Genomic DNA, 109168 nt, shown 5'->3' with positions numbered 1-109168 from the left:
TCAAATAAATATTTTAACTTTTTAAAATTTATTATTAATGAAGTAGTAGGCTACATTGATTAAATGTGAAATAATTTAAGAAATATTATAAATATATCATTTAGAATTGTAAATGATAAATATACCAAGTCAAAGATGAAAGACACAGTTTTGTTCTTGCTTATGCAAAGCATACTAATGAGTGTTTGAGTATAAAAATTTATTTCAAAGAGTCAATTGACTCGATGGTAGAGGTGCTACCCGCATATGCAGGGGCAGGGGCACCCCCCTTGCCCGCACCCCTCCCCTGCATATGCTGGGGATGGTATTTCCATCTCACACCTTGTCCCAATGTCGAGAGGGTAGGGTGAATATCTAATCCGCCCCTTTTTTTCTCGCTCACTTCAAGAATATTATATCTAATTGAACTTAAAAATTATTTTTTGATTTAAAAATATTTTGTTAGATCCAAATTATTATATAATTAAATCGTAAATTAAAATTTATATATATAATAATAATTAAAAACTAATAACATAAAAATTATATTATTAATTTTTAAATTTGTTAGACTTGTTTACGAGAGAGTGATACTTGTTCACAATATTGCATATGGCATGGGCATCCTAGGCCACCTTTATATAGAACTTTAAAATCATACAAAAGTCTTACTTGAGTAATGTGAGACTTACTAACAAATTTTATATATATTTATATATATACAAAATTTGTAAAATATAAATATATATTTATAAATATAATTAAGTGCGGGGCGAGGTTGAGCCCTGCCCGCCCCGTGCCCCCGCTTAGTGTATTTCATATGGGGCGGAAGACCCTGCCTCAGCATGTGCGGTGCGGGGTAGCCCGTCTGCCAATGCAGGGACAGGGCGGACAGGGGCAGGGTACTGCCCAGCCTTACTTGATGGTATATGATATGATTTTTCATATAAAAAATTGGGATTAAAAGCCTCCACTCCCTTTATAAAAATGAATATGGGCATTTATTGATTTTTTCTTGAAAAACTCTATATATTTTGTGAAAATGATTGAAAAACGAATGATGAGAGGAGGGGGGTAAATAAGTATTTTGTGAAAAGCATTTGATGTTTTGCTTTCTTTTCATTCTCTCCCAAATAACTAAACACCTAATTAAAATACATTTCTATATAGAAGTACAAATTTATAACATATGCTACCTTATTTCTCACATAATTATAATAGCTTCGCATATTTATGAGAATTCGGAGGCTTTTTGCCTCGGGTTTTTGAAATAATGAAATAACAAAACAAAGTGTAGGTATTTTGCTTTCAACATAAAAACTTTATATTTGATACTCTATCTCTCTTATATAAACCTTTATTATTTAGCAAAATAATTACAAAAATACTTAATAAATATTATAATAACCACACTGCCATAAAAATAAACAATAAGTAGTCTTTTTGACCCAACTCCAAAGAGTTGGCAATTTGGTATTTTGGTTACAAAATTGAGACGAGATATTTTGTTAATAATTAGATAAAATATTATTATAATATAATTTTTTAATATTTGTTTGTTTTAGAATTTAAACAAGTTGAATTATTTATTATATTTTTGTGTCTGAATTTGTAATGATTATATGAGATGAGATAGTTTAGGTTTGAGTATCCAAACCACTACTTAAACATTATAGATACATTTTAAGTAATTGAGTTTTTATTATAGGAGTGTCAAATCGCGTTAACGGTTCGTGTTCGTATCGTGTTAAGGCATGTATATTATACTATATGGGTTAATTCGAACACGACCCATTAAGCTTATTATATCAAAATCTTAAACCCTAACACGACCAATTAATATAAATAGTTGACCCAATCCGGCACGGTAGTGAATATTATGAAATATGTTAATACGAACCAACCTTATCTGTTTCAACCCAATTTATGTAAATGAGGTGAACAAACCCGAAATTAACCTGATTAAATTTATCATAAATTTATATAAAATGTTAAAATCATAATATTTATAAAAAATATATATATAACTTACTACAAGTCTAAAATTACAATTTAAATAATAAAAATATCAACATTAAAATTTTAATAATTTTACTTTTAGTTATAGGAGTATAATTATATATTTAACTTTCTTAACAAGTCAAAATAGGTTGACATGTTATTAATCTAAGGTTGACATATTATCAATATGTTAAATAAGGGTGAATTCGGTCCGGTCCGGGGAGGTTTTACGGACCGTTCATGACCTATTCGGTCCAGGATTTTCCCACCCTGGACCGAACCAAACTTCATACGGTCCGGTCCGGTCCAGTCTGGTTGGTCCATTTGGTCCACCCTATGACTTTTTTTTTTTTCAATGACATTTTGTTTAATACTTATGTAATTATATTGTGACATATTTAATATATATACATATAGTATACTATTATATATATTAGTAATACACTACTACTATTAGTCTATTAGTAATAATACTATAACTAATAACTATATGTAATAATAGTAATAGTGATAACTATATATGTAACTATATCATGTAATAATAATAGTAATATATGTAACTATATGTAATACTAATAACTAATACTATTAGTCTATTAGTACTAATAACCATACTAGTACTAATACTATAACTAATAAATATATGTAATGATAGTGTGACGCCCCCAAATTCCGTTTGGGATCGGACGGACATTTGAAGCGTCGAGACATGCAACACAAGGTTACCTGCCCCCGTTCATGACATATAAGATGCAATGTTCCTAACATGCATCTAACATTATGCAATATTCGCAGCGGATAATTTTTTTCTTTAGCAATACTATGCACCAAATTGAAAATATCCCAAATACTTAAAACATACTTCATACATAAAGACTCATTGAGTAGATCACAATACTAGTCCAAAATGGTTATGATCCAAAAAATACTAAAGATGCAACTCCATTGTACAAGTAGTAATTTACGTTAACTACTATATTAACATTGACGTCACACCATCGCTTAGTCAACTGTGTCTAGTTGATCAGCTCCTGATTCTCCTTCAGGACCTGTAACAAGATCTACCATTCGGGGGGAATGGTAGTTGGGACTACCAAAATGAGATTTGATTACAAATCTCAGTAAGTTAAAACTTCAAGTGCGACCACGAGGAACTGTAATTAGTGATTCTAAAAGTTAGAACTAAATCACTAAATATTTGAAATATGGAAAATACTAACTTAAAGAGTAAAATTTTCATTGTACTCTCTACATGTGGGAAAATGACCGTTTTACCCATAACTTAAGGATTTTGCATACTAACTCCAAAAGTTTCCAAAATTTACATTCCTCATGTAAATTTTGTCCTAAACTTAAATATCAACTCATAAAAATTAAAAACAAAACACAACTATGAAGAACACACTATGGCCGAAACATCCATAGGCCATTTCCCTTGATTTTTGTTGCAATTCCTTCCAACTTCAAAACTCATGCTTAAACCAAAATTTTATAACAAACATCTTCCAATCCTAAGTTCAAAACCATACTTAAAACATCCATTTAGAAAAAGCTAATAATTAACACCAAACTTTTTTGTAAAAAGATCCAAGCACTTGAATCACAAGTTTTGACCTTAAATCAAAACATCTCCAAGAATTTCAAAAATCAAATCTTACTTCTAACATATTCATAATATCATCCTAACATCAACCATGCTTTAAATCATCAAAATAAAGTCACCAAAATCACAAAATAACATTTGGAGTTTTTGGTTTTACACTTAGTCCAAAAACAGAAACTTTTTCCTCAACTAGTTTTGATAAATCTCTTGATCTATGACTTATAAATATATGATCTTCAAACCAAACCATTACATGGTTTAAAAAGATGTCCTAAAACATATACAAGCTTCTAATTCAAGATCACATGGTTAGAAATTAACCAAAACATAAATTTAGCCAAGAATATCCACACTTTGGCTTATCTGAATATCTCTTTACATAAAATTTCATATCTTTGAAACTAACATCAAATATCTTCAAAATAATAATATAACATGTATATAAGATGTTTAGGATCCTCCAATAAAATTATCAAAGTCATTAGAATAGGTTTAGACCACCAAAGAGTTAAACTTTCTCAAGACAGAAACTGTTTTTCCTCTTCCAGTTTCTAAGTTTCTAAATCTAAGAAAATATTTCATCAAAACCTTTAATCATGCAAAAATCCTCAACCAATAGTCATATATACATGTTAACAATACTCCATAAAAATTTCGGACCAATATCTATCCATTAGCTTGGTCAAAAACTCCAAACTATAACATATTCTCCAGTTTACCTTCCAGAATGACCTTTCTATAGTTTATATAATATTTGACTGACCAAATGATCTTCAAATGGGGCAAATAAGATATCCATGTAAACTGGACTAAAAAAGGAACAACTTATATGAATGAGACTTTATGATAAAACACTTACAACAGCTTCAAAATTGGCGTGTAAAATACCTCCTAAAAGCTGTCTGAGAGAGAGTGTTTGATATTCTTTCAATGGAAAGTGTAAATGAAGATAATTTCGTGGGGAGAGGTGGCCGGAGATAATTATGGATGAGAGATGGAAGAGATGAGGCTGGAGTTGAGAGTTGAGTGTAGTTTTCTCCTACCCAAAATATCTATAAAAGATTATCTCATAATATTCTATCCAATAGTATCTACAAAAAATCAACTTAAGATATTTTTATCTAATAATATCTATAAAAATCAACTTAAAATATTTTTACCCAATAATATTCATGAAAATTACCTCAAGATATTTCTTTTTATCCAATAATATCTACAGTTTTGAACAGACGTTTTGTCCGAAAATATGAAAAAATGTTATTGCGCCATAAGACTTTAAATAGCCCTCCGAGTCTAATGGCACAAACCATAATACATTTTGACATTTCTAACTATCTCCAATAATCAAAACACACTTCTGATACCATAGTAAATAATAACACTAACTATGTAGTTAGACAAAGACCTATACGATTAATGGATTCGTGAAAACTTATGAGGTTTTCACGAGGTTCCTAAAGTTAATAGAAATTTCACAATTGAATTTCTAGCGGGCTGTTACAGATAGTGATAATATATGTAATGTTATATTAAATAATAGTAATACTCTTATTACTAATATTCTATATAGTTATTGTGACGCCCCCAAATTCCGTTTGGGATCGAACGGACATTTGAAGCGTCGAGACATGCAACACAAGGTTACCTGCCCCCGTTCATGACATATAAGATGCAATAATCCTAACATGCATCTAACATTATGCAATATTCGCAGCGAACAATTTTTTTCTTTAGCAATACTATGCACCAAACTGAAAATATCCCAAATACTTAAAACATACTTCATACATAAAGATCCATTGAATAACTAAGATCACATCACTATTCCAAAATAGTTATGATCCAAAAGTACTGGAGATGCAACTCCATCGTACAAGTAGTTATTTAACTACTATATTAACATTAACGACGCACCGTCGTTCAGTCGACTGTGTCTAGTTGGTCAGCTCCTGATCCTCCTTCAGGTCCTGTAACAAGATCTACCATTCGGGGGGAATGGTAGTTGGGACTACCATAGTGAGATTTGATTACAAATCTCAGCAAGTTAACAAAAAACTTCCACACAGACTAATGATGCATGGATGACAGTAAAAACATAAATGCATAATCAAATTCGTAAGTAATTAAAGCATAACTTGGCATACAACATAGCATAATTGACATAACTTAAATTGAAACATGAACTGAACTTGATCTGAAACTTAACTTAGCATGAACTTGCTCTGAAACTTGAATTAACATGAAAAATACATACTCCACAGTTGTTGTGGCCCCATGTATTCTACGTGCAAATACATACTCCACAGTTGTTGTGGCCCTATGTATTCTACACAAACTTGACTTAACATTAAAAATACATACTCCACAGTTGTTGTGGCCCTATGTATTCTACACATCACTATGCAGTTAAATACATACTCCACAGTTGTTGTGGCCCCATGTATTCTACATAAACTTGACTTAACATGAAAAATACATACTCCACAGTTGTTGTGGCCTCATGTATTCTACGTGTAAATACATACTCCACAGTTGTTGTGGCCCCATGCATTCTACACAAACTTGACTTAACATGAAAAATACATACTCCACAGTTGTTGTGGCTTCATGTATTTTACGCATCACAATTGTAGTTAAATACATACTCCACAGTTGTTGTGGCCCCATGTATTCTATACATCACTATGCAGTTAAATACATACTCCACAGTTGTTGTGGCCCCATGTATTCTATATAAACTGAATATACTCAAGATGAAACGTGACTGGAATATGAAAGGACTGAAGCCCTGACGTAACATAACGTGACTTGAACATAATTTGAAATACATAACCAACTTGAGATAGTAATATTTCGTAACATGGCATAACATATAATAGACAACATATTTAACATGACATACTTGCAACAGTGAATATTACATGACTTGATATACATGTAATAGATGGCATACTTAGCATGACGTACTTGTAATGTACAGTAATACATAACAGAATATATTATGTAACAGATAAAAATTGATGACAAAATAAATTCTGTATAACAGACAATTACGTGATAACTTAGCATGGCATGACATATATAATAACACATATACCTACACTGTAGTTCCTTTACTTAGCACACATACACAGTAGACTGCTAGTAAGTTAAAAGCTAACTTACATCGATCTCCGCGTTTCTTATAAAACTTCAAGTGCGATCACGAGAAACTGTAATTAGTGATTCTAAAAGTTAGAACTAAATCACTAATAATTTGAAATATGGAAAATACTAACTTAAAGAGTAAAATTTTCATTTTACTCTCTACATGTGGGAAAATGACCGTTTTACCCATAACTTAAGGATTTTGCATACTAACTCCAAAAGTTTCCAAAATTTACATTCCTCATGTAAATCTTGTCCTAAACTTAAATATCAACTCAGAAAAATTTAAAACAAAACACAACTATGAAGAACACACTATGGTCGAAACATCCATAGGCCATTTCCCTTTATTTTTGTTGCAATTCCTTCCAACTTCAAAACTCATGCTTAAACCAAAATTTTGCAACAAACATCTTCCAATCCTAAGTTCAAAACCATACTTAAAACATCCATTTAGAAAAAAGCTAATAATCAACACCAAACTTTTTTGTAAAAAGATCCAAGCACTTGAATCACAAGTTTTGACCTTAAATCAAAACATCTCCAAGAATTTCAAAAATCAAATCTTACTTCTAACATATTCATAATATCATCCTAACATCAACCATGCTTTAAATCATCAAACTAAAGTCACCAAAATCACAAAATAATATTTGGAGTTTTTGGTTTTACACTTAGTCCAAAAACAGAAACTTTTTCCTCAACTAGTTTTGATAAATCTCTTGATCTATGACTTATAAATATATGATCTTCAAACCAAACCATTACATGGTTTAAAAAGATGTCCTAAAACATATACAAGCTTCTAATTCAAGATCACATGGTTTAGAAATTAACCAAAACATAAATTTAGCCAAGAATATCCACACTTTGGCTTATCTGAATAACTCTTTGCATAAAATTTCATATCTTTGAAACTAACATCAAATATCTTCAAAATAATAATATAACATGTATATAAGATGTTTAGGATCCTCCAATAAAATTATCAAAGTCATTAGAATAGGTTTAGACCACCAAAGAGTTAAACTTTCTCAAAACAGAAACTGTTTTTCCTCTTCCAGTTTCTAAGTTTCTAAATCTAAGAACATCTTTCATCAAAACCTTTAATCATGCAAAAATCCTCAACCAATAGTCACATATACATGTTAACAATACTCCATGAAAATTTCGGATCAATATCTATCCATTAGCTTGGTCAAAAACTCCAAACTATAACATATTCTCCAGTTTATCTCCCAGAATGACCTTTCTATAGTTTACACAATATTTGACCGACCAAATGATCTTCAAATGGGGCAAATAAGATATCCATGTAAACTAGACTCAAAAAGGAACAACTTATATGAAGGAGACTTTATGATAAAACACTTACAACAGCTTCGAAATGGGTGTGCAAAAGATCTCCTAAAATCTGTCCGAGAGAGAGTGTTTGATAATCTTTTATTAGAAGGAGTAATTGAAGATAAGTTCATGGGTGCTGGCTAGACACATTTATGGACGAGATAAGGGAGGTGATAAGGCTGGAGTTGAGAGTTGAGTGTGGTTTTCTCCTACCCAAAATATCTATAAAAGATTATCTCATAATATTCTATCCAATAATATCTACAAAAAATCAACTTAAGATATTTTTATCTAATAATATCTATAAAAATCAACTCAAAATATTTTTACCCAATAATATTCACGAAAATTACCTCAAGATATTTCTTTTTATCCAATAATATCTACAGTTTTGAACAGACGTTTTGTCCGAAAATGTGAAAAAAAGTTATTGCGCCATAAGACTTTAAATAACCCTCCGAGTCTAATGGCACAAATCATAATACATTTTGACACTTCTAACTATCTCCAATAATTAAAAATACACTTCTGATACCATAGTAAATAATAACACTAACTATGTAGTTAGACAAAAACCTATACGATTAATGGATTCGTGAAAACTTATGGGTTTTTCACGAGATTCCTAAAGTTAATAGAAATTTCACAATTGAATTTCTAGCGGGCTGTTACAGTTATAGTGATTTAATACTAACATATTACATATTAAGTTAACTATACTAATACTATTATAAATTTACAAATATATGATATATTATAATTTATATTATAACTTTTATAATATGTTAATACATTAATATATATACTAGTACTATATTTTTTTTGATCGGTTATACTAGTACTATATATTATAGTTAATAGTTATATATTAAAGAATATAGTAATACGTTGATACTAAATACATATATAATATAGTTATAGACTTACAATGATTTAGTTATTATGAATTTATAATTAGTATAACTATATAATTGTATTAGTATTAGACTATTAGTAATTCAATTTGACTATATTATATTAGTAATATTAGTTATGTTGAACTTGAATCAGTTAGTTAGTATAACTATATTATATATTATTAGTATTAATATAAATATTAGTATTAGTTGTAACTATATAGACTATATTAAAATTGAGAGTCTTAGACTATATAATAGACTAATAGTATTAGTACAACTATATAAATATACTGTATAGCTATATATTAGTTTTAATTATAGTGATTAGTATAACTATATAATATTAGACTATTAGTATAACTATATAATAGTAGATTATTAGTATAACTATATAATATTAGACTATTAGTATAACTATATAATAGTAGATTATTAGTATAACTATATATTAATATTAGTTATACTGTTATAGTGATTTAGTATATTATAATTTATATATTATATTTATACTATAACTCTTATAATATATTAATATATACTAGTACTATATATTATAGTTATATATTAAAGAATACAATAATACATTCATACTAAATATATATAGTTATATTTCTAGTGATTTAGTTATTAACTTATTATGATTAGTATAACTATATAAATTATAATATAGTGATAACTATATTAATTAAATATAAGTATATTGATAATTAAATTATATTAATTATAGTGATAAATATACTATATATCTATACATAGTATTAATTATAGTGATTAGTATAACTATATAAATCATATAATAGTATATTAGTATTAATAGTAGACTATTAGTATAGGTCACTATAGCTATTGTTGAAGTATTAGTTATAGTAATTTATATAACTATATTAGTATAAGTATAACTACAATCTATATTAGACTATTAATATTTTTTTATACCATATATAATTATATAATTAATTATATACAACTATTATATAAATAATAATTTTTTTTTTAATCCATTCGGTCCGGTCCGGGACTGGACCGAATACCTTCAGTCCCTTTAAAATTGGACCGGGACCGGACTGGACTCATTCGGTCCAGTCCGGTTTGGTCCAAAAATGACCGGTCCGGTCGGTTTTTCCGGTCCGGACCGTTCGACTTTCAACCCTAATGTTAAATACTCGTGTCTTAACGGGTCAATCTATTATACTTTGAATTCGTTAAAATTAAATTTAAACATATTATTATCATATTATATTTATATTGAATTAACGGATTATATATATATATATATGTATATATTGCGACCTCTAACTTCTAGGTATTAAATTGAGCAATGAAAAAATCAGTAATATCTCTAAATTAAATAAAAATCAGTAAGACAAAAACTCCCGCCAAATTGTGAACCCACTTCCCTCCGGGCCTCCGCATGACCCACTACGGGCTGCAGCAAGTAATCCCGCATTTACTCCTCGAAAGTCGAAACAAACCCACCTCGGTCCTCGAAGCTGTATATAAAACTCAAAGCCATTTTCCGTTCAAAGCTATTCCGGACTCTTCCCCTCTTCGATGAGTGACATCCAATCCCGGCTTAGGCCCCATTCTCATCCGAAGACAGCGGAGTCCTGTTCCGGTTCCAGACGATGAGCGCAGTGAACCTCACAAACGTCGCCGTTTTGGACAACCCAGCCGCGTTCCTCAACCCCTTCCAGTTTGAGATCTCCTACGAGTGCTTGGCCCCCCTCAAAGACGGTAATCTTAATACGAGGAATATCATTTATGATTCATGTTTGATGATTCGTGCACTCAAGCTTCATTTAGCTTTTATAGAAATTATGAACGTTAGTTGCTCCTTCTGGTGGTGAATCCGCAGATATTTACTTCTTTCGTTCTTCTGCAGATGTTCATTAGAGTAATGACCAAACTAATCGATGAACTTATTCATACTTCAATTAAAGTAGTGGGCAACAAACTGTTGTCCTGTTTGAAAAATATATGAAAATCTAGTTTGACCTTTGAAGTGTTTGGCATGTTCGTAATGAGGTCCTAAAAAAATTAAAGATTTGGAATTTAGAGTGCCGATAGAACAGATTTGACCGGATAGTTGGAAAACTGACGCTACTGACACAAATAATTTTATGGAAAATGTATAGTTTTTAAAACAGAATTCCCGATATATATTTATTTGATCCGGAAGTGTAACACCTTGTACATTGAGTTTACAAGTAACTCAGTAGATTATAAAGGTAGTCATAGGTGCTAACTTTCACATTGATTACTTATTAGGTAAAATCGTGAGTGATTTTAGAGAGTTTTTAAATTACCCAGTTTTTTTGGGGTTACAAGGTAAATGTGACTAACGTTTTCTTTTTCAGTTGTTACATATGGATTGGAAAGTTGGAACTTTTTCTAGAATCTGTAGTGCATTGGAATGTTTTTAAGTGGTAGTAAAGCTGGAGTTCAAAATTTAAATTACGAGGGTTGGAGTTTGCAAAAGGAAAATTCATGCTGTGTACCTTTGAGTCACGATTAGGATTGTAGTCGATATAGTCTACAAGTAATATTTACTTTTAAACAAGTTATCACTTAAAAATTTAGACTTTCTAAATTTAGGATGAATTGCTCAATGGGAAGAGAGAGGTAAAAAATGACGGTGATTTAATTAGTGCTGTATTGAAATTAATGCTTTGAGATATGCGAATATGGATGAGACGAGAAAGGACCTAATGTTATGAAAATGGCACTGGAGCCTACTGACCTTTTGATCAATTCCTTGCCATCTTTCTCTCTCCCTCCACCATTCCTTTTAGGCCTTAGCATAATCATACTAACCAGAAGTGGTCATCTTTTTCTCTGAACTATATGTTTTTCTCTAAGTTATAGAACTTTGTATTCTTCTTTACTGGTTTGTCGTGAGGCCTCTACAAATTAAGGATTGTTCATTTGAGTTCCATTTTTCCTTTAGTTTCCATGTCGTAACTCTGTAAAACTTGTCAGATTTGGAATGGAAACTCATATATGTGGGATCTGCCGAGGATGAGACCTATGACCAGCTTCTTGAAAGTGTGCTTGTTGGTCCTGTCAACATTGGCAACTACCGATTTGTCCTTCAGGTTATTTTTCATTGCTGCTTGGCATTTGAGTTCCAATTTGCTTATGAAAGTAATACTGAATTATTTATCATTCAAACCGTGGCAGGCAGACCCTCCAGACCCATCAAAAATCCGTGATGAAGATATCATTGGTGTCACGGTACTACTGTTGACATGTTCTTATCTAGGACAAGAATTTGTTCGAGTTGGATACTATGTGAACAACGATTATGATGATGAACAATTAAGGGAGGAACCTCCGCCAAAGCTTTTGATCGATAGGGTACAAAGAAATATTTTGGCTGACAAGCCCAGGGTCACAAAGTTCCCGATCAATTTTCATCCTCAGAACAATGAGCATGGTGAAGAACCCCCACCTTTACCAGAACATGCCACTGAAACCAGTGAGAATGGAGAGGAACCACCACCACCTTCTCCTGATCATCCTTCCAGCGACCAGTAGTCGTAAGTCGAACTTGCTGCCTAACACAACGGAAAATTCCTACTTCAAATGTTAACATACTGATCATTTTGTGTGAAATTGGTTTTGCTAATATTGAGAATCTCCATATGTATTGTGAAGTGTCAGTTGGATTCATTTGTACCATTTTTGTGTTTGTGTTGCTACAATATGGTATATGGTGTTTCATGTCTCCGAAATTTTGAAATCAACTTTTTTATTCTCGATTAATTCATTGCTTGCTCTGTAGTTCCAAGTCTATTGAGAAAACATCAACGCTGTATTTTCTGCTTCCCTTGGATTGCTTATAACGGGTAATAGGAACCTCTCCATCTCATCTGAAATGAACAGTATCCATTTAGTGGAAATCATAGAGTATTTTAGTCATTTCATATCATATTAACAAGTGAAATGATCAAAATAACCCATATTTTATTAGTTGTAACAGAAGCAGAAATGCTACAATTTATCATGGATATGTCGCCAATCACATAACTGCCAACTTAGTTTATAAGACATTTGTAGACAGTTCAGAATTTTCTAAAGAAATAAGTTGCAGGCATCCCAGTCTTTCAGCAAGTAAGAGATCTTGATGTAAAATCTTTGGTCCATCTATATAAATATTTCTTATTCCATCGTTGGCTAGAGATAAAACTCACAATATTATAGGCAATGTACACATAACTTCGCATTGCACACATTGAGGTTGGAACAGAGCCTGAAGTGGTTTGTTTTGGAAAATACTCACGGCTTCCCGTGATTTTATGAACTCTCTAGGTTTAGGTGTGTATCTAAATCATTCTGCAGCACCATTTGTAATCTTTGTCCCTTGTGTCAAATACTGGCATTTATTTTTTGGGTTATCAAGATTGCATTAAACTAATAAAACAGATACAAAAGGAGGGTGTCAAGCTTCAACAAACACGAAGAAGTAAAAACAAACAATGCAGTGCAAAAAAGAAAATCCAAGTGGGAGATATACACTCTTTCCGAGCATTTGAAATAAATCCTGATAAAGTGATGCATATACTTCTGAAAACTTTTCCACCTGGGAATTATGTAGGAACAATTTCCTTACCTTTTTCTATTTGGCATTGGTTTTACACGGTTTAATTTGTTTTCTTGATTTGCTGTGAAAACCAAATCTATGTTTCTGTGTCAATAATTATGTCACTTCTCCGAACACCATGCTTAGATTTCATTGCCTGAAGAAAGAAAGAAAGAAAGAAAGAAAGAAAAGACATTATTTAAAAAATCATATTTGTAAAATAAAACCCAATTCTGGTACAGTGATTATTAATTTATGCCTTAGAAGCCAGAAGACATGCACTTTGGAGACGATAGCCTTGTCTTGGAGTCGTTGTATGTCAGTATCATATTGAAGTTACAATTTGGCAGCAGAAATTTATGACATATTGGTTTTACAGCTTTAAGCTTGAACCGCACTCCTCTAGCCCTTAGTTACGCCATCTGTGTAACTAATGGTTCCCAATTTTTGTAACTTTAGCTAAAATGCCCCCAGTGGGGTGAAATTTCTGATTAACTCTTATAATGTCCCTATCAGTTAATAGTTATATCCAAATTAAGGTCCTACATTGATGAGATCATACCTCTATATTCCAATCTGTGTATTGGTTTACTGTAATTAGTGCAATAACTTGAACAGAAAGTGCAGATATGATTCCCATCCAAAGCCCCTGCTCAAAACCAATTTCAGAACTTGAATACCGACTTGAGAGAGAGAGAGAGAGAGAGAGAGAGAGAGAGAGAGAGAGAGAGAGAGAGAGAGAGAGAGAGAGAGAGATATGCACCATCCCCCCAAAATGGAAGACAAAAGCAAAGAGCACAGCAGAAGGAATTCCCACAACATAGTAAGCGCCAAGATTTATAAATGCGCAGAGGTTTTGCCACCCACATCCTCTAGCAGCCCCTAGATAGCCAAACAGCAGTAATACTAATGCGCTTAAACTAAGCAAGAAAAAACAAAGAATCATTGATTATTGAACTCACTACTTGTGATAGAATTTAAGACCTGAGAGTACACATTGGAATCCATCCAAGAAGTCTGACAGTGCAAGCAATGGCATCATTTTAGCAACATATCTGACCACTTCTACTTCATTGCTGTAGAGCTTTCCCCAAACATTGCGCACCAAAATTGTAGTAATTCCTACTATTGCACCCTCTGAGATGGACACTATGATCATGACCGAAAGAGCCAAGCGCGCAGCATGTGGGCGCCCAGCACCCAGTTCATTTGACACTCTTGTACTATAAGAAGAATCTCTTAGTGTTTGGGAGCAGTTCATTGAGTTTGGAATTGACAATGGTACTGGTGTGAAGAGAAATGAGATATTACCGAAGCATATAGTGTGACTAACCTTATAGCACCGCCTAGACCAACAGAGATCATATAAACCATCCAACATGTGTTAAGACTGTAGAATTGAAAAAATTACAGAACTAAGGAACTATTTTTATATGCAGAAATGTATAGTTTGTCTTACAAAATGATGCAAGTAGCAAAATTGTAGTCTGTGATCCCGAGTTACAGGAACATTAAGGATATATATTTCCAATTCTTTGATACTTAGGTTTTCGTAAATTAGGAATACCATAAGGAATACCTTATTGATAACACTGATGTCTCTAGTTTTGGATTTGGTAGAAGGCCAGATAAGAGAACAACCATTTCGAAGGACCAATACTCCAAGCTGCCAATAAAATATTTTCATATTGTTATGAACAAAACTATTCTAAATGCTTTAATAGAGTGGCTTTGAGATGTAGCAATTACAATGGTATATCATTCATGCTTTCTGCATGCAAATCAATAAGCAGATAACTAGAATGATCCAAATTTCATTTGCTAATAGAAGATTAGCTCTGTTGCCTGGAAACATATTACTCATGAGAAGCAAATAGCATTTACCATATCATGATTGCTGATGAAACAGCTAGCTTTATAAAGCCGAGAAGATCATGCAAGGCTTCTTCTGAAAACCCAGTCCAAGTTTTCGAGCAAGCTGGAGAAGATTTTACATAAATTGCCAGGAAAAGTACGTTAACCCAATTGGAAATACCAATTGCCAAGGCTGCTCCTTTGCTCCCAAATCCAAATTTGAACACAAGAACCCAACAAACAGGAACATGTAGCAAAGCCGTGATTCCAGAGGTTATCAACATAGGAATAACATTGTTCTGGGTTTGTAAAAATCTGTTTAGGCATTGAAGGAGGCCGAAGGCAAAAAGGCTTGGGATCATCCAGCGATTGAAAACTCCGGCTTCAGTAGATATTTCATGGTCTTGGCCTAGAGCTATGAGAATGGTGCTTGTGTAGTACCAAATTATTGCTAGAGGAATGCTTAAGGCTAGGAGGGTTAGCATTGCTCGCTGCGTGTGAACACCTAGCATGTGGTACTGTTTCGCTCCATAGGCTTGTCCGCATAGCGTCTCTAATGCGCTTCCCATCCCTAGCTACAAGACATGTTTGAAACAGAGGAAATTGAAGCTAATTTAATTGAGATGACACGTTGCCCCAAAAATGCTGCTTCGTGTCGAGGGATTCATGAGTGTGGAAGGAATGTTTTTATCGAAGGAAATTTGGAGCAAAACGTGCCATCAACATTTGCCTTCTTCTTTGTGCAGCAATAGCTGTAGCTTAATCTGAAATTGTGCAATCCATAACCTTATATCTATTAAATCACCAGTTGTGATTGTCCTATTTATATAGTTTAGACTCAAGATGGAGGAAAAATCCACTAGTGTGCAAGTACTAGTCACAATTTTTTAGAATGAGTTATGCTACTCGTAAGTCCACGTGTTAAACATGTTGTGTTTGATTGTTGAACCAAATTCAATTAATCTCAAGTCATTTTAAATCAATTATTGATGGAACCCATTATTTTTTTAACTTCCTATAAAAAAGTTATACTTATCTCAACTTATTTCGTACATTTTAACATAAAAAGATAAATACATCTTAATAGAATTCACAATTTATTACTATTTATAACTCAACTCAACGTCCAAATGAAGCCTCATTTGCTGCATCTTTTAATGTTACTAATTAATTATTTGTTTAGTGTGTCAATAAATAAGCTCACAAATAGACCCATCAGGTGAGCCTTCTATCTTCTAAATTATGACATAACAGACTTTTTTAAGAAACATATATACCAAACTCATCTTTGATGGAAAGTCTTATTATCCCTGAATTTGTGATGATTTTCAAACATTTGACACTGGTTAAGCTTTCCATGAATTCCATATACAAAGATTACAGTTTACCAAAAAGAAAAAGAAAAATATTAGTCTGCAGTAGTGTAGGAGAAAGCAGAAGATGAGAAGGCTGTTGTTACCAGGACAGTGAAGCCAGTAACTGAAGCAAAGGAAGACCCCATGGAAGCACCGGAAAGAGGAAGCTCTCCAAGATGACCGTTGAACATGATCGATATAACTTGTAAGCTGTACTGCAACATACTAACTGCTATTAAAGGCACTGCTAACCGCATTTGTTTTTTTGCTTCTTCCACATAATTTCCTATCCAACAATCTTCTTCTTCTTCGTCTTCTTCATCATGCCTTCTTTCTTGGATCGTAATCATATCAGAGTCAAGACCTGAACTTTCTCCTCGTTTCATCCTCGATTTCTCCACCCAATGCGAGAAAGAGGACGAAGGAGGAAGCATCCTTATTTTACAACCTCAACCGTATTATAATTACCAATCAAACAGTGCATGTCACTGTTAAAAATATAAGAAAATGTTTGATAAAAAATAAATTTTTTTATAACTGACATGGAATAGTATTGCAATAAATCAGTGAGCAACCTGTATTATTACAGTACTGCTGTCGAATACAAAATTGTATTATCACAATCTCAAATTTTTTTTTTTTAATGCTACTGCATATAAAAATAATAATATTTGCATATGTAAATTTCTTATATTTCATTTAAAAAAAGTGAATAAATTTAAAATTTATATAAAAATAATAATTTTTTTAACAATAAACTTTTTTTTTATTTATAAAAAAATGAAGTATATTAATGTAACGGTACTGACAAATAAATAGAGAACGTTCAGTTAAACTAATATTATGTTGGAAAATATCTAAATGGTAGGAACATATTTTAATTATAAACATGCAATAGGACACGATAGGAGACAGCCAAGTCGGCTATATTTAATATCATTGACGACAACAACTACAAACGATTGATGAATTTAAATAATATCTGTCACGAACAGACAAACATGCAGCAACCTCTGCACTGCGACACCTATGGCCATATCTATATCTATACTAATATATATGGCCATATCTATATCAATATCTATATTAATATATAAAGTCTGAATTATTTATCTATAATATTTTTGTCTAATATTTTTATTTTCAATTTTACCCTTAATTTTATTTGACAATTATGGTAATTTGTATTTTACTTTTATTTTACTGACAGTTATTTTGGTCTTTCTCCATTCCCACCAACTGATTTAATTTTTCCTATTTTATTTCCAGTTTTGTCCATTAATTTTATTGTCCAGTTTATCGTCCTTGATGTCGTTTTGATTTGCCGACTTGATTTTAATATCTTTTTACTGTTAAAGCTTATAACTTTGTCTGATAAAATGCAATCGGATTAAAATTAAATGTCAATATTTCTTTCATTCTGTATCTTCTGCTATCTATTTTCTGTATTCTAACCTTTTAAAAAAAATATCCTGGATGAAATTAATTGTGAATCTCAACAATTATAGGTATGTTTTTGTTGTTTCTCTCAATATTGTAAAGATGAATTGTATTGTATGAATGTTACAGTATGTAATTAGATGATTTGCATATGCATATGTTGTGATTTCTTCTAATTTTTTCATATGTTCTGAGAACACAAAAAAAAAGCACAGAGTGAAAAAAGAAAACCCAATTGTTCTGAAATTTTTAAAAAAAAAAACTATCGGATTGAAAAAAATTATTCTGTAGATGTGAAAAATAGAAATCTAATATACATCAATAGCAAAACAACAAGGAAAAATACACGCAAAAAATAAATGCAGACAAAATACACTTAAAAAAATACACACAAACAAAATACCACTCAAACAGAGTTCCTTAATACACACGAGATGGTGAAATAAACCCACCCAAACAACAGATGCGACTGAGAAAGTCAAAAAAAAAAAAACTCCCTTTCAACAGAAGAAGAAGAAGAAGAAGAAGAAAAAAAAAAAAAAAAAAAAAAAAACCTCCTTCTAAAATAAAGTTTCAAAAATAACCCTACGCCCATCTAGTCTCTCCCACCACCAAGTGTTTCCTCCTCCCAAGCCCGAGGACTGTAGCCCATTTCTCTTCCCTCGCACGGATGGTCTCTCTCTTTCCTCTCATTTGTCCCTCAGATCTGCCATCAATGACAGCTCGCAGTCATGCACGTGCATACCGAACCTATTTTCATTGGACTTGCGAGATGTATGGGATGTCTCTGTCTTACTAGAAATCTCATAAATATTATTATTATCATCTCACCTACTACGTTACTATTTTAGATAAAATATTATATAATATATATTATCATCATCTCACCCACTCCAGCGACTCTCACCCACTAACCCACCCATCTCAGTGAGTCCTACACATGTTGTAAGTTGTAAGGTGTATAGAGCCCAATAAGATGGGTGTGTTAATGGGTGAAAATCACTAGAGTGGATGAGATGATAATATATATTATATAATATTTTATCTAAAATAGTAATGTAGTGGGTGATATGATGATAATAATAATAATATCTATGAAATTTTTAGCAAGACAAACTTTCCATACATCTCGTAAGTCTAATAAAAACAGGTCCAATATGCATGTACATCACTATAAGCTATCATCAATGGCAGATTTAAGAGACAAATGAAAGAAAAAAAATGTAAAGAAAAAGATCATCCATGCAAGAAAAGAGAACGGACTACAGGCCTCGAGCTTGGAGAGGAGGAAGCAATTTTTTCCAATCTTACCCTTCCTTCTGTTGTTAAATTACGTTCTCATTATTTTTATCTTTCCAATTTTATCCCTATTTTATATCTAAATTCAACAAGTTTTATTTGTCGTTTTGCTTCGTCGCCCAACCATTATTGTCTATTTACATTTACGTTGTTATCGCTTCATCTGTTAGATTGAAACTTCTTCACGACTGAAATTTGTCTGTTTCGAATTGCTCCTCCTTCTAAATCTCGGCATTCCCTGGTAGGCAGAGGAGAGTGGATCGGCACGATGGGCAGAGAGAGAAGGGTCATGAACTGAACTTCATTGCCTTCACCGTCGTCTTCCTCTGCTGCTACAGCTCCGGTAAGTGCTTCTCCTTGGCATTAAAATTTATACATCTTAAATTCGACATGGTCAGGACATATTCTCACACATTAAAATTAAATAATGAAATCTTCACAAAATATGGGAGGCAGACACTAAGAAACAGAGGGAGAGAGAACTCGAGAAACAACCAAATTGAAGAACCAAATCTTCACAATACATGAGAGCCAAACACGAGAAACAGAGACACCCCAAGCATGATACATCCCTACCACATCGGCTTGGCGGCCCCAGTGTCACGATCCAACAAAAGAAACAGATCCCAGAGGCAAACAGAGACCCAACAAATAACAGATCCAACCGAGAAACCCAAAAATATCCATGAGAAAAAAAAAAAAAAAAAAAACCACCCAAACAGAATGGCTAACACACGAGATGGTGAAATAAGTCTTAACTGCTCTTGACATTAAGATCCCATCTACAGAAAAGAAACGGGATGAATAAAAAAAAATCAAAAAACACCTCCACAAGAAAGAAAAACAGATTTAACATTCAACCCAGAAACCCAAAAACAAACTCACTTTTAACCAAAAAAAAAAAAAAAACCCTTCAAAAATAAAATTTTAGAAATTTACCATTTTCTTCAAAGGCAACGATAGAGAGGCCGTGTGGGAAGAGGGGGCTGCGTCGGCGTGTGGAGGAGAGGAAGGAGGTGGTGGCAGCGGCGAGGTTCTGACTGGCGGTGGCTGGAGGCGACGATGGTGGCTCACGGTAGCAGATTTGGTGGCTGTGCACAGGGAATCTGAGAGAGAGAGAGAGAGAGGAAGGAGATGTTACGAACTCTCAAGTATAAATAAAGAAATCTGGTACTTCAAGGACCAGTGCCTCCAATTATACGATAATAAGCCAAATGAAGTTCTCCTCCTCATTAATAAGATAACTTTAAATATAACTCAAATAATAACTAACCAACAAATAAATCTAGACCCACTACCATCATGTTTACCCACTACGTACAACTGGCCACTAATCCCATAATATAAAATAACAACCTAAGCTAAAGACTCGTCAAAAGTAGATTAAAAAGTAACATAAATTGAATATGCTAGAATTAGACTTCTGAAAGAATGATGATAATTACTAGTGGTTGGATTAAATGGACAGTGCAAATTAATTATTTAGGGGTAACATGACAGGACAGGAGAGGAGAGGAGGGAGAGGATGTGTTGGGAGAAAATGAGAAGTGACGGAGAGAGGAGAAAAGGATAAATGGCTAGGTTTTTTTGCTATAAACGGTGCATCCGTACGTGATTTTGTGATAGAAATGTAGAAGATAGCGTTAGGAGAGAGAGAAGAAAATATAAAATTTCTGTGAGAGAGTAAGAGGGAGATAGAAGAAAAGGACAAAAAAAATTACTACAGTTTTCAACTTTGTTTAAACGGCACAGGAAAGAAGGTGGGTTTTGTATATATTTTTGTGGTTGTTTTATATTAAAGAAAACAATAAATTTTAGAAAAAAAATTGGTTCAATTTTGTACTAAAAAATTTGATATTTCCAACATTTAATACTATTTTTTAAATATGAATTTTATATTAATAAAAATGTGATATTCATGAAGTTATTAATAGAATTATTAAAAACAATATTACTAACAGATTCAATTTATTGCATTATTTTATTTTCTTCCACTTTTTATTCTATAAATATTGAATTTTTTTATCTGAACTATTATTATTATTATTATTAATATATCAATATTTTCTTATTTAACAAATATAACTATACATTTTTTTTTGTTTCTTGTTTCTAATGTGTTTTTTGTACCGATCTGCTGATTTTGTTCTTATTTTACTGTTCTTTAATTCTCTTGTTCTTCCTCTACTTCTTTTTTTTTTTTTCACTCGTTCTCTACTTCCTGATACATGCTCCTTTTTCATATGAAAAAATCTTATTCTATTTTTTAATATTCATATAAATACATATGCAATTTAAAAAAGAGTTATGTTACATAAAGTCGTAAAATGCGTAAATATCATGTAATCGTTTTAAAAATAATAAGATATACGATTAAAAAGTTAATTTTTTTTTTTATAGATCATGTATTAATTCACTTTTTCTAAATAGATTATGTGGCATTTGTACAATTTATAATTATAAATATCATTTTTCTATAAAAAAAAATACTTGACATCATATGTTTGTTGTACAAATTTTTTTTTTTTCCTCACGAGGGATTGATTGTTTTTAATAAATTTCTTCTATTCTTAAGACGTATTAACTAATTTATTTAATTTAATATAATCTGTATGAATTTCTTTAGAAATAAACTTTTTGTATTTTTGCTTACAGAGAGAGAATCTGAATACTTGGATATCTCGAACGTGATATGAAGTCTGATGAAAAAATATCTTTTATACGGGCAGTTATGCCTATCACGGGTCTGTCAACACAGGTCTCGAATTGGCTGAGGAAAGCCATGAATCTTGGTCGTCCAAGTACGCTGATTGAAGAGTGGCAGGAGCTTAGTTGATTGAGTGAACAAGTCTTACACGTACCTGCAGTTCGCCTCGGAAATAAAAACCCAGGCTACCTTCGAAATTTGCCTTTTACACTATTTTTGCTTTTGCCATAAATGCATGTAATATTCGTTAGGTATTGTATCATTATCTCCCATATATATTCACGTCTACCTATATCTTTGACAACTTCTCAAATCTTTTTTAGATGACACTCACAAATTAATCTAGAATTTATAATCTTTCATAATTTTTATGTTGACCGGAAAGACAACATTATTAAATATAGAAATGCATTTAAACATCATTAACACACATTCTTCTAATTTTTATCTAACTTTCCTTATAAATAAATCTTGAAGAGCTTGAAAAATGCCCGTTAAAAAGAAATTGGTATGTTGTTGAATTAGACAAGAAAAAAGAAGAGATTCTCTGAAAAAGAAAAGAGAAATATGTTGAGTTTAAATTATATATCGCTTTATGTTTTGATCCATATTATTGATGCAACCAATCATTGTACTAAAACTTCTAATGTTTATGTAGTTAATAATATAAAGCCATGTACAGTTATTTTAAGTATAATATTGGGGTCCATACAGTTCACTTAGACCATTCCTGTGTACACCAGAAAATAGAACCGATTGTGTACAAGTACAAAAGCTCTGAACATAGGTCAAACTAATATATATGCTAATTATATATATATTTATATATATATATATATATATATATATATGTTTCTTAATTCTACGAATAAGTTGGTTTGTTAGTCCTATTAGATTTTCCTTTTACATCTTTTGATTGATTGTAACTAAAAGTTTAACCCCTATCAATAACATTTGATTGAGCCTATGGAACAACCTTATTTCCAAGATTAGTTTTAATCTCTGTACCCAATCACAAGTTAAATCCTGGTTATTTTAGGCAGCGCCTTGCTAATTAATTTTTTTAATTTTTGTAGCTATTGTTGATTTGCCCCACTTATTCTTATGAAAAGTATATAGATTAATTCCTAATTGTTCGCCGTATTTCTATCATCCTCGTTCATTGATAAAGTTCTTTTGTTCCATCTACCAGTGAAAGCACCATTATCTAAGTTCTGGTCGTTCCAGCCCCCCAAAGTGAGTGCTTGATTTGGTTCCATCGTTCCAACCACCACCTTGTTAATTGGTTTCTTTAATCTCAGTGAATATAATCAATTGGTTTCTTTAATCGTAATGGAAGAGTAATTGATAGGATGCAGGAGACTTATAACACTAAGTTAGCAAGAAAAAAGTCTATGATGGAAAAAAGAATTTATTCATTATTAATCCACTGCTCCGCAACAAACTCGAATTAATTACTTTTCTACTTGAGAAGATTCAGTCGAATAGGTGTAGGTACAAGGTTTGCGATTGTTTTATTTTCAAAAGAATGCTTATTATTTTTAGTTTGTAGTTAGTTTGAAGAAACTTTCCATTTTATTTAGAAATAATAGAAACTGCAGCGTTAATAACTAAAGAAAAACAAATGGTAGTGACATAAAAAAAAAATATGATGCTTGTTGACGACATAAAAATCGTTCAATAGGCTGGAGGGGGAGAAATAGTTATTCCCGTTCCATTGATGCGATCTGGGCCTTTATCGGTGTTGTTTGGGCCTCCAAGCAGTATTCCGGTGGAGCCATACTGCTTCGGTGCGTGCGTACATGGCGATGAATAAAAAGCGAGTGTAGAGAAAATAGAGAGAATTGGACATAACAATTTACATGGTTCAACGCTAGGCCTACGTCCACGAGTTTGGGGAGAGAAAATTTACTATAATATTTTTGTTCTTGTTACAGTCTCTCATATCTCATTATATAATAATGGCTCTGAATATATATTTATTGGAGGATAATCCTTACATTGGAGCCTTTGATCTGAAGATTGGAAGTGGAGTTGAAGGAAAAGAAGAAATCGAGAGAGAAACCATGGAGAGAGAGCTTTTCCATTTTAAATGCCCCTGATACTTCCTGCATTAATTTCTGTCTTCTCATCCCTTCTTAACACCCCATGCCTGCTCTCACATCTTGTCCCCTCTAATCTTCTAGCATCCAACCAAATGAGCTGGCCCTGGCCCTAGGCCTAGAGATTTTAGCCCCTCACAGTCAATACCAGTCAAATACATTAAAAGTATAGATTAACTTGGCTGCCAATGTTCCCATCTAAGTTATTGCAAATTAATTACATGGTCAACAGTTTAAGAGTTGTCAAGATTTCCATGCAAACATAATAATGTCATAAACTAATGTTTTGAATTTTGTTATATTTTATTTTTTAAATTTTTATTATATAAAAAACAAAATATAACAAAAATATCTACTATATATAAAAATGTAAATATTAGATGAATAATATTTTCGTCTAACATTTTTATATATTCTAATTATTTGTAATAACATCTAATGTTCAAAAATTTTTTTTGAACTATTTTTTTTTTTATTTTCTTCCATATTTCAATTTAGTCCATTTATAATTTTTTTTCCCATTTTCCCGTATTGCACGGTTAGCCCCAACTAACACATTATCTTTTATATTTTTCTATAGTATATTACTAAACTGGAAATTTTTTATAAAACAAATAAAATTTTACAACGTTTTAAATTTTATTTTTTTATATTTTAAACTCTTAGTACAATTTTATGCAAAATTCATATATTAAGTAAAAAAAATTTAAATGAACTATGTAATAATAGCTAAGTAAATGAACATATAATAATGTGTTTTTTTTTTTTTTCATTTGAAACCAAAAAAAGAAAAAAAAGCATTAGAAAAATTATTCATTAAAATAAATAGCGAATATTGTTTTTAATTTGTAGCTAATTTGTAAAAACCTTCCATTCTGTTTAGAAATAATGAAAACCATAGCATTAATAACCAAGGAAGTCCAAATGGTAATAACATAAAAAAATACAATATCTATATGAGTCAAAGACATTCATGTTTGCTAAATGCAATTTCAGAAAAAGAATGGATTATACACTTGCGTACAAAAATAAATAAATATGGATAATTACGCCAAAATAAGCTCAATGTGCTTTCTGCCAAATTTATAAATTAAGCTACGTTATAAATACTCTAACATCTTTTTTTGTTAAATTTCTTACTTTTATTGTTATATCTTTAAATATGACACTGGCTTATGTATAAAATTTATGTTTATTTATTAACTTTTAAATTTATATAAACTTCTCATTGTTATGATTATATACTTAAATAGGACATTAAGTTGTATGTAAAGTTTATTTTTATTTTCTTTATTTTTATCATCTAGCCATACATGTAGCAAATATTACTCTTAGTGTGTGTATATGTGTATGTATATATATATATATATTTATATATAATTACCATAAAATGTTTTTCTAAACTAGGCAAACGTCCAGAGGGCGTTTGTTCTACTAGTATATATCTAGAGTTTTGCTACATACAAGTAAAGTCGCGTACTAATCTGCGTACCAATACTGATTCTTTCATACTTAAAATTTAAATTAACACTGTTTTCAATAAAATCTACTTTTTTATCAATTACATCATATTGGTGCACAGATTAGTGCATAACTATGCTTGTAACTATATTTTTTCATATATTTATATGGAAAAGTCTAATTACAAGCACATTTATATATTAATATGTGCACCAATTTATTGTGATTGATCAAAAAGTAGATTTTATTAAAAATAATATTAATTTAATTTTTAAATATAAATAAATCAATATTAATACATACATAATTGTGTTTGTACGTAATAAAATTCTATATATATATTCATGTTCCCGTCAGACACTGTGGCCAAAATGCAATCAACAACCCGCATCAATTCATCATTCCCAAGAGAATAGAGGTCTGATTGTTTGCTCACGATGGTAAAAAATCATTGAGAAATGGTTTTGTTTTCCTTAACGATTAAGAGAATTAGAATTGGTTTAGCTATTTCAATTTTTAAAATTTAAAAAAGATATAATTTTTTTTTCTAGTTAATCATTTAAAACTTTAAATTTATATTAAATTAGCCATCATATTATAATAATATTTATATTTCTTTAATTATTTTTTAAATATTTATATTTCTTTAATTATTTTTTAAATATTTATATTTATATTTTTATTTTTTAAAATGTCCGTTAAAAAGAAATTAGTATGTTGTTTGTATTTGGCGTTTTGCACAAAAAAATGCACGCGATACTTACTATTCCAAGTCTAAACAATAAATTAGGGAGTAGGTACAGTGAATAATGTACCTTAACACTCTCTTTTGTTCTTTTGTGTATGAATCATGTTATCTCCAGCTGCTCAAATAATTGAAAGGATAATTAGTAAACAATTAAATTTCCTAGTCTAACCCTCCTAGACCCAATTAAATTCTCTAATTTGATTACTATTAGAATTAAAAACATTCGAATTATAAGGCTGACCGAGTTGATTATGTGATTATGGCCTACCATGCACCAATAGTGTCATTTCTTGGTTTGTATATTCATATTTATATAGCTTCTGAAAATTGAAATGCCAAAAGTTAGGACAGCTCTTTACGTCTCTCTCTCTCTCTCATTCCAAAACTTGAGCGAGTGTTTTGGCTTAAGACTTCCATGGGAGACACCGAGAAGAACATGGAAGAGAGTCTACTACAAAAAGGAAGAAAAGATAAAAGAACCGAGACTCCATCAATAACATGGGGTGTGCTCACTGAGGAGATAAAGAGGTTGGGTTTCTTGGCAGCTCCTATGGTGGCGGTGACTCTATCACTGTACCTGTTGCAGGTCATTTCAATGATGATGGTGGGTCATCTGGGTGAACTTGCTCTCTCTAGCACCGCTATTGCCATATCTCTTTCTGTGGTCACCGGCTTCAGTCTTCTTGTAAGTCTTCGTCATTATCTCTCTTTTTGAAAAAAGGCATGCATTTATAATTGAGGAATGCTATATACTATACATTTTATATATTAAAATATTATTTTTTATTTTTTATATTTTTTATTTCATTTTATTCTTATTAAACTAATTGAATTATTTTATTTATCATCTACATACTTCATATTTATTATTAAAAAAATAAAAAATAAAATAAAATAAATATGGTATGTGAAGTGTGAGGATGATAAGAAGAATTTTCCTTTATAATTTATTGGCGACTATCAATATACCAAAGAGAAGTCTTTCCCGCCGCCGCCCCACCCCCCCAAAAAAAAAGAAAAATGTGACTAAGAAAAGGTCTCTTCTCTGAGAGAAAAACAAATTAGAATCAGAAAATTAAAATGGTTTTCGTGCTCTTCTCACGTCCATTTTTTTCTTGAAAGGCGTCCATATTTCTTTGAAGTGAGATTAACATTAAAAAAGTTTTTAAAAAAAGAAGAAGATTGAGCAACAATTTAAGATATGCACAACAGAAAGTAAAGGGTAGCTGGTGGTGAGTTCATCCTGACTTGGGCAGCCTGGTACTATTTTATTATAGGCTTTCCGTATCTAACATGTATGTAGCCAATTTCTCACAATGCACTATACTAACTCTTCTCGGTTTACCAAGCTGTATTTGAGCAAACTTCACCAAATTACAGGGGCAATTTAGCTTGATGAGTGAAAAAATTCTAGCCATTAAGCAGATACAGGCTTGAAATTTGTTTTGTTTTGCATTGTGAATTGGTTATTACTTTTGGTAGAAAATAATGAAAATGAAACGAGAAAAGAATTTTAAGACTGTCATCTTACAAAATGCCTCAACGGTCGTACAAGAAAATAGTTTACAGAAACTATAAGTTATTATAAGAGAATGCAGAAGGAAAATTCTAGTTTCGATATTACAATAACTTATAGGGTACAGAAACTATATGTTATGATAAGAGAATGCAGAAGTGTAATTCTCGTGTGACCCCTCTGAAGTGACAAACAGGTACGTAAGACTGTTCATCCGGGTTCCAACTCGGGAACCCGGGTACACCCGGACTGCAACCCAGGTCTCAAATCCGGCCGGAACCCAGACCGGGTTAAGCCGGGTCAGATCCGGTCCGAAACCCGGATGTATCCGGGTTTTAAAAAAACTGGATTCCGGTTCCGGATTGAACCCCTTTTTTTTTTTTTTTTTTTTTTTTTTTTTTTTTTATTTTTTTATTTTTTTTTATTTTTTATTTTTAAGTCTGTATGTTATTATAGATTTTGCAGGAAAATATGTTTATAAAAAATCCTATATTTTATTACAACTTTTTCAAAAAATAATGTTGAAAAGCAAAAAGTTTTTGTTATATAAAACTCTATATTTATCATTGTCCATAATGATTAAAAATATCAAAATGAAAAACTAGATTCATGTTAAGAATAGCTAAGGCTATAAACAACTAATGAACTTTATAACTAAATGCATGTAAAAATAAAAATAAAAAAATCCACTACATATTACATTGTCTGAACAAATTTGCTTAGAACAATACACAACACATACATTGTTTTAATTAAACTCCAATACGCAACAATAAATATGAACTAATTTACTACATCATCGCTGAAGGACTTTGATTTGCTAACATCATGAAAATAGTCCCATTTTGATCTGCTATCCACCTGCAGTTCATCAAAATCCGGTCCGTATGAACAGCCCTACAGGTACGCTGATCATATGGTTGATGTGACAGACATCAATGTCTACCGTGCTATTTATATTTTGTGCGTGTTACACTTTGGGTGTTACACATGGCGTACGACTCAATGCACAATCTTCCGCAAAACACTTGAAAATCCTAAGCACAAAGTGAAGGCACATAGCTTACTGCATCTTATGAAGGCCTGTAATAATTATGCATGAAGAAATAATGTGCTCTTCAAGTATTTCTGAAGAAGTTACTATAGGAAAGTTCTACACATTTTTATATTTCTTGGCAAAAGGGTTTCTGGTGATCGGTTAAGTTTCTTATCATAAATTTTAAACAAGACGATGCAAAATGCAGTAAAGAGCCTTTTCTACTCAACAGTCAACTGATAACAAAAGGAGGAAAATGGTCCATTAGTAGCTCCTACATCTTTTGCAGGGATTGACATAATTGGTTTTAATATTTGTACAGATTTAGTAGGAGACCTAACTGTGAAGTTATCATGGTGCCAAGGCCCTGTTAACCCTTTAGTTATCTAACAACAAGCTGTGAAGTTTAAGCTTTGTTATTTTTGTACATTCAAAACAATTTTCCCTTTCACACTTTTTCCTGTATCTTTGAAAAAAAATTCGACACTCATTAAGTATGGTCCTTCATATTTGGTTTCCCTGGAAGTGGATTTTTAAAAGTAAGGTGCCGCCTAAAATTGCTTTCTTTGGTTGGGCTGCATCTCTTGGGAAAATAGATTATGGACAACTTGAGACAACTCATTGTGACGGATTAATGTTACATGTGTAAGAAGAGTTGTGAATCTATGGATTATCTTTTACTTCACTGTTAGGTGGCAAGGGTGTTATGGGCTGAGATTTTTAACAGTACCGAACTAGCATGGGTGATGCCTGGGAGGGTGGTGGACTTGTATGCTTGTTGTGTTATGGGCTGAGATTTTTACCAGTACCGAACTTGCAGGGGTGATGTCTGGGAGGGTAGTGGACTTGTATGCTTGTTGGAAAGGGTTTGAGGGCAATTCCCAAAGTGCTTATGTATGGAGAATGATTCCCTTATGTCCCATGTGGTGTATTTGGCTTGAAAATAACGGCCAGAGCTTTGGCTTGTTAATGGCATATCTCTAGTATAGCTTTGAAAGTTACCCCTTTTATCATGCATATGCCCTCTCACCAATACATTGCACCCAGAGATGCATAAATAATTAAACCCAGGAAGCTCTACTTTGAATGCACCTCTGACTGCAGCTGATCAATATGGTGGGTCGGTTTAGTACTAAACTAAACCAAACTTTCTGCTACCATGATATGGCTTGGCTTGCCTGTACGAATGCTAGTATAGAAAAGTATATGCTTAGCAAATGGATGAAATTTTACAATAGAAGTATACTTTGAAATATTAGTGACATATATGGGTTTCATCAGGTTCATGCTTGTAGAAAAAATATGGATGAAATAATGCCTAGATTCTTAGACTGTGAGTCAAATGTTCTTAAGAAGATGTCAAATTGAATTTTGTGACCTAGTTATATGAATAGAGTTCTATTGCAAACAACTAAGTGGATTTGTACTTTGTATTCTGTGAACAGTTTGGAATGGCAAGTGCACTGGAAACTTTAAGTGGGCAAGCTTATGGAGCTCAACAGTATCGGAAACTTGGAGTTCAAACTTACACTGCTATATTCTCTCTGACCTTAGTCTGTTTTCCCGTGTCTTTGATATGGATCTATATTGGGAAGTTTCTAACTTTGATAGGCCAAGACCCTCTAATTTCACACGAAGCTGGTAAATTCACAATCTGGCTTGTTCCTGCGCTCTTTGCATATGCAACACTTCAGCCACTTGTTCGATACTTTCAGGCACAAAGTCTTGTCAAGCCAATGCTTATCAGCTCTCTTGCCACTCTTTCTTTTCACATACCTCTATGTTGGGCTTTGGTATTCAAGTCTGGGCTGGGAAACGTCGGAGCAGCATTAGCTATTAACATTTCATATTGGTTAAATGTGATTTTGCTTGGATTATACATGAAGTACTCTTCTGCCTGCGCAAAAACTCGAGTTCCAATTTCTATGGAGCTGTTCCAAGGAATTGGGGAGTTCTTTCAATTTGCCATCCCTTCTGCTATAATGATTTGGTAATTGCTGTCACTTTCTCCTGTTGAAATGTGAAGTTTGTGTGTTTTTCTGTAAGAATAATGGTAGGGCCACCACTCCTAGCTACCGTTGGCCATTTTTAGTTTATTTTTTATTTTTTTCTTCATGATTAAGGAATTTTTTTTTTTTTAATGATGTTGTGAATTTTTTAAAAAAAATATATTTAAAAGCGTTAAAAAAATAGATGTAAAAAAAAAAATTAAACTGCTAACGGTAACTGCCAGCTGGAGCTGGGAGCCGTGGCTGTAGAAGCCTCCTTTTCTGTAATATATCATTCTTCTCTGATGTGTTTATTCATTTTAATAATGCAGCCTTGAGTGGTGGTCGTTTGAGCTGCTTATTTTAGTGTCTGGGCTTTTACCCAATCCACAGCTAGAAACTTCAGTGCTTTCTGTATGGTAAATTTTCTTGTAGTATTTCAGATCAAGAAAACTCTGGATCTTCTGAAACTTTCTCGTCTTTATGCACTATAATATGCGTTCCTCAAAAGATTCTAACCTCACTTCATCATTGGGTAATGATCCTTATTATCAACTTCTTTTTACAGTCTCACAACCATCTCAACACTCTATATGATACCATACGGACTTGGTGCTGCAGCAAGGTTTGTTTTTTTTTTTGTTTTTTTGTTTTTTTCAGCAAGGTTTGTTCAATTGAACATATGCACAGACAAAGACAGAGACACGCATGTACACACATATATGTAACAGACGTTTATTGCTACATTTTATTGGTGTCTACTGTAGTCTAAATTGCACATCTCTAAAAATTTTTTCTCCTTTTTGGTTTAGTACAAGAGTTTCAAATGAATTAGGAGCAGGGAACCCACAAGCTGCTCGTGTAGCTCTCTTTGCTGTGTTGTTTCTTACAGTCACAGAGACAAGTATAGTGAGCATAACCCTTCTTGCCAGCCGGCATGTTTTTGGTTACACTTTTAGCAATGAGAAGGAAGTTGTGGACTACGTAACAATCATGGCTCCTCTCGTTTCTGTATCAATTATACTTGACAGCTTACAAGGGGTTCTTTCTGGTAGAAAATCTTTCTTTTTGTCAGCTGTCTGTTTTTAAGTTTTACAGAGTATGTTAAGACTTCATTAAATCAGGTGTTGCTAGAGGATCTGGGTGGCAGCATATAGGGGCTTATGTCAACCTGGGGGCATTCTATCTTTGTGGAATTCCAGCTGCTGCAGTACTGGGTTTCTGGGCGCAGTATAGAGGAAGGGGCCTTTGGATTGGAATACAAACTGGTGCTTTTGTTCAGACTGTTTTGCTCTCTATTGTAACAAGTCGTACAAACTGGGAAAAACAGGTCTGTCCTTCACTTTTCATGTCTCAATTTTTTTGATAGATTCCCATATGCTCTGGTCTGCTGTGAAGATGCTTGGGAGAAAAAGTGAGGAAAAATTGGGAGTGTTTTGAAACCCCCTGTATTCCTAAGATGCCTCTTAAATTCTCAAATTTGCTTCTTTTCTTCCACGTCTTGGTATGATCAGTTCCTGTATATTCTAGTCAATTCATGAGAGCACCTCTTGAGATAAAGGGTATCAAGGACGTTCTCACTGGAATAATTGGCCTATGAACGCTATTGTAATGGTCAATAGGCCCTCATTCACTTTCATAAAACTTTTCATCTCATCTCATCTAATCTAATTATTATAACTTTTCCAAATTTCCACACAAAATAAAATAAACAATTCAACTTTTTAAAATTTCAAAACAAAAATAATATTAAAAAAAAATATTCTAACAATATTTTATTTAATTTTCAACTTTTATCTCAATTAATATTTTAGTTGTTTGCGTGAGTTTTTCTGCCTTTTTCATGGTTTATTGGGTTCTTGATATTGCAGGCTAGCAAGGCAAGGGAGAGGATATTTGCGGGGAGACTTCCCAAAGATAATGATACAAGTCAGCAGGGAATTTTGGTCCGCTAAAGTTTCTTATTATTGAAGTTGTAAGGAGAAACATTGCTTATGAATGACCTTATCAGCTTAATATCTCTTTTTCGTCTGTCTTTGTTTCTGTTGGCCCCAAATCACTCTAAATTATATCGCTGTAACAAATTTGAACTTAAGCGTGGAAAATGGACTGACGTGAGCGAGCAGATGATTTTGATGTCCTGATATTTCTATTTCAGCTGAAAAAGAAATCCAATGGTCATCTGCCGCAGTGGTACTACTCCTCTTTGCAATAGAGGAAATTGAGAACCAATCCATCACGGATGCATGAATTGTTCGTTTAGAAATTCTTCTAGAGTCGTACATCCTGTGATGAATATATATATATATATATATATATTCATGTTGCCATCAGACATTGTGGCCAAAATGGAATCAACAACTTGCATCAATTCATCATTCCCAATAGAATAGAGGTCTGATTGTTTGCTTACGATGGTAAAAAGTCATTGAGAAATTAATTGTTTTTTTTTTCCTTAATGATATTAAGCTCTGATTTTTTTTTTATTTTAAAAACAATTTTTAAGAATGTAAAAAAATATATATATAAAAACAAAATTAATGGCAGATTTGGGACAAGAGATGAAACATAAAATTCTCATCTTATCACTTCTCATCATTACAACTTTTTTAAATTTTTACGTAAAATATAATAAATAATTAAAAATTTTCAAATCACAAAATAATAATAATATTAAAAAATAATTTTTTAAATTTTCATTTAAAACAAAAAATCCTCTTCTTCCTCTCCAAACCAGTCCTAAAAAATAAAACAAACTACCTTGGGGGAGAATCCCTCTCTGTAGAGCCACAGTGCCACCCAAAATAATTTATCTTTTAGGGAAAAGTAAGTTCAATATTTATAGAATAATTTTAAGAATAAGGAATGATTTGTATAAATTTTAAGTAGATAAATTAATATAAGTATTTGTAAAAAAGTAAATCTTATATTTAAAAAATATAAAAAAATTTATTTTTTTATTAGTGTGATCTATTCTATTATAAATAATTTATTTTGAAAGTTCTACCCAACCTTGAATTTATTTTCAATACTGACGGCCGCAAGCACTCGATATGTTGTGTTTGGCGTTTTGCACATAAAAATGCACGCAGTATTTACCATTCTTAGTCTAAACAATAAATCAAGGAGTAGGTACAGTGAAGTTGTTTTTGTTTTGTTAATAAGGTCAAGAAAATTAAGTTGCAACTATCAATCAAGTAAGCATTATTGATGTGAAATCTTGATAGAAATAGATAAGAGTGGATTATTGAATTTATATCTCTAACACTCTCTTTTGTTCTTTTGTGTATGAACCATATTATCTCCAATAATTGAAAGGATAGTTAAGAAACAATTAAATTTCCTAGTCTAACCCTCCTAGACCCAATTAAATTCTCTAATTCGATTACTATTATTTTATAATAAAAATAATTTTATAATTTAATATATTATTTTAAATTCTGTTAATTTATGAATTAAATTTTATATAACTTATTTATGACTAAAATATTTTTCTCCTTTAGATGATTATACCTTTCCTTTTCAGAAGACAAGAGGTACTCGTTTATGGCCTGCCATGCACCAATAGTGTCATATCTTGGTTTGTATATTCATATTTATATAGCTTCTGAAAATTGAAATGCCAAAAGTTAGGAGAGCTCTCTACGTCTCTCTCTCTCTCTCTAATTCCAAAACTTGAGCGAGTGTTTTGGCTTAGACTTCCATGGGAGACACTGAGAAGAACATGGAAGAGAGTCTACTACAAAAAGGAAGAGAAGATAAAAGAACTGAGACTCCATCAATAACATGGGGTGTGCTCACTGAGGAGATAAAGAGGTTGGGTTTCTTGGCAGCTCCTATGGTGGCGGTGACTCTATCACTGTACCTGTTGCAGGTCATTTCAATGATGATGGTGGGTCATCTGGGTGAACTTGCTCTCTCTAGCACCGCTATTGCCATCTCTCTTTCTGGAGTCACTGGCTTCAGTCTTCTTGTAAGCCTTCGTCATTATTTTTCTTTTTGAAAAAAAGGCATGCATTTATAATTTATTGGCGACTATCAATATACCAAAGAAAAGTCTTTCTCGCTCAAAATAATAATAATAATAATAAATAAATAAAAATTGGTGACTAATAAAAGGTCTTTTCTCCTAGGGAAAAACAAATTAGGAATCAGAAAATAAAAATGGTTTTCGTGCTCTTCTCACGTCCTTTTTTTTCTTGAAAGGCGTCCATTTTTCTTTAAAGTGAGATTAGCATTAAAAAAGTTTTTAAAAAAAGAAGAAGATTGAACAACAATTTAAGATATGCGCGACAGAAAATAAATGGTAGCTGATGGTGAGTTCATACTGACTTGGGCATGTTGCAGATGGAGACAAAATGGTAAATAGTGAGCCATGCACCGTTTGCTTCTTTGTTTTATTAGGCACTTTAGTTTCTGCAGCAGATTGCTGTACCGTAAATGCTCTGCTCTCCTATAAATAGGAGAGTTTAAATGTGCAGAATGTGTAGAGTGCAGCAGAGAAGTGCATGTGGGTGAGAGAGAGATTTCTGTAAAAATTATTTTTATAGTGAAATTACAGCAGCTGTGGACGTAGACAATTGCCGAACCACGTTAAATTTCGTCACTCCTTTATTTAGAATCGTCTCTATGTCAGAACAGCTCCCAACAGGGCAACCTGATGGTATTTTATTATAGGCTATCCGTATCATAACATGTATGTAGCAAATTTCTCACAATACACTACACTAACTCTTCTCGGTTTACCAAGCTGTGTTTGAGCAAACTTCACCAAATTACAGTGGCAATTTAGCTTGATGAGTGAAAAAATTCTAGCCATTAAGTAGATACAGGCTTGGAATTTGTTTTGTTTTGCATTGTGAATTGGTTAATACTTTTGGTAGAAAATAATGAAAATGAAACGAGAAAAGAATTTTAAGACTGTCATCTTACAAAATGCCTCAACGGTCGTACAAGAAAATAGTTTACGGAAACTATAAGCTATTATAAGAGAATGCAGAAGGAAAATTCTAGTTTCGATATTACAATAACTTATAGTTTACAGAAACAATATGTTTTTTTGATAAGTTACAGAAACAATATGTTATGATAAGAGAATGCAAAAGTGTAATACTCGTGTGACACCTCTGAAGTGACAAACAGGTAAGCCAATCATATGGTTGATGCGACAGACATCAATGTCTACCGTGTTATTTATATGTTGTGCGTGTTACACTTTGGGTGTTACACATGGCGTACGACTCAATGCACAATCTTCCGGAAAACACTAGAAAATCCTAAGCACAAAGTGAAGGCAAATAGCTTACTGCATCTTATGAAGGCCTGTAATAATTATGCACGAAGAAATAATGTGCTCTTTAAGTATTTCTGAAGAAGTTACCATAGGAAAGTTCTACACATTTTTATATTTCTTGGCAAAAGGGTTTCTGGTGATCGGTTAAGTTTCTTATAATAAATTTTAAGGAATGTCAATCCGTAGGGGAGCTCTTAAACAAGACGATGCAAAATGCAGTAAAGAGCGTTTTCTACTCAACAGTCAACTTATAACAAAAGGAGAAAATGTTGAAAACTCCCCAAGTGTGAATTATCCATGTGAACATGCAACCTTTTACCCACCAAGAGAAGCTTCTCACTAGTCTTAGATGGCTGCAGCAGCCCCTCAACAGTTAAGCATAGCTGCTGGAAATTTTTTTCCATATTTGTCAACAATAGTGGTTACATTAGGTAGGCTTCTCCTATAAAAAGAGATATTTTGCAATGGTAAAAACCATCCTCACTAAGATGAGCGATCAGGAAGAGGCAAAGTGTAAGGGATTTTCACTGAGGTGAGCGATCAAGGCAAAGAGTTATGCGCGAAATATAGGTTCTAGGGAAACCTAGAATAGAGAGCCTTTTGAGAGATAAAGAGTTTGTTTATGTGTGTTTGTAATTTTGTACAAACATATTGAAAATACTGAGTTTTCGCTCCAATAGACATAGACAAGTTGCCGAACCTCTTAAATATTGTCTCTATATCGTCTTGTGTGATTTTTTGGACAGGCTTGAGGCGCAACAGGAAAAAGGTCCATTAGTAGCTCCTACATCTTTTGCAGTGATTGACATAATTGGTTTTAATATTTGTACAGATTTAGTAGGAGACCTAACTGTGAAGTTATCATGGTGCCAAGGCCCTGTTAACCCTTTAGTTATCTAACAACAAGCTGTGAAGTTAAAGCTTTGTTATTTTGTACATTCAAAACAATTTTCCCTTTCACAACTTCTCATGTATCTTTGAAAAAAAATTCGGCACTCATTAAGAATGGTCCTTCATATTTGGTTTCCCTGGAAGTGGATTTTTAAAAGTAAGGTGCCGCCTAAAATTGCTTTCTTTGGTTGGGCTGCATCTCTTGGGAAAATAGATTATGGACAACTTGAGACAACTCATTGTGACGGATTAATGTTACATGTGTAAGAAGAGTGGTGAATCTATGGATTATCTTTTACTTCACGGTTAGGTGGCAAAGGTGTTATGGGCTGAGATTTTTAACAGTACCGAACTCGCATGGGTGATGCCTGGGAGGGTGGTGGACTTGTATGCTTGTTGTGTTATGGGCTGAGATTTTTAACAGTACCGAACTTGCATGGGTGATGCCTGGGAGGGTGGTGACTTGTATGCTTGTTGGAAAGGGTTTGAAGGCAATTCCCAAAGTGCTTATGTATGGAGAATGATTCCCTTATCCCACGTGGTGTATTTGGCTTGAAAATAACGGCCAGAGCTTTGGCTTGTTAGTGGCATTTCTCTAGTATAGCTTTGAAAGTTACCTCTTTTATCATGCATATGCCCTCTCACCAATACATTGCACCCAGAGATGCATTAATAATTAAACCCAGGAAGCTCTACTTTGAATGCACCTCTGACTGCAGCGGATCAATGTGGTGGGTCGGTTTAGTACTAAACTAAACCAAACTTTCTGCTACCATGATATGGCTTGGCTTGCCTGTACGAATGCTAGTATAGAAAAGTATATGCTTAGCAAATGGATGAAACTTTACAATAGAAGTATACTTTGAAATATTACTGACATATATGGGTTTCATCAGGTTCATGCTTGTAGAAAAAATATGGATGAAATCATGCCTAGATTCTTAGACTGTGAGTCAAATGTTCTTAAGAAGATGTCAAATTGAATTTTGTGACCTAGTTATATAAATAGAACTTTATATGAATAGAGTTCTATTTCAAACAACTAAGTGGATTTGTACTTTGTATACTGTGAACAGTTTGGAATGGCAAGTGCACTGGAAACTTTAAGTGGGCAAGCTTATGGAGCTCAACAGTATCGGAAACTTGGAGTTCAAACTTACACTGCTATATTCTCTCTGACCTTAGTCTGTTTTCCCGTGTCTTTGATATGGATCTATATTGGGAAGTTTCTAACTTTGATAGGCCAAGACCCTCTAATTTCACACGAAGCTGGTAAATTCACAATCTGGCTTGTTCCTGCGCTCTTTGCATATGCAACACTTCAGCCACTTGTTAGATACTTTCAGACACAAAGTCTTGTCAAGCCAATGCTTATCAGCTCTCTTGCCACTCTTTCTTTTCACATACCTCTGTGTTGGGCTTTGGTATTCAAGTCTGGGCTGGGAAACGTCGGAGCAGCATTAGCTATTAACATTTCATATTGGTTAAATGTGATTTTGCTTGGATTATACATGAAGTACTCTTCTGCCTGCGCAAAAACTCGCGTTCCAATTTCTATGGAGCTGTTCCAAGGAATTGGGGAGTTCTTTCAATTTGCCATCCCTTCTGCTATAATGATTTGGTAATTGGTGTCACTTTCTCCTGTTAAAATGTGAAGTTTGTGTGTTTTTCTGTAAGAATAATGGTAGGGCCACCACTCCCAGCTACCGTTGGCCATTTTTATTTTTATTTTTACTTCATAATTAAGGAAATATTTTTTTAATGATGTTTTGAATTTTTAAAAAAAAATATATTGAAAAGTGTTAAAAAAATACATGTAAAAAAAAAAAAAAAAGACTAAACTGCTAAAAGTAACTGCCAGCTGGAGCTGGGAGCGGTGGCTTTAGCGGCCTCCTTTTCTGTAATATATCATTCTTCTCTGATGTGTTTATTCATTTTAATAATGCAGCCTTGAGTGGTGGTCGTACGAGATTCTTATTTTACTGTCCGGGCTTTTACCCAATCCACAGCTAGAAACTTCAGTGCTTTCTGTATGGTAAATTTTCTTGTAGTATTTCAGATCAAGAAAACTCTGGATCTTCTAAAACTTTCTCATCTTTATGCACTATAATATGCGTTCCTCAAAAGATTCTAACCTCACTTCAGCATTGGGTAATGATCCTTATTATCAACTTCTTTTTACAGTCTCACAACCATCACAACACTCTATATGATACCATACGGACTTGGTGCTGCAGCAAGGTTTGTTCTTTTTCCTTTTTTTTTTTAGTAAGGTTTGTTCAATTGAACATATCCACAGACAAAGATATAGACACGCATGTACACACATATATGTAAAAGACATTTATAGCTACGTTTTACAAGTGTCTACTGTAGTCTAAATTGCACATCTCTAAAAATTTTGTCTCCTTTTTGGTTTAGTACAAGAGTTTCAAATGAATTAGGAGCAGGGAACCCACAAGCTGCTCGTGTAGCTCTCTTTGTTGTGTTGTTTCTTGCAGTCACAGAGACAAGTATAGTGAGCATAACCCTTCTTGCCAGCCGGCATGTTTTTGGTTACACTTTTAGCAATGAGAAGGAAGTTGTGGACTACGTAACAATCATGGCTCCTCTCGTTTCTGTATCAATTATACTTGACAGCTTACAAGGGGTTCTTTCAGGTAGAAAATCTTTCTTTTTGTCAGCTGTCTTTTTTTAAGTTTTACAGAGTTATGTTAAGACTTCATTAAATCAGGTGTTGCTAGAGGATCTGGGTGGCAGCATATAGGGGCTTATGTCAACCTGGGGGCATTCTATCTTTGTGGAATTCCAGCTGCTGCAGTACTGGGTTTCTGGGCGCAGTATAGAGGAAGGGGCCTTTGGATTGGAATACAAACTGGTGCTTTTGTTCAGACTGTTTTGCTCTCTATTGTAACAAGTCGTACAAACTGGGAAAAACAGGTTTATCCTTCACTTTTTATGTCTCAATTTTTTTGATAGATTCCCAAATGCTCTGGTCTACTTTGAAGATGCTTGGGAGAAAAAGTGAGGAAAAATTCGGAGTGTTTTGAAACCCCCTGTATTCCTAAGATGCCTTCTAAATTCTCAAATTTTCTTCTTTTCTTCCACATCTTCGTATGATCAGTTCCTCTATATTCTAGTCAATTCATGAGAGCACCTATTGAGATAAAGGGTATCAAGGACGTTCTGACTGGAATAAGTGGCCTATGAACGCTATTGTAATGGTTAATAAGCCCTATTCATTTTCGTAAAACTTTTCATTTCATCTCATCTAATCTAATTATTATAACTTTTTTAAATTTTCATACAAAATAAAATAAACAATTCAATTTTTTCAAATCTCAAAATAAAAATAATATTAAAAAAATATTCTAATAATATTTTATTTAATTTTCAACTTTTATCTCAATTAATATTTTAGTTATTTGCGTGAGTTTTTCTGCCTTTTTCATGGTTTATTGGGTTCTTGATATTGCAGGCTAGCAAGGCAAGGGAGAGGATATTTGCGGGGAGACTTCCCAAAGATAATGATACAAGTCAGCAGGGAATTTTGGTCAGCTAAAGTTTCTTATTATTGAAGTTGTAAGGAGAAACATTGCTTATGAATGAGCATATCAGCTTAATATCTCTTTTTCGTCTGTCTTTGTTTCTTTTGGCCCCAAATCACTCTAAATTATATGGCTGTAACAAATTTGAACTTAAGCGTGGAAAATGGACTGACTTGAGCGAGCAGATGATTTTGATGTCCTGATATTTCTATTTCAGCTGAAAAAGAAATCCAATGGTCATCTGCCGCAGTGGGACTACTCCTCTTTGCAATGGAGGAAATTGAGAACCAATCCATCACGGATGCAGGAATTGTTCATTTAGAAATGAAAGAATATAGTTGTAAGTATAATTGTGTACTAATCTGCGTATTAATTTAATGTGAATAGTTAAAAAGTATATTTTATTGAAAATTGTGTTAATTTAAATTTTAAGAATGAAGGAATCAATATTGGTATGCAGATTAGTACGTGACTATATTTGTATATAGCAAAACTGTTTAGAAATTCTTCTAGAGTCGTACATCCTGTGATGCGTCCCGATCGATAAGGTTGAATATATATATATTTTTTATATTTTTAAATAATAAAAAAATCACTCAAAAAAAAATTCTTGGTTGAAATGCTCAAACCCAAAATGGGGATCTAAGTATTTCTCATTCTTCTATGATTCAAATTTTGATGATGAATTAAAATTACATTTCTTCGTTAATTATCAGATTAAGCATTTTTCCATTATTTTATTATTGAAAAGAATAATGATTTGTGCAAGTCATTTTTTTTTTTCTTTTTGTAAAAAAGTAAATTTCATAATAAAAATTATTAAAAAAAATATTTTTTAACAAAGGTTGAATGAAAATTGCACACTTTAGACTTATATCTAAAATTACTATATTGGAAAGCATATAATATTGTCTTAGTGGATGTATACAATGAATAATTATTAATTATAAGAAAGATTCTCTTAGCTGATCTTACAAAGTTTTTTTTTTTAATTGCATTTAATGGTAATTATTTTTTTCAATTGTTGATCAAAATTTGTCATATACTCAAGTATTTTCTAAAAGGAAAAAGCCCCTTTGCCGCCTGGGATAGACCGCTGGGCAAAATTTTTTATTTATTTTTTACTTAGTGATTAAAAAAGTTATTTTAAATGTATTGATATATAATTTTTTTTTTACTTAATGATTAAGAAAGTGATTAAAAAAATATGAAATGAAAAATGAGAAAAAAAAATGTTGGGCGGTACATTTGGGGCGGCATAGTAGTCAGACCCTAAAATCTCAATGACCCGCTGAAAATGCATGTCCGCCACTACGAGTTTAGAGTCAAGATCATACCATTGCGATTGAGGGTTTGTGCTGTAAATGTCGGTGCTTACATATGCACGCAGCTTAAAAATGAAGAGCATGAGTGCTGTCAATCTTAGAGCATATTTAGGTAAGAGCATTGATATTGGTTTGGTCAAATTTATTTTTAAATTTAGTCAATACAAATATTTTTTTACATTTATCTATTTTATCTAAATTCAATCCCTACATTAGATTAGCCATTCATTCTCTATATAATAATAAAATATTATTAAATTAATAATTTTTTTATTTAATTTATTTGATCACATTTTGTAATTCTACTAATTAAATGTTAATAATAATTACATTCTAATTAAATTAATATTACAAAAAAGTATTATTAAATGTTAATAAAAATTATATTCTAATTAAATTAATATTAAAAAAAGTATTGTTAAATGTTAATAATAATTCTATTATATTCAATTAATATTAAAAAATATTATTAAATGTTAATAATAATTATATTATAAATGTTAAATGTTAATTATATTCTAATTAATTTAATTTATTTATTTGGAATGAGAAATTAATATTTAATAAATAAATAGTGATATTTCATCTTTAATTAATTATTCTAACAAAAATTTAAATTATTTTAAATTTACTCAATTAAAAATTTTTAAGTCAAGTTATATAAAATTTAGTCAAACACTTCGTTTGACCAAACCAACCAAGATGTCCTAAAAAACCAACGATTTTTCAAGTAGCCGTGCAAAACTTCATTTCCTTTCCTGATGTCTCCTTCACAGAGATAGAAGGAACAAAGTGTCGTGTCATCCGTCGTGCCAAATCTTTGTTTTTATTTTGTCTTTTTATTATTATTGCAAATATTAATAATGCAATAACAAAAGAAAATATTCGTGTGGTGCATCATCAACACACGTTGAAATTCTGTGAAACTCTGCATAGGTAAGGTGTTTTCTGCCTGTTCATTTTTATAAAATTTTTAATCTCATCTTAATTATTATAATATTTTTAAATTTTTATATAAAATAAAATTAATTAATTAATTTTTTTAAATTTTAATAAAAAAATAATATATTTTAATAATATTTTATCCAACTCACCCCCCGTAACGATATTATCTTGTGAAGGCGGCGACCCCGAGTCATAAACGGCCAGGTCCAAAAAATAAAAATGCAAAATATATAAAAGATGGCTACTCCTCCAGGGAAGGGTAATGGCCGAAAAAGACGTTCAGATTTTGTTTTTATCAATGAACAAAAATATAGAAAAACGAGACACATAGGCAATGATCAGGGTACGAGGGTGACTCTGCGAGGAAGACACAGATAAAAATGGAGAAAAGCTTGTTAGTGAAAGATAGAGAAGATCAGAAGAGAGAGGGTTGTTTGGGCGTATCATGGGACGCGTTTGCTCAAGAGGCGAAAAGGGTGAGTTACGTAGCAGGGCCTCTGGTGGCTGTGAATTTATCGCAATATTTTTTGCAGATTATTTCAATTATGATGGTTGGTCACCTTGGCGAGCTCTCTCTCTCTAGCACTGCCATTGCCATCTCTCTTGCCGCCGTCTCTGGCTTCAGTCCTGTTGTAAGTCTTCTTCTTTTGATCCTATATTTTTATCTCAAATCCTTTTTTTTTTTTTTTGTTTTGTTTTCCAAATTTTATCATGCTATGTTCTATATCCTTTGTAACTGGAACCTTAGAGATAATATTAGTATCAGTAAATATGGTTATCACTGTGCACAAAGGTGGACCTGAACTTCAGAAATATGGTTTCATTTGGAATTTTGAAATTGCAAAGCAACAAAGGAATCAAAGTATGTTATCGGTTTGCTTTGTCTTGTAACTCAGTTCTTTTTCCTCTCTTTTTTTCCCTCTTAGTAGGTTCTTGATAAGAACTCAACGTTTCCAATCTACTCACGGTTGCCTTCATGTTGTTTAGTTCTAATTAGTTTACAACTCGAAGGTATTACTAATTAAGTGATATTTACCATTATGAAACAATACAGATATTTTGAAAAACTAATCGATAGTTTGTCCACTGAAATACGTTTAGCCATCAATCACGTCAATGAGCAACTGTATTAGGAGCCCGGGGAAAAGTATCAAGTCAATCACAAGAAGGTATCTGCGGATTGGTCAGCTACAGATGCGAAATAATCCTAGTCCAGTCCCACTAGCTAGTAAGGTTTTTATTGATGGTTTCGAGTGATGGGATCCTCAAATGTGAAGCTGTCCATGCTAACACAAGGATTAAATACCCTAAATTTTATCCAACCTGGAATCTAAAGGAAAAAAGAAACTCACTCTTCAATAGGTTGTATTGAAAAATATTATAATAATTATAAACAAAGAAGGAAAAATAATAACAATGATGAGCTTTAATACTTGGGTATTTATTATAGGTTTCAAATCATAACCGGCTCTTGATTAGGAAATAGCTTACTACTGGGGGATTAAAGAAGAGGAGGGGAGACACAAGTTTGAGTGGAGCTGGCTTCTGTTTTATTCACATTTCCCATCATAAAATCATCAAAAACTTAGGTATCTTTTAGGGGGCCATATGCATTCATAGGAGTTGGAACACTGTGCACTTCCATTGGCATTAGAGATGAATGGTTGAAGCCATGATTGAGTTGAGCCAGAGGCCAATTTTTTTCAATGTTTAGTCTCTATCTGGTATATTTAGTTTGGACCTTGGAAGTTAACTGTATATGCTAACAACTGGCTGATTCTTTGTAACTTTCACATGCTGAACAGTTTGGAATGTCGAGTGCACTGGAAACTATATGCGGGCAAGCTTATGGAGCTCGGCAATATAAAAAACTAGGAAATCGAACTTACACTGCTATTTTCTCTCTATTTTTGGTTTGTCTCCCTCTGTCTCTTTTGTGGATTTATATGGGGAAAATACTAGTTTTCATGGGCCAAGACCCTTTAATTTCACATGAAGCTGGAATATTCATAATGTGGCTCATTCCTGCACTCTTTGCTTATGCAACTCTTCAAGCTCTTGTTCGATACTTTCAGACGCAATGCTTGATAATTCCTATGCTAGTAAGCTCTTGTGTCACTCTTTGTTTCCATGTACCTCTCTGTTGGGTTTTGGTATTCAGGTCTAGACTAGAACATCTTGGAGGATCGGTAGCTATTGGTATGTCATATTGGTTGAATGTAATTCTACTCGGATTGTACATGAAGTACAGTAGTGCCTGTGAAAAAACCAGGGTCCCAATTTCAATGCAGATGTTCAAAGGAATTGGGGAGTTCTTCCGTTTTGCCATCCCTTCTGCTGTAATGATTTGGTAATTTTTCTGGTTCTCTTTATCAGTTGTGGAAGGACCTTATTTTTTACTCATTTGTTTTCTCATCTTGGTTATTCATAGCCTTGAGTGGTGGTCATTTGAGCTACTTACCCTGCTGTCAGGGTTTTTACCAAATCCAAAGCTGGAAACTTCAGTCCTGTCTGTGTGGTAAGTTGCTATTGGTCTTTCTGATTTAGAATTGGATATGATAACTTCAAGATTTAATTTAACCTCCATTTAAATTAAAGAACGTCATAGAATATGAGATCAGTTCCTCAAAGCCGAATTTATCTAGTTTTTTACTTTTCTTAACAGTTTGGCAACCCTCTCAACACTCTTTATGATACCAGAAGGACTAGGGGCTGCAGCAAGGTTTGCATCAATGCACATTCATATATGTGCCTATGTCAGAGAAATTTGTATGTAACTCCACTTCAATTCATATAATAATCTTCTTCTTCTATTTTTTGGGTGGGAATATAGCACTAGAGTTTCAAATGAAATAGGAGCTGGGAATCCACAAGCAGCACGCCTAGCTGTCACTGTTGTGATGCTTATTACAGTCACAGAGGCACTCATGGTAAGCTCGGCCCTTTATGCCAGCCGCCATGCCTTTGGTTATGTTTTCAGCAATGAGAAGGAAGTAGTAGATTATGTCACAACCATGGCTCCTCTGGTATGTCTGTCGGTTATACTGGACAGCTTACATGGAGTCCTTTCAGGTTAATGTTTTTCTTTCCTCTTGTCAACGTGAAATTACATTGCAAACATGGAATTTTGAGTAGCTCAATCTTCTGTTCCATGAAATCAGGCATTGCTAGGGGATGTGGGTGGCAGGATGTGGGTGCTTATGTCAACCTAGGGGCATATTATCTCTGTGGACTTCCAGTCGGAGTTCTTTTGGGTTTTTGGGTGCAGTTGAGAGGAAAGGGCCTTTGGATTGGAGTACTAGTTGGTGCTTTTGTGCAAGCATTTCTCCTCTTTGTCATAACAAGTTGTACTGACTGGGGAAAACAGGTAATCTCTTCAGTGTAACAATCCTTTTTGGTTGCCAAAAAGCTGGGAGGGAGAGAGAAAGATAGTTGATTCCAGTTTTCAGATTTCACAAAGATTGATGGGGCTAAATGTGATTCGTTAGATATACTTTAGATATGAAAAAAAAGAGTTTTACAATATAATGAATTATAACAAGTCACATCAATTTGTGAGTTTACCAATTTATTTTTGTGAGATGTATATTAAAATGCATTCAAAATGGTTCTAGTAAAAATTCATACATCTAATGTTGGACAATCTGGTATCTTAAATTCTCAAGTTCCAATAGATTTTGCGAAAATATATGGTCTTTACTGGGTTGTTTTGACATTGCAGGCAAGCAAGGCAAGGGAGAGAATATTTGAGGGGAAATCTTAAGCAGAAAATAAATTAATACACCCCACTTTTATGAGCTAAATTATCTTATGTCATAGTTATAAGCTCAAACCATTGTTCAAAAATTAATTAAATCAGAAGATTCAACCTTGTTTGTTTTCTCATATGAGATGAGATGAATTGAGATAGAAGTTGAAAATTAAATAAAATACTGTTAGAATATATATTTTTAATATTATTATTGTTTTGAAATTTAAAAAAGTTGAATTGTTTATTTTATAGAATTTGAAAAAGTTGTAATAATTAGATAAGATAAGATGTATTATGAAAACAAACGTGGTAGTATCATTTCATTGGCACCTACACTTCTGCCATTTTGGCTTGTGTTTGTGTAGGAGAGAATGAAAGATATATAACAGCAAGCCAAATTGCCATCACTATATGTGGGTTGTTGTGGCAAAAAAAATTAAACAACATGATGATGAGCCATATCTTTTTTTACTGTATGTGTTAACATCGTGTTTCGCATGCCTTTGGGCCAGACTCTTAGCAACTCGGGTTTTCTGTCTTGGGCTTTCGGACACAGAAAATTTTGCGAGATGGAGACTATAGTGGTGGCCGGAGAGTCTTCGATGCCAAAGTTAGTGTGACGCCCCCAAATTTCGTTTGGGATCGAACGGACATTTGAAGCGTCGAGACATGCAACACAAGGTTACCTGCCCTCGTTCATGACATATAAGATGCAATGTTCCTAACATGCATCTAACAATATGCAATATTCGCAGCGGATAAATTTTTTCTTTAGCAATACTATGCACCAAATTAAAAATATCTCAAATGCTTAAAACATACTTCATACATAAAAATCTATTGAACAACTAAGATCATAACACTAGTCCAAAATAGTTATGATCCAAAAGTACTGGAGATGCAACTCCATCGTACAAGTAGTAATTTAACTACTATATTAACATTAACGACGCACCGTCGTTCAGTCGACTGTGTCTAGTTAGTCAGCTCCTGATCCTCATTCAGGTCCTGTAACAAGATCTACCATTCGGGGGGAATGGTAGTTGGGACTACCACAGTGAGATTTGATTACAAATCTCAGCAAGTTAACAAAAAAACTTCCACACATGCTAATAATGCATGGATGACAGTAAAAGCATAAATGCATAATCAAATTCATAAGTAATTAAAACATAACTTAGCGTACAACATAGCATAATTGACATAACTTAAATTGAAACATGAACTGAACTTGACTTGACATGAACTTGATCTGAAACTTGACTTAGTATGAACTTACTCTGAAACTTGAATTAACATGAAAAATACATACTCCACAGTTGTTGTGGCCCCATGTATTCTACGTATAAATATATACTCCACAATTGTTGTGGCCCCATGTATTCTACGCAAACTTGACTTAATATGAAAAATACATACTCCATAGTTGTTGTGGCCCCATGTATTCTACACAAACTGAATGTATTCAAGATGAAACGTGACTGGAATACGAAAGGACTGGAGCCCTGACGTAACATAACGTGATTTGAACATAACTTAAAATCCATGACCAACTTGAGATTAAACATTTCGTAACATGGCATAACATATAATAGACAACATATTTAACATGACATACTTGTAATGTACAGTAATACATGACAGAATATATTATGTAACAGATAAAAATTGATGACAGAATAAATTCTGTATAATAGACAATTACGTGATAACTTGGCATGACATGACATATATGATAACATACATACATACACTGTAGTTCCTTTACTTAGCACACATACATAGTAGACTGCTAGTAAGTTAAAAACTAACTTACCTCGATCTCCGCGTTTCTTATAAAACCTTAAGCGCGATCACGAGGAACTGTAATTAGTGATTCTAAAATTTAGAACTAAATCACTAATAATTTGAAATATGGGAAAATACTAACTTAAAGAGTAAAATTTTCATTTTTACTCTCTACATGTGGGAAAATGACCGTTTTACCCATAACTTAAGGATTTTGCATACTAACTCCAAAAGTTTCCAAAATTTACATTCCTCGTGTAAATTTTGTCCTAAACTTAAATATCAACTCAGAAAAATTTAAAACAAAACACAACTATGGAAAACACATTATGGCCGAAACATCCATAGGTCATTTCCCTTGATTTTTGTTGCAATTCCTTCCAACTTCAAAACTCATGCTTAAACCAAAATTTTGCAACAAACATCTTCCAATCCTAAGTTCAAAACCATACTTAAAACATCCATTTAGAAAAAGCTAATAATCAACACCAAACTTTTTTGTAAAAAGATCCAAGCACTTGAATCACAAGTTTTGACCTTAAATCAAAACATCTCCAAGAATTTCAAAAATCAAATCTTACTTCTAACATATTCATAATATCATCCTAACATCAACCATGATTTAAATCATCAAACTAAAGTTACCAAAATCACAAAATAACATTTGGAGTTTTTGGTTTTACACTTAGTCCAAAAATAGAAACTTTTTCCTCAACTAGTTTTGATAAATCTCTTGATCTATGACTTATAAATATATGATCTTCAAACCAAACCATCACATGGTTTAAAAAGATGTCCTAAAACATATATAAGCTTCTAATTCAAGATCACATGATTAGAAATTAACCAAAACATAAATTTAGCCAAGAATATCCACACTTTGGCTTATCTCAATATCTCTTTGCATAAAATTTCATATCTTTGAAACTAACATCAAATATTTTCAAAATAATAATATAACAGGTATATAAGATGCTTAGGATCCTCCAATAAAATTATCAAAGTCATTAGAATAGGTTTAGACCACCAAAGAGTTAAACTTTCTCAAAACAGAAACTGTTTTTCTTCTTCCAGTTTCTAAGTTTCTAAATCTAAAAAAATCTTTCATCAAAACCTTTAATCATGCAAAAATCCTCAACCAATAGTCACATATACATGTTAACAATATTCCATAAAAATTTCGGATCAATATCTATCCATTAGCTTGGTCAAAAACTCCAAACTATAACATATTCTCCAGTTTATCTCCCAGAATGACCTTTCTATAGTTTATATAATATTTGATTGACCAAATGATCTTCAAATGGGGAAAATAAGATATCCATGTAAACTAGACTAAAAAATGAACAACTTATATGAAAGAGACTTTATGATAAAACACTTACAAAAGCTTCGAAATGGGCGTGCAAAAGAACTCCAAAACGTTGTCCGAGAGAAAGTATTTGATAGTCTTTTAAAGGAACGTGTAAATGAAGATAAGTTTGTAGGTGATGGCTGGAGCTACCTGTGGACGAGATAAGGAAGATGATAAGGCTGGAGTTGAGAGTTGAGTGTAGTTTTCTCCTACCCAAAATATCTATAAAAGATTATCTCATAATATTCTATCCAATAATATCTACAAAAATCAACTTAAGATATTTTTATCTAATAATATCTATAAAAATCAATTCAAAATATTTTTACTCAATAATATTCACGAAAATTACCTCAAGATATTTCTTTTTATTTTTATTTTTATCCAATAATATCCACAAAATCAGATTAGTCTATTTTTCAAAAATGGAGAGTATACTTGGAAGAGTAAGGTGGCTAAAATCTTTCTGTTGCCCAGATGACTAACACAAGAGGGGGGTGAATTGATTTGTATTAAAAAAAATAACAATTATAAATCAAATATATAATATAAAATATAAACAAAATATGAAATAACAATAAATATAAAGAGTAAGGGTAAGAGAAAAGCAAACTCAGTATGTTAACGAGGTTTTGCCTCACTGCCTACGTCCTCGCCTCAAGCTACCCCTTGAGAATTCCTAAATTTACTATTCAACCTCATTCAGGTGGAGATAGAAACCTATTACACCTTTGAACAACACCGCTACAAATTATCCGTGTAGAATACCCTCTACACTTGCAATCACCTTACACGTGGTGATTCAACTATTCCCCGTGTAGAATACTTTCTACACACACAAGGGTTATACACACCCTTTTTCTGATACAAGAGCTGATAGTGGGTAAGTTATCAGAAAACACTCATCAATGAGTGAATAAGAATAATACAGCGCAAACTATATCTCTCAAAATTAACAAGGATTAAGGCTCAATGCTTAGAGAAGAGAGAATGAAAGTTTTGAATGAATGTTGTATGCTCTTGGTGTTGTGAATGTGAAGCTCTCAAATTATCTATTTATAGGCATATGAGACTTCATATTCAAATTTTAAAAAGATTCACATGTCAAAGACAACATCATTCATTTTTTCAAAAAAATCAAACCTAATCTTTTACTTTTGGCATATGACAAAATGAGCACACTTTCCTTTTCAAAAAATTCAAACCTAATCTTTTACTTTTTGTATATGACAAAATGAGCACACTTTACTTTTCAAAATTTTCAAACAAAATCATCTACCTTTTGTATAAGTCTAAAAAAGCATCAATCACTTTTAAAAATATTCAAATAAAACATGCACATGTGAAATATGACAATCAATCATCTTTAATATTTTCAAAATTTAACCCTTTAATCAAGACATGCACATGCAAAAGATGACAATCAATCATCTTTCAAAATTTTCAAATTTAATTTTAAAAAATATTCATGCACATGTGGAAAATGTATTTTAATGCTTTATGATAAAATATTAATTTTGAACATTAATCCTAATTTCAAAATTTGAAGAGATTTACAACATTACTCTATAATTTTAATGTGAACTTGTTCCCTTCTTGCTTATGCTTGTTTCCTTGATGTGCTTGACTCCATTGTGTAGACAACTTGAGTTTGAGACTTTTTTATTCTTTGAATTCATTTGTTATTATCAAAATCCATGTATAAATATATAATTACACAAAACTTGAAATCTTAGGTTCAACAATCTCCCCCTTTTTGATGATGACAAATACTTGATAGAACCTGAAACCTGTATTAATACTTAAACTCCCCCTGAGAATGTGCGTTAGTTTTTCAAGTAAAAGTATAAATATAATTCCAAATATATATAATAAGTTTAGCAATTCAAACAGTGTTAATGTTCTAGTCTAACACTTCTCCCCCTTTTAGCATCATTAAAAAGGATCCGCAACAAGTAAATGGACCTGAAGAAAACGGTGCGTTAGTAGACACTGTAGATAAATAAATAAATTTCATCCGTCCGTGACCTGACAAGTGCGGCTAGAGATTTGAAAAAATCGTCTGATGTTGTTGACAAACGAGATTGAAGGCTCCGAGTTTCTAAAAAATATCATTTTCACCGATCGAGAAAAAAATACATTGCTCTTTGACTTGGATGATAGCTTGTCTTATTCTTTATGTTATCTCTATAAAATCAATCCTGAAATTCATCCAATCCGCATTAAGTTTTCATCTCATCTCTATAACTCATCTACATTCCTTCAACATTCTCGTTTTAAGCCTTCTATGCTTTTCTCAATGGCCTATTCTTCTAACATTTCTCTATATCCATCCATGAGGCATTCTGCATCTCAACCTCCTGTCCTTTCTGCAGCTGCTATTGGTGCCATGTTGCAGCAGGAAAATAATAATCTGACTAATAAGTCAAATTCTGATGCTATTTATGACTTGGTGAGTCTTGGGACTCGCTACTCTTCCTCTATTGTTGCTTTTTCTCAGCGACTACAAGCCAAAAATCATGAAGTTGAAAAGCTCAAAGAACAAATTGTTGTACTTCAACGAATTGTTCAAGAGTCTCATACAAGGGAATGAATAATTCGGCAGAAGAATAAACAGTTGAAATCTTTATTAGATTCTTCATTCCGCTTGCCGGTTCCCATGGATAAGAATGACATGATATTGTATGAAGAGAATGAGCGTCTCAAATATGAGGCTAAGAATCTCAAGTTTATGTAAAAGTATTTAAAAAATTGATCTCTATTTTTATTGACTCTGGTATATCTTTTAAGAGATATTCATAGCATGCATCATACCTATTTCTCTTCTGATCATGCATAATCTATCTTCTAGTAAAGGTTTTGTGAAAATATCTGCTAACTGATCGTGTGTGTTTGTGAACTCTAATATTATATCGCCTTTCTGCACATGATCTCGAAGAAAATGATACCTTATTTCAATATGCTTAGTTCTAGAATTTTGTATTGGGTTCTTTGAAAGATTTATAGCACTTGTATTATCACATTTGATTGGAATGTGATTATATTTGAGTTTAAAATCTTCAAGTTGTTGCTTCATGTAGAGAACTTGAGCACAACAACTACCCGTAGCAACATATTCTGCCTCAGCAGTAGATAGTGCAACAGAATTTTGTTTTTTACTAAACCAGGAAACTAATGCATGACCTAAGAAATGACATGCTCCACTAGTGCTTTTTTGATCTATTTTACAGTTAGCATAATCTGCATCTGTGTAGCTGATTAGATCGAAAGATGTGTGCTTATGGTACATAACCCTAGGTTAATTGTACCACTAAGATATCTAAGAATGCGCTTAACTGCAATTAAATGTGATTCTTTTGGAGATGATTGAAAGCGTGCACATAAACACACACTAAACATAATATCTGGTCTACTGGCTGTTAAATGTAATAAGCTACCAATCATACCTCGATATATCTTCGAGTCAACTGGCTTACCGGATTCATCTTTATCAAGTTTAGTTGATGGGCTCATTGGTGTTCCAATTTCCTTAGCATTTTCCATCCCAAAATTTTTCAGTAATTCCTTAATATATTTTGATTGATTGATGAATGTCCTACTTTTTGCTTGCTTAATTTGCAATCCGAGAAAGAATGTAAGTTCTCCCATCATGCTCATCTCAAATTCTTCCTGCATAATCTTAGTAAAAACTTGACACATATTTTCATTAGTAGCACCGAATATTATATCATCAACATAAATCTGAATCAAAAGAATATCATCATTTTCATATTTAATGAAAAGAGTTGTGTCGATTTTTCCTCTTGAAAAACCTTTTTCAATCAAGAAACCACTAAGTCTTTCGTACCAAGCTCTAGGAGCTTGTTTAAGTCTATATAGTGCTTTTGTGAGTTTGAAAACATGATTTGGGGAAATATGATTTTCAAAACCTGGAAGTTGCTCAACATATACCTCTTCATTTATAAAACCATTTAAGAAAGCACTTTTAACATCCATTTGAAACAGTTTGAAATTTTTATAACAAGTATATGCAAGTAGCATTCGAATAACTTCTAATCTTGCGACAGGTGCATATGTCTCATCATAATCGATTCCTTCTTCTTGATTAAAACTTTGGGCTACAAGTCGAGCCTTATTTCTAGTAATGACTCCAGACTCATCTTTCTTGTTTCTAAAAACTCATTTTGTTCCAATAATAGTATGATTTTTGGGTCTAGGAACAAGTGTCCAAACATCATTTCTTTCAAATTGATTTAACTCTTCTTGCATAGCTAGAATCTAAGATTCATCAAGAAGTGCGTCATCAATATTTTTGGGTTCAATTTGAGATAGAAAAGCAGTATGATTACAAATGTTTCTAAGAGATGATCGAGTACTTACACCTTGTGAAGGTTCTCCCAAAATTTGTTCCACTGGATGATCTTTCACAAATTTTCACTGTTTGGTTGCATCTTGTATTAAATTTTGATGATCTTTCCTAATGGCTCCATATTGAACTTCCTCTATTGTTTTATTTTTGTTGAGATTGAGACTTTCCGTATTATTTATACCTCCTGTTTCTTCATCAATAGATTTCTTGGAGAGTGAAGAATTAGATTCATCAAATACTACATGCATAGATTCTTGTACAGTTAAAGTCTTTTTATTGAATACTCTATAAGCTTTACTATTAGTAGAATACTCGAAAAAGATACCTTCATCAGATTTTGCATCAAATTTGCCTAAATTATCTCTGTCATTCAAAATAAAACATTTGCATCCAAATACATGAAAGTAACCAATGTTGGACTTTTTCTCATTCCAGAGCTCATATGGGGTTTTATCTAACTTAGACCTTAGCATAACTCTATTTATAACATAACATGCAGTACTTACCGCTTCGGCCCAAAAATAACTAGGCAAGTTGTTCTCATTGAGCGTTGTTCTTGCCATATCTTGAAGAGATCTATTTTTCCTCTCTACTACCCCATTTTGTTGAGGAGTTCGAGGAGCAGAAAAATTATGCACAAAACCGTTTTCATCACAGAATGTTTCAATATTTTTATTAACAAACTCTTTTCCCCTATCACTTCGGATACTTGAAATAGTATAGCCATTTTCATTTTAAATTCTCTTGCATAACTTGGTAAATGCATTATGTACCTCATCTTTATAAGCAAGAAAGATGACCCAAGTATATCTAGAGAAATTATCAACAATAACAAATGCATAATATTTTCCTCCTAGACTTGCAACTCTATTTGGCCCAAAAAGATCCATGTGTATCAGTTGCAATGGTTTAGTAGTGGAAATATGTTTCTTAGTTTTAAAAGAAGTTTTTATTTGTTTACCAAATTGACATGCATCACAAATTTTGTCTTTAAGAAAATATGTTTTTGGTAAACCTCTCACAAGATCATTTTTTGAAAGTTTGAAAATAAGTTCCATGTTGGCATGACCTAATCTTCTATGCCATAATCAACTAGTTTCATTTTGAACTGAAAAGCAAATAGCATCTTGTGAGGTAATTTCTTCAAAATCAATTGTATAAACATTATTGTTTCTAAAAGCAATAAAACAAATATTACAATCATAATCATTCAAAATAATGCACTTATCCATTTTGAAAGTAACTGTAAATCCTTTATCACATAATTGACTTATGCTCAAAAGATTATGTTTTAGACCTTCAACAAGTAGAACATCTTCAATTATGAGAGAAGATTCATTACCAATTTTATCTATTCCCACGATCTTCCCTTTCGAGTTGTCTTCAAATGTCACGTGTCCTTCTTCTTTAGATCTAAGATCAAAGAACTTAGTCTTGTCTCTCGTCATGTGTCTTGAACATCTACTATCTAAAAACCATTTGTTTTTACTTGTGGAAGACTTCATGCATACCTATAAAAACAATTAAAATGATTTTTCTTAGTACCCAAGTTCTTTGGGTCCTTTATTTATTAGTATTAGAAGAAACAAGATTTTTAGGTACCCATATAGCCCTAATAGTCATTGTATGATTTCTTCTAATAGGACAAGTAGACCATTTCTATTACAAAAATTGCAAATAACATGTGACATATATGAAAAACTTGAATGATTATAATAATATCCTTTTTTGACAAAATTATTTTTATGAAAAGAATTTTGAATATTAGTCTTTGATGTAGAATGATTATCAAAGAAATTTTTATAAGGTTTGTATTTTTGTTTTGGCATATATCCCAAACCTGCCTTGTCAAAAACACATCTTTGGATACCAAGAAGTTTTTCAAAATTTCTTTTTCCATTCGTAAAGTTTTCAACAATATTTTCTAAATCGGTTTTCTTTTTATTTAATTCAAGATTTTCATCTTTCAAAATGATACTTTCTTTTTTAAAATTTCAATTTCGTTTGTTAAAGAAGAATTTTTCTTTTTCAAAGCAGTATACTTGATACCCAATTTTTCAAATTCCTCATATACCTTTTCTAAAATATTTTGCAATTCTTTATATAAAGGATCTTCAATATTATCAAGATTTGTTACCTCAATGTCATCTTTAGCCATAAGACAAAGATTTGCTGATTCTCCATTGCTTGCTTCACTATCTGAACTACTTGAATCATCATCCCATGTAGCTTTCATTGCTTTCTTGCCCTTGTTTCGATCTTTCTTTAGCAGAGGACAATCTGGTTTGATATGACCAGGTTTATTGCATTTATAACAAATTAAAGTGTCATTTTTACCTGAATTTTTCTTAGAAAACTTTTTGAAAGATTTCCTTGGAGGAGTTCTATTTTTCTTCAAGAACCTCTGAATTCTTCTTGTTATCATCGTAACTTCTTCATCTTTATCTTCATTTTCCTCATCTTCATCACTTTCACTTTCATGAGGAACAGCTTTAAGTGTTAAGCTCTTCTTTGCCTTTCCTTCTTCTTCTCCTCTTTTCAATGTGTACTCATGGGTGATAAGTGACCCGATGAGTTCATTGACTTCGAGCTTCTTGAGGTCTCTAGCTTCAAGAATCGCTGTCACTTTTGATTCCCAGCGTTTTGGTAGAGAGTTGAGAATTTTTCTTACTATCTCCACCTTGGAATAAACTTTGCCAAGAGCTGTCAAGCTGTTTATGATGTTAGTAAAACGAGTGTGCATACTAGAAATAGATTCATCATCATTCATCTTAAACATTTCATATTCATGAGTAAGAATATAAATTTTTGATTCCTTGACTTGCGAAGTTCCTTCATAAGTAACTTCCAAGTTATCCCATTGAGAGCATTAAATAATAAATTCATAGCAGTTAAATTCAAAGTATAAAGTCTATCGTCTTCACGATCAAACTCTTCTTCTTCCTTTTTGACCTTTACTCCATCAACCACTTTTGTTAGAATATAAGGTCTATTTACAATACATTTCCAGATTTCTCGACCTTGAACCTGAAGGAATATTCTCATTCTAACTTTCCAGAATGAGTAATTATCTCCACAAAAGAGTGGAGGCCGACTGCTAGATTGACCTTCATCAAACGAAGTTAAAATGTTAGCCATAAGATCTTAACTCAAAAGATAGTTAGTCTTATAATAGAGCTCTCAACTCTGATATCAATTGTTGCCCAGATGACTAACACAAGAGGGGGGGTGAATTGATTTGTATTAAAAAAATAACAATTATAAATCAAATATATAATATAAAATATAAACAAAATATGAAATAACAATAAATATAAAGAGTAAGGGTAAAAGAGAAGCAAACTCAGTATGTTAACGAGGTTCGGCCCCACTGCCTACGTCCTCGCCTCAAGCTACCTCTTGAGGATTCCTAAATTCACTATTCAACCTCCTTCATGTGGAGATAGAAACCTATTACACCTTTGAACAACACCGCTACAAAGGATCCGTGTAGAACACCCTCTACACTTGCAATCACCTTACACGTGGTGATTCAACTATTCCCCGTGTAGAATACTTTCTACACACACAAGGGTTATACACACCATTTTTCTGATACAAGAGCTGATAGTGGGTAGGTTATCAAAAAATATTCCTCAATGAGTGAAATAAGAACAATACAGTGCAAACTATATCTCTCAAAATGAACAAGGATTAAGGCTCAATGCTTAGAGAAGAGAGAATGAAAGCTTTGAATGAATGTTGTATGCTCTTGGTGTTGTAAATGTGAAGCTCTCAAATGATCTATTTATAGGCATATGAGACTTCATATTCAAATTTAAAAAGATTCACATGTCAAAAACAACATCATTCACTTTTTCAAAAAATTCAAATAAAAGGTTTTTCTTTTTCAATTGTCAAAGACAACATCATTCACTTTTTCAAAAAAATCAAACCTAATCTTTTACTTTTGGCATATGACAAAATGAGCACACTTTCCTTTTCAAAAAATTCAAACCTAATCTTTTACTTTTTGTATATGACAAAATGAGCACACTTTACTTTTCAAATTTTTCAAACAAAATCATCTACCTTTTGTATAAGTCTAAAAAAGCATCAATCACTTTTGAAAATATTCAAATAAAACATGCACATGTGAAAGATGACAATCAATCATCTTTAATATTTTCAAAGTTTAACTCTTTAATCAAGGCACACACATGCAAAAGATGACAATCAATCATCTTTCAAAATTTTCAAATTTAATTTTCAAAAATATTCATGCACATGTGGAAAATGTATTTTAATGCTTTATGATAAAATATTAATTTTGAGCATTAATCCTAATTTCAAATTTTAAAGAGATTTACAACATTACTTTATAATTTTAATGTGAACTTATTCCCTTCTTGCTCATGCTTGTTTCCTTGATGTGCTTGACTCCATTGTGTAGACAACTTGAGCTTGAGACTTCTTTATTCTTTGAATTCATTTGTTATCATCAAAATCCATGTGTAAATATATAATTACACAAAACTTGAAATCTTGGGTTCAACACTTTCCATGTGTCCTATTAAAACTTTCTAACTATCTCCAATAATCGAAACCTACTTCTGATACCATAGTGAGTAAACACATCAACTATACGATTAAAAGATTAGTGAAAACTTATCGGGTCTTTACGAGATTCCTAAAACCAATAGAAATTTCACCGTTAAATTTCTAACGGGCTGTTACAGTTAGTATCGTCTTAGGTCAGAGTGTAAGTAAGTAAAGAATTCATGGTGTCCAGAGAGCGTTTCTGTTACCTAGAGATCGGCTTATATACCTAATTTATGAAGTCAGATGTCCAATCACTGTGTCATGGTACCTCCCCTCTTCAGTTCCCTCCGCCATGCTCATTGAATGCGACGTGGCCCTCTAGGATTACATTTAATGCGGTGTGGCCCTCTGGAAGACGCATTTAATGTGGCATGGCTTTCTGCCAGGAGATGCATGTTGTCAGTTTCTTCTTTCTCCTACCGCCAGAGGGCCACATAATCGTTCAAGGTTATCTAGGATTCAGTTTCGTTAAGGTGGCATGCTCCTCCCTCCTTTGTACCAGGGCGGACTTGTAACAGCCCGCTAGAAATTCAATTGTGGAATTTCTTTTGACCTTAAGAATCTCGTGAAAATTCCGTAAGTTTACACGAATCGACTAATCGCATAGGTTTTAGCCTGTCAACATAGTTAGTGTTATCACTCACTATGGTGCCAGAAATGCAATTTTAATTATTTAAGATAGTTAGAAGTGTCAGAATACATTATAGTCTACATCACTAGGCTTAATTGAATATTTAGGATTTTTCAGTACTAAGTTTATTACGTTTATTTTTGGAGTGAATAGTAATCTCGGTAAACGTACTAAATGCAGTGTTTTCAAAATCACAGTGTGAAATGTCCAAATTAGGTTAGCGAAATTTTATTTGGATACTTGACAAGATCTTAACCACACATAATGAATAGTATTAGATACTTAGAACAAAGAGAAACCATTAGATGGAATTGTGAAGGAAATCAAGGTGTGAGATCATGACACCTAAGCAAAATACACATTTGGAAAATATCTTAAGAACATAGATTTAAAATACACATGGAAAGATTTTAACCACCTTACTCTTCCAAGTCTACTCCACATTTAGAAAATATTTTGAACTAATTTCGTGGATATTATTGGGTAAAAATATCTTGAGTTGATTTTTGTAGATATTATTAGGTAAGAGAGTCCTACACTCCACTCTCACTCCGGTAAGAGAGTCCTACACTTAACTCTCACTTCGGGTAAGAGAGTCCTACACTTAACTCTCACTCCAGCCTCATCTCTTCCATATCTTATCCACAAATATCTCCAGCCATCCCTCCCCACGAAATTATCTTCATTTATGCTTTCCATTGAAAGAATACCAAACACTCTCTCTCGGACAGCTTTTAGGAGTTCTTTTGCACACCCATTTCGAAGCTTTTGTAAGTGTTTTATCATAAAGTCTCCTTCATATAAGTTGTTCCTCTTTGAGTCTAGTTTCCGTAGATGTATTTTTCGTATCATTCCATGGTCATTTGGTTGGTCAAAAGTATTTTTAACCATAGAAAGGTCATTCTGGGCGTGAATCTGGAGAGTATGTTATAGTTTGGAGTTTTTGACCAAGCTAATGGATAGATATTGGTCCGAAATTTTTATGGAGTATTGTTAACATGTATATATGACTATTGGTTGAGGATTTTTGCATGATTAAAGGTTTTGATGAAAGATTTTCTTAGATTTAGAAACTTAGAAACTGGAAGAGGAAAAACAGTTTCTGTTTTGAGAAAGTTTAACTCTTTGGTGGTCTAAACCTATTCTAATGATTTTGATAATTTTATTGGAGGATTCTAAACATCTTATATACATGTTATATTATTATTTTGAAGATATTTGATGTTAGTTTCAAAGATATGAAATTTTATGCAAAGAGATATTCAGATAAGCCAAAGTGTGGATATTCTTAGCTAAATTTATGTTTTGATTAATTTCTAACCATGTGATCTTGAATTAGAAGCTTGTATATGTTTTAGGACATCTTTTTAAACCATGTAATGGTTTGGTTTGAAGATCAAATATTTATAAGTCATAGATCAAGAGATTTATCAAAACTAGTTGAGGAAAAAGTTTCTGTTTTTGGACTAAGTGTAAAACCAAAGACTCCAAATTTTATTTTGTGATTTTGGTGACTTTAGTTTGATGATTTAAAGCATGGTTGATGTTAGGATGATATTATGAATATGTTAGAAGTAAGATTTGATTTTTGAAATTCTTGGAGATGTTTTGATTTAAGGTCAAAACTTGTGATTCAAGTGCTTGGATCTTTTTACAAAAAAGTTTGGTGTTGATTATTAGCTTTTTCTAAATGGATGTTTTAAGTATGGTTTTGAACTTAGGATTGGAAGATGTTTGTTGCAAAATTTTGGTTTAAGCATGAGTGTTGAAGTTGGAAGGAATTGCAACAAAAATAAAGGGAAATGGCCTATGGATGTTTCAACCATAGTGTGTTCTTCATAGTTGTGTTTTGTTTTAAATTTTTCTGAGTTTATATTTAAGTTTAGGATAAAATTTACATGAGGAATGTAAATTTTAGAAACTTTTAGAGTTAGTATGCAAAATCCTTAAGTTATGGGTAAAACAGTCATTTTTCCACATGTAGAGAGTAAAATGAAAATTTTACTCTTTAAGTTAGTATTTTCCATATTTCAAATTATTAGTGATTTAGTTCTAACTTTTAGAATTACTAATTACAGTTCCTCGTGATCGCACTTGAAGTTTTATAAGAAATGCGGAGATCGAGGTAAGTTAGCTTTTAACTTACTAGCAGTCTACTGTGTATGTGTGCTAAGTAAAAGAACTACAGTGTATGTATGTGTGTTATCATATATGTCATGCCACGCCAAGTTATCACGTAATTGTTTATTATACAAAATTTATTCTGTCATCAATTTTTATCTGTTACATAATATATTCTGTTATGTATTACTGTACATTACAAGTACGTCATGCTAAGTATGCCATCTATTACATGTAAGTCAAGTCATGTAATATTCACTGTTGCAAGTATGTCATGTTAAATATGTTGTCTATTATATGTTATGCCATGTTACGAAATGTTTCTATCTCAAGTTGGTCATGTATTCTAAGTTATGTTCAAGTCACGTTATGTTACGTCAGGACTTCAGTCCTTTCGTATTCCAGTTACATTTCATCTTGAGTACATTATGATGTGTAGAATACATGGGGTCACAACAACTGTGGAGTATGTATTTAACTACAATTGTGATGCGTAAAATACATGGGGCCACAACAACTGTGGAGTATGTATTTTTCATGTTAAGTCAAGTTTGTGTAGAATACATGGGGCCACAACAACTGTGGAGTATGTATTTTTAATGTTAAGTCAAGTTTGTGTAGAATACATGGGGCCACAACAACTGTGGAGTATGTATTTAACTACAATTGTGATGCGTAAAATACATGGGGCCACAACAACTGTGGAGTATGTATTTTTCATGTTAAGTCAAGTTTGTGTAGAATACATGGGGCCACAACAACTGTGGAGTATGTATTTTTAATGTTAAGTCAAGTTCGTGTAGAATACATGGGGCCACAACAACTGTGGAGTATGTATTTTTCATGTTAATTCAAGTTTCAGAGCAAGTTTATGCTAAGTCAAGTTCAGTTCATGTTTCAATTTAAGTTATGTCAATTATGCTATGTTGTGCGCTAAGTTATTCTTTAATTACTTATGAATTTGATTATGCATTTATGCTTTTACTGTCATCCATGCATCATTAGTCTGTGTGGAAGTTTTTTGTTAACTTGCTGAGATTTGTAATCAAATCTCACTGTGGTAGTCCCAACTACCATTCCTCCCGAATGGTAGATCTTGTTACAGGACCTGAAGGAAGACCAGGAGCTGACCAACTCGACACAGTCGACTGAACGACAGTGCGTCGTTAATGTTAATATAGTAGTTAAATTACTACTTGTATGATGGAGTTGCATCTCCAGTACTTTTGGATCATAACTATTTTGGAATAGTGCTGTGATCTTAGTTATTCAATGTATCTTTATGTATGAAGTATGTTTTAAGTATTGGGATATTTTCAGTTTGGTGCATAGTATTGCTAAAGAAAAAAATTATCCGCTGCGAATATTGCATAATGTTAGATGCATGTTAGGATTATTGCATCTTATATGTCATGAACGGGGGCAGGTAACCTTGTGTTGCATGTCTCGACGCTTCAAATGTCCGTCCGATCCCAAACGAAATTTGGGGGCGTCACAGGACTTCCCATGCTTCCAAGACTGTAGACCAACTTTTGCTCTAGGGCTAGGAATCCTTTAACTAGGCCGGTGGATTGTTCGGTCAGCTTGGCTCATGCTATTGGGCTCAGACTTTGTGCCATTGGCCCAAGGGAAAAACTCCCTAACAGTTTGTTTATTTATTTATTATTATTTGTATAAAATAGAGAGTTTAATTTTACTCAACTTATAGTGTTGCTACTAATTATTGCAAAAGGGAAATGCTTTGTATCCAGCAAGAAAGTCTTCCTGACAATGTATTTTTTATTTAGTGATTAAGGAAGCATTTTTTTTAATAATGTTGTAATTTTTTTTTTTATGTTTAAGATTGTTATAAAAATGCAAGAAAAAATGCATTAAAAAAAGAAGATGAATTGAGGAATGCTACATAACCTCCCAACACTCCACACTCTACTTTTTTTCAATTTTTTAATATTTTGTTAATATTTTTTTTGAATTTATTCTTTTTAAATTAATTTAATTCTTTTATTCATTATTTATATATTAAATATTTAATAAAAGATAAAATAATAAAAATTAAAAAAAAATATGGAGTGTGGAGTGTTGGGAGGTTGTGAAGATTTTTTCAAAGAAGAATAGGATGGAGTACCCAAAAATTCTTATTCCCAATAATTTTTTAGAAATTTGTGACTTGGAAGACAATTTACATGATCTATTTTAAGGGTTTTCTTTTTTTTTTTTTTTTTTTTTAATTTGTTAATAGTAGTGAAATAATTCGAATTAAGATGGTTTATTTGATCTTGAAAAAGGATAGAGAAAAAATTGAATAAAAATATTATGAAATTAAAAAATTGTTTGAATATAATTTTTATTTTGAAATTTGAAAAAATAATAATATTTTTTATATTTTGTTTGAGAGTTTAAAAAAATTATAATAATTAGATGAAAAAGTTAAAAGTTTGAAATTAAATGTTTTATGTTTGAGTAAAATTTGAGAATGAAATATATGAAAATACTTGAGAATAGTTATGTTACCAAACAGAGTTTAAAACAATCGATTTAAGAGACAATCAAAAGAATAAATATAACTTATGGAAGTTTTCATGAAATTTGGGAAAAAAAAAAAAATACCTCCAAACAATTCGTGGCAAGTTGATTCTTTTTTGATATTTAAATCGCTTTAAAAGGAATCTTTTGTAACGAAATCCGGTCGCAACAATGTTAAATACCTGTTAGGGCGATTACTTCACTTCGACAACATAACGGCCTAGTGGCGACTATCCGTGATGCTGAGCAGCCCGGCCATCATAATCCGACGTCGTTCATTGCTCCTAGAAAAACCCAGAAAACCCTTCCCTCACTCCGTGTCTCAGACTCTCAAGACTCTCAACAGTCAACACAGCAGCAATTGCTAGACAGAAAGAGATGGGCAAAGCGGAGAAAGAGCGACTGAAGCAAACCCTGAATTTTCACCTCAATACCATCCACGAGACCTTCCAGGTTTACTGTTATTCACACCCTTTGCACATATTTGCGTTTCTGTGTGTGTATTGATGATGTTAGTCTGTTAGATTCGTTGGGTGTTTGATGATGATGTGGGTCTGTTTGTCGTGAACTATTTGTGTAGGTGTTGGATCAAAGCCCGGCTTCTTCTCTTGAAAAAGTGAGCTGGGAGGAGGTTATAAAGTTGGGCGACCAAGTCTCCAAACAAGCCACGATGGGTATTCTTCTTTCTTCTCCTTTACCTCTTCTTATCCCGCAACTTTTTAGTTTCAGCTATCTGCTTCATCAGTGTTTGAGATTTCTGTGCTTCCTTGTGATTTTGGTGAATGGGGCCTTCCTTACATGTTTCAAGAATATGGGCTAGGAGTTTTTCCAGAAAAAGAACTTATATTTTCAGTTTTCAGCTTTATTGTTTACGATCTGATTCAATATTCATATGCGAAGTTCATCTGTTAGTTATGAATTAATTCTTCCGTGCGTTTCAGAATGTACCCACAACTGTCTTCTACTTTATTTTTAAGTCATTTTAGGTGTTTATTCATAATGAGTTCAATGATGATATGGGATACCGTTTAAGGACGTATTTTTTTTTTTACCTACAATGCAGTGCCGAAAATGCCAAGTGGAAATTTGGGATTTGTTAAGGAGTAAAAATAAAAAATTATGGTAAATCATCAGTGAATTGTTTGTTGTGTGAAGAGTGTAGAGGAAAGCTGTCAACAGATATTTTTGTAACTGTTAAAGGATCATTGAGTCAATTGCGGACAAATACTTCGTTAAGGTTAAAATGAATTCTGCATTGTTTATTTGGGTGTTAAAAGCTCTTTCTGTGCAAATGAGACATATTGAATTTATCGTTTTTGTTGTATCTCATGTAGCTGCCTTTTGGCAGACTGACACTTTCAAGTTGGTGTATAATAGTTGGTCCCCTGTGATGTCTTAATTCCAACTTGCTGAACTATATCAACAGTGATTCATATGAAGTGGTAGTTATGTATCAGCTTTGTGAGGAACCTGGAAAAACAACTGGGGGATTTTGGAGAGTAATCTGATAACTTACTTGCATTAGTTAACTGATACCTTCATCTTGATAAAGATATCAATCACCTTGCTTCATGCTTTATTATTTCAGTAAAGTAATTGAATGAATCTTCAAATACCTATGTCATTAATCAAATGGTTCCTGAAGCAGATGGGTCCTACCTAAAGTAATGAAAAGATCCGTGACCATTACTGATATTATTATCAAAATATGACAATTTCAAAAGGTTTTGGTTGTCTTGTAGTTTTAATAGACAAATCAATAGCAGAGAGATATTTAGTTGGGAAGTACCATGGATATAAACTCATTTGACTATCTTGCCATTGTAATAGAATGGCATCTAGAATGTTCTTGTTGATTATCATTTTTTTACCTTCTTACCTTAAATATGTTTGTTCTTTCTAAACCTCTAATTTCATAGGCAAAATGATATAGAGGTAAAGCTGTCAGAGATAGATCTGACTAGACATCTGCATGTTTTCCAATTAAAGAGGATATTTCATATCCATCTCTATGTGTTCGTGTTCTATATATTTTTTGATAGCGGGAACAATTTCTTGACAAGTCTTTTTATAGAGGGAATGATTGACACCTGATCCTGTTACTTTTTTTCCCATGTGTAATAATGACTCAATATATTTTATTCTTTATGCAGCTGGAATGCTTTGGACTGGAGAAATGCCGGATGTAAAAGCACTTGAGGAGAACATGTCAGCATACTTCAATACGCTACAAGGTTTCCTTCTGCATTCCCATGGAAGTATGGTGGGTGCAGGGCATACACTCTCTTCCAGTATACACACATCAGTGAAGCAAGTTGTTGATTGCAGTTTTAAATTGTGGATGGAATCTGTCTCTTCATATGGTAATCTCTCTCTCTCTCTCTCTCTCTCTCTCTCTCTCAATGCATGTGTGCGCACAAATGGTCCAGTACGCTTGGTGGATTGTGCCACTAGACTTAAATACATCCAATCTCTGGAGATCATTACATGTCTTTACATTATTGCTGCAGCTATACACACCTTGTTGTTAAGAAATATTAATAGAAAGCAGATCTAGTGTGTGGGCTTACATAGTCGACTTAGGGTGAGTGAAACTTGAGACTGGGTGATGATTATGGGTCCTTATAAAAGGAAAAGAATTAAAATCCCTGCTATCGAGAAGCCAATGGGTTCAACCCATGCCATGAAGTTTTACAAGATTAGTATAACATATAGTTGTTCAGTTAATATAACTTTTAACTTGTTGATTGATTTCATTATTGATAGATATATGTAATGCTTGCGTGTTTAGGCCATTTTTATAATTTAAGAGTGTAGCAGCTCCTTTTCTCCCCGTAAGACTGGCCTTTACTCATGTAATTAGAGGCTGTCCTGGATCTAATTAGAAATTGTTGCCTAGTAAGAGTGAGGAGGCATAAGAAGAGTATTGCAATTGACCAGTATGCCTCATGTTTGGCGCACAAAGTTGATATCAAACTGTAATAAATTATTCTTGGTAGTTGATACCTTTTTCCATGAAAAACAACCAATTGAAGTTTTTACCTTTTGTACGCTTGTTCTTGTATGGTGTATTCAACCCTTGGGCTCCCATTATGTAATATAAGATCCCACAAAAGTAAACTCACAAACTGATATGGCTTCATATGATATACGTTAGATTTATTTTTCAATAAAAGTAGTTTTACTATAATGTACAACCTCAAGTTATGTCAGTTTATGAGTTTACTTTTGTAGGATTTTTTTTGTGGCTACAGCATTGTTCTTATAATAATGGGGCATGCTATTTTTACCATCATGCTAATAAATGCCCATCCTAGCATATTAATTCATTGTTTTCTTATCTATTTATTTATTATGGCTGGACACTAGCAGGATCACGCAATAATGTCCAAAAACTCTCAATCCCACAGTTAGTCGGTGCGGTATGGGAAGCTTGCTCTGCTCTTAAGAAGACCCCCTCCACAAATATCACAGCAATAGGGCGGGGTATGACACAAGTTGCTGTTTCTCTGAAGGATGTTCTTCGGGAGATGAAGGAGCTCAAGCCCGGTTCCTCTGACCAAACAGATGAAACATATGATGAGGCTTCTAACAAAGCAGATAGTGACCTGCAAGATGATGATGATAACTCATGTGAGGATGATCTAGGCAATGACTTGTTGCCTGGAGAGATGAAAATTGCCCAATTAGCAATTGGGGTTGTGTCCGATACGCTTGCAGTTATCAAGGAACTTATCCGCACAATCACAGGTTTGCTTAAAATGGAAAACCCAAACAACACCGAATTTGTTGATTGTTTGGAGAAATTGTTGAAGCTCTGTCAAGGAATTGGAGCACAGATTGATGAGCTTGGAGCTTGTCTTTACCCACCTCAAGAAGTTCCAGCGATGAAGGCTTCTTCAGAGAAAATCTCGAGCATTATTGATGATTTGATGGTAGAGCTAGAAAGTGTGAAGGGAACTTCACAAGCTTTTATTCAGGCATGCGATGGTTTGAGGAATTCACTGAGACTATTCGAATATGAAATAGGTTGCTGCAGTACTTCTGATCTGGAAGCAAAACTGCAGAATGTCACATTGAGCAACTAGGATCCAGATAATTATTCGTACTGTGGTATATTGTAATTACGGATAAACTTATTTTTGGAGTTTGTAAGGACATTGATGTCTGTTTTGTGCTTTAGAGGGATTATTTGGATAATAATCAAAATGTCTCACACTTTTTCTTATTAATATGATTTTTGGGTACTAAGAGCATTTACATTGGTCTATGCACATGCATATGCAAAGTCATTTTTACATAATATGAACATAAATTCAGCTGTATTGGATTATCCATCTTTAAATATTTGGCTATTTACACTTTTACATATTTACTATTTACCTCCAAAATATATTTTGTTTTTTCTTTCTCTCTCCTCCTACACTCTCCCACACACTATTATTTCTCTCTCCTTCAAAATAATAAAATATAATATTTTACTATTAATTTGTCTCAAATATGCATAAGTCCACGTGAAAATTTTGTTTGAATGACAAAATGAATATGTGAAAGAGGTGATTTAACATATGCATAATGTAAAAGCTCTGTTGCAAAAATCAATCCATTGGGTACCACGTAAATTTAATAACTACTGTTTTTCTAATGGAGAACTTTTACAATGATAAGAACAAAACGATCAGAAAATTCGTTTAGGAGATTCATCCTCTGTTCCTCTCGTCTATATATGACATTATATTTAGCATATACAGGATCCATGCCGCTTAGAGCATGTCGTGTGCTTTCAAGTCGTCGCGGTTCACCTCCCCGTAAGCTTAACAGCCCAAGCGCCGCCCAAGTAAAGACCCAGTAGAGGTGCTGCCAGAAGCATTTGAGTAAGAGGATCAGTTGACGGTGTAAGCACAGCGGCAGCTACAACTGCACCAACCACTACGTATCTCCAAACTGACAACATTTGATCTCCCGATACCAGACCAACTTGTCCAAGTAGAAATTGAATTACTGGAACCTGCAGAATACGATGAGAATTTAATCCCTCGAATGCAATATCTAGCTCAGTTTTAAATATATGGACTTGTAATGAACTAGGGCAGTGAAGATTTATCATCTGTACAGTATTTGACTGCAGAGCTTCTAAATGAAAGATAAAATTGTATACCAACTTCGCCAAAAAGATGATTGTCGTTGAAACAAAGGAACAGTATAATAGACCTTTCAGCATAAATTATTTGCCTCTTTGCTATGCATCGTGCGTCAATGATTTGCACTCATTTCACATCTCCAAAAGAAGAAAAGAAAAACTCTCATTTCAGATGGTGATTTGAATTTAAACAGCTTTTCTTTCAGTACAAAGAGAGTCATTCAAATTTCAACCATAATCTCATATTTCTTTTTATACGTAAACCATAGTCTTATTTCCTGGCCAAGAAGCGAAGAACTCTTACTATACAAGGAATAAGAAAAGAAATTTAAACAAGTTTTCCACTTTTGAGAACCTTTACCTGGAATGACAAACCGGTGCTGAACATGAGCACAAGCACAAACTCGAAGTATTGATCAATAGACCACAATGATTCCACAGCGCCTTCCGCATAGCTAACAAAGAAGTTTAGGGCGGCTGGTGTCAGTACCAAGTAGGAGAAGACGATACCAGTATAGAAAAGAACCGAGGAGCCAAATACGATCGGCCCCAGAAACCGTCTCTCTGCTTTAGTCAGACCTGGAAGAACAAAGGCTATGATCTCATATAGAATGATAGGGCTTCCTAAAAGAAGGCCACAGTATCCTGATACCTGCAGCATACCATTAGAAGAACGATCACGGTCTTTATAGCAGATTAATTTGTTTCTAAATCAACAAAACTAGGACCAATACAGAAGCAGAACCTAAAATTAAAAACATAATTAAGTGTATTATTGAACTAACCTTTAGACTCGTAAAGAAAAATTCACCAGGAGCTAGCTGCAGGAACCGCACACCCTGGGTTTTGACTGGAGCTTCAAGAACAATTATCAGTTCTTTCGAAAACGCAAAGCAACCCAAAATAGCAGCCCCAACTGCCAAAACTGACACGAATAACCTCTCGCGCAACTCTTCCAGATGATCGAATATAGTCATTTCTTTATCATCCGGTAGAAGCTCTTTGCTTGGATAAAGAAACTCGTATAGTGCACCCCGCTCCCCATCTTGGTCCAATTTCTCCACAAAGATTTCTTCTTTCGAACTTTCAGCCACATCTAGATTGAGAAAAATACACAAATCAGATCAATTTAACTCGAAATTCATCCTGGGGTTTGTGGGTGCTTACCCGGCCTATCCTCGACAGCGGAGACAGCACTAACGCCCAAATCTGGCTGCTTCTCTCTCAGGCTGTCATCTACGGCAAAGCAGACGACGTCGGTGAAACTCCCCCGGCGGCGGAGTCGTCTCTGCGAAGCACCGATTTTGAGTCCCAACCTTCCTCTCCTCGAGGTTCTGTCGACCGGTAGAGAAGCTAGGCGCTTGAAGAAACAACAACCTTGGAGCTGCAAATGAGGGACCAGAGCCGTGCTCGTGCTCCCCAATGACATCTCTCTCTCTCTCTCTCTCTCTCTCTCTCTCTGTGTGGCGATTTTGAACGATTGGTTCCTATGGTGCTCTTCCAGTGGCACGCCGATATTTCTGAATTTTCGGATTGCAGCGCAATTAGCCGGACTTGTAGATTTTTGCTTTTTTGGGCCCTTTGGTGTATGTAGACTAGGCTCTAGCCCATATCTGAGTCATCACTCAGCCCGATTTTGGTTCCAGCCGAAGCCCACGAAATGTCATAAACCGGCGGCCGGCCTGCCTAGCCGGTTGAGCGAGTATATATGCACTGGCTGCCCTGCAAAATATTTCTACTTTCTTTCCCGCCAATATTTTTTGTATCCTCTGGGTTTCACATAGTTTTCGACGATGGGAAGAGAGAAGGCGGCGAAGGAAGCCCTAAATCTCCTCCGGGGAAGGCTCTGTGACCCTACGTTCGTGTTCAAGCCTCTTTCCGATTCTCCGGAAAGCAACTACAGGTGCGACTCTCTTTCTATTTGATTTTCTCGTCCCTCTGTTTGGTTACCGAGAAAACGTTTTTAAAGAGAGATTAGTTGATTGGAGAAAATAAATAATTGTGTTCCAATTGATCATTAGATTCATTACGACTTAGGGGAGATTCCTGTCATCAAAATACTTTGTTTAACTAAAAATAATGAAGAACAACACTTGTTTGCAATTTTGCTTGGTTTCCCAAGGTTTTTGAAAAACCGATTCTATTTTCTTTTTGTAGTAAATTGAAGTTCATTATATCGAGTTCGGTCACTGAGGCATGCAATAACTCGATCCTGCTTCTCGGTCCCCGTGGTTCTGGGAAAATCGCGGTTTGAGCTTCTCTTTTCTTAAACTCTATTAGAATTTCGCAAGTTGATTTCTTTAATTACCATTTGTATTCTCTCTCTCGTGGTGTTAGGTGTTGGAGCTTGTTCTCAAAGACTTGTTTCTGGAATACCCTGATATGATTTCAGTCGTAAGGACTCGACGTTTTATTCTTTTGAATCGGGGCATCTGAAATGATTTTTTTTTAGACGAACCCATATCTTGTATATTTTTTTTGAAGAACCCATATCTTGTATATTAGTCTCTCTTTAAAGCAAAACTTTTTTTATTCTTTGAGGTAACTGAGGAAAGGAAATGATAGATTGCATAAAGGTGCTTTAGGATTTCAATGAAGATATATATTCGAGGTGCATTTGGGCAATCCATTGATGGATTTGCCTCAAAAATGTCAATCCACTTTCTCGAGTTGGAGCACACTCATAAAATGGCATCCATCAATTTACCTGCTAGTAGAAACCTACTACACCGACCCCATTCAAGCTACTGTTACATCCTTTTATTTAGAAAAAAAAAAAAAAACAAATGGTTTAAATTTAAATTTGTGGATGATAATTCCAGTTTGGCAACCAAATGCATCAACAATTTTTTTAACTGTAGCATCTTTATTTCACAACGATGGTCTGGTGATACACTGTTTCATCTATGCTATGGCTACAATAACCCCCCCCCCCCCCCCCCTCCCAACCACAAAAAAAAAAAAAAAAGGAAAAAAGAAAAAGAAAAAGAGAAAGAAAAGAAGATGGAAGACGTTTTGCATTTTATTTGGGATTTTGTAGAGTTGGTAATCATTTCCTTGTTTGTGAGTTGCTTTTGAAACATTTTTGTAGAAAATGAATTCTTATGTTGTAGGATATTAATTAGGAATGTTCTACAAACATTTTTCCTCACAAAATAGGTATTATGAATTCTCTAATTGGCCTTGGTTTGTAATGTAAAAACTCAATAGCAACTATCAGTAAAAATTCAGACTCTTGTCTCTCACATCGTGGTGTCAAATCTCAAGCCTTGTGAATTCAAGCTGCCATTCTGGTTAAGTCGAACCTTTTGTCAAACAAGGAAAAATGTTTGCCACAGAAATTCCCAGTGGCAAACATGTTTTCTCACGCAACTTACTTTGCCATGCATATTTTGTGCAGATCAGGTTGAGTGGGCTTTTGCACAGTGATGACAACTGTGCTTTTAAGGTACAATATTCCATAAAATTTCCCCCCTCTACCGCATGCTCTTATATTTAGTTTCAATAACATGGAGTTTCATGTTGTATTGCCAAATCAGATAACATTTTTACACCATAAATTCATACTTCCAGCTAACTAAATATGCTGGTTGAGCTATGAGTTTAAATCACAATACATAAGAAAATGTGATGGTTGATACTTGAGAAGTTAATGATGAATTTTGAAAAAAAGAAGCAAATTTTATGCTAGAATTGTAGAAAGACACTGCTCATTGTTTAACTTAAGTGGTGGAACATTGCTGTTATGCATGTTGCAATTGTACTACAGATCCATATCTTGCAGGTTAAATTCTTGTGTCGATGTATCGGAGGAGGAAATGATGGACCGAATGTAGCCAGTGCATTGAGATGAATTTCTGAGTTAGTTGTTTGTCTTGATGGTAGATGTACTGTTTGTATGGAAGTTGTGTGGAGTTTTAGGCAGAAGCTAATGTGCAAGAGCAATGGCTTGCTCAAAATATATGCCATATTTGATAACAAAGCAGATTGGACTGAATCCATATGGACGATTGCCATTAAGTTGTATGTAGTTTTAGGTGTAAGTTAATGTCTAGAGACTAAAATTCATAGTGTTTAATGCATACAAACAATGACTGATTCCACGTGGATGATTATCTATAATAAGTTAACCCATTGTTTTTATATGCAGACTCATAAACAAAACAATATAACAAAATACATGTACTTGTAAACATTAGAACAGGTGCATACGCATATGCATTGATATGTTACCACTTGTTATCAATGCTTGTATTATAGCATTTGTTTCCATTAGAATTTTTATAAAATGTTGTGAAATTTATCAAACATGATTGTTTATCTTTCAGGAAATTGCCAGACAGCTATGTGTAGAGCATGACCTGTTGTTCTCAAAAATGGTAACATGCATAATTTATTTGAGGTCAGTTGATGCACTTACAACTAATATTTCTGATTTCCTGATCTTGATGTGGTTATTTTAGGCATCTTTTGATGATAACTCCCAGTTTATGATAGCCATGTTAAGGTGAGTAAAAGTTTTCTTGAAGTGGCTCTTGTTTAGTGATTAAATATAAACTTGTGAATGATAACTCCCAGTTTATGATGGCCATGTTGAGGTGAGTATAAAACTTAAAAGTGGCTCTTGTTTGATGATTTAAATATGTGATTCTGGCCTATAGGGAGTGTGGATTAGCGCATAAGACAGTTATTTTTGTCCTGGATGAGTTTGACCTGTTTGCTCAGGTAAGACTCCAGCATCTTGTACCAATTCCTTTCTCAGTACTGATGCTTTGACCTTCATATTTGACTTTTTTGTCTTTTGTTTGACTGAACCAATGATCAGCCGTATAAAATCCCGTGCAAATTTGTGTTTGCTCTGTTTGAATTCTCTAATTATGACACTTGAACTTTCATTTTTTGTTGTTCTTTTTAGGGAAAACAACGATTACTTTATAGTCTGCTAGATGCAATGCAATCAATAACATCACAAGCTGTTGTCATTGGTGTGAGTTGCCGACTGGTATGGTGCTTTGGAGTTTTCTTCCTGTCTTGTTTGTTATCTTCAGGTTTATTTGCATGATGAATTTTTTAATTAGGAAGTCATGGAAACGCTTCCTGCCTTGGGACCCTAATGATGTAGTGGTAAAATGAGTTTGAAATTTTGTCCATTGTGGTTATATGCAAACTGCATATAAATGTTTTGGTGCAAAAAAATGTCTGCAGACTGCATTGCCAAGAGCTTTGAATAATTAGGCAATTTTGCTTGCAGGATGCTGATCAGCTTTTGGAAAAGAGAGTAAGATCTCGTTTTTCACATAGAAAGCTGATGTTTCTTCCTCCCTCTAAGGAAGACTTGCAGAGGTAAGTATGCCTATTACTTGAATCAGAGATGCCACCATGGATCTAAGTTCTAACCAAATATGAAGAATTATAACTGTAATAAATGCTTTTGTCTTGATTTTCGTATTCTGGCTATGCAGATTGTTGGGGCACATTTTATCATTGCCACTAGACTCAACCCTTCCACGTGACTATGCTGTTGAATTTAATGCTAAACTTCAAGTATCCTTTCAATGATATAACAATTTGAAGATAGGGTTTTTCATCTACGTCGCAAAATATGATTAGTTGTGTTTAAAACCATCTTCTCAAGGGTTTTGTGAGGTTGTTGGGATGTTTAATGTAATCTTCTTTTTGAGACGTGGAGATGTATGTTAGTTATAAGAGGTTCAATTCCTTCTGATCACCATTCTTATGCTACTTTTTAGGTGAATATCATTTTGATGGAAGTTCAAAATAATTTTGGACAGATTAGTTGTTCATGTCTTGCCAATGAAGCTGACGGCAAGTTTTATCTTGAAAGATTCTGTTTTCTCATATCTGGTTAAGAAATCCTTGACATTTTATAGAATATGTTAGCAGATGAGAAATTCAAACAAACTATTTATACATATATGGATTCTGATGCCACCGTCAACCACTTGTTGAGGTTTCTGTAAGTTTTTCATTTATCTAGAAACAAAGGATGTCTACTAATTTAATTTTACATATGAGCATGTATTGTTCTGGGCCAAACTTACTGCTGATAGACCATGAACTAGATTCCGTGCTGTTTCTTATATGGATTTGGGATCTGGGTTCCTGGCACTTGAGAATTTCAAAACTGCACTTCCAAATATCCAAAGGCAGCCAAAGCTGGAATGTATAACAGGTTTGAAGATTTAAATACTTTTTGTACTTAAATATCTAGCAGTTCTACCTGCATAATACTAAAAGACATTTTTGAGCATGTTCTTGGAGTCTTCTCCACTACTTGGTTTGTGCACACTATTTGTATTAACTTATTTGTTCAGGTTTTTACTTGTCTGTTTTAGAAATGACTCTTCCCATGATTTTTTGATAAGTGATGACTCTTCCTAGCAATGGGATCTCATTGGAGCTTCTTTAGCTAATATATGCTTTAGCTTTTTTTTTTTCAGTGATGGAGAATGACCTTGTGATTGAGACTTTTCTACATCTCTAACCCTTTCTTCTTTCACTCCTGTTTATCTGCTGTGAAAATTTTATTTAGTTACTGTTCAAATAAATGAAGTTACTATGGCTGTTACATTTCCCTGAGGTAGAATATTTAAACCTTTCTTGCGATTAAATGCAAGTTTAGCATATCAATCCATGTATGTGCAAGAATTATTGAAGAAGTCTTCAAATAATTCCCTAGCTGGCATGTATTTTTCTATGATGAAATATGTTTGAATAGATCCCTGGTTATGCATGGCAAGCAATGATCTACTCACTTCCAGTTTAAACTAATGATTTTCAATGCACGCTGTTAGAATATATTGTCTATAATGTGTTTGTATAGGGGTATATGTGTCTCTTGGTTTTAGGGTATATATATATGCTTGTGTGTACACTGTGGATATAAGAAAGTGATTAATATTTTTCTCCCCACTTTTCTCTCCATTTTCGTTTACATGGTATCAGAGCCGATTCTCACGAATCCGAGCTCTGTGTGGGTTGAGAATATTTTTCAAGTGTAGCTCGTGTGGTGTTTGTGCTCGCCGGAGTGTTTCCGTGTGCTTTCCGTGTGGTTTTTGTGGTTGCCGGCGCCGTGTGGTGGTTGAAGTGTTTTCCGGCCAGGTTCCGGCATCATCTCGGGTACTGGACACTAGGGGTGAGCTCGCCGGCCGATTCTGTTGTCTCCAAGCTTGGTTGCCGTCGTCTCCAGCCGCCGGAAGAGGTTGCCGTCCGTCGATCCAGCTTCGTTTGGTTGCAGGTAAACTCGTATTCTAGTTCTGGAGTAGGAATACTCCTGAACCTGTATAGGGTTTTATTCCAGGTTGGAATAAAACGTGTTTGGTAACACGGATAGATTAAACCTATCCTCGGTTAGGATAGGCTTATCCGGCGCAGCCCAAACAAGCCAGACCCGACCCGAGGCCAACCCGGACCCGATCCGAGTCCGACCCGATCCGAGACAGTGCATACCGGCCTCGAACCGGATCCGATCCGAAACAGGCCGATTTCGGCCGATACAGAGCCGAAACAGGCCGATACCGGCCGAAACAGAGCCAATTTCGGCCGATACAGTCCGATTCCGGCGACTTTCAGACCGATACAGTCCGGTTCCGAACCGGTACAACGCTTTTTTGACCAGTTCAGACTTATTTCACTCAATACAGGCTCGGGATTTGGGTTTTTAATCTGCATTTCTACGTTTCCAGATTGTTTTTTCCAGTTTTGGTCCACGTTTCATGATTTTTATGTGAAATCTTTGTTTCTAAGTGGACTGTTGTGATATATTGGTATATTTCCCATGGCAAATAAATTTGAGTCGATGTCACTTGCACCAAATATCAATATGCCTATGACTTCAGTGAAGTTAAATGGAAAGAATTACATGCTGTGGTCGAGATCCGTTGAAATGTTTTTGAAAGGCAAGGGTCTTCGCCGTACTCATCTGATTGATCCTATTCCTGCTTCGACTAGTCCTACATTTGCTCAATGGGAGCAGGAAGATGCTCAAATATTATCTCTGATGTTGACTAGTATTGAACCTAGCATCTGCATGTCTTGTTTCACCCACTCAGGGTCCATGGATCATTGATTCAGGAGCTAACGAACATTTGACCGGTTTGTCTTCTGTCCTGTCTAAATTAAATACTGTACCATCTGTAAAAAGTGTCACTCTTGCTAATGGTTCTCTTGCTAAAGTTACAGGCATTGGATCCACTAAACTCACTGATTCCATATCCTTGTCATCTGTCCTACATGCTCCGAGTTTTCCTTTTAGTTTGTTGTCTATTAGTAGGATTACTCAAAGTTTACAATGTTCAGTGACCTTTTATCCCTCTTCATGTGTTTTTCAGGATCTCAAGACGGGGAACAAGATTGGTACGGGGCATGAAGCTGGTGGTCTGTATTATCTTGATGTTCAACAGTCACCCACTCGAGCTCTTACAACCCCCTCATCATCTGCTTTTGAATGGCACTGTCGCCTGGGTCATCCCTCACTTTCTCTTTTGAAGTGTCAAATTAAGAACTTGGGGAGTGTGTCCCCCTTTTCTTGTGAAGCGTGTCAACTTAGTAAACACCATCGTGTGTCTTTTGTTCCTCGTATTGATAAACGTGCATCGAGTCCTTTTGAATTGGTTCACTCTGATATATGGGGACCAATCAACATTGAATCAAACAAGTTTCAATATTTTGTTACATTTGTTGATGACTACTCTCGTGTGACATGGTTGTTTTTGATAAAGGCCAGATCTGAACTTCTTTCCATATTTCAAATGTTTTGGAAACAAATTAAAACTCAGTTTAATAAAAAAGTTCAGATTTTGCGTTCTGATAATGGTAGGGAATATCTATCTGGTGCCTTTGCTACTTACCTAAGTGACAAAGGAATTGTTCATCAAACATCATGTTCATATACACCCCAACAGAATGGGGTGGCAGAACGCAAAAATCGGCATTTGTTAGATGTAACCCGAGCACTATTGCTACATATGCATGTTCCTAAACGGTTTTGGAGTGATGGTGTTCTTACTGCTTGTCATCTTATTAATCGTATGCCTTCATCTATTCTTAATGGTTCATCTCCCTTCTCCGTCTTGTTTCCGTCATCTTCACCTTTTTCTCTTCCACCAAAAATCTTTGGATGTGTTTGTTTTGTTCATAACCTTGGTCCAGGCTTTGATAAACTTGACCCCCGTTCTACCAAGTGTCTCTTTGTTGGTTATTCTCGGACTCAAAAAGGATATCGCTGCTATAGTCCTACTCTTAGACGCTATTTCACAAGTGCTGATGTTACCTTCTTTGAGTCCATACCTTTTTTTTCAAATACATCTTCAAGTGTTGAGTGTGACCCTCTACCATTACCTACCCTTACATTATCTCCCTCACAATCTCCCTCACAACCGCAGGTTTACTCACGTCGCTCGCGGCCGCCGGCTCCCATGCCTCAACCAGTCGTGCCTCCATCTTCAGATCTTGAGTTGTCTCAACCAATCGTGCCTCCATCTTCAGATCTTGAGTTGCCCCAACCAGTCGTGCCTCCATCTTCAGATCTTGAGTTACCCAGTACTTCAGACTCTCTACCTATTGCTCTTCGCAAAGGTAGTCGTTCTTGTGTTACTCAACATCCTATTAGTCAATTTGTCTCATATCATGCCTTATCTCCTTCATTCTCATGTTTTACATCTCAAGTTTCAAAACTCTCTATTCCTAAGACACTTCAGGATGCATTATCTGATCCGGGATGGAGGACAGCTATGGAAAGTGAAATGGATGCTCTTCATCATAATGGCACATGGGATCTTGTTCCACTACCACCTAGTAAACAACCTGTTGGCTGTAAATGGGTATACACTATCAAATTTCATCCTAATGGTTCTGTGGAACGTCTGAAAGCCCGCCTGGTTGCAAAGGGCTATACTCAAACCTATGGCATTGACTACGAAGAGACATTCTCTCCAGTTGCCAAAATCTCTTCTGTCCGAGTGCTAATCTCTCTTGCTGCTAATTTAGACTGGCCCTTATTTCAGCTGGATGTAAAAAATGCATTCCTCCATGGCGACTTGCATGAGGAAGTTTATATGGAGCAACCACCTGGGTTTGTTGCTCAGGGGGAGTATCGAGGTACTGTATGCAGGTTGAAAAAGGCATTATACGGCTTGAAACAATCTCCTCGAGCATGGTTTGGAAGGTTCTCTGATGCTGTATTGAACTTTGGTCTTCACAGATGCCAAACAGACCACTCGGTATTTCACTTGCATAGTGATGCAGGTCACATTTTGTTGGTTGTATACGTGGATGATATTGTAATCACTGGGAGTGACTCTGCTGGAATTATTAGATTAAAGCAATTTTTACATGATCAGTTTCAGACGAAAGACTTGGGCAAACTTAGGTATTTCCTTGGAATTGAAGTCAGTAGATCTAAAGAGGGCATCAACCTATCTCAGAGGAAATATGTACTCGATCTGTTAGAAGAAACCGGCATGTTGGGTGCACGACCTATTGACACCCCTATGGATCCCAATCGTAAATTCTTGAAAGAAGAAGGGGAGCTGTTTAGAGATCCAGGTATGTATCAAAGACTTGTTGGGAAATTGAACTATCTTACCATCACTAGACCAGACATCTCTTATGCAGTGAGTGTACTGAGTCAGTTTTTACAAACGCCTAGGATCTCACATTGGGATGCTGTGGTTCATATTCTTCGTTATCTCAAGCGAGCACCTGGTCTTGGAATATTATATCGACCAAATGGACATCTTAGAGTTGAAGCATTTTCAGATGCTGATTGGGCAGGATCTCCTTCAGATAGAAGATCTACTACTGGATATTGTACCTTTGTAGGAGGTAACTTGGTTACATGGAAGAGTAAGAAACAAACAGTAGTAGCTCGTTCTAGTGCGGAAGCGGAATACAGGGCAATGGCACATACTATTAGTGAGCTGACATGGTTACAACACTTTCTTCAAGAGATTGGGTTTCCAGCTCCTATCCCTCTCCAGCTATTTTGTGATAATCAAGCTGCACTGCATATTGCCTCTAACCCGGTATTTCATGAGAGGACTAAACATATAGAGATTGATTGTCACTTCATTCGAGATAAGATACTAAGTGGTGACATTGCTACGCCTTTTGTGAAGTCCGCAGATCAACTCGCAGATGTGTTTACTAAATCTTTGTGTTGGAGTCGTTTAAAACCTATTTGTTTCAAACTGGGTTTATATGATGTATATGCCCCAGTTTGAGGGGGAGTGTTAGAATATATTGTCTATAATGTGTTTGTATAGGGGTATATGTGTCTCTTGGTTTTAGGGTATATATATATGCTTGTGTGTACACTGTGGATATAAGAAAGTGATTAATATTTTTCTCCCCACTTTTCTCTCCATTTTCGTTTACACACGCGCTCCCGTTCAAGCAGATTGCTCAATTTTGGAACTTTATATCTTGGTATGCATGAAGAGGTTGGAAGTTAAAGAGCAAAATTCATACAACTTTAACTCTGTAATGACAGGTAAACTTCTGAGAATTACCATTGCATCACCAAGTTTGTCAATTACTTACATGTTTGTCCTACTCGGCAGAGTACAAAAGCATACATGATACATTCCAGACATCTGATTATTATGCACGGAATGTGTGCTTACGGGTATGAATCTCCCTGCGGATTGTGCATGAAGTATTTAATGATTTTCTCTCCCTATGTCTCCTGGAATAACTTTGATGATTTGCTCTGACTTTTGCAGGCATTTGAGCACCTTCAACAACGTGAATTAATCAGTTTTACAGACAACAGAGGACATAACCAATCTGTGGAATTTCGTCCAGTGAAGCTTTTAATCTCATCCTATGAACTACAAAAGGGGCTGAAATCATATCGTTCCTGTCCTGTAAGTTGCTAGATGAAAATGTGTTTTTGCATACGTCCCTCAATGAGATATCATGTGCAAGTCAGCAATTGCATCATTTTAGAGTTACGCTAGGTACACGCCTAGTGTGTGTAAGTCCCATATAGACCATTTGCAATAAAGTGAGACACAGAATTCACTTGATGAAAATTGTTTGGACCTCGCTAAAACACGTTTATTTGCCGTTTTTACCCATTTCTTTTAAAACTTTGCTTATGGTCACGAATTATCTGTATAACTTCTGTGGTCCTTGCACTTACTGATAACTGAGAACTTCAGCAATCGGAGGCATTATTTTGCTTATCTTGGCAGGTCATTCTTCTGAAGTTAATGGATCGAGAAGCCTAATATATATCGTTGGGCTGTTTGATCACTGCTTGTTTGATGATGACTAAAGAGAATGTGGATCCTACTCAGGGCTCCATTGCGAAACGTGTTGTGCGTTGAGAATGTGGATTCTACTTGGGGATCACAGGGACTCTGCTGCTCACCAAGATGCACAGACATTTTCCCTGAACTCTATGCCAATGTAATTACTACTACTATATGCGAATTAAATTTTCATACTTTTTTCCGTCCACGATGTTTCTAACTTGCATGGGCTGCCTGCCCTGCCCACCTTCTGTTTTCTTTTTCCCATCTTTCTCCCTTTTGTAGTCCAATTTCATTATTTTAATTCATGTGTTGAAAAATTTATTTGTAAGACTATTTATTGATAAACTACACAGAAGCATGTCATATGAGTTACCAAAAAAATAGTTTTCGAGTCTTTTATTACTTATGAATAAATGATGTATTTATATGCAGACGACTTCTTTCTACCCCTATTAATGTTGCCAACGCTAGCTTTGTTGTTGTTGTTGAGTTTGGTGAGTGCTGTCTTAATGCGAAATTGTTCCACCACTCAGGTGAACTTGTCTGATGAAAGGGTGAGGTTCTTGCTACTTACGTCCCAACCCTTCTTTTCCTTTCTTTGCTTACGTGCATTTGTTATATACCCCCACATATGTGAGATGTATGAAATTAGGTGCTGGTCTTTGCATTAATTATCCAACTTATTCCATTAAAATATTATTCATGAAAAGTTCCTAAAGTCATGGGAGTCAAGTGCATATTAACAGAAGTTTTTGCAAAATATAAGCTCTAAGTTCTTACTCCAAATTTTTTTTTTATATTACACTTTAATCTCACAATTATTTAATTAATTTTGTTTATTTAATAATTCATAAAAACAGATATCACATCTAATATAATATGTGTGGTGTATGCCACACATAAATATATATATAATAAAATCATCCAATAAAAGATTATTTAATAATAATAAATATACCATATTTTATATAATAGAATGAAAGTGAGATAATAGTATAGTGTATATAATTTTGAGATTGTAAATTTCTTAAAAAAAAAAAATCATGATAATATTGGATATCTTTCAAAACAAAATTTTATTGAAGAGCCCATTGGTTCAAATCCGGCCCAAACCAAAATCCTGGGCTCGAGTCCAGAATCCATGTCTGCTTGCAGGGCGCTGAAATCCCAAAATCAAGCTCTTTCAAATCCCAAAAGCCGTAACTGCATGTCTCTAATGCTCTCTCTCTCTCTCTCTCTCTCTCCCTCTCTCTCTCTGCACTTACACGCATGTGTAGCTTCTCTTCTCAATGAACCTCTGCGTGCGAGCTTCTAAAGCTTTAGCCTCTACCATTATCTCCACTGCTTCGCACCCATTTGCTCTTAAGGTACGTCTCCTCTTGCCCTTATTTTCTTGCTTTCATGACTGCCCCACTAGCTCCAGCATAGCTACGAACTCTGAAACCCATTACAGAGACCTTATTTTTTATACCATTGAAGAAAATCCATGGGCCTTTTGTAACAATAAGTGGGTCTCTGATCAATTCCGACCTGTGCTTATTGACCCCGAGTTGTTTATCCGTGTCCTTAGTTCGATTCAGATTAAACCCAGAATTGCTTTGCGGTTCTTCCGATGGGCTGAGTGTCAACCGGACTTTCAGCGGTCTGAGTTTGCGTTTTGCGTGATTCTCGAAATCCTTGTCAAGAATAATTTGATGAGGCCGGCGTATTGGGTGGTGGAGAGGGTAATTAGTTTAAAAATGGAGGGAATTGTGGATGTTTTGGTCGATGGGTATGTTGTTCCCAAGGTTTCAGTTAAGCTTCTCGATCTTTTGTTATGGGTGTATACAAAAAAGTCGATGATCGAGCGATGCTTGTTCGTTTTTAATAAGATGATAATAAATGGGTTGTTACCGGATGTGAAAAATTGTAATAGGATGCTTAGGATATTTAGAGATAGAGATCTTGTAACTAAAGCTAGAGAGGTTTATAGAATGATGGATGAGTGCGGGATTAAGCCAACGATTGTTACTTATAACACTTTGGTGGATGCCTATTGCAAGGAAGGGGAATTGCAGCAAGCTCTCGAGCTTTTATATGAGATGCAAAGAAGGGGGTGTTTTCCTAATGATGTGACGTATAATGTGTTGATCAATGGGTTGTCAAAGAAAGGGGAGTTGGAGCAGGCCAAGGGGCTGATTGGGCAGATGTTGAAGTTGGGATTGGAAGTTTCAGCATACACGTATAACCCTTTAATTCATGGGTATTGCAAGAAAGGATTGCTTGTTGAGGCAGCAGGTCTTGAGAAAGAGATGATAATTAAAAGAGCTAGCCCTACTGTGGCAACTTATAATACGTTAATGTATGGCCTTTGCATGTTGGGAAGAATGGCTGATGCTAGACATCGGTTTTCTGACATGTTAAAGAAGACTGTGATGCCAGATGTAATTTCATATAACACTCTAATATACGGGTATTGTAGGCTGGGGAACATCAAGGAAGCTTTTCTATTGTTTGGGGAGTTACAATATAGGAATCTTGTTCCTACTGTTGTTACCTATAATACTCTTATAGATGGCCTTTGTAGGTTGGGGGACTTGGATGTTGCTCTGCAGCTCAAAAAGGAAATGATCAACCAAGGGATTTCTGCTGATGTTTTTACTTATACGATTCTAGTAAATGGGTCTTGCAAGAGAGGAAATTTGTCAATGGCTAAGGAATTCTTTGAGGAAATGTTGCAAGAAGGGTTGGAACCAGATCGCTTTGCATACACAACTCGGATAGTGGGTGAATTGAAGCTTGGTGACACATCCAGGGCATTCAGATTGCAAGAAGAGATGCAAGCTAGGAATATTCCACCTGATTTGATCACATACAACGTTTTTGTAAATGGGCTATGTAAGTCAGGAAATTTAGAAGAAGCAACTAACTTGATGCAGAAAATGGTTCGTGATGGTCTTGTTCCCGATCATGTTACATGTACTAGCATCATTCATGCTCATCTGGAAAATGGACATCTTAGGAAAGCCAAAGAGGTATTCTATGAGATGCTGAGCAAGGGTGTAAACCCTTCAGTTGTGACTTACACAATATTGATTCATGCGCATGCCAGTAAGGGGAGGCTAGAACTGGCATTGATGTATTTTTTGGAGATGCAAGAGAAGGGTGTTTTTCCAAATGTCATCACCTACAATGCTCTCATAAATGGTCTTGGCAAAGTTAGGAGAATGGATCATGCATACAAATTTTTTGCGGAGATGGAAGAAAAAGGAATACTTCCAAATAAGTATACATACACTATTTTAATCAACGAAAACTGCAATATGGGTAATTGGCAGGAAGCTTTGAGATTGTATGCACAGATGCTAGATAGAAAAATTCAGCCCGATCCTTGTACACACAGTGCACTTCTAAAACATCTAGACGAAGACTACAGATTGCATGCAGTTCAGTACCTTGAGAGCTTAATTCTAGGTAGCGAAAAAACTTCTGAGGTAAGGACTTGATATATCCATTATGGCATTCTGGTTAACTATGGTGATTGGTGAGAGAGTACCATATATTTACTCAGGTGGATTTGTACCATCTAAATGAAGGTTGTCACAGCGACCATAAGGTAATTATCCCAAGGTTGATACTTTTAGTAAGAATTAATATTCCTTCAAAGTTCAGTTTTAGCGAGGATATTTTTCATATCTTGTTGTATTCTTCTGGGCCTTGATTGGTTTGCAGAAGGGAGCAGCTGATGGGTGAATTTTGTAATTTAAAAAGCCCAAAGTCAAATATTTCAGTTTTCATCTGTTTCTAGTTGTAACTGAGCAGCGCCTTAACCATTCCTTGGATGAGAATCCCTAATTGTATAGCAGAGGCATAATTTTGCTTCAAAGAGTCAACGACTGCCAGAGAAAATTCACACTGTATCAAGTTGTTTCAAAATCAAATTTGCCATAATGCATTTAGAGGAGGAATGGGGTATTGCCTTCTATCTGAATGATTGTAATTTATGTTATTTGCAGCCCCGGAAAAGGATTTTGATGTATTGTACATTATTTTCTCCAGAGTTGCAATTAATTACTGTAGTGAAATTGGTTTAGTTTTTGATCAGTGGTCCCATGGCAACTTCTACTTCCGTAGATGAAAACCTTTTGAGAGAAAAAGCATCCCCTGTGGTGAGATTATAGGAAAAAGAATGTAATCTTCTTTGTACAATAGTTTTATGTAATAAACCAAGTTCTAGAGTTGAAGGTTCTACTCACTGTTTTGCACTAGCAATTTGGTATACAAGTTTTAATAGTTAAATACAACAACTATTACACACGACAGTATGGTCCTGTCTTTTTCTTTTTCCTTTTCTTTTTTCAGAACTTCCTCAGTTTCTATTCAGAATAACTTCAATCCTTTATTACGTATTTCGAGAAAGAGAAGAAAAATGAAGGTATCTTGGTCATGTTGTGGTGGATGGTCTCCAACATTTTTTGGTAAAACGGATATGCCTTTGTCGATTTGTTTTATTAGAGATGTCTTTTCTCTCAATATGCATATATGAAAACAAAATCTACTTAAAAACAAATAAGCATATCTCAATTTCCTTGTTCTATGATAGTGCACAAAGTATGTGTGTAGAATTGTATCATGCATATAGGCATTGCTCTTGTATGTGTCCTGTATACTTGGGCTCTTGCTTATTCTTATGATCAATTAAATTTTTTTTTTACCGATAAAAAAAAGTGTGTGCAGAATTGTTGAAATATTGAAAAAATTATTCTACTTTACCCTGCTTTAGACAAACAAGAAGGTTAATGTACAAATAAGCTAACCAATGTTCCTTTGTTTGCCAAAGAAGTCAGGGAAGCAAGAAAAGTAAAAGCTTGCCATAGAGGACTAGTATTAAATGCAGCTTCCCTAGAAAGGGATGATTATATTTATTTGGCATTTCAGATCCGTAACACTTATTGGCGAGGGTTGCTAAGTTTTTGTCACATAGACTTCATACGGTGATGTAAAAGAGTGTCTTTTTTAAAATATTTCTTTAGTGTGGGGACTTGTAAAAAAAATCTAGTGTAGGGAACACCTTCAGTGGAAGCAGATGAGTCTATGATGTAATTTTTTCCCATCTCTTTAGATTCAAGCCTTTAACTTAAGTTTCCCCTGTATGTTTTCTGTTAGCAGGATATTTTAAGGTTTTATTTTCATGTACCATGTGCTTGGATTCTTTTTTCCCCCCCCCAGCCCATGTGTTTGGATTCAAGCTTTGAATAGTGGATTCTGAATAGGTGGTGGGATTGCATTTGCACTTGCATCAGACTCTATTTCTCTGCATGATTATTAGGTACTTCTTCCAATTTTGGACGCATGGGGGCCCTCAATAATCCAATTGGTGAGGGAGCAGTTGGCATATTGTTTCATACGGTGATGTAAAAGAGTGTCTTTTTTAAAATATTTCTTTAGTGTGGGGACTTGTAAAAAAAATCTTGTGTAGGGAACACCTTCAGTGGAAGCAGATGAGTCTATGATGTAATTTTTTCCCATCTCTTTAGATTCAAGCCTTTAACTTAAGTTTCCCCTGTATGTTTTCTGTTAGCAGGATATTTTAAGGTTTTATTTTCATGTACCATGTGCTTGGATTCTTTCCCCCCCCCCCCCCCCAGCCCATGTGTTTGGATTCAAGCTTTGAATAGTGGATTCTGAATAGGTGGTGGGATTGCATTTGCACTTGCATCAGACTCTATTTCTCTGCATGATTATTAGGTGCTTCTTCCAATTTTGGACGCATGGGGGCCCTCAATAATCCAATTGGCGAGGGAGCAGTTGGCATATTGTTTCATTTTATTGAAGCTTCGGTTACATGTAAAAAAAATTAAAAAAAAAAAATTGTAGTTTGGGTGTTAGATTGTTGCCCCCAACTTATCCAAATAAAAAAAAAATAAAAGATTTTTTACTTGCATGTGTTGGGGTATAAAAAAAATTAAAAAAAAAAATTGTAGTTTGGGTGTTAGATTGTTGCCCCCAACTTATCCAAATAAAAAAAAAAAATAAAAGATTTTTTACTTGCATGTGTTGGTGTATATGGGGGGAACAAAATGATAGAAGCTTCGGAAAATGCAAGAAGACAATAGAGGAGCTGAAAGTCTTTTTCTTTAAAACATTGTTCTCATGGGTGGGGGCCATTGTTTGTAACGGACTAAGTGTCCATGACTTTTTACTATCAGTTGTAAACTCTAGTTAAGTATTTCTCATATATGCTTCCTGTATACTTGAGTTTTGCGGCTTTTGCCTATTTTTATCAATAAAATACTTTGATTACCGATAAAAAAAAAAATGTAGGTTTGTGTCAAAATTTGACCAATTTTGGCATTAGAATTATATCACTAATAGATGCATGTTCTGAAATGAGCAAGACTCATAGCACTGCATGTCACCTGTTTTTTGTTGTTTGCTTTGTTAGTGTGAATCAACAGCAATCCTCCCTGCATCTCCCTTTTACTAAGAATTTGCTGCTCTCTCCCAGCGACCAATTAGTTTGATTTTAGTACAACTCATTTAACATTTTTCAATGCAAATGTCATAGGAATTGTTCTGTTAAATTTATGTTCTTGTTTTTTTGTTCTCTCGTCTGGTTGGTGTTTAGAACTGGGGAACTATTGCTTGTAAACATCAGAATATGTTGATCAGGTTCATGAATGAAGAAGCGTTGGAGATTCTGATGCTGAAAGCTTATATTCTGAAGATATTGCTCGAATCCACTTTCTTTAAGTCTAGTCTACATTTATGTCTCCATTTTTTTTTTGTGACTCACGTATGTGCTTTGATTCTACTTCACAAAAGCAGTCATAGACTCATAATGTTTGGTAGAGAATAGAAAGTTAAATACTGTCATACGGTTCTGTTGTCAAGGAACAACAGAAAGGGCAAGATTTATATTTTGTTGCTTTCTCCGTGAATTTGTATGGTATAGGAAAGCACACAGTTCTGACCATAACAACAAAGATTTCCAGAATAATATTAAAAGAAGAAAGAAACGTAAAAGAACTTTGTGACTATAGAGTATAGAGGTAGTATCGTAATAGTATATACCAAAGTGCATGGTGCCAAATTTCGTCACCGTGAATCACAATGTTTTTACTTCAACTTGGAAACTATCGGCACATGTTTAGGTCACGGGATCAATTTTGGTTTAGTGCTATTCCCCAAAAAAGAAGAAAAAGCAAAAGGTATATTATAGATTGCAAAGTGCTGCTTGTCTTGCTGTGTCTACTAAGGTATCTAATTCTATTCTCTTTTCTGACTTCACAGTGTATGGGTTTTACTTGTTCGTCTATTTTCATAGTGTGGGCAAGTGTGGGCATGCCTACTTTCCTGAATATATAGATTTGGAGACATATTCTTAAGGAATATATATATATATATATATATAACCTCACAATTCAAGGGTATATGTTATTCCTCCAGAGAGCACTACGCACTCATGTCTTGGAAATCCCATGTCTTGGCACTTTTTGTCATATAAGCACCTTCAAGAGACCTGTACTCCTTAATGATATTCATGTACATTGACATATAGCCAGCTAACATATTATCATAGCTGGCTGTATCATAATTACAGAACGAATCATACTTTGAAGGTATCATTACAAAAAGAGTAATAATTTTGAAAGTTAAAAAGAGTAATAAAATAATGCAGCGATTTATAAAAATACAGTGCAATTTCCTCTAGTTTAGTCAAAGAACAGTTCCGTTTATTGTCCGATGGTTTATTGGGGAATGGCATGGTGAAGAGATTTTGCGTTTTTGGATGTTTCCTTAGCCTTGGATTATTCCAAAAATCCAAGCAAAGTTCTAGGAACATACAAACACGGGGACGTCGTTTTATAGCGAGTTGCTATACGATGTTCCTAGCGCCTATGTTCCAATAGAGAAAAATGCCAAAAAGAAACTAAACACTTCTTCCAACTTGGGCTGTCGATCACTCCTAAGGTTTCTTCACCAAATCTTTTTTGTAGCATTACACGAGGCACCCTCTTCGATAAGTTCAGCTTTGTGACAAAATTCCCTCATTTTTTGCTCTAAATTTTGAACTTTTTCCTTTGACAGATCCGCCCCCCTGCTGTCTACAAAAGCATTTCATACCCCATTTATCCGTTCCAATCTCCTCCCATTTACAACAACAGGAAGGCAATGGCTCTTTTCTCATCATATCCAGCTTCCTGTCCCATTATAAGACGCTCTTCCAATAGAGATAGTCAAGAGCCAAAGAGGCAAAAGCTGAACAACATCAGAATTATTGGTACGTCCTCTGCTAAAGCTGTTGACCATATGCTGAGCCACACGGCTGGAGTCGCAAACACATTCAATTCAATTGCTTCTGTTCCGGAAAATGGGTACATCTCAAAAGAAGAGATTAGCCAAAATATTCAGACGAGGAAGAAATTGGTGGATCCTCATCGTCAAGGTCTCATTACTCAAGGAGGTGTCGGGTACAGGCAGACTGTTGTCGTTAGGTCCTATGAAGTTGGTCCTGATAAAACTGCAACTCTTGAGAGCATCTTGAATCTTCTTCAGGTGAAGAAAACCAAAACCAGTTTGTTTGAGTTAATCCATTTGAAAGAGGAGTTCATACCTTAATAAATAAATAAATGGCTTTACCAATTAATGCAGGAAACAGCACTAAATCATGTATGGATGTCTGGTCTTCTGAGCAATGGATTTGGTGCCACACACGGAATGGTAAAGAATAATCTCATATGGGTTGTCTCGAGGATGCGGGTTCAGGTTGATCACTACCCAATCTGGTCAGTCCAATCTATCATCTTCCTCGTAACTTTTAAGTGGCTCCATTTCTGTATTTTTCTTCCGCCACGTGATTCGCAGCCCTCTACAGTCTCTAAACTTTGGAAAAATATAATTGTAAGTATAATTGTGCACTAATCTATGTACTAATGTGATGTAATTGATCAAAAAGTAAATTTTATTAAAAATAGTGTTAATTTATATTTTAAGTATGAATAAATCAATATTAATACATATATTAGTGCACGACTATATTTATATGTAGCAAAACTGATGACAACGACGTTTTCCTTATGTTTTCTCTCTTTTTAAATGACGACACATAATTCTTCAGAAAATCAGGACATGTTTCAAACTAATGAGATAGAGTTTTCAAATTTTTTTATAAATTTATTTTTAAATATAATTCAAATATTTTTTAATTTTTTTATCTAATTATTACTTAGTTATTGTTCAAATAAAAAAAATCAATATAATTCTTACAAACTTCAAAATAAATAATAATATTAAAAAATTAGATTCAAACAATTTTTAAACTTTATAATATTTTTATTCAATTTTTTATTACTCTTTTATCAAAACTCAATAAAATATTTTTATTTTAAACGATTTTACCACCATCCTCAAAATTCTAAAATACTCCAAAGTCCAAATGTTCAAACATCTCCAAAAGGCTATCCAAACGATTTCTTTGTATTTTTTTTTCTTTATTTTTTAAACGGCCAAAAGAGAATGAACGCAATAAAAGATTCAATTGAAGGGTGATAGTTCATTTTTGTAATAATATAGTTGCAATAATCTGATTAAAAACTCTTCCTACAAAACAAGAAAATCGTCACCGGATTCTGCCGAGTTTCCAAACAGACTAGAGATGATTAAATTAATTAATTTTTATTAATAAAGAAATTTAAGAGAGTAAGAACCCATTTTTACCATACTTCCTTTTTATCTCTTCTAAAGGAAAGACTATTTTTATAGGATTTTCAGAACTGATAGATGTTTGCCGGGTATCAATTTTGGATGAGAGCCTCTAATTCCTTGAAAATGGTGCTTGGTCGCCATTATCTAAGAAGTGGTTTTTATGCCGTTATTTATAATGTAGTGAAGTCTGACTCTTTAAGCGGGACCACAACAAGAGTTAAAAGGGATCTCAACCAATACCCCAAAACAAATGATTACACTTCTAAAAAACAAGAAATAGAACATAACTCGCTCGGAAAAAGGTTGTCTCGAAAGTCGAAAACGATTCATCTGGTGATGAAGAAGGACGTAAAAGCAATAAGATATGCACAAGAAATATCTATATTGGGACAGTTGATAAGAATCTTCTCTCCTGCATTCATGGATGAGAGAACATAAAACTATATTTCTCGACATTAGGAGGAGCATGGAGCTCTGACAAAAAAGGACAGGAGAGATTTTGCAATGGCAGTTAGTGGAGATGGTCCAGATGAATGCCAGAAGGCTTCCGGCTAGGCATGTGGGAGGTGGACGACAATGTATCGGCATAGATCTGAGCTCCAAAGTCTTTGAAATACCGAACGAAATACCAACAATATTAAGAGAGAACGGTATAAATTAAAACATGCATATAATTTAGGTGGTCAAAGGGTTGAAACAACCCAGAACACATTGAAAAGGGTTGACACGTATGGGTCTCATGCGTCCTATGAAATGAAGAGACGTGTGGTCGCTGGTGAAAACAATAAAATAGTGCCAATTTTTAGTAGATCGAGAGGATAGATTTTCGGTGGTGGGTTGCGTGGAGGCTAGATATGTTGGAAGACGACAAATCTTGTAAGTTATGACCAGAACAATCATAGAAAGTTTCTAAACATGCTCAATGGGGGAGAGAATAAGAGAGTTGAAAAGGAACGGGGAAAGGGAAGATGACTAGGAAAACAAATACGCCTCAACCGCTACATGAGTTGATTGCTTTGATGTGTTTAAAGGAGTTTTCTACTTCCTGTCTTTGAGGAACCTGAGTTGTTTTTGAGCTGCATGAGAGAGATCAGGATTTTCAATCTGAACTTAAATCAGTTATAAGTTACCTACTTGAAAAGCAGACTTTAATCCCTATCACTTCTCTGCATGCAGGGGGGAGATGATGGAAATTGACACATGGGTTGGAGCATCAGGGAAAAACGGAATGCGGCGAGATTGGCTAGTCCGAAGTCAAGCCACAGGCCATGTTTTTGCACGTGCCACCAGGTATTATTTCTTAAAATATCTTTGATTCCTATACTAAACTAAACTAAAATCCCTCTCTCCCATATATCAATGCTTACACTAGAACCTGAAACAGCACCTGGGTGATGATGAACCAGCAAACAAGGCGCCTCTCAAAAATGCCTGAAGAGGTGAGGGCTGAAATATCACCTTGGTTCATAGAGAAGCAAGCAATCCACGAAGATTCTCCCGAGAAAATCATTAAGTTGGACAGTAAAGCAAGATATATGAACTCCAACTTGAAGGTGAAAAGATAGCACAGCTTCAATGCTTCATTCTGCTTATTACACAGCTAAATGAAGCACAAGCTGACTAACTTAAACTTCCATTTGGCAGCCCAAGAGAAGTGATTTGGACATGAATCACCATGTAAACAATGTGAAATATGTAAGATGGATGCTTGAGGTAAAACTCAATCTGCAGTCAATCTTTGCCTGTCTTCTTTCACCCATTGTTAAACTTTATAGAGTTACTTCTTTTCCTTTTCAATTCTTCTTCTCTCCCACAGACCATCCCAGATGAGATTCTGGATTCTCGCCAACTATCCAGCATCATTCTCGAATACAGAAAGGAATGTGGGAGCTCAGACAAAGTTCAGTCGCTTTGCCATCCTGACGATGATGGAATTCTGAAAGATGGATTGAAACAAACCAATGAAGTTAATCTACTCAATGGATTTTCTCTTGCATCAGAAATTCTCGAAAATAATGGACTTATGGACTCCTTTGAGAAGGCACCATTATGGTATACACATCTCCTGCAAACTCAAGGGGAGCGTGGAAGTGAAGAGATTGTTAGAGGCAGAACCGAATGGAAGAAAAAGATGTCCACCCTTCCTTTCTCCTCGTAACACAAATAAGCCAACTTAAAGGGTTTTAGCGGTAAATTCAGACCTCTCAAAGCAGAAAAAAGAGATTTATCAAGGAAAAATTGGAATACCCCCGTCCCCCGTCCCCCGTCCCAGAAATTTCTATATATGCATGAATGTATTAATTCACCGAAGCAGGATGAAGATCCTAATAATCTTGCCCAAGGTTTGATGCAGGGTAGTTACCTAAAATCCAGATCCAACTGGGTGAGTAGGTGATTTGAAGTTGTGTGGTGACGATTGTAAAGGAAAAGAACAAGAAGATTAATATATAAAGAGAAAAGATATTTGTAATATGAATTGTACAATCGTCACATAATTGCTTTAAAAAAAATAGAGAATCCCATAAAAAAAGATCAGGAATCTCGAATCAGAACATTTTCAGCTGCTTCAATCCCAGCCATTCAACAGAAACACTTGAGTGAAACACGTTGTGCTATCTCTGTGACTTAAAACTTCAGTGTCATCAGAGAGAGATACTAAATAATGGAAACTTTGGGAAAAATGATTTGTTTGATATTATGGCCTCCTTCCGAGGGCCCTCTTGTCAGCTCCCTTCCTTTTATTTTACTTCTCTCTTTCAATTTATGAGTGAGTGAGAGAGGGAGGTTTTGCTGAGAGAAACCACTCGAATATATTATCAATGTTGTCTAGGCACACTCACTTTTTGCTACATAATTGATCAACTGCAAATGACAAAAATTCTCCGTATGGGTTAAAATTTGAGGTATCACAAAAAAAAACTGTACTACAACACGAAAAACGGGGCGGTCCAAAAAGGCTCAAGAAAAGGGGGAAACTTCTGTTACAGCTGCAAACCAAACTAAACAGTAACTCACAAGCCTTAGATTACAAGCATTTCCCACAACCTATAATGTAAGAATAATCTCTATATGCTCAAGAGACTGATCCACTAACCTAGGAGAATATAGCATTTACAGTTTATAACGGTGTTGGGTATTTACAGCAATTGATGGATACCCTCAGGGAAAGGAAGGAATCAAAGAATGATGTATCGCAATAACAAAATCATCGCCTCTTTCTACCGAAACTCTGATGCATTTGCCAAGACCAAGCAAGGAGGAATATTAAGAGGGCCACTGCAACGGACATCCAGAAAATGGCCATCCACAAAGGCATTGGATTAGGATATAATCCTGGCGGAGTCAAGAAAAGGGTCATTACAGTGAAGAAGCAATAAGTGCTAGTGTCAATAAAAAAACTTCACTAGTTAACAATATACAGCGTAAAACTTGGAAAGCCTTCAAGATGATTTGATTAATATAGACTAACATACCATGACCAAACTTGATGCAAATGAGAAGCTCAACAATGCAGATAGCAAGTGAAAGCCAACAAAATGCTCCAACTTTCTTCACTGGTTTGCTGGAAAATTAACACAGTAATTAAGCAGGACTAAATGCAAACTCTTTCCTAGTAGTGCAGATATTCTTAGGAAATGTAGCATTGTTGTTCATGTGAAAATACTTGGCAGAAAAAGTAAGTACCGGTCTTGAAGGTATGAATTGTACTCCCGAATTGTTGGTATTGCAATTAGCCACCACAATATCAACCTATACACAATCACAGGGTTCCGTGGAGGAATCCAAAGACAAAACTTCAAAAAGAATGTGTTCAGCTCTACTGTCAAAAACACAACGCAAAGACTGAGAACTTGAATGAAACGCCATGGACCAAGCAGGGGGTGCCACTCATCTTTGTCCCACTGTGCTGGGGTGAACTGTCCCAACGTTCGCTTGAACTGGAAATAAAATGTAAAAGGAAACATTTAAGAACAAAAACTGCACAAGACCAAATGACCATAAAACAAGAAAATATTCTACCTTAGAAAGAGCAAGGAAGATCTAAATGTGTAACATCAAATACCAGAATCAGTTCCATCTTTCTCCAGAAATTAATATACAAATATTCAATGTCTGATTAGAATCTTTCCATGAGGAAAGGAAAACTAATGCCTATAAATAATTAGCAAACAAGAGAAGATAGATGAACATGACATTTAAACATACTCTTCCAACAATATTAGGCTGACGGCTTAGACCAACCCAGTTGTATGTTTTTCCATCAAAGTACCTGACAGTGTTCATCCCTGCCCAGATGCCTGCAAAGTAAACCAAACAGAACTTGTCACAAAGACTTCAACTAATTCTGAAAATACCAATCTAGATACAAAAGAAACATTAAATATAATAAATGATTAGTTGCTAAAATAGAAAGACTAGCTGCAATAATCACATTCCATAAGCTAACTTGGCAGAAGCAACAAATGACAATCCTGCTTTATGATACCGCCATACTTAAATTTTATAACGGCAAATTGATTGATAAAAAACTGGTGACCCAAAGTTCTTAACTAGAAATGGGTAGGAAGAATGCTGACTGCTATATTTCCCTCATCAACAAAAAAAAAGAAGAGAAAAAAAGAGAAATGGGTAGGGAAAAAAGAAGGAATATAGAACAAAGAGTCCCACAGGGTTGATACATCACATTATATAAGGTTATTAATCATGGTCCTAAAAATCTCAATGCACTAGATATTTGCCAAGTTCCTACCAGTTCCTTAAAAAGGTATGTATCCATCATGATGTCAAAAAAATCTATTAGTTGCTTGACCCCACTATTCCGCCAAAAACTCTCTCCAATGGATAACTAGATAACAATCTGCCATTAAGGGCATCCTGAGCATCCCAAAAATTCTTACTGTTCATAAATGGAAAAATACTTCATAAAGCAAACACTAAGGTAAATACAAAAGAAAAATGACTTGATAGCCACACAATCAAAGATCTGATTCTTTAAAGGTTCACAAACCAGAGCAATAATAAACCAGGTAATATACTGCAGTCAACAATGATATGAGTAAATAAATCAAGAAAAACTAGTTGTAGACCTAGCGATATGCAAGAATGGTTAAATTTATTAAATGAAAAAACTATATGTAACTAAGTTAGAATACTTCGAACCATTTTTTCATGTAACTTTTAAAAGAGCACATTGATCTCCAAAATTTGGTTTAGCACATTAATCTTCTCTTTATTTACTCATTTGTTTCTATGTTAGTGATGAGAAATCTCTATAAAGGGATCTAGATCTCTTTATAGAGTGTGTCAATGTAATCATGACAAAAAAAATGTAACGTAACCATGACAATTAATAATAGACTCTTTAACTTCCACAACAATTTTCTAACCTTTCTGATCTATTGATTATGAAATGCTTAAATTAAAATAAAAAGAAGACATGCTAGGAAAACTAAAAGACTCAACTAACACATATTAAAATTACTTTTTTCCAATAAGTAACTTTAAATCAAAATTACTCAAGTTAGATACATTATTTTTCATTCAAACACTTAATTTAATGATATATATTATTTAAAAACATAATGCGGAGTGGATGACATGACTTCGTATGAGCAAAGTTTCATATTTCCAAAATTATAGTAGATATAGATAATAGATTAAAGAGACTCACCAAACCAATTGCAGATCAAAATATCAAGAATTATACTGTCCCACCAGCACTCATTGAAGTTTGGTAACATGTGGCGGAATGTAAGCTGAAAATATGACATAAAAATAAGTCTACAATAAATCCAAACCGAAAATGGGAACCACAAAAGACAAGTATTAAATAAAGGAACTAACCTCCATCATTTCAAATCCTATTGACAACACCCACAGAAGGGGCTGATTACGGATCAATATTGCCTTACCCCACCATCCGATAATATGAGCTAGCACAAACTCATCAAAAAGTGTGTCCTACAAGAGTTCAAAAGAAAATAAGAATCGTGCAGCACCCGGATATTGTACTGATGTATGACAAGAGCAGAATAACATGCAGTGGAATCAATTGAAGTAAAAAGGTAGTGACAGAAGAACTCATACATAAACATTGTTAAAGCTGCTCGTGGGATTCTCAGGTACATATATGCGGCAATCAGCGCCATATGATCTTTCTGGAAGTTCTGCATGAAGTCATGCAAATAAAATTAAATTTCCCAACACAACCACTAATGATCTTTTCCATCCTAATGAAGTTGTATATATCATGTGCACCACACATTGAATGATGAAGAAATCACTCTTAATTACTATCAAAATTAACGGTTGCAAAGAATTAGCATTACCAATGCCAAGATCAGGATGGAGAAACTTCATAAATTGTCGAGCATCATCACGTTTCTGGAAAAAGAGAAGGTGAAGTTTGATCAAGACATGCTTAAGTTATCAAATTGATCATATCAAGTGGTGAGGTATTTTTAAGATGCTTATAACTGAGAATTTCCCAACACCAATAGAAAACACCACATATAAGATGATTTTGCAACAAGAAGATCTCCATAACTTTAATTAGTAACGTATAAATGCACACAGAAAAATCAGGTTTAGAAAGCTTGCTTCAGAAAAGAAATCAACCTGAAAAAGCAAAAATGTGAGGACGACAAGGTACACAACGGCCATTCCATGTACTAGGCGCCAAATTGCAGGATGTGGCCTAATAAGGACCCTGTAAAAGAATATAATTTTACAAACGTAGCAGCATAGGGCTGATTTCCAAACTACCTCTCCAACCCACTAAAGATTCTGATTATGAAGTCACAGGTTTTTTTTATTAATGAACATTATTTCTTATATTGAAGCCTGAACTTACGTGGAAGGGGCTTGCAGCAAGCAGTAAGCAAGAAAAACTGCAATCATAGCCCATACACCCCTACAAGAAAGCATGAGAAAATTATTAAGTGCTGAAGAAGAGAATTCGAATTAACTTCACTCGATCAAGAAATATGACACAAACCTCTTCACAGATGTAACAAGATCACCTGCACCACCTTCAGGATCAAGGGCCCCACTTGCCCAGCTGTTTGTACATCAACGAAGCAACCAGAAAAACAACACGATCAATGGCAATTAAATCCCATCTAATGAAGTACTGCAACAAGGATGTTACATATGATACAAACATTCCAGCGTTGTGTTGAAAGTGCAGCAGCAACAAATAACCTCATCCAAACACATGTTACTTTTAATCAAAGCCAACCCTCCGTATGTAGGAACATTAGACAACATAAAACCATTTATATTCAATATTGGTTTATAAGAAACCCACAAACAAGGCTTTGAATATCCTTTATTCCTTGTCTCCCTGGCAAAAGTACATGTGAAGCATAAAAATGTCCAATTTGTAATACTAGGGATGTTCAGCTCTATTACATTAGATAAGCTGAGACAGAATAAAACCCCAAGACTTTCCCTTGTGCTGAGAAAAAAAAGCATGTTAATTATATCCATAAACTTATTCATGTGAGTCCTGTTCTATTAGAGACGCCTAAAGCATCGGTGCATATCCAAAGTAAATGAAACTAATGACTAGATAAGTTACTGCAAGCAGAGAAGCAAGATGTATCACACTAATCTACATATATTAAAACCATTTCTCTGGTATTGGCAAGTGGCAACTAACACCAGTACAGAAATCATGCTCATGATACAAAGGGACATTCACAGCAACCAGAAAATACCAAAAGCTTTATCCAGGACCACCATATCAGAAATTAAGCAGGAAAGAAAAGTGTATCCAGTTTGGAAAATATCATAAAATGGAAAAATATAATTCATGATCTAGAAAATCTACTGCTAAATGAGTTATCAAATTTTTGATTAGTGACTCAACATATCATCAGATAAAAACCTTCTTATCACTCACATAAGAAAACAGGCACCAATAAGTAGCAAAGACACAGTACGAGGCTTGTACGCCCATGCAGTCCATGGATCCAATTCTTCACTAGCACGCATTAGACTTGCACCACCATTTTCTTCGGTATAATGGTCCGGTCTCCCTACTCTTCTATACCCATTAGGTCCCATAAGTACAACAGATGTAACTTGCTTATTGCCTACAAACCAAAGAAAACAAAAGTAAGCAGGTATTTAGGGCCAATATTAACTTCCAAACTTGCCAGTCCTTGATTAAAAAAAAAAAACAGATCATTAAAGCTAATGGAAAACAAACATAATGTCAAAAAATGTAAGCGAGCATAGAAAAATAACTCCAAGAAAAGTGAGGCATTCAAGAAACCAGATATCAATATAATTGATGTTTATAAGTCTGCCTCAAAACCAAATCAGATTAAAATGTAAAACATGATGTTCGTCTATTAAAGAGGCCACATAGTATGTAGTTGATAGCCATCCCCGAAAAATAAAAAATAAAATCAACAGAATTCCATTAACACGACAATATCAAAATGATCACTAGGAGTTCATTACATAAATGATTCAAAAAAATACCTAAAATTACATTAATAGAAAAGGTACAGCATTTAAAAACCTTATTCTTAAGATTTCTACTATGTAATAAATAACTAACAATATTCACCCGAGATCCATAGTCATATGCAATTTTACCTGGACATCAGGCAACAGTATATTATTTATAATTTTATGTACCAAATATATCACCATAAATGAAATAAAAGGAGCCATTAAAGATAATGAGCAATTTTTTTTTTTTTTCTAAATGGGCAAATTTTTGTTTAAATGGCAAAAGTTCCTATTGATCTGAAAACTACAAGCCACACAATCAGTTGGACAAAAGCTCAAACTTTTCTGTGGCCCCGTTATAAATGATGGTTTAATTCCATCATTACCATGGAGACATTCGATCCCCATGATACTGAATGAGAAAAATATGTTTTATATCAAAGAGACTTGCCGTGTAAAAGCAATTTGAAGTTGAGAATTTCTGGAATATTTACAGGAAAGAATATAGAAATCTGGAGAGGCACAAAAATACCCCAGATAACCCAACATAAAAGGGTATGCTCCATACAGCTGGCATGGATATGAGAACACCATTCAACTACTAAAATCTAGTCACCCTTAATCTAAAAATAAATGTAGTCCCCCATAAAAAACCCACAGAGTCCAGATAATTTATGATTCAATTCTCCATATCGTTAAAACATGGAAGTGAGATACTACAAACTGCAATCTTTCAGTAAAATATAAATAAATAAAAGATCCAAACTTTAGGGTGCTTTTGCACCAAGAAAGATACATAAATTCCTTCCAGGATCAAAACGAATAGCCAATCCCCCATCTCAATAGATCCTATCGGATCCAAATTTTAGAAAGAGTTTGGCCGAGTCTTGGAACCAATTGAAATGGACGGTGAAATATAACTTCTGATAGCCTCCTTCAGACAAGATTTCAAACCAATAAAAATCGGATTGTTATGTGATTTAGCCACGCATGTATACATTAGAATTCAGATATCGTCATTAAATCCTGATAATAGGTGGAAACCTACATAAACCTCTAGCTGACTCCCATCTGTCCTCATGTTTTACATTGTGGGGGTAGGGTTCGAAAGTTAAAAACCAATATCTTAACAGTATAATTAATAAACTTAACAGTATTGCCCATAAAGTAATTATGCTACAGTAACCTCCGAACAAAAAACATTACATGCTCTTAAAACATACAAAGAACCCAGAAGATTGGTGTCAATACGAAGACAGCATTTGTCACAAAATTTAAAAAAAAAAAAATACAAAAAACTGGCCCAGGTTATTAACAACGGAAACAAAAAAAAAAACAGTGAAATTAAAAAACACTGTTTAAACTCGAAAAAAGAATAAGGACATCGGTACTTTGATCGAGAAAAACACTGTTCAAACTCGGAAAAAGAAAGCGCAACGATTTTGAACTGTGTTATCTCTGGGATTAAAAGTAAAATATGTAGAAAATAGTAGAACTAAATCCCACATTAGTGCCGAAATTCATTTATCGAATAAATCAAAGAATCGAATCATTGCATGTGATCAGAAACAAATATTTGATTCAAAAGAAACATAAGGAAGCAGAAAACACAACTCAAAGAATGTCCCAGTAAAATAAAAATAAAAAAAAAACCTTACTGCCCTCGAAATCAAACTTGATGAATGATTTTTATGGCAATAAGAAAAATAAAACACGAATGAGAATATAACAACACGCATTTACGTATAGCGATTACGAATATAGATTCCAAAATGAAGGCGAAGGAAAAGGTCAGTATATAAAACGAAACGTATACCAGGTTTGTATGTATATATGATTTATACGTATATATGTATGTATATATATGGAGAGAGAGAGAGAGAGAGAGAGAGAGAGAGAGAGAGATAATGGAGAAATGATTAAGAAGAAAAAGGGAGAAGGAGAGGAGAATTCTACAGAAAAAAGGTGGGCAGAAAAGGCAACAGGGTTGGGGGCGTTACTTACGTAGAGAAGCTGACGAGGAAGACCTGGGCGTACGATTGGAGAAGAAGGCGATTGTGGGCGTCGGATCAGAGAGAGAGAGGAATAGTAGAATAACGAGGGAGAGGGAGTTATCAGAAGGAGAATGAGAAGGAGAAGAATATAATGATATAAAGAAAGATAAAGAAAAAAGAAAGAAGCATAAAGATGAGAACCTTTTGCGATGAATAGATAAAAGATATTGAATTTGTGATAATCTCTTCCCTTGGGTCAGTGGGAAAAAAGCGAAGAGAAAGACTCACAGTGCATCAGCCATCAGAGGGAGAGAGAGAGAGAGAGAGAGAGAGAGAGACACTCACTGCAACAGCGGCGAAAAGGCAATGGGGATTTTGATGCTCATGACGATGATAAATGAAACAGAGCGACACCCAAACAAACACAAACAACAAAAGGACCACGACGGTCAAACCTGATTTATTTGAACATATTTATATTTACATAAATATTTATATAAAAAATAAAATAATTTTAAGAAGACTAAATTACCCCTGGATAACTTCTTTAATTGCGGAATCATAATCACCATATTCTGATACCGATACTTTCCCAATTGTCAAAGCATCTTCCATCTCTCTTTCCTTTCGCCTTTTCCTTCTCTACCTTTTGAGTAGACAACAGATAAGATTCTTGTTCAAGTGGAAGTCTCATTTTTGTTTTTAATTCAACTCTAATACAAATAGAAAAAACCAATACAAATATCTTAAAAGGTTTTTAATATTTTAATATTGAAGGCTTCTATATCAGTAATGTGTTAGAATGTGTTAAAAAGAAAGTTTCTAAATAGATTTTTTCTAGTTTATAAAAATTTTAAGACCAATATTACATTCCCTTTGATTTCATCTTGTTCATGATTAAGGTGAGATTTTGTATGGTTTGAATTTAGAGATGAGATGAAAAAAATGAGATGAAATAGTTTTAGATGAATTGAATAAAATATTATTATTATTATTTTAAAATAAAAAAATTAAATTATTTATTATATTTTATGTAAAAATTAAAAAAAATTATAGTAATAAAATAGGATAAATTAAAAAGATTTTTGAATCAAAAAACATATGATGCTAAATTTGCTTCATGATTGAGGCTTTACAATCTATTCAACCAATACTTTAAATTGATTTTTGTGTTTAACTTTTTATTTTTATTCGAAGAGTTATGATAGATACTAGATATAAGTACAAGTCCCAGTGCCTAGGTTTAGGACAAGCCATTTCTATTTAAAAAAATAAAACTTTAATTTCAAATAATTTACGATACTCCAAGCAATTTAGAATTGTTTTGCCCAACTTAAATGGATATTCTAAATAATAGTTATGATTTAAATAATAAAAAATTGAGAAATGATATTTGTAATCATGATTATATAAATAGTATGTAGTCGTTTTGAAAAAAATTAATTAATATGAGATTTATATGAAAAAAATTAATTTTTTAATCGTGGACTTCACTCTTTTTCAAAACGATTATGCGATGTTTACAATTCTATAATTGTATATAATATTACTCTAAAAAATTATATATAATTATTTTTATATGTTTTATTAATATAATTAATTATATTATTTTTAATACAATATAACTATTTTGATGAACTATATTTTTATATTTTGATTGGAAATTATGACGGCCTCTTTAATCAGATCTTGATCTTCTTTTTACCCCTAAGACACGGAGGAGCCTTTTAAAAAAAAGTAAGAAATGATGGCTAATGAAATGCTTTTTGTAGGGTTTGTACCTACACAATTCTAGTCTCCATCTTTTTTCTTTTTTTTTCTTTGAGACTCTCAAGGCACTACCGCATTATTTATGCTCTTTGTACCTACGCCTTCCTTTTTACATCTGCAACACAACTTACGAAGACAAATATCCAACTATTTTCACCAAAAAAATAAATAAAAAACTTAACCTCATATTAATTTTTAGGTCGTTTGTTTAAATATTATCATATAAAATATCAAACCACGCTATAGTTTCATGTTATTTATCAAATTTTTATCAAATAAATATATTTGTTTGTTTGTATCCATGCCTTTAATTTATTTTTAAAAACACACATAGTATATAGTTAAGAATTTAATGACGTGATAGCATTCGATTCGATTTTTTAAATGAAAATTTTAATACAATCTTGTGAGAACGAAGTTTAAAATTATGATATTTGTTTTATTAAAATATAAAATGAAATGATTAAATTCAAAGTTGGGTTAAGATATATAATTTTGATTGTGAGAATCGATTATTGAAGACATTTTTTTTTATTATTATTATCAAATTATTAGAAAGCCATAAAAGTTGAATTTGTGTCTGTTTTTTTGGCCCCCCCAAAGTGCTGATGGAACTTGTAAACTTGAAGAATATATAAGAGAAAGTGCTGTCTGTCTCTATCTTGCGCTCGCCACTTTTGTGCATGGGGATGTGGGAAAGGCCTCGAGGGTCAAAATGTTCACAAAAAGCATGCACTAAGTTAGCTAGCAAAATCATGATCAAATAGCTAGTGATCATGATCTTTCTTTCTTTCTTTTTCTTTCTTTCGGATTGCAGATGGAGAGGGAGAGGGAGAGAGAGAGAGATGAGAAGCTAGAAAACTACAGCTAATAGAGATAGAGGTCATAAATGCATGGTCAAGATGACTCCCATTTGGACTCTTATGGAATCTAAAAGCCAAAAGCGACGTGTCGAATGGGATAGTGTACCTTAATCAGAGAGATCCCTAACACACTCCCCAACCCTACTCCCTAACAAATTAAACTCACAGTAATAAAAATTAAATAATATAACTTCTCTCACAGATTCGTAAAAATTAAAAATAAAAATAAAAATAATGAATATTAATTAATGATGTGGGAAGGGACCACAAACAGGCAGTCAAGCAACAAGTCTTTCATTCTTTTTTTGGTACGAATATTAATAATGTCTTGTGGTTTGGCAGGATCAGTATTTAAAGACTGATCGAGGGTGCACCTGTTATTTATTTATTTGTTTTTTGTTCAGAAGTGCAGCATTATTATTATTATTATTATTATTATTATTATTATTATTATTATTATTATTATTATTAATATATCAGTCATGTTATTTGTGTAACTTTTTGAAATTTCTATAACCTTTTTTGGGAAATTAATTAGTTATAGAAATTAAACAATAAATTCATTATGAAATATTTCATATATTGCATATTAAACTGCCAGAATTAATGATCGATCCATAGAATTAATTCGAAAAAGTACTTATGATCATGTGGTTACTATACATGCCTCTCCCTCTCTTAAGATTTTTATATTGTATAAGTTTGCTCGTGTGATTAAAAGCTTTCAAAAAGTTAATAAATATAAATTAAATTGTACTCAAATCAAGACTTTAATGATTAAACCATTTAAAAAAAAAAAAAAAAAAACTTGATGTCTTTCTTGCCACTCAAATATGCATGAAAAAAGCTAGAATATTACACCATCACTTAAGGTTGATACACTAGTGATCTCCTACCTATATATAAATATATATATATATATATATATTATATTATATAGATAGATAGTATTATGGATGTAAGATAGAATAAAGATTATTTTATGAGCTCGTTTCAATAGATAATTCATAAGAAAAAGAACGAGAGAATCGCCTAAAAATATAGAGAAACACCTCTGATTTTTAATTCAAAATGATCAAATTCAATAATATCGAAAATCAACTCACAAACAGGATTGTAATAGCTAAAAATCGTTCTTATCAGAATTTTAGCAAAAATAATAAAATTTCAATAATAATGCCAAAATTAAATACGTAATACAATAAGTAATCTACTAAAAATCTGGTCCAAATTGGGTTCAAAATCACTTCCAAAAAGATAAATGAAATATTACCATAAAAGGTAAAAAATAACTAAAAATGAGAATTCATTCAGAAGGAAAAATAGTGAATTGCCTCAAAAAAGATGCACACCGAGCATAGCTAGGTGACCACGAAGTGCATACCAAAAAGAGTTTTCTGAATTGAAATCATATATGGGGTTCGGATACCAGTAACCAAAGTTATGGCCAAAATATCAAAAAGTATACAAAACTGTCCCAATTAGGAAAAGATCATGATTTCCTGCCATCTTTATGCTGATCTACCAACTCAAGGTATCTCAACGCCATCAACGTGCCATCTAACAACTCAACATCATCTGATTCGGATCCTCTGCATCAATTATATATATAGTGTATAAATGATTTCAAAACAAGCATCATGCACAAGTAAGCTGGGTCAAGATCTCTTAAGTTTTTATTAGAGTCTAAATGACATAAAGATATATATATATATATATATCTTTAATATTTATTATTAATTTAATGCTGTCATAAATATTTATATAGACAACAATAAATTTAATAGAGTCCACTTCATATATTTTTCTCTCTTTCAGTGCTTGATTTGAGGAAAACATTAAAATTTATTGGTGTCACAATTTAACAACAATTAAAAAAGGAAAATACTGATATATATGACAGTCCAAAGTTGAGAGCTCATGATATTCAACATGCCCAAAATGCTTTATAAATGGTACAGACATCGTTTGATCAAAGATGAGAACTCGCGCCCATCATGCATATACATTTCATACATGCATATAATACGTATATATACACGCATGCAGCTGGCGACCTGCGCAAGTGCGAGTATGACTTTTTCGCATTTTCTGCATCCTTTTCCATGATTCTTTGATCTCATGATAGTATATATGTGCGCTTTAATTTGCTGCATGCCTTTCTCTTTCTCTGCTGAAATAGTACTACACTCATATGCATGCATGGGTCCTGTTTCATGTGGATATGTGGGTTGTTATCGGTCTGTGTTTTTTTTTCTCTGGCCCTGAGCATGTAGGGTTCCTACCTGAGATCCTGAAATACATGATGATGATTTGGTGAAAATAAATGCAAAAGAGATAAAAGAAATTAACAAAAGAATTGTTGGTAGAATAATCCAGCTAGCAAGCTACGAGAATATTACTCTTCATGAGTTGTTCCACTTCAGAAACCTTATAGCAGTCATTAAGGAAAGGGCTCCACCTCGTCCAACCACTTTACACAGCTCATGTATGCGTGGCCTTTGTGGCTGCATGTCTACTAGTCATCATGTCCACTTAATATTTAATTAAGAAAGAATCTATTCATCATAGGGAATTAATTACTTTTCTTTGATATTTATGATCATTTAAGTGGTTTTTAAATTAGGAAAATATCCCTAGCTTGGGACGTTGGATCATCTAAAAACGGAAAGGAGAACATGATGATGGAAGGCCAAAAGAAAGTTACTCATGTTGAGGAATTCATGATTTCGTTCATGAACAGTAATTAATTTGTTTTGACCTTTCGTGTTAATTGGGTCTTGAAATAATGCATTAATTATTTGGAATGTACAAATCACAAAACCTTAAATACTCTTGCGATGTATTTACTATATTTTATGGTAATTTGCAGAGATACAAAAAAGTCATTTTTCTTATAGTAAGTATAAGCTTATCTATTAACATGAGCTAGATCACTATATATATATATGGATAATACTATATACAATCGTGAAGTGTGCAACTGCCATACAGTTTTTTTAAGAAAGAATGAGATTCATTATTAAAAAAATTATTTTTCTTTTCATGTGGGTTTCGATTTATTTATTTATTTTTAAAATGATCACGATTGTAAGTATCATTTTTATAATATTAATTATATTCACTACATGACTTGTGAGTGTGTGAATTATTTTGTTGTACAAATATTATTTAAAAAGTGAAGAATATTTTTACGTAGATTAGCACTAAGAATATGTATCCGACACGCTAGCTTCATATATATATATATATATATAATTGAATCGAACCCATGATGAGTACTGATCACCACCTAATTCATGTAATATTTACACGATAATGCGTGTGTATATATGTGAGAGTGCAAATTTATAAGTTTATAATTAAATATCTTCTATATATAAAAAGTGTGTATGAAACGGAAAATCTTATTTTAACGGTTTTTCTTGTTTTTCCGTTAAAGTTAACACCGTTTGTTTTAACGGTTTGGCACATAAAATGAAGACATAAATGTTGAGAGAGATAGCATTCAATACTGTTATATGATTTATTAATTTCAAGAATTATAATACTTAATAGTTTATATAATAATAAGTAATTAAAAATTAGTTATTATATTTTTCTCTTTCTCCTTAACATATACACGTGTATTAGGTGCATAAGACGTGAATTCCTAAATATAATATACGTATATTATACGTTTCATTAACTCAGATAATTGAGTATTTCAAATTTAAAAATCTCATATAATATATAATACAAGTGTGTTTAATCAAAGTATTTTTTTCCCCATGGTAGTAGGACGTAGCTTCCGCTAAGTCATATTCCATACGTGGGCTTGCTATGATAGGCACGTGACAAAGGCTGTGATCCTTGAGCTAATCAAGAAAGAGTAAATTCGGCCAACAATTTTAAAATATATTTTATGATTTATATATATGTTATATATAGAAAATATTATACCACAAATTTTATAAAAAGATTATATTTTAACTTTATGTTGTCCCTGATCGACTCAACCAACAGCAAAATAAGAATTTTAATGTTATCTCTATTGATTGTCTACAGGATGACATAAATTGATGAATTATAATACAAACATCAAACGACACATATTTTGAACTACCGTTTGTGTTCGACTTTTATTAAATTTTTCGTATACATCTTTGCTAAAATTATAGATGTTATAAACATGTATTGGATTATATGATATTTTGAACTAATTTTTTTATTTTCTCCAATATGCCTTAAATTATTAAGTGACATCAATAATTTTTATAAAATATATATTATTTTTTACAAATAATCATTTCATAAAATTAGACAAACGTGCTTTGCACGTTACTCCCACCTAGTGTATTTAAACGTACGTAAAACAGTTTGCACAAGTCCGTAGCATATCCATGTACGTACCCTAGTCGGTGTTGGCGGCTCTGTTAAGGATTCCTCATGAGCATGTGGGATCATTGGAGATCAAGATCATGATCATGAATTATATATACATATACATATATATATGTATTATATATATATTCACGAGATCACCCCAAGAATCATGCATGCATGTCTTCGACATCGATCCAAGAGTCGTCCCAGACTTGTCATAATGAAAACCCTGCTGTAAAATGAACATATATTCCATTTTTGTTTTCTCTTTTATATATGTATATATATCCAGAATATATATGATCTCTTGATTTCTCAGATCATATTCCTCTTTTTCTTTAATCAAATTCAGGATCGAATCGGAATATATAGATATACACACAACCATGATTTTATTCGATTATGATCATCTGCTAGTTCA

The 109168-nt window shown here is 33.7% G+C and overlaps 10 protein-coding genes and 1 long non-coding RNA gene across 20 annotated transcripts; 8 read left to right on the top strand and 3 right to left on the bottom strand.

Moving 5' to 3' along the window:
• Positions 1–10430: 10430 nt before the first annotated feature.
• Positions 10431–12738, top strand: LOC122310684 (histone chaperone ASF1B-like). Its single transcript, XM_043124792.1, has 3 exons — positions 10431–10707; positions 11953–12068; positions 12154–12738. Exons 1-3 carry the CDS (start codon positions 10599–10601, stop codon positions 12508–12510), a joined length of 582 nt encoding a protein of 193 aa, XP_042980726.1. The 5' UTR covers positions 10431–10598; the 3' UTR covers positions 12511–12738.
• LOC122310683 (protein DETOXIFICATION 16-like) lies at positions 12621–19511 on the bottom strand. Of its 2 annotated transcripts, XR_006242656.1 has the most exons (9): positions 16869–19511; positions 15440–15984; positions 15135–15221; positions 14889–14945; positions 14540–14778; positions 14319–14437; positions 14118–14204; positions 13586–13712; positions 12621–12845 (listed from the first exon to the last, which is right to left on the bottom strand). XR_006242656.1 is itself a non-coding variant. In XM_043124791.1 (8 exons), exons 1-8 carry the CDS (start codon positions 17196–17198, stop codon positions 13653–13655), a joined length of 1524 nt encoding a protein of 507 aa, XP_042980725.1. In that variant the 5' UTR covers positions 17199–19511; the 3' UTR covers positions 13337–13652. The 2 variants fall into 2 exon arrangements, 1 of the variants encoding a protein (XP_042980725.1); XM_043124791.1 differs by lacking the exon at positions 12621–12845 and having other exon boundaries at positions 13337–13712.
• A 198-nt stretch (positions 19512–19709) lies between these two features.
• Positions 19710–22543, top strand: LOC122310685. Its single transcript, XR_006242658.1, has 2 exons — positions 19710–19846; positions 22159–22543. It is a non-coding gene; the product is annotated as an uncharacterized LOC122310685 (long non-coding RNA).
• Positions 22544–26843: 4300 nt separating this feature from the next.
• On the top strand, positions 26844–33202 carry LOC122311663 (protein DETOXIFICATION 12-like). The gene is made up of 7 exons (XM_043126297.1): positions 26844–27206; positions 30519–31063; positions 31394–31480; positions 31630–31686; positions 31874–32112; positions 32186–32391; positions 32933–33202. Exons 1-7 carry the CDS (start codon positions 26937–26939, stop codon positions 33014–33016), a joined length of 1488 nt encoding a protein of 495 aa, XP_042982231.1. The 5' UTR covers positions 26844–26936; the 3' UTR covers positions 33017–33202.
• Positions 33203–34678: 1476 nt separating this feature from the next.
• On the top strand, positions 34679–40977 carry LOC122308795 (protein DETOXIFICATION 12-like). The gene is made up of 7 exons (XM_043122012.1): positions 34679–35034; positions 38322–38866; positions 39194–39280; positions 39430–39486; positions 39667–39905; positions 39980–40185; positions 40724–40977. The coding sequence occupies exons 1-7, from the start codon at positions 34765–34767 to the stop codon at positions 40805–40807; spliced, it is 1488 nt and encodes a 495-aa protein (XP_042977946.1). The 5' UTR covers positions 34679–34764; the 3' UTR covers positions 40808–40977.
• Positions 40978–43293: 2316 nt separating this feature from the next.
• Positions 43294–47022, top strand: LOC122308933 (protein DETOXIFICATION 14-like). Its single transcript, XM_043122211.1, has 7 exons — positions 43294–43695; positions 44869–45413; positions 45495–45581; positions 45729–45785; positions 45897–46135; positions 46225–46430; positions 46785–47022. Exons 1-7 carry the CDS (start codon positions 43444–43446, stop codon positions 46824–46826), a joined length of 1428 nt encoding a protein of 475 aa, XP_042978145.1. The 5' UTR covers positions 43294–43443; the 3' UTR covers positions 46827–47022.
• A 17439-nt stretch (positions 47023–64461) lies between these two features.
• Positions 64462–68449, top strand: LOC122311927. 2 transcript variants are annotated; one of them, XM_043126709.1, is made up of 4 exons: positions 64462–64634; positions 64762–64855; positions 66335–66544; positions 67551–68449. In XM_043126709.1, the coding sequence occupies exons 1-4, from the start codon at positions 64560–64562 to the stop codon at positions 68267–68269; spliced, it is 1098 nt and encodes a 365-aa protein (XP_042982643.1). In that variant the 5' UTR covers positions 64462–64559; the 3' UTR covers positions 68270–68449. The 2 variants fall into 2 exon arrangements, with proteins under 2 accessions (XP_042982643.1, XP_042982644.1); XM_043126710.1 differs by having other exon boundaries at positions 64466–64634; positions 67554–68449.
• A 321-nt stretch (positions 68450–68770) lies between these two features.
• Positions 68771–70848, bottom strand: LOC122311928 (sec-independent protein translocase protein TATC, chloroplastic). The gene is made up of 4 exons (XM_043126711.1): positions 70489–70848; positions 70107–70417; positions 69683–69973; positions 68771–69189 (listed from the first exon to the last, which is right to left on the bottom strand). The coding sequence occupies exons 1-4, from the start codon at positions 70748–70750 to the stop codon at positions 68980–68982; spliced, it is 1074 nt and encodes a 357-aa protein (XP_042982645.1). The 5' UTR covers positions 70751–70848; the 3' UTR covers positions 68771–68979.
• A 131-nt stretch (positions 70849–70979) lies between these two features.
• Positions 70980–82052, top strand: LOC122311926 (origin of replication complex subunit 4). Of its 5 annotated transcripts, none has more exons than XM_043126705.1 (16): positions 70980–71224; positions 71479–71569; positions 71659–71715; positions 72722–72769; positions 73650–73700; positions 73785–73828; positions 73983–74046; positions 74237–74308; positions 74573–74664; positions 74784–74865; positions 75213–75298; positions 75405–75514; positions 80741–80833; positions 80904–80968; positions 81066–81209; positions 81540–82052. In XM_043126705.1, the coding sequence occupies exons 1-16, from the start codon at positions 71115–71117 to the stop codon at positions 81573–81575; spliced, it is 1245 nt and encodes a 414-aa protein (XP_042982639.1). In that variant the 5' UTR covers positions 70980–71114; the 3' UTR covers positions 81576–82052. The 5 variants fall into 5 exon arrangements, with proteins under 5 accessions (XP_042982639.1, XP_042982637.1, XP_042982640.1 ...); XM_043126703.1 differs by having other exon boundaries at positions 74237–74323; XM_043126706.1 differs by lacking the exon at positions 71659–71715 and having other exon boundaries at positions 74237–74323.
• A 680-nt stretch (positions 82053–82732) lies between these two features.
• Positions 82733–93759, top strand: LOC122309710 (palmitoyl-acyl carrier protein thioesterase, chloroplastic-like). 2 transcript variants are annotated; one of them, XM_043123293.1, is made up of 7 exons: positions 82733–82969; positions 89673–90140; positions 90237–90370; positions 92466–92579; positions 92674–92842; positions 92934–93002; positions 93106–93759. In XM_043123293.1, exons 1-7 carry the CDS (start codon positions 82892–82894, stop codon positions 93445–93447), a joined length of 1374 nt encoding a protein of 457 aa, XP_042979227.1. In that variant the 5' UTR covers positions 82733–82891; the 3' UTR covers positions 93448–93759. The 2 variants fall into 2 exon arrangements, 1 of the variants encoding a protein (XP_042979227.1); XR_006242506.1 differs by lacking the exons at positions 89673–90140; positions 90237–90370; positions 92466–92579; ... (1 more) ...; positions 92934–93002; positions 93106–93759 and adding an exon at positions 85314–85832 and having other exon boundaries at positions 82773–85197.
• A 399-nt stretch (positions 93760–94158) lies between these two features.
• Positions 94159–102202, bottom strand: LOC122309711 (CDP-diacylglycerol--serine O-phosphatidyltransferase 1-like). 3 transcript variants are annotated; one of them, XM_043123295.1, is made up of 14 exons: positions 102095–102150; positions 101760–101782; positions 99196–99388; positions 98287–98349; positions 98143–98202; positions 97908–97998; positions 97619–97673; positions 97377–97456; positions 97134–97250; positions 96961–97045; positions 95496–95587; positions 94974–95227; positions 94763–94851; positions 94159–94622 (listed from the first exon to the last, which is right to left on the bottom strand). In XM_043123295.1, exons 1-14 carry the CDS (start codon positions 102133–102135, stop codon positions 94495–94497), a joined length of 1371 nt encoding a protein of 456 aa, XP_042979229.1. In that variant the 5' UTR covers positions 102136–102150; the 3' UTR covers positions 94159–94494. The 3 variants fall into 3 exon arrangements, with proteins under 3 accessions (XP_042979229.1, XP_042979231.1, XP_042979230.1); XM_043123297.1 differs by lacking the exon at positions 102095–102150 and adding an exon at positions 101951–102045; XM_043123296.1 differs by lacking the exon at positions 101760–101782 and having other exon boundaries at positions 102095–102202.
• Between the last annotated feature and the right edge of the window lie 6966 nt (positions 102203–109168).

Source organism: Carya illinoinensis, chromosome 5 (assembly GCF_018687715.1).
Source record: "Carya illinoinensis cultivar Pawnee chromosome 5, C.illinoinensisPawnee_v1, whole genome shotgun sequence".
NCBI lineage: Eukaryota > Viridiplantae > Streptophyta > Magnoliopsida > Fagales > Juglandaceae > Carya > Carya illinoinensis.
Note: the sequence above shows the minus strand (reverse complement) of the source record. Positions and strands in the feature narration are given on the sequence as shown.

Bases quoted from the DNA above. Each gene is read 5' to 3' on its own strand.
- LOC122310684 (XM_043124792.1), top strand. From the start codon at position 10,599: ATGAGCGCAGTGAACCTCACAAACGTCGCCGTTTTGGACAACCCAGCC. The intron at 10,708-11,952 runs GTAATCTTAATA...AAAACTTGTCAG, and splicing joins CTTGGCCCCCCTCAAAGACG to ATTTGGAATGGAAACTCATA. The intron at 12,069-12,153 runs GTTATTTTTCAT...AAACCGTGGCAG, and splicing joins ACTACCGATTTGTCCTTCAG to GCAGACCCTCCAGACCCATC.
- LOC122311926 (XM_043126703.1), top strand. From the start codon at position 71,115: ATGGGAAGAGAGAAGGCGGCGAAGGAAGCCCTAAATCTCCTCCGGGGA. The intron at 71,225-71,478 runs GTGCGACTCTCT...TTCTTTTTGTAG, and splicing joins TCTCCGGAAAGCAACTACAG to TAAATTGAAGTTCATTATAT. The intron at 74,665-74,783 runs GTAAGTATGCCT...CTGGCTATGCAG, and splicing joins TCTAAGGAAGACTTGCAGAG to ATTGTTGGGGCACATTTTAT.
- LOC122311928 (XM_043126711.1), bottom strand. From the start codon at position 70,750: ATGTCATTGGGGAGCACGAGCACGGCTCTGGTCCCTCATTTGCAGCTC. The intron at 70,418-70,488 runs GTAAGCACCCAC...TTCTCAATCTAG, and splicing joins CGCTGTCGAGGATAGGCCGG to ATGTGGCTGAAAGTTCGAAA. The intron at 69,974-70,106 runs GTTAGTTCAATA...GGTATGCTGCAG, and splicing joins TTTTCTTTACGAGTCTAAAG to GTATCAGGATACTGTGGCCT.
- LOC122311663 (XM_043126297.1), top strand. From the start codon at position 26,937: ATGGGAGACACCGAGAAGAACATGGAAGAGAGTCTACTACAAAAAGGA. The intron at 31,064-31,393 runs GTAATTGCTGTC...TTAATAATGCAG, and splicing joins CCTTCTGCTATAATGATTTG to CCTTGAGTGGTGGTCGTTTG. The intron at 32,392-32,932 runs GTCTGTCCTTCA...TTGATATTGCAG, and splicing joins GTACAAACTGGGAAAAACAG to GCTAGCAAGGCAAGGGAGAG.
- LOC122310683 (XM_043124791.1), bottom strand. From the start codon at position 17,198: ATGCTTCCTCCTTCGTCCTCTTTCTCGCATTGGGTGGAGAAATCGAGG. The intron at 15,222-15,439 runs GTAAATGCTATT...TTTTATTGGCAG, and splicing joins TCATCAGCAATCATGATATG to CTTGGAGTATTGGTCCTTCG. The intron at 14,205-14,318 runs GTGCATATCTCT...GGTTTTGAGCAG, and splicing joins TCTTCCATTTTGGGGGGATG to GGGCTTTGGATGGGAATCAT.
- LOC122309710 (XM_043123293.1), top strand. From the start codon at position 82,892: ATGAACCTCTGCGTGCGAGCTTCTAAAGCTTTAGCCTCTACCATTATC. The intron at 92,580-92,673 runs GTATTATTTCTT...AACCTGAAACAG, and splicing joins GTTTTTGCACGTGCCACCAG to CACCTGGGTGATGATGAACC. The intron at 92,843-92,933 runs GTGAAAAGATAG...TCCATTTGGCAG, and splicing joins ATATGAACTCCAACTTGAAG to CCCAAGAGAAGTGATTTGGA.
- LOC122308933 (XM_043122211.1), top strand. From the start codon at position 43,444: ATGGAGAAAAGCTTGTTAGTGAAAGATAGAGAAGATCAGAAGAGAGAG. The intron at 45,582-45,728 runs GTAAGTTGCTAT...TTTTCTTAACAG, and splicing joins ACTTCAGTCCTGTCTGTGTG to TTTGGCAACCCTCTCAACAC. The intron at 45,786-45,896 runs GTTTGCATCAAT...GTGGGAATATAG, and splicing joins GGACTAGGGGCTGCAGCAAG to CACTAGAGTTTCAAATGAAA.
- LOC122308795 (XM_043122012.1), top strand. From the start codon at position 34,765: ATGGGAGACACTGAGAAGAACATGGAAGAGAGTCTACTACAAAAAGGA. The intron at 39,281-39,429 runs GTAAATTTTCTT...TTCTTTTTACAG, and splicing joins ACTTCAGTGCTTTCTGTATG to TCTCACAACCATCACAACAC. The intron at 40,186-40,723 runs GTTTATCCTTCA...TTGATATTGCAG, and splicing joins GTACAAACTGGGAAAAACAG to GCTAGCAAGGCAAGGGAGAG.
- LOC122309711 (XM_043123295.1), bottom strand. From the start codon at position 102,135: ATGAGCATCAAAATCCCCATTGCCTTTTCGCCGCTGTTGCA. The intron at 97,674-97,907 runs GTTGATTTCTTT...CTCTTTTTCCAG, and splicing joins TCACATTTTTGCTTTTTCAG to AAACGTGATGATGCTCGACA. The intron at 97,457-97,618 runs GTAATGCTAATT...GACTTCATGCAG, and splicing joins CCATCCTGATCTTGGCATTG to AACTTCCAGAAAGATCATAT.
- LOC122311927 (XM_043126709.1), top strand. From the start codon at position 64,560: ATGGGCAAAGCGGAGAAAGAGCGACTGAAGCAAACCCTGAATTTTCAC. The intron at 64,635-64,761 runs GTTTACTGTTAT...CTATTTGTGTAG, and splicing joins CCATCCACGAGACCTTCCAG to GTGTTGGATCAAAGCCCGGC. The intron at 66,545-67,550 runs GTAATCTCTCTC...GCTGGACACTAG, and splicing joins GGAATCTGTCTCTTCATATG to CAGGATCACGCAATAATGTC.